At 39.7% G+C, this 111,798-nt stretch overlaps 4 protein-coding genes across 4 annotated transcripts; 2 read left to right on the top strand and 2 right to left on the bottom strand.

The window, feature by feature from the left end:
* The first annotated feature begins 17,374 nt into the window (after positions 1-17,374).
* LOC141468537 (uncharacterized) lies at positions 17,375-29,669 on the top strand. Its single transcript, XM_074153642.1, has 22 exons — positions 17,375-17,397; positions 17,652-17,704; positions 19,018-19,110; positions 20,460-20,587; positions 21,283-21,426; positions 22,118-22,201; positions 22,339-22,506; positions 22,575-22,671; positions 22,768-22,991; positions 23,909-24,062; positions 24,137-24,345; positions 24,432-24,549; positions 24,720-24,925; positions 25,389-25,506; positions 26,198-26,367; positions 27,140-27,213; positions 27,291-27,418; positions 28,227-28,416; positions 28,842-28,983; positions 29,257-29,353; positions 29,495-29,573; positions 29,666-29,669. Exons 1-22 carry the CDS (start codon positions 17,375-17,377, stop codon positions 29,667-29,669), a joined length of 2,703 nt encoding a protein of 900 aa, XP_074009743.1.
* A 9,082-nt stretch (positions 29,670-38,751) lies between these two features.
* Positions 38,752-39,285, bottom strand: MSGN1 (mesogenin 1). The gene has a single exon (XM_074153901.1). It carries the CDS (start codon positions 39,283-39,285, stop codon positions 38,752-38,754), a length of 534 nt encoding a protein of 177 aa, XP_074010002.1.
* A 16,664-nt stretch (positions 39,286-55,949) lies between these two features.
* Positions 55,950-69,983, bottom strand: GEN1 (GEN1 Holliday junction 5' flap endonuclease). The gene is made up of 13 exons (XM_074153682.1): positions 69,792-69,983; positions 67,837-68,023; positions 66,607-66,783; positions 65,056-65,166; positions 62,833-62,906; positions 62,276-62,367; positions 61,287-61,437; positions 61,133-61,169; positions 60,952-61,032; positions 60,145-60,275; positions 58,342-58,403; positions 57,624-57,767; positions 55,950-57,394 (listed from the first exon to the last, which is right to left on the bottom strand). The coding sequence occupies exons 1-13, from the start codon at positions 69,950-69,952 to the stop codon at positions 55,950-55,952; spliced, it is 2,853 nt and encodes a 950-aa protein (XP_074009783.1). The 5' UTR covers positions 69,953-69,983.
* Positions 69,984-75,697: 5,714 nt separating this feature from the next.
* Positions 75,698-108,444, top strand: SMC6 (structural maintenance of chromosomes 6). Its single transcript, XM_074153689.1, has 27 exons — positions 75,698-75,853; positions 77,500-77,648; positions 79,117-79,234; positions 79,976-80,081; positions 81,204-81,340; positions 81,766-81,827; positions 83,638-83,718; positions 85,229-85,330; positions 85,532-85,651; positions 85,756-85,854; positions 87,054-87,200; positions 87,580-87,668; positions 88,183-88,347; positions 89,355-89,533; positions 90,629-90,830; positions 90,965-91,079; positions 93,233-93,393; positions 95,142-95,277; positions 96,597-96,677; positions 98,493-98,663; positions 99,418-99,555; positions 100,295-100,440; positions 101,174-101,299; positions 103,328-103,433; positions 104,692-104,844; positions 106,567-106,664; positions 107,986-108,444. The coding sequence occupies exons 2-27, from the start codon at positions 77,505-77,507 to the stop codon at positions 108,092-108,094; spliced, it is 3,291 nt and encodes a 1,096-aa protein (XP_074009790.1). The 5' UTR covers positions 75,698-75,853; positions 77,500-77,504; the 3' UTR covers positions 108,095-108,444.
* Positions 108,445-111,798: the final 3,354 nt, after the last annotated feature.

Raw genomic sequence — 111,798 nt, 5'->3', positions numbered from 1 at the left:
AGCCGCCTCCTGCAAGGGGGGACGCAGAGGGGCTGCACGGTCCCGAGGTGGAGAGTCCAGGGCAAGACTTCGGTGGAGCAACGAAGCCCGCCGAGGCTGCACCCCCTCCTTTTCTCTCCTCCTCCTCCTCCTCCTCCCCCGGCGCTGCCTACCTGGAGCTGCGGGCCGCCGCCGGCCGCTCCGCCCGGCTCCGCGGGGCCGCACCGCACAGCCCGAGGTGGGAGGGGATGGAAAGCGGTGGCGGGCGGGCTCAGGCGAGTCCCCACCCCGGCCTCGGGCATCCCCCGGCCCCCCAGCTCCCGTCCCAGCGCCGCGAAGGAGCCGGCACCCGACCCGGCGGGGCGGGAGCCGCGCTGCCTCCGCCCCTCAGGGTCTCACACCGCCCTCGGGGGGGTCCCCGCTCTGCACCCCGAGGTCCCGCAGCGTGACTGAGAGGTGTCGCCTTGCCCTCCTGCCACCGCTCCTGGGGTGTCCCTGCACCGCTCCCGGGGGTCCCGCTCATGCCCGGGCGGTCCCGCTCGGTGTTCCCTGGAAGTCCCGCACCGCCCCCGGGGGATCCTGCCCCATGGCCCCCAGGGGGTCCCGCACCGCCCCCGGGGGTCCCTCTCCTGTCCCGGAGAGTTACCGCACTTTGCCTGGGGTTCCCATACTTTACCTGGGGTTTCCGCACCGCATCCATAGGGTCTCACACTGCGCCCGGAGGGTCCCCGCTCCGCGTCTGCGGGGATCCTGCTCGCTACCCCCCTGGTCCCGTCCCCGGAGCACGCGTGGAGACCTGGCTGCTCCGCTCCCTCCCGCAGCCACCTACCAGGCAGTTCCCCTTTCTTCCACGAGTGGGAGGAGGCTGCGGGGCTCGGGGAAGCCCATCTGGGGAGGGTGATGCTGCCGGGGCCGGGCCGTCGGGGGCGGGCGGGGGGCAGCCTCCTCCTGCCCCCGGGCTGCGGCAGCGCGGCGGTGCCGGTTCTGCCTCTGCCGCCGGTCCCCGCAAACTGGGCTGCTCGGCTTTTACCTTCTCCCTTTTGTGCAGCGGCGGTGCCAGGGACCACGCAGATAATGACAAGGCGGAGGGGATCGATCCGCGATTGATTCGCTACCGCTGATTTGCTGAAATGGCAAATGTATGGCTTTATTTGCCTGCTCAACAGCGTGAGGCGTGGGGTGTCCCCCCACATGCTGCAGAGGGAACTGATGCCTCCTCCCTGTTGTGCCCCAAAAGTTGTCAGTATCAAGGCTCATTTCTGCCGTAGTCAAAGGCAGAGGGTAATGGGAAGTCAGGGCAGCTCCCAGTATAACTGCAAAGCACAGCCGCACCGACCTTCCAGAACAGAATATTTGCCAATTCCACTGGTATCGTTTTGAAAATTGCTGAAGGTGAACGTGGAGATTTATTCTTTTGTTACAAATTTTGACACAAATAAAGTATTTTCTGTACTTCTGGCAAACTTTTTACAAACTTTTCATTTTAAAAGTCCTCTAAACCATCAACACCATCATAACCAACTGCAGTATTTGGGGGAAAAAAATCTGCTTAGTAACTATTTCTGCCATTTTTTTTTTTTCTAATCAATCTTCCCTTGAAAAAAATAATGCATGATTATTGCAGAAAATTCTCCTCTCACTCTCTTCTGTTTTGTCTGTTTTGTTATTGGTTTTTTGGGGGGGGGTTGGTTTGGTTTGGGCTTTTTTGGGGTGTGTGTGTTAGAACTCATTACATGTTTTAAGCAAAAGCATTCACTGACCCCTTGTTGTAGTGCCAACATAAATACTCACCATGCTGTTGTGTTCCTCATAATAATTTTGAGGTCATTTGAGTGGCCTCAGTTGTAAAGACCGAGGAGAGTGGGGATCCTAAGACAATACATTTCTCACTGATTGTGTTTGCTGGCATTCGCCTAAGTTACTATTGCTGCGCAGAAAGGGTTCTTTTTCTTATGAGTTATGGTCTATAATTTCATTAATAAATTCATTGTTTATCACCTTCCTGTTTCATTAATCATAGGAGTTTTAATCACTGCAGAATATGGCTTGTCGAGATATTACATCAACCCTTCAATGTTGTGCACAGCAATCTGCATTTCTGCTACGATTTTTTGGAAAATAAAAAACCCACATAATTAACTAGCAGTATTATTAAGATGAAAAGTAATGACCTGCACAGAATGACATTTAGTTACAGAAAGTTTGTGAGAAAGCAGTACACTGAGCGCAAAGTGAATTTCTCAGAACTATCCAAATATAAGAACGTGAGCAGAATACTTCCTGGAGACAAATGAGGTCATCTTAGTGGGTCATTTGGAGATTTCAGCATGAAATTTGAAAGGTCCTGAAGAAATATTGTCACTGACTTTGGAAGTGATACTGCAGCACAGCAGCCCATCAGATGGTTACACAACCGAAGTCATCACAGGCAAGGATGTGAGATACTGGAAATTGCCCAGGCAGGTGAGCAGCAGCTCCCTGGGCAGCAGGGGCACATACACCCAGTAAGATCTGTAGTGGCAAAGGGGAATGTGGTGGGCTTATTGCTCAGGTCAACATGCCAAGTGATCCCAGTGACCCTGTCCTTAGCCACTGTTGTAGCCACTGGATATGTCCCATGGTCCTGGTCTGCCTGGCATGGAGGGCAGACGCATGCTGTCTTGGCTTCTTACCGAGCCTGTCCAGCTGCAACCTGCATTATCATAACTTACAGCTTCTTACATCAGCATGATCTTGCACTGCTCTTTTCTGGACAACAGACCCGGTCCCTTGGGGGCAGCACATTTAGAAACGTCAGTTCTCTCCTCCCAGCGTTCTGCAGACCCAGACGTCTTCTCTTTTTTACCTGCATCAAGAAATATCACAAGACTTAGGAATTGCATTTATTTTTGTATTTGATGCATCGTGGTTTCTTTTCACATAAGAGTGTCTGAGCACTGAGCTGTCTGAAGGAGCATCTTCCCTTACAAAACAGTTTTTCATGTGCTTCCATTAAAACACAGCAACTCCCCTGAGCTGTGATCATGCTTTTAAACGGAGGGCTGACTTGAGGTTTTTGGCAGGTTTTTGCATCTTCATTTGAAAACATGCCCTAGAATTTGCTTGACTTGTTCATCTGGAAAAGGAGGGAGGTCATTTCTAGCTTCCTGATGCAGGAAAACTTACTGGCAGCTGTTTATGGTGGCCCAGGGCTTAGCTGTTGGCAGTGGGGAAAAGAGATGAAGGGAAATCCAGGCTTCAACACCATCATCTTCATTGCACTGCAGTGGTTTATAATATTGCAAAATGGTTTTTAACTGTTGCCCACCGGCTTAAAAAGATTTTGAGATGAAGACTGTTAGGGAAAGTGGCATATATAAGGCTGGCTTACAGTATCGTGCTCTAGCCGAAGGTCAACCAGAAATATTTGTATTCTGGAACAAATCTTTATGAAGTGTCCAGGTGAGTTTTTACAAACATTAACTCCTTCAAAGCTGCTGGTAATAAGTTAACTCAAGACAAAACTGTTGTTTTAAAACCCTCTTAAGATGACACTATTTTCACCAGTGGAGTGAAAAGTTTGCACTAGAGGCCATATGGCTACATCGGAAGGGATTGTGACCCCCATAAAATGGCTTACATCCTTTTTATGGCTCTCTAAAGCATGCAGTGAGCCTACCCAAAGTCAAGCTGCCACTGGCTAATCTAAACTGGAAATAACAATGCCCTAAGCACTGTTGTGCATGAGTTTGTTGTGTTTGTGTAATGCTGCCATCCCTAGGGGCTGGCCATTTTTCCCCCTATTTGTTTTCCTCACTGAATTGCCCTCATTCAACCAAATTCTGTCAGCAGCTACACCAGGGGGACCCTATTAAAGGCAAATGGACTCAATGTTCTTCCTCCACAAATGCTCATAATTTAAACTGCACAGCTGTGGGACAAAGTGGGAGTAACTCTGCCTTAGGTACTTTCTTGGGGAGAAAAGAAAAAAAAAAAAAAGGCAATTAGAATGGCAATTCTTCTGTCAGCGAGAGCTGAATCTGATCTGCTCTGCCTGCTGCAATCCCACCCACTCCAGCCCGCAGGAGGGCACATGGGACAGGGACTGCAACACCGCTTCCAGCCCCTGCGGTACTTGCTGCTGTACATCCATGGCCACCACAGCAGCAAGCGCAGGGAGTTGTCGCCTGCTGCACAACCACCCATACGAATCACAGCTTTTCACTCTCCCATTGACTTGGATGTTTCTCAGTGCAGGACTCTGGGTTTCATTTGCACCCTGGCTGGATGCAAGTGCTTTCATTCCACGGAGTTTTACATGGGGTCTGCACCACATCCACAGAGGCCCCGTCCTTCCTCTCATACAAATCAGAGGAACTACTGTTGTAATGTTATGTTTTTTCATTGTCACAAGTAAGAGGTAGATTGGCAACAGAGTGCTCCTGTATTTGCGTTTGTGTTCCCAACCTGGGGACTGTCTATGCTCTTTTGACTTAAGAAAATCAGTGGGAATTCACAACTTTTGTTCAGGAAGACAAACTTTCTTTGTAAATTATAGGGTCCCTCCTTAATTAATGCTGGAGAAAATAATTTCATACAAAGCAACATAGCTCCTTCAATTCACTAAATAACGTATTTCCAATGATAACAAAGTATTACCATGAGAATGATAAAGAATTTTAAAGGGTTTGTGAGGCAGCATGATCCAGTAACTGGAGGAAACACTACATCTGCTACAGAGCCAGGAACAGAACTTAGAGCTCCAGAATTTTTTACTTATTTTTTAATGCTGAGGGTAGTAGTAAAGTATGAGTAGTCAGAGGAAAATACTGCTAGTATTTAAATTTAAAAGCATCTGTAAATGTTTCTAGGAATATGTGAATCATAACAGATCTTCAGTCAAGCAGAAGGAAAGAAGTTTATCAGTGCCAGCTACTCACTGGTTACCAGGCTATTGACATATTTCTTAGGAGGAGAAGTCAAACGTACATGCGCATTAAGCATATTCCATTTCTGGAAAATATGTTTGCCATTTATTCTGAAAATATACTAATGCAGAAGTTTGTTTAATGGAAGATGAAGGACAGCAAGTTACTGGATCACCATTCACAGAGGTAAATAGGAAATGTCTGGTACCTTTCCTAACTCAAAGTAATCTGAAATTACAATGTGAGCTGTAGCAGAAGAGGTCTAAAGCAGGGCCTCGGAAGCACAATATCTAAATGACAACTTGTGTGAAAATGCTGAATGCAGCAGCTATCGTTGCACAGGCTACTAATACAGTAATTACACATTGGATATATGAGCTGGCTTGCCTGCCACAGCTGAATTCTTGCTTACAACAAATGAAATGGGCTCCACGGTGCTACGCTTTTTTTTTTTTTTTTAAAAAAAAAAGGAAGTCATAGTTAGTAAGGTAAAAGAAGACAGGGTTTTTCAGTGGCAAAAGCATGTCTGTAAAGAATGGTGAAGAAGTATTTTCTGTAAATGTAATCTTTTCATTCCTCTTACAAGTTTATAGAGGGCTTTTTTTTTTTTTCTTTAGGAAGATGAAGTAGAAGGAGGTTAGAGCCTTCTTTCTTCAACCTTCTTCCTCTTCCCTTTATTTCTTTGTTATCTTTCTTCTTGGTTTTCAACTCTATTACTATTCAGTGTTCCTAAGGTAGTTGCGTAGGAACCTCAGTCCGGGCATAATTTCATTTGGGTAGATGTGATACAAACAAGTACAAGGGAAGAAACCCTGAAGATTTGATGAAACAGACAGGGCTATAGAAGAAACTGAAAATCGTGGTTTGGAAGGTGAGGTAATACTGAAATTAATAGAGCGATATTAAAGCTATAACAGTGTTCCAATTTGCTTAACTCTTAAACCTGTTTTTCTTGCATTTCTCTTCAAGTCTACAATGCCTTTTCTTCTAGTTCTACTTTCTTTTCTTTCCTTTTGGGGATTTGTCCTTACTGTGCATTTCTGTTCAGCTCTGAAGTCCTTGACATGTCCATTTCTCTGACTTGCCATCAGTCACTGGCTGTGTGGGTGAATGATAGAATTGCAAAGATTTCCTTCAATACTTAAGAGAAAAACAGGCCGGGAATCAATATTGCTATACCGGCATATAGCACTGATTATCGAGATGTAAGGGTATTTACATCTGAAAGCATTCCACCATGCTCTTCTCATGAATAATGAAAGAAGTTATGGCATTCTTGTGGGTCTGGGTTAGCCAAATAAAATCTTAGGAGTGTATGATGGGACTACTACGTCTTCATTACCATCCTGTGTTTACTTAATGTGTTCTGGGAAAAAATAGAGCACTAGAAGCTAAGAACTTTGTCCATGATTTGGAAAGTTTCTATTCTGAAGAATCTGTGGAGGTAGAGCATTGACACAATTACTATATAAGTTCCAAAGAGGGTCAATACAGATGTCTTTCAGCTCTAGAATTACTGGATTTTAGTAAAATGGTATGAAGTTTGCTCATTTGCATCCCTCCAAAGGTTAGGTCTTCAGTCTAAGAGAATCATTTAGGACATCTTCTGGCAGTGACAAGGGAGTTATTCCATGTATCTTAGACACACTCCTGATAAGAAGAGTTGCTTTTTTTGGGGTGCTCATTTTCATCTGGCTGGCTACAGGAAAAGCTTAAGCCTAATGGCTTAGGCTAAAAACCTAAAATGAAAGGACTAAAAATGAAACGCATTCCATGTGATTAATGAACAGGGAAATCTCTTTCTGGTTAAGACAAAGGATATTTGCATGATTTTTTTTTTTTTTTTTTTTTTTTTTTTGTGATTTAGCAGTTATGGAAGAAGCACTGACCAAAACGGCACCAACAAAATGACTGCACAACCCATTGCAAATGAGACACTAGCAGTCTCGGTGATACAACCGAGCAAAACCACTGATGTTCAAGAATGCTTGTTCTGCCCTCAGGAGAATTCATAACCATCCTCACCACTATATCTATAAACTAGCTAAAAATGTAAATGTAAAGTGGAGAAAGTGGATAAATGGGTTGTTCTACCCTGCCTTGCTATCAGCTCTAAAGCCCTGCTTTGCCAAAGTCGTCTTTGGCTGCTATCTGATTTCCCATCAAACAGCAATATGTTCTGTTGCATTATGCTCAGTATGTTCTATAGTCTCCCCAAAAATCTTCCAGAACCCAGAACATCAACATATTTGAACCTCCTGCTTCGAACTCAGGTCCAATGTCCAGCAAAGAATAATTAAGCAGGACACAGGCTGTACTGGTGGTTAATAGCACACATAACAGGCTTACTTTTCGTGTTGCACATACCTTTTTTGTGTAGCTTCTCTGTCCTTTCTGGAAGCTTTTTGAATGTAAACAAGCTACATTTCATACAGTTGTATTAACAGGGTGTATAATATGATACAGTTTTGTACCACTTAAAGGTGGAAGCCATTTCACATCCAGCAGTTCCAGCGCAGCAAGGAGATATGCTGAAACCATCTGCTCAGAGTTTTGACTAGAAAGAATAGAGAAAGATGTCATTAAGGTAATTGGTGACAGCAAGGCTATGAGCCATCAGCAGAACATGACCACAAAAAAACCCAAGATAATTTCAGTAGAGATAGAGAAACATTCTTATCATTATATATAGTCCTGGTGAAACCTCATCTGTATTCACTTCTGATTGTCCATATTACAGAAAAATATGCTACAAGGATGTTCAAAGGAATGGAGAGTCAAGTGTAAGAGACGGGAGGAGAAAGACTAGGAATGTTTAGTCCACAAAATGAAGAGTAACAGTAAGCATGAGTTCTTCTTTTGAAAATGAGAAATAAAACTAGCAGGTGAATAAGAGTAATTTAAGCTCAAGAGCTGTACTGGTACAAGAACAAATCAATATATACTGCTCAAGAACACAATCTGGATAAAAATTAGAACATTTCCAAATGTCAAGGAAATAAAGATCCAGAACATTCTTTCATTAGAGAGTTGGAGGGTGGGCAACAAATTTGGTTGCTTTTGTAGTGGGTTTTAATCGGCTGATGAAAAATGTATAGGGGATTGCCTACAATAGTGGGGTACAAAGTACACAGATTTAAGGACTCGTAAACCTCTTCTTAGTCCTGAGATTTTTAAGGCTACCACTGCAGGCAAATGTGGAAAACCTCTAAATTAAAGTCACAGCATTTAACATTTGCACAAAGGAAGCTGTGAACAGTTACCCTGATCGAAAACCCTTTTAATGCTATATCCATTTCTTACAGTGATTAGAATCAGGTGCTTTAAGAACTGCTTCCTTCAGCAACAAACATCTATTTATATGCCCGGTTTGAATGTAGAAGCACTAGATGAACACAGATGCAAGCAATGCATCTGATGAGGCTGGGCTTACCAAAGTGAAAACAGGTGGGCCAATTATAAATCAGCTATGGAGCAACCTGATTGCTTAATGGAAAGATATATGAATCCCACAGTGACCTTAGGTTTAATAGCACTGTATCACACCCCTGTACAAATGCAATAAATAGCACAGAACTCAGTGAAATATTTATCTGGATTAATTACAAGGGTTCTAACAAAGTGCCAAAACATGAGGTTTTTGATCCCTACAGGTGTATGACTTTTTTTTTTTTTTTTAATGATCCTTGTAACACTTGGATTTTTCCAGATAGCTGAGTTAAAGTAGTTGCAGCAGAATCTGTTATTTTATTAATACTTTCTTGAACACCAGCCACTGCTCATTGCCTTGCAGAGGGAAAAAACAACACTCAGCGCCTTAAGGAGCTGAAGACATTCAAGGCACATAGTGCTTTCTCAAAAGAAAATCAACTTAACATCAGCATTGCTTCCCGGTCCCGAGCTATAAAGAGACTGCAAAGGAGTTTAAAGCAAACTGCTTTGCAAACATACAGGATTCACTTCCTATACCCAGGAGCTCTAAAAGCAGTCCTGGGACATCTATTGGACTAATATGCAATATTATCAGGCTGACAGATAGTTTAAAGAGCTGAATTCTATACTGATGTCAGAATGTTGCTCTTTAATTTAAAAATAACATTGAAAGAGGATCCCTTCAACTTACATAAATTAAATCATATTGCTAAGTCGAATATGATTTTATTCTCAAGCTCTAGTAGTCTTGCCTCTAATATGTATAAAATCTAGAACATCATTTATGAGTTCTTAAGGTATGGCAGCTGCACCATAAAAAAAGAGTCAAGCAACTACTCCCCAGCTTTTTCCTCTGTTTTCCTCCTGGTCTTAGTCAGGAGTCTCCAGCAGGCTGGGCAATATCACAGCCTCAGGCTTGCAAATGGACCTGCAAGTTCAGCACAGTAACGTGGTAATCGTATAAACAGACAAAGATATGAAGCACCTAAACCATAATTTTCAGGAGGCTTCTCTAGTAGTTACAAGCCATGCTCAAATCACATCCTTCAGATCCCTCACTTAAGCATTCTGACTACAGTCATGTCATCTAAGTTCAAGAGCAAAGTAGTCACACTCCCTGCTATTCAAGGTTGGCACATCCTACCTGTCTCTGCAATGTAGTCAAAACATCTACCGTGTTGAAAAATATATTGTTTGACAATCTGTTATCAGTAGCAGTATAGCATCTCCACACACAGTCCCTCCCGCACACCAAAACAACCCAGCTCCTCTCCCCTCATCCTGTTGTGCCAGTGCTGATTTAGCAGAACTGCAAAAATATGTGTTTTCTTCTAATGGTGATGCAGTCAGCCAGTTCAGTACACAGCATAGCTCCATAAAGTAGTTGAAATGATGCTCCTGTGGGGGCAGCACCTTGCAGCATGAACCCAGAAAGGTCTACCAAGTCATGGGAGACAAGCAGGGAAGACATTCATGCATATTCTGAGAGGAGCCAAATAAGCTAATAAACAAGTGTTTTCACTAAGCTGCCCTAAAAGCCTGAACTCTTCAAGAACCTCTAATTCCACATCCCCCCTACAAACTAAATAATGAAATTACAGCCAGAACCCGTTCAGAGCTAGATCACGGGTCATGAGACAGCAGGCTTCTCCCAGTTGGTCTTCATTGATTTCAAAAGAACAATTACTAGTTTCTTGTGATAAGAGTAAGAGCATAATCAAAAATTCAGCTGTTTGACAAATTGGATTTTTTTTTTAAGAACCAGTTTCTGCTGGTTCTTTTGAAATGGAGGCAAAAAGAATTGTTGCCATTTTCAGTAGAAAATACTAAGCTTTTACATGAAATCAATAAGGGTAAATTTATGAATTTTTTTATTAAACTCAAATCCTGAAATCTTAGTGAATAAGTGTTTTCCATCAGCAAAGTGAAATTAAGAAGCAAAACTTAACATATAAGTTGAGGTCAAAGCAAAATAGGGTGACTTACACCCCCATCATCCATCCTGAGATTTCAGCACCATCCTGACTCTTTCAGTTGTAATTGTAATTACTGTAGAGTAATTCCTTTCAGCAAGATGACATCAGTATCTATATTAAAACTTGCCATGACTTACTGCCAAACTACTCAGTGTCCATGCAACTCTGAAATGATTAGTATTGGCATACTGTCATCAGCTACCATGGAAGCTCATGGAAGCTGTGGTTCGGTTGCTGAATATCTCCTGTTCTTCTCCATGGTCTGGAGCCTCTTGCCATGCAACATCTTCCAGGATGTGAGACAGACTGTTATCCATCGGGACACCAGAGTATGTTGCAGATGGGGAAGTCTGGCAGCAGAATTTGGCCTACTGTGCAGAGCAGTGAGATAAGACATTTAATCTCCAAATACCACAGAACCTCAAGAGGCTTCAGCCCACCATCAAAGCAAGCTGAAGCGAAGCCCTTAGATTCTTCCAGACTGAATTTCTTCTGAATTCTTCTTTCCAAGCTGAAGTTCAGTTGTTCTGAACTTTCTTTTCTGCTAAGTATTTCATTGTTTTTGCTCTTTATTTCTATTTGGGAGTAAAACAAATGTCAAACTTATTACCAGGACATAATGCCATTTTTTTGACCGGAACCGATGAATGTTCAATGACATTTATTGTGGAATCAATAAAAGCATATGAAACATAGGAAAGATGTGAGCAGTAACTCCTTATGCCACATACTTCTCCCTTCCTTGTAAAATACTTAATCTAGGGCAATTTTCCCCGTAGTTATTCAACGGCAGTGTAAATCTAGATTGATTATATTTAAAATAATGCAACTACAGTAAAACACAAGTGATCTTTCATACTGATATGACCTTTTTGGTACAAATATTCTGCAGTGTATGAACAGTTCACAAACTTCTTTTGTATCTTGCCTAACAGCACTGTGAAACATTATTAACCCTGTCTTATAAAGAGGACACATGGATACAGATGTTTTATGCGACTTCCAAGATCACATAGGAACTCTGAAGCAGACTGACCCAGTCTCAATATAATGCTCTAATTCAGTGCAATGATTCCAGTTTTGTCTCATTCCTCAAGATAATAAGGGGGAAAAATGGAAGGGGATTTTGGAAGAGGCAGCATGGCTTTCTTTAGCTCAGTCTTTTCCACAGACTGCCGTGGAGTTGAATTGGAGGTTAAGCCGATTTGGCTTTGCCTCTCTGGCCTCACTCATAGGGTAGTCTCCATACACAAGAGGCTGACTGGTTCCTTACACAATCCACCACACAAGGTGGGGATCTTCCCATACCTTATCCATATCTTTCACGGTCCTGCTTAAAGGTCATTCATCATTTTGTTCTTTATGATTAGAATCTGTTTCCACAAAGAAAGAAATCTGGCAAAAAGCTATAGTTGCCCCCTAACCATTATGAAAAGTGCTGTGAGACCTTTAGTTTAACGCTGGATGGTTGCCAGATCTGGGGAGAGGAGACATGTCATCCGAATTTGAACTTATCTTCTTCCCCTCAGGCAATATGGAGCTCTATCAGCAGAGCAATGCAGATAAACACTGATGCAACTGAATACACTTCCAAATTTCAAAATAAATCAATCAATAAAAAAAAGTTTGTCACTGTTTACAGTGTACTGGGAACACAGACAACCTCATCCTCCAAACTTTGGGATCCTAATCCAAAGCTCACTGAAATCAGAGAGGATCAGATTGTTGTTCGTTCAAGACTGCAGCATTAAGCCTTAAAGACTTCAATAAACATGCATGAAACTGTATTTAAATAAATTTCAGTAAGACTTACAAGTTAAATTTTATAAAGATACTCTGGAAAGATTACTCTTCCCTTGGTTCTATGTTGCTTCATTTTGACTGCTAATACGACACTGTGGAATTACTTGAACAGACGGAACAAACCTGTTTTATTTGCTGAAGACGACACACTATTTTCACTTGCTGTCTCTGTTGCTACAAAGTCTAATTAGTACTGGTGCATGGTCTTGCACTAAAGAATATTTTCTTCCTTCTTATAGCATCAAAGACTTACTTACTAGGTAAGTAAATAATATTGCAAGGTCTCAAAGACTTTACATAAATAAAGAAAAGATAGGATTCCAAATCAGCAAGTATAAATCCAGAGAAGTATTGGAAGTGACCAAAGAAAGGAAATCTATGTCTGAAGAGAAGCCTGGCTCCTGAGCATAGGCTCCTGAGCATAGGCCTCCTTCAATCGCAGGAGGATTGAAACTGGAGATAAACTAAAAATACAAAAGGATTGTATCTGCGCGACCCATCTGCATGACAGGAGCTAGTTTATGTGTCCATTACTTTGAGAGATATAAATGTGCAATAGCATCTTCAAATACAGACAAAGAGAGAGAATGGGAGGGAAGAGTAAAATGTGTTTGTCTATATTTGAAATAGAACTAGATCACAGATTTTATTTTCAATTTAGGAACAAGTAATTCTTTCCTTGTTTATTACAGTTGTCAAGTAATCATATATAACTACTTATAGACAAAGACAGGGTTGTAGAGGGGCAGCAATTACTAATGGACATCACTGAATGGTAAATAAAGAGCTAGCTCAAAAATGGTATTCATTGCACACACAGATGTCTGGACCATGGGCAGATGTCTTAAATTGTCTACACAAAGCGCTTTTGTGCTATCACAGTAATCTAAATTGCTTTGCATTTGGTTCCAGGCATTTCCACATACTGTTCTCCACCGCACATAAATTCCTATTCTCAAATTCTAACTGGACTTTGAGGGCCAAATTTCTTCCTGGGGTAACTCTTTCACTTAATTTGGCTCAGTTTTATCAATGCAGACAAACTGAGAATGGCATTCTCAATTTCAGGAGATCTTGTACATAACTCCTTAGGTTATGGTCCTGGTTCAGGGGCGGGCATCCACTGCTCTGTCACTACCACGTTGAAGGAGATGACACTCAGAAAGCACAAGCAGGGAGAAGGTGGGATGGAAGCATGGCTTCATCTGTGTGCAAAACACGATGCACTTCACCAATCTGGTCATGATCAACATCCTTGGGGGAGGCTTGTTTCAAACGTCCTGCTGTACCCTATTCAGAGAAGAAAGGACTAACAGAGCATGCCTTATAAAGCTTTAAGTAGGGACATTTGTCCTTTTAAATGTGCTCGTCCCTGGTTTAATCTGTGAATTGTCAGCTGATAATCATCATACCTGCTGTACCTGAATACGGAGGAACCCAAAGAGAACCACCCATAACTCTGAGACAGATGGTTTCCTGTCTCTCTGGGGATCTTAGCTCTACTGTACTCCCATAGCAAGACTGTGCCTAACTGAAAATCAAGTCAGTGATGATTTAGGAAATCATTTATATCCCCAGAGGAGGCATATCTTGCAGCAGAGACAGCCCGGCATAAGTTGCTGAGTTTTAGTTAATGGCCTCGTTATATCTAATGTGTCTGCTCTTGCAGATATCGCTTACAGATGAACTGTGTGTTTTCTGTCTGTCTTTTTTTTTACATGGAAAATATTTGAATTAGGCTAGCACATAAACACACTGTCTAGGAACAGATTCATGGGAAGAGGAGGAAACAGAGAGAGACAGATAGAGTAGTTGATTGAATATCTATTATTCTGAATTGCAACCCTGTGAAGAAAATGAGTAATATATTTCCTTGTGGACATTTTACAAGGGCCACTTTATAAGGGTGAGACTGCAAAATCTCTCTTGGTTTTATTACTCCTATTAGCATAGAATTATCTGTTACCTAACCCTAGAGGAACTATGGTTTGGCTTTAATTTATCGTCCGTTTTTTCATGCAGTCAAAATAGCTTTCAAGGTATGCTTAACAGATAGCCATGTTAGATTGCACAGACCTCTTTTTTTCCTTCATCCAAGGGTCATGGCACTACATGGTCTGACCCTACAGCCCAGTCGCTCTTGGTGTGGGAGAAATATCAGTTAGCAGCCTTTCAGCTGGTAACATTAAGATATGCTCATACCAGCACATGGTTCCACATAGTTGTTAGCCCTGAAAGTGTGCATATACTATATAATTTCTTCCTCTTGTCCTGATACTGATTGGAAGGCCCAGAAGGAAATTTTTATCTGTCATCTTGGACATTTTGGCTGTAGAGTTTGAGTAAAGCCTTTTATATTTCGGTATTCTTTAGAAATTAAAATTGTGACAGACAAGACTTCTTGCTTTTTAGTTGTCAGATGGTAATATAGATTTGACTGGATATAAATAATCTCGGGTTTATTTGTGTTATCGTATTACTGTATTGCCCAGAATCATAATCATGGCCCAAGACCACAAGTGCTACATACTTAAAAAAAAAAAAAAAAAAAAGAAAACCCACAACAACCCAGAAACATTGAAGTATCTAGGAATTAATCTACAGTTGATTGGTAAAAAGAGAAAAAGATGGAGACAAACAAAGAGTGACTGTGCAGGTAAACTAGATGTGTAATGCTTTCAGTACCGCTGTGATAAGGCTGAGTTGTAGCAGGACTACTGCAATTCTCCTCCCATTCCAGTGTATAGGTGCTAGTCGTCATGGTCCTGTTTAAGCTGCATGAAGCGACTAAGACATCTCCACGATGACTCTTTGCCCCATAACCTTAGCCTGCACGTGAGTATTGACAGGTTGAAGGATTAATGGAAACATGGCTAGAATCTGTTCAGGGTGGAAAAGCATGAGTAACCTTGACACTTACCGTACAATTGATGTGATGGGCTTGTCAACAGCACAGATCTGCTTTAAATGGCAGGTGGAGTTCATGCAAGCTAGAGGAAATCTCAGGTCCCTGGTGGCACCTAAAATCAAGTTCTGGTAAAGTGTAATAACTATTTTGTAATATTGTAAAAATACACTGCACAGTGAAATAAAGCCATAACTCAAATGGTCTCCAACAATAAGAAACAGGGATGCGCTATCCAATATTTAAGCTGTGGCTGCCTGATCATGGTTTTATTTATTATCATAATCCATTATTTATGAAGTATCCTTGGTGGATAGGGCTTCTCAGGAGACTCCCTGTAACATTAAAAGTTTCTCAGATAAGGAATTTCAGAAGGAAACAACAGCAACACAAACCACTTAGGGATAAAACTTGTTTCTGGGGTAAAATCCAACATCTTGGAGCACAGCAAACTTTGGGGTTTTTTCCATTCAATTAATTTTTTGATACTCTTGAAGACTTGGGAGTGGTGCAGTAGGGTTAGCCGCGCATAAATACATGTGTCTGTCTAAAAGGACCCTGTGTAATCTTTGCTAGGTTCCAGAACCAGCTGTGCATGACTGTGGTTGCACAGGCTGAGCGCCGGGGAAGGTGCCGGGGACTTGGGGGAGCCGGCTGCGCAGCCCGGTAGGAAAGTCTCAGGCTCCCTCTGGAGGACATCGCTGTTAATTACAAATAAGTCCTCCAGCTCTGCAGCTGCTGCAGCCTCCACACGTGCAAAGGAAGGAGCAAAACCCAAACGTTACAGGCATAAGCCTAGGATAAAAGAATCCCTAATATAAGGTTAATCTAGATATGAAATATATACATAGAGAGGGATGCAGGCAATTCGGACCGCTCACTAGGAAACACTGCCGAGCTTGCCTCTTGATAAAGGTGTTTCAGCCAGAAGAATGACATGTGCTGACATGCACAACATTCCTTATGTCCTGTTGCTAGAAAATACATAGGTGCACAAAGAAATTGAGGAAATCAAAGTGATGTTTGAGTCATGAAAGAGGAGAAATTGTAGAATCATAGAATGGTTAGAGTTGGAAGAGACCTTAATGATCATCGAGTTCCAACCCCCCTGCCGTGGGCAGGGTCACCTCCCACTACACCAGGTTACTCAAAGTCCCATCCAACATGGCCTTGAACACCTCCAGGGATGGGGCATTCACAGCCTCTCTGAGCAACCTGTTCAAGTGCCTCACCACCCTGGAACAAGTTGCCCAGAAAATTTATCAGTATTTTGTGGCAGTTACCATTGGCACAAGGGAACTGTGGCTCTGGGAACTGAGGATATATTTGCACAGAATGACTGACAGCTAAACTGAATGATGACCAAGACAAGGAATACTGAATTCCAGCACCCTTTATTACATAAAACAACATTGCAGCTATTATTGTTTATGCTATTGATATTGCTATAATTGTACACAAACAGTGCTCAACACTTACAGAAAACGTGAACAGACACCTCACCAACGCCTTTGCACAGTAAGTGACCTGGCCACCTTCTGACGATCAACAGCTCAGCAGCCCCAGGGACATCATACTCCCACGCATCACCCACAGTGACCAGAGTGCACCCGCTCTGATGACAATGGGAAACCATCACTGATCCACACCCAAGGCCACAGGTATAACTTCTCCTCCTTCAGCATGCAGCAAAGGCAGGATCCTTTTCTCCAATCTGTTAGTGGTTAGATCCACTCCTCCATGGTTCTGGGGTACATTTTCCCCAAACTGGGGGATGATTTCTGGTCTAGGTGTCCTCAGGTCACCCAGTCAGTTCTTCTTTTAACTTGTGACACCCATCAGTCTTCAGCTAGGTTCCCTTGTGATGTTAGTTTAGACCACTTACCTTAAAGATCAACAATTCCTTCCCTTTTTTGTTATACTAATTACCTTAAAGCTTCAGTTTACACATTTACCTCTGGCAGACTTCAGCTATCTGGGAAGCCCATGCAAAATCCTCCACAGAGGAGACACGGTGAAGAAAAGTAACTCTGAAACAATGAAATGCCACACGCTTTGCCAGAACAGCACCACTTACCCTACTGCCCCCTGACCACCTGATAGGAGCTGGCGACCATCAAGATGGGGGGACCTAGGCAGGAGTGGATTTAATGAGTAAAGAAATGAACAGGTGACGTGAATTATAGAGTCATAGTTAGGAGGGTGAACAGCTGAAAATGAGTTTCATCAGTATAAAGTGGCAGCCTTTCTATTTAACCCAAGACTCTGAGAAGCCAGAAAGGTTTTAGTTTTCTATGCAAAGCTGGTGAAGGAGATTTTTGTTTGTGTGTGGCTATAAGGGGGAAAAGCACCACAGGTTGAGAAACTGTACAATGGAGCTGAGGCTGGTGGAGAGGTGAGACCTTCATGGTGGCTGCTAACCATAAAAGGTCTTAGCTAATGCATTAAATATATTAACTTCTCTGATTTGCCTCCTCTACCTCCTGGTGGTGACCAAAGAAATCCCATTTTGTCATCTCCAAGTCTAGACCTGCAGCTCTAAATTTAAGACTAGTTTAGTGTCCAGATCGGAACTTATTGAGCACAAAAGTTTGTTAGAAAGCTGTTGTAACAGCTGAAGCTGCTGTTAATCCCTGTTTTTTCTTACAGGTTGTTATTAATGGAGATATTAATCTCTGAAATATGGACTCAAGGGAGACCAGGTAATGCTGCTGTAAACTTCTTTTACGTAACAATTTCCAGGCTTTTCCATAGGTGACATCTGTGTTTGTGTGTATGCAAGGTCTTTTGAATACTATAAAGATATCTGTGCTTTGCCTGAGGAAAAAAAAAACAACCAAACAAACAGTTTTATTAACCAAAAACTGCTTTAATTTCTCCCTTACAAAACAGGGCTGGTCCTGGAACAGCAGATACAGAGAGTTGATTCTAGGACTGTCTGCCCTACTGGTGCTATACAAACATATTATTATTTACCAAAGATCAACTTAAAAAGATACAGGAGTCGGTTTTATCCAGGTTGGATCAATTATATAGCTTCTGCACTGAATCAAGTTGGTAGCTTGGAATAGGGGCAGAATAAGGTCGTGTTTGCCACTATCTGTTTGATCCATCGTATGACCAGCTCTGATATGAGAGTTACATCTCTGGTTAACTTGAAGGTTATAGTGCTGAACTCTATAGGAAAAAAGATCCTCTCAGCCCTCAAAACTCACTGTTACTATAAAAGGTCTAGTTGGGATTAGTTTATTATGCCATAGAAGCTTCTGTCTCAAACAACAAATCCCAGTTTATTAGAAATATATGCCCAACGGAAAGCCTTCTCTGGTCTCTAGTCCTATATTTAGAATAGTTTTTACCTGCTTCCTGCCTTTAAGAGGTTTGGCAGCCATAGCCTGGTGTATGCTGTGGTGATAGCTTAGGACTTGGGCTTCCCAAGCCGTCCTCTATGCTTCTGTGTGTTCCTGTCCCAGTGTGAGCCAACTGGCTTCTGGTACCAGGGCAGGTGAACAGGGTAGGTTGATGGGTAGCTGATGAGGCTGCTGCCCATCCTGAGAGTGAGTAGGTGTGTGTGGTTTTGGGGCTTTGTTTAAGGGTTTTTTCAGTTGCTTAGGGTTCTGGGTTCTCTAGGTTTTTTTCTCTTTTGTGGGAGGGTAGGAGGACTTTCTTAATTTTCTTCTTATGTTGTATCCCATTTAAGGTGTTCAGATTGGGGCAGCCAATTCAGTACTTTCTTGTCCGTGTTCCAAAAATCCTATTTCCATGACTGGGCACTGCACGTAGCATTGCCAGCTGACCAGACAGTTACTATTGGAATACTGATTTCAGAGTTGGCCTTCCTCCTTGAAGTATTACTGGTTTAAAAAAAAGAAACCTCTAACACTTCCTGACCATATGTGCTAGAATACAGCTGTTGCTACGCTGACTTTGTAAAGCAGTCTGGGAGGTAACAATTTTCTGTTTGCATGTTACTGTTAATCCCCTACTTACTAACCTTCCCGTACATTTAACACAGGACCCATGAGTTCGGAGTGCTTGGGGAACCTTTTGCGTATAACGCTGAGTGCAGAATACTTTGAGGACAAATACTTATCTTTTTCTGTTGTTGGTAAGTTGATATAGAAGAGCTTGGCGAGGAAATTACACATGGTGAAATGCTTACGGTTCTCTGAAATCCTCCTATACTAGAGTTCCCTGGATTATACTAAGATCACAGAGCTTAGTAGGTTGCACCTCATTGTAAGTAACAACCAAATGCTACCTTTATTTCTGTATAACCTATACTATAGCCTTGTAGGGTGATAACTTTGCAATATCAAGTCTAATCATGGCTGACTTTGGACTCAAAATAAAATGTATGTGGTAGTTTCTAGGCATGTTGATGCTGGTGGATTTTCCTCCTGGTAAAAGTGTTCCCCAGCAACAGCACATGCTATTCAGAAAACTCACTAGCTGAAGCTGGCACTACTTTACTGGCTTTGCACTAGCGACTCTTCACTTTCTTTGCTTACGGCTAAGGGATGTGGTGGAAGCATATAAATTTTTAATGAAATTAAGAAAAATTATCTGGGCCCTCTGGCTGTGAGCTTAGTAATCAACAAGTGGTGCATTTGAGTGAAAAGCACCACAGAGTGGACTGAAGGGCGGAATGAGAGAGCTTTTGGGCTATAAACATCAACAGGTGTAAGATCATATGCATAAAATGTGAACTCATCCTTGAACTAGTTCTCCATGCTAGTTAGCTGTCTGCCTAGATGTAGTCCGTGACATCCATCTGTCTAGAATGTTAAACTTGTGTAAAAACCTACTTAATGTATTTTTTTTGTTCAGTTGTTTTCATCCATACATGAAAACACTCTGCAACTGGGTATGCACAATCTGAAAGTATAAAGCAATTATTTTGGGAAGAGACATGTTTTTAAAAAAACAAACAAACAGACAAAAAAACCACAAAGCTTGAATTTTTCTAGGCTATAAAACTAAGCTTTAAAATGCTTGCCATCCTCATTAGAACTGTGAAGACACTCTGGCTGGGCAGGCATCAGAGAGAAACATGGGCCAGCCACAGATCAGGCTCCTGATGTTGCTATGCTGTCATCTGTCAGTACTGAAGACTTTGACACTGATGACCTAACTGACTGTTCTGCACTTACTGGGGATTTTGCCCCTTCAGGATATAATATCTTTACATGTTTGAGATTTATTTCATCTTTAGTCCTTAAGCTGTTAATGTTCCCTGTTCCAGTCTGTCTGTAGTTTTACCTTTCTTACTTTCTACAGACTTTGTTACAGCTCTTTTTCACCACTTTGCAGTTCTCTTATGTCTGAGCCCAGGGCACGCAGCTGGGCTGCATTGGAGCAGGGTCAGCTGAACCCTGGGGCAAGGGCAGGTTGCTCAGGGATTTTGCAGAGCAGGATTTATACTCATTAATACTGGTCTCCACTAATTGCCCATAGATCAATCTGGCGTAGCCTGGGAGCTAGATGAGGTCATGGCATCACAGTGTGGCTATACAGTAACTTACAGCAATTGGAGTAGCATTGAGTTTCGTGCTTCTGCACTAAGCTGCCATTCTCACGTAGAGGTAAGTCTATTACAGGTGTTTTGACTACAGTGCTGTTGTATACAACCTTATGCAAAAGATTATTTATAGGTACTACCTAAATATTGATAGATATTAACTGAGGTGTCATAATGTCTTGAATATCTATTAGCAAAAAATTATTTAATTCTCCTCAAATGTATCCAGACATCTGAGAACACACCATGGTCTTGCCGTTTGAATGTCCTATAGCAAAGTACAGATGAACACATGAAAAAGTATATCATACATATGCCCTTGAAGGGTAACTGGCTTCTCTTGGATAAGAGTAGGGAATTCTGTCTGGCAGCTGTGTTGCACTCTGCTGTAGTATTTAGCATCTGAGACACTTAAGGGTAAAAGCTCAAACTTTGGCAGCTTGTGTTGCTTGCTCACTGCTACTATGTCAGAAAACACAAGATGAGCTATATTTTAGGGAGGGCTTTTTTTGTGTGTACAGTTCTAGGGCTATGTGAAAGGTTGAAGCTGCCCCCCAAAGTATTTATGTTGCGATGTACTATAGACACATAGCCTATGTAGTTAACCAAGTAGAAAACTATAATGCTGCAGTATGGAGTTGCTTTTCTGTGCAGAGGCTAGTGAATAGGTTTTGTAAGTTACTTTTAATTCATAAGGGTAAGTGGTGTCTAACTAGGAAAAAATTGTCTAACAAGCAAGCGTTCCCTGTGTCCGTGCAGAAAGAGGTGTTCACAGTAACTATACAAATCAAAGCATCGCATACTCCTGATATGAAAAATGCTGCAACTCATCTGAAAAGTGCAAGTTGCCATTATGGCCCATGGAATCCAAGAGAGTTAGTATGTGAAAGAAACTACATGGAGGTAAGTACTGGAAGTACAAATGGAAAGGTACTTAACATAAGGTAAGAAGGTAAATACTCAAAGATGCTCTCTTTGGAAGTTTTTTAGGTGCTAGGAATGTGTATTGGGTTTTATATTGGAAAATTCTATTGCTAGGAGTGCATACTGGACTTGGAATGTCCCACCATGAACAGCTCACTAGTGAATACACAGCATGCATCTTGAGTGCAGTGATACATTAGCTCAACCTTTTGAACTTTGTTGGTTATTAATGCTGGTTAGTAGGCTATATAAGCATAATATAAGTGTATTTGAACTCCCTGAACGTTGTCTCAACAAATCTTATTTGAGATGATACCAGAAATATACCCCTTCTGAATTTGCTGGGGAGAATGCAGGGAAGGGAGAAAAGGACTCAGCTTTGAAGAGGATATGGGTTTAACTGGAAGTAGAAATGACAAGATATGCTAAAAATGAATCTGAAATCAAGTGGACTATAGATAATGTACCATGTGTGATGACATTTTATGCCTTTTCTTAAAAAAAGAAAAAAAACACAACATGAAGGGGGTGGTAACCTCCCTTTAGGAAATACTGGTCTCCTTTCTCAATCCTATACTGCTCTGAAAGTACTGAAATAGACTTATAGGGTGTTGGAGACAAACAAACAAGTGCCACCAGCAAACCCCTTAAGAGGCTTTTTTCCCTTCAGGTTTCTGTCAGGAAGGAGATTCCACAGACTGTAAAAGAGTTCATTCAAGATGAGCCCGAGGACTGGACTCTTGCCTTTCCAGAGGTAAAACTACAGGTTTTTACAGGTAGAGGTAAAACTACTAGTTAAAAGCTAGTTCAATATAATAAATCATTCAATATAGTAAATAAGAAGTTACTTTGAACAGAATGTTTAAAACGTTAATGAATTTCTATGGATAGGTAAAAGCAGGAGAAGCCTCGATATGGCAAATAGTGTTTCATCAACCAGAAGAAAAAAAGGCTCTTCTTGTGAGTGATGCTTGGAGTGCGGGTTACGGACTCAACACAACAGACACCAGGGTTCTGCTGCGAATACCATACACTGCTGAGCAAATTCAGCTGATTGAGGTTGGTATACTTATTCTGGCCCAACAAGCTGCCAGGATGGGTAGGTTTAACCAGATCTCTTCCTATAGGATCAAGGAATTACCTTTTCTGCAGTAAGATCAAGTACATTTTACAAACAGCGATGGATGATCCTGATGGTGGATACTGCTGTGGCGTGTCCTGTAGGTGAGAAGTGTGGTACCTTACTCCAGTGCTTAAATGTACAGTGACTGATGTACAACTAGAGTAATGAGCTGACAGCTTTCATATCTTGTCCCTAAGATGGTGTGGACTATGCCAACAAAACAATCATCTGGACTGTTCCAAAATATATTCAACTGCTCTCTGCTGGAGCAACTAGTTTTAAGGATGTGCTTGTTGAAGCTGGTGTGGATCTACACAAACTATCTGCCAAAGAAATGGCTTCCAGGAAATATATGTTATCAAATGACTTAAATGCAATTACAATGAAGATACCAATAGGTGCAGAAGGTGGCTATTACAAGGTTAGTGACTTCTGTTATGTCTGTTAGGCAACAGACTTTCTATTTGGTTTTTTTTTTTTCCTTTCCTGGAGAGAAAATTACTCTCCTGAGAAATGTGCTCTAGGCAATCCTGCTTTGGCAGGGGAGTTGGACTAGATGATCTCTAGAAGGTCCCTTCCAACTCCAACAATTCCGTGAATAATTCATGTGCCTTTCAAATGAAGGGTGGGGTGAAGGGGATATTAAAAATCCCTGAAGCCTTGACCAAAGATAAATTCTTCACAAAGGGGAGCTTGCAGGAGCTATTTTCTTAGAAGCACAGATGGAGAGAATCCTATACAGAACTATTGATTTGTCTTCTTCCTCAGGTCAACACAGAGCTTTTGCCTTTTAGTCCTGACATCATGCTCCTTGGAGACAGTCCTAACTGGACTGTAAAGCATGCATGGGTTCTGCTGTATTTTACACAGTCCATTTATGAGAATGGGAATAACCCATTTGTCCACCGGAACGTAGGATATTGGGATGGGCTGAAACTATACATCTAAATCTAGTTCCTTAGTGAACTGAATCCTGTGCAAATGTTGTAACAACTGAACTTCAAAGGAAGTTGCAGGAGGAGCCCTTTCACTGGTGAAGTACTGCCCTGCTGCTTTGAAATTTGGAAACGGGACAATTTTCAAAAAGAAGCCTTCTGAGATATTCTAAACTCTTAGGCAAAAATAGAGCCCATAATAGTGATACAGCAAGTACCACTTGAGTTCCTCATTCCTCACAGGTGGTGTGTTTTTGCGAATTTCGTTCTCAGTATAAAAGCAGGGCCACAGAGCTGAGGACAATTGTTTGAAGCTGTATCTCTACCTGGGCCTTGATTTTTACATTAAAGTTCTATTGTAGCATCTCATGTTATACTGAAGGGTGTTGATTTGAAATTCTAGACTTCTGTGAGCAGTGGACAGCATGGGGCAAAATACACCATCAACCTGTTCTTGGAACATCAGTGGGAAGATAACAAATGGGGACTAACCAAACACACTATAATCAAAGAAATAGAAACACCATTTGAACAAGTGGAACTTGCTATAACCAACAGTAAGTAGACTAACATGGAACATACTGAAGGTTTTGGTACTGATAAGAGCTTAATATTATTGTTTTCTTTTCAGACTCAAATCTGAGTGTGAGGCTAATGAATGTGACAGTGGGAATGTTCCTCCCAGATGTGGAGCTTGTGAACTTAACCGTTGAGGCGGTAACTGTTGCTGTACCTGAGGCTGTTCAACATGGATATCTAATATATGAGATCAGATATGCTAATGGAAGCAAAGCCTATGTAATACAAGTCCCATTTGATGCACCAAGCATTAAGAAAGAGGTGCGAACTTAGACACTGCAGCATACCATAGTATAGAAATTATGATGTCCCTTGGTGATTTTTATTTCTAAATATGATTTTCCTAGTACCTGAGAGCGGACATGAGAGCATACACCCTCAATGTCACACTTACATTTATAATCCATCCAACGAGTGAGACCTTCACTGTCCCGGTCATAACAGTGTCCACTCCTAAAGATGCAGGTAAACTAGTGGAACTTGGGCAAAACTGCACCAACGTGGCTGTGACTACCCTGGCTGTGAACTCAGCTGCTAACTGGGCTTACTTCAGCCAGGGATACTGTCAGTCCTAAATAGCCTAATTAAACTCTGATGATGGCTAGTGTGCTGACTGACTTCTGACTGTATTACAGTACTGCCCAGAGCAAGAGGATATTGTGATGGGAGGAACCTTCATCTCATTATCACTCGTGGAAATGTGGACCAGAACTGGCTACCCTTCATCTCAGAGTGGCACTTGACCCCAGAGGCTGCGCAGAAGTACAACTACGGCCTGAGGGACAATGGCAGTCACTTGGCAGTATCTGTACCTTTCCTTTCTTCCCATGTGAACTATGAGGTAAGGATGCCAGCATGTAGCAATTAAAAGTCATGTTCTAGCTATGAAATATGGACATGGTACATTATGTCTTTGAAGGTTATAAAATAAAGCTTACCTTTGAGATAGGCTTCAAAGGATTAATGGAGGACTATTTTCTGCCCTTGGAAGAACACTTTAATTTCCCTTGGTTGATATTGACCGAAGTAGTCAAGAAAAACCTTCTGCAAGTACTTTAAGGCTGAGTTATCTTTAATGGCAATTGTACATGCAATGGAGTTTGTATTGCACTCTATTGCAAAATGACTGAAAAAGCTCATTGTATCGGCTTCTAGATTAAAAAAAGAAAATCTCTACTGTGAATTTGACTTTGATCAAGCATCATTACCTTTGGCTTGTGATAACCTGTCCGCTTAAGTTTTGCATACTTTAGTTGAACAATGTCTCTTTATACTGTTGTTTAACCTGTGAATGTCATCTCCAGGATTTTCATACCTCTGGAATAAAGGCTTCACTCCACCTAACCTTGAAGGATGGCATCACCTTCACCAATAGGACGGACTTCTCTGTTTCCTGCAGATTTTCACCTTCAGAGCTAATAAGTAATAACATGTTGGGGCATTAGCTATTAATACTCTTTGAATTGCATAGTTAAGTCACACAAACCCATGCAGTCTGAAATGTTTCTAGGGTTTATAGTTCTGTGAGTTCTGTGATATCCTGTCTGCCTGTCAGGTTTACTACAAAGTAATGTGCTACGAGGCAAGTCAAATGACACATTGGAGTGATTGTCCTGTCTAACATAAGAGACAGTGAGGGAGGTGGGAAACTACTTTCCCTCACACCTCCAAAAGCATGATGCTTTTAAAGGGCCTTTTGGGGTTTCTGTTTTGGGTGGGTTGGGTTTTCATTTGAGTTGTTTCGGATTTTGTTTTTTTAGGGGCTTAGGGTAGGGAGGGTCATCTTATAAATTAGTCATTCCAAAGCTACTCATTTGGATTGAATGTATTACATATCTTGGCCAGAAAAATCCCTTTGGGAGGGGTGAGGCTTCTTGGGATGAAAAAGGTGAGTGAAATCACAGACTTCACCCATAGAGTGCACATTCTACTGACAGTAAGCTTGAAGAAAATCATATGTTAGTACTGAAGAGCATCTTGCTCAAAACTTAATCTTCATGAGCTGCCAGAACACTTGCTAGCAAATCCACACAGAATCTCTTTGTTGTTCTAGGCTACGTAATAAGGGAACTTGAGTCCTGATTTGTATGGAAAACTGTATTTTCTCTTTCAGAGTGCCTGCCCAATGGCACTGTGGTTATTACTGCAGTAAAATTGGTAGGAATTTCAGACCTGGACACTAGCCTGCTTGTCTTAAGGGACAGAGAGTGCAAACCCAGTTTAGTGACAGAGAAGACTGCAACCTTCAAGTTCAATGTGAACACCTGCGGAACAAATAGAAAGGTAAGGGCTTAGTCATGTGAAGTTTACTCTGCATTGGAGTAGGGTTGCTACTAGAACTGGCAGATTTCCAGAATTGAGCAGGAGCTGCAAGAACATGACAGCTGACTTTTTGCTAAGTAGTATATCCATACTCCTTAGGATACTAAATTCAATTGGGCAGAATTTCTTACTGATAAAAACAGCTTTTAAGGACAGAGGTACTTTCTGAAACTAGCCTTAAGTTTTACTTCTCTGAATTGTTTAGTAATGGACTTGTGTTAGTTTACACTATTGATACATACTCCTATGCCTTGCAAAAGCTGGTTAGGTGTAGCTAATGACTACCTGGCCCAAGACTGGAGTTGGTTCTGTTTGTGCCACCTGCATACTGGATAAATAGAAAACAGACAAAATAACAAAGGATCCAATCACTTTCAAATTCAGGTTGCCACAAAAGCAGCTTACTTCTGCGAGTGTTGCATCTTATGCTAGACACCGATTCTGTCAACAGAAACAACTGCTCTCTCAGGCCCAGTGCACTGCTTGCTGGGGTGCTAGATCATGGTCAAGGCATTGTTAGCTAATAATCTGTTTCTTCTTGATTATGGCATAGCTGTTAGCTGTGATCAGCTTTAGTTCAGTAGGTATAGGGCTGTTGGCCAGTAATTTCTGGTAATTCCTAAGCATACTGTGCTCAGGGCAATCTGCCAGTCAAGTGAAGGGATATGGATATTGTGTCAAACCCAAAGTAAACTGTAATGTAACTGTCCTGTTTGTAATGTGTATCTTTCAGTTTAATAGCACAACTATGACATATGAAAACGAGGTACTCTATTTCAAACCTGGCAATGATACACCACTATACCAGTAAGTGTCATTCCCTAGAAGAAGGTTGTCCAAGGCATTTTGGTTTCTAAAATCTAATGTTAAACCTCTTCCCTCAGACTGAAATTTGTGTGTTCGTATGCAATCAAGCAGACTGTTGATGTCCGATATGAATCTAAGAAAAACCCACCACCCAGTATTAAGCCAGGGTTTGGCTCTCTTGCTCTGTCATTGAAAATCTTCAAAGGTAACATTCATATTAAAATTTCACAGAATGATTGAGGTGGGAAGGGACCTCTGAAGGACATCTTGTCCAACCCTCCTGCTCACACAGGGCCATCTAGAGCAAGTTGTTAAGGACCGTGTCCAGATAACTCTTGAATATCTCCACAGATGAAGTGGAAACACCATTAAGTCCTCTAACAGAGGTTTCCATTACAGAATGCAATGCAAATGATCAAGTATCTGTAGTGCATCAGACAGACACTTGTGTTGTCACTGACACAAGTGTGGCTTTCCTGTTTGGTCTGGGAGTACTAAAAGTTTTGTGCAATGGGTGTGATATCAGCTTCTCTCCTCTATCAACTCCCTAAGTGCTGCTAAGCAGAGTTAGTGCTGACTGAAGTAACCATAACCTGTGTCAGACAAGGAAGGCACTTGTAATACTGCTGTAAAATGATAACTATAATGGCAGAAAGGACTAACCACAGCTTGAACCAAACCCTCACTGTAGTGGCCCTGATACATTTTTACAATTTTTTAGGGTCTTTCTAGAAACAGTTTTGAATGAGCATCTTACTCCAATGAGTTTTTGCAGAAGGAGGAATGGCTCTCTGCTGGTTCCTCAGAGCCAAGGAATAGAGTTCAGATCTTTACTTTCATTATCAGTTCTTATTTTTCCAACACCCTATCCCCATTTGCTAACACCCATATGCTCTCCCAGATTTTATCATTGCTGTGCCAGAGTAAATGGTGTTGGAAAGAAGAGTGAAGCAGAGAGTTCATGAATATTCACTCTGCAAAAAGGAGACTCTAACATCAATACTCTCTTCTAGATAAATCCTATTCAGACCCCTATCAGGAATTGGAATATCCTGTGGTAAAATACCTGAGGGAGGCACTGTATTTTGAGGTGGAACTGCTCCAGCCTGAAGATGCAAGACTGGAACTAAACCTGAATGACTGTTGGGCTACAAATTCCCAAAGCCAGGACAGCCTTCCACAGTGGCCCATCCTTATAAATGGGTAAGGAGGGCTTCCCTTCTGTATTTGGTAGCTGTTCAGCACAAGGCCCCTTACCTTGTGTGGGAGAAAAAGGAAAGAGGACAGAAATCAGTCTGGATGTATTGCTTTGTCCTGACTGTACAACTGCTGCTAGGCTGTGGAGTGCATGTCTGTGTCAGCACAGTGGCTGTGCCTTCTGGTGGCAGCAGGTCATGGGGTTGGCCAGAAGTGCTCCTAGATAACAGCTTCCGGATGGAAAGAAAGAACAAGAAGGAGCCCTGACTGTGGCCAAAGGCAAAGGGGAAGGCTCTATCCATTCCCTATGGGAGGAGGAAAATAAAGAGAGGGAAGTTCCTCTGTAGTCAGTCTCCTTGACTTGTTTCAAGATCCAGTTGAAGTGATGAAGGTTTGAATTAAATTTGTTGGTTTTTCACTTTCCCAAAAAGGTGCGCAAACAGCAAAGACTCCTACAGAACAGTCTTCCATGATGTTAAGAATAGTTCCAGAGTAAAATTCCCTCAGCACCTAAAGAGATTTGAAGTGAGGATGTTCAGCTTTGTACAAGGCACAACCCTGTTTCAAGAGCAGGTGAGATGTCTCCATGGTCTGTCAAGTGTTGGTGGCAGTCCCGATATGCAAGCCTGGAGTGGTGCATGCAGCAAATGCTGTGCAAGATCTCAGCGGGCCAGGTGCTGCCTGGGGCTTTTAGCCACCTCTTTGAAGGCATAAGACTGTAAGAATAGTAAATAGAGACTAGCCACTTAGCAGTGTTCAGTTCATCTCCTTTGGGGTCATTATACAGATCAGATGTTTCCCAAATAAGACTCTCGTACACATAATGTAAATATCCTTGTCTCGTAGCTGTATTTCCACTGCAGTGTGGTGATCTGCAGCACTACGCAACAGCCTTCAGGCTCTCTCTGTCCAAGGAGATGCGATCCTGGAAAACGTAGACTTGGTAAGAAAACAGGCACTTCTCAAGTCGCTCCTGAATCTTTGCCCAGCAGTATGGCACATGCTCTCAGGAGCTGTGTCAGATGACAGATCCTACTTCTAGATTGTGCTGTACAGAAAATTAAAAGCTGAAATGTTTCACTAGACCGCAGTGCAGAACCACATCCGCATGGACAAGTGTCATCTGGAGCAGTGCTTATTAAGAAGAAAAACAACCAGCAGAGGTTGGTGTCAATCTTCAATTACGCTGCTGAAATACCAAGCATACTGCTGTTTTATCATAACAGACTTCTGTTTGTGTCTCTTCTCCCTGTAGGTGAATACACTGACTTTTGACAGAGACTAAGCAAGAACTATTTAATTTTATAAAGTTGCAGTTAGGTGGCCTAACCAAGCACAGCCTGCCCAGACTTAAAATAAAGGACATCTCAAAAGTATCTACTGGGAAAATATATTGATGGTGTCTACTGAGAAAAGGGTCAGCTAACCAGTATGGATGTATCCTTGCCTTTAAGTTAAATTAGTGTATTGCTCTCCTGTCTTCCTTTACAGTGTTGAACTTTTAGTCTTTTGTGTGACTGGCATCTGACCTAATCTGCTCAGATAAGGTCCAAAACTCGTGTCTAGTCACTTTGCAGTTGGAAACATCTGGTTTGGGGTCAGGGGAGGAAGGTGGCAACAGGTGTGAAGTCAATTGTAAATCACTTTGGGCTTTTTTTAAAGCTTCAGTACGAATAAAGGATTGCAGGGGGCTTAATGTCAGTAAGAGAACGTGGTTTTTGAAGCAAGATGGGTGCGAACATACTTGATCCTCTAGCGCTATTGACAGAAAAGCTATAAACTGTGGATCTCACAGGAGTGTTGTGGCTCTGCAATGTCAAGTTGCCTTCCCTAGTTGGGGGAAATCACTCACAGGTAGCATCAGTGGCTGCTTAGCTGAGAAAGCTGCAGGCCTAAAGGAAAAAAGTTTCTAGTGAAGACTTGTAGTAGCAATAACAATAATACATGGACTCTATCCACAAAGTGTTAAGGATTCTTCCTTACTAGAGAACATGATTCTTAAGAGATCCTACCTTTTTTTTAATGGAGAAAAATTTCTTGATTTCTTCTTTGTATCTGAACACTGATATGAAAACAGTTCAGATGCAATGTTGTATTTTCCTGTTCTAAGGAAAGCTATTGCTCAGCATGAGTTGTTATCCCTCAGGGCTAAAGATACAATAATGGGTGTCTGCTTTTTAACTTTATATTAAATAAAAATATACCACAGGGAATTTCTGTGAAGGTTAACTTGAGCAAGTAACTACTTGTTGAATCTATTTGCACTTTGAAATATCATGGTGTCTAAAAGATTGTAGCTCTGTTGCTACAATACGTATACAGAGATCCCACTAAAGAGTTTATGCTATAATTACAAGCTCCTGTTTGTCAGTCTTGTCTGTCTTACAGTTGCCTGCTAAGCATATCTGTAGTAGATGTCTTCTACTGTCATTTCTGGAAAAATCTGTGGGCTTCATGATGAGGGACACATCAAGTCTCTAGCTGTGCATCAAGTCTGTTTTCCAATAGAGGAGGCTACTGTGCTCAAGGAGTCTTATTTTGCTACTCCTGAAGTAGGTGAAAACTAAAGCCACGGAGCTGTGATATTGAGGAATGAGATGTAAATACGTCAACATAGGAATAAAAGAAAAATGCATATACGCCTGACAGCAGACTTGACAGGTCAGTGACTTTATGCTTAGTGTTTTTCCCCTACATTTACCCAGTGACTTAAGTACTAGCTATTCCTCAGTCTGCAGGCACAATCTATTGAGAAATCAAAGGGCACACCTATAATAATGCTGCCAGGGTTCTGCACCTCACAGGACACAGGCATGTACACTTTAAGTGGTATGGTGACCTCCCTGTGTGTCTTGCATCGTGCTTACTGTCTCCCAAGAAATGAAACTGTTATGCAGTGTTTTCTCCAGCTGGGTGAGTGACAATCCTCATCTGCCATGACAATGTTCTACCAGCACAGCGTGGGCTGCCTCGGGTGGCCTGAGCCACCTTCTCCCCTCTTACAGCTGTGCAGGGGGAAAATATAGCAACTAGGGAATGCTGTGAGAACCAAGTGTGAGGTTGGGCAGCCTATTTCAGTACTGTTAACTGTGCCGCAGTTGTGGCTTCCTGGGTTTCTGATTCCTTTCTTCAAATGAAGATTTAAGGACAACATGGTTTAGGAATAGAAATCTGGCATTTACAATCTTGTCTAGGGCACCTGCATTTCTTTTCGGAAGATCTCAAAATCTTGAGATTCTTTGTGTTGACAGGGGTTCAGGAGTTGTTGAAAAGCAAGGTGATACCCAGGTAAACTGTGGCTTTACTCTTCAGCTCTTCCAAAAGCTCTGCTTAGTGCCATTTTGCAAAATGAGGAGTCTTAATAGATAAGGTGGTCTCTTACTTCCTATATTTTGGAAAAATCAAGGACATTCCCCTCTGTGGTTAGACTAGGGTTTATATAAACCTTCCTGTCAGATTTTTCCAACAGCCTATAAGACACACACAATCCATTTGAATATCAGTAAAATCTTTTAAAGACCACATGACAGTAATACACTCTCCACCTTAGAGGTGTCTGTTTATACTAAAATTCAGGAACTGCCTTCCTGGTTATATATATATAAAAAGGGGGGAAAAATCCTCTTCAAGTGTTGTATCAACACCTCTTTGTCTTTTAAGTGGATATTTTATGACCACATGCTTTTCCCCCTGGTATTTGGGATGTTATTTTTATATCCCTGTTAACACAAGTTGAAAGGAGATCAATCTTCTTTGTTTATGCTTAATGTCTTCTGCAATTTCAACAGGTGAATGATAAAAGTCTAAGGGAAAAGAGAAGTCTGGTGTGATTTGTTTTTATAGGAAAATAGGAACAATAATAGAAATGTACCACAGACAGTTATTTCCACTTCAAATAAATGGTGGTAAGTCACTGCTACAAGTAGCTTCACTGTATGTGGTCACTGATAGAAACACAGAGCTCTCACTTTTATTATAGTCTATATTCAATGAAATGGTTAGTATTTTAAAACTATGTACTGCTTTGGTGATTTAGAGCAGTAACAATCTGCTGTTGATACTGAGAAATTAAGAAAACCGACACGTTTTCTGGCCCAATTTTCTCTTTTAGTATATTGCTTTTCTTTTTGTTTTAAGTCTCAATGTCTTCAGTAAAAGAGTAAATTCTATGCACCTCTATCCAGAGGAAAATGTTCTGACAGTCATCTAGCGATTTGGCATCCCTGGGCTGAGGGGATGTAGAGCAGCGGCAGCTACCAGATCAGCACCTCTCCCGAGGAATTGGCTAAAGCCCTTTAGCAAGAGGCTTTCTTCCCCGCCCCAGCACACCTATGTGCAGCCCAAATGTGTAACCATAAAACCTCTTGGCACCTACGTGGCGCTCCTCAGCATAGAATTTCAAAGTGCTGTGTGCGTGCAGGCGGGTGGCCTGGGCTTCGCTTTGGGTGTCGGGAGTGAGCTCTGCTGCTCCCAGAGCCAGGGCTTGCCTCCAGAGCTGCTCCTTTAACCTCTGGGGAGCAACATTCCCTCCCAGGTACTTCCTCTTCCCACCAGGAGGGAACTTGACCTCCTTGCTGTTTTCAGGGAGTTTCTTTATGTATGACTGCTGCTGGCCGGCAAGGTGCTGCTGCACCCTCTTTATAGGGAGCACAGAGATGTCGCTCTGCTGAATTCAGATGGAAAAGCTGCCCTGGAGAGCAGAGCTGTATGAGTTTCCTGATTCTTGGGCTAGTATCCTATCTACTAGGATTCCCCCTTTCCACTGCTGTGCCTTCTGTTCAATAAAGCAGCATCATATACTTCTGGCTGTGCCCAAACAGCCTCTGGTCTCTGAGGTATGAGAAGAAACCTAGAGTTCTTTCATACTGTTGATAGCACCAAAAATGCCCTCCAGCAGCACCAACTGCCTGGCTGATGACACCAAAATAATTAACTTGTATAAAACTCGTTCTATGTAACTCTGTGCTGTGCCCTGCCTGTTCTTCCCTAATAAAAGGTTTAGGATGGGTATGAGGAAAAAGTCCCTTCTCTTTTTTTCCCCTCTGATTTCTGAGATTTTTAAGAATTTCTCCAAGATCGCACTTGATCACCTCTAAGAACTCAGCTAGGGCAGAGACAAGGACATGAAGAGCTGCTCAGGAAAGCAGCTGGTGGGATCCATCCACATGATCTGTGCTTTGGTGCCTCACTTATCTTTTTCCCTTACCTTCAGCCTGCTTCGCTGCACTGCTCTCCAGCATCTCTGGGAAAGTAGAGCATGTGCACAGTCTGGGCCGTTTCTTTCTGGCTAAAATATGTTTTAATTATTTGCTGTAAAAGATCTTATAATGTTCTTCATCCTTCCCCTATATATAATATTTGAGCCCTTACCTTGTAACCCTTTCAGCACTATGACTGGTATCACTCGTCAAGTATGGTTACTTGAACTAACTTCTTGTATGAGAAATGTGTGAATGCAGTAGAAAACTGTTTTCATCATGGTGGTTTCCTCTTTAGTACCTGTGTTCTGTTCTCTGTTAGTGAGGAATTTCAGTGACGTGCTAACCTGGGAAAGGGGGAGATCCTAGGGCCAGAAGAGTTAATTTCCTTGCCTGGGATTGGTGCGGGTTGACCCTGGCTGGACACCAGGTACCTACCAAAGCTGGTCTATCACTCCCCTCCTCAGCTTGACACAGGAGAGAAAATATAATGAGAGGTTTGTGGCTCGAGATAAGGACAGAGAGATCACTCTGCAATTATCATCACAGCAAAGCAGATGCAACTTAGGGAAAATTATTTTAATTTATGACCAAACTAATTGGAGGAAGATAATGAGAAATAAAAACTAAATCTTAAAACACCTCTCCCCGCCTCACTCCCTTCTTCCTGGGCTCAATTTTACTCCCACACTCTCTACCTTCCACCCTCCATCCTTCCTGAGCAGTGCAGGGGGATGGGGAGTGGGAGTTGTGGTCAGTTCATTACACGTTATTCCTGCTGCTCCTTCCTCCTCAGGAGGGGGACTCCTCATACTCTTTCCCTACTCTAGTGTGGGGTCCCTCCCACAGGAGACAGTCCTCCATGAATTGCTCCAGCATAGGCCCTTCCATGGGGTGCAGTCCTTCAGGAGCAGACTGCACCACTGTGTGTCCCCCGTGGGGTCACAAGTCCTGCTAGCAAACCTGATCCAGTGTGGGCTCCTCTGTCCATGTGTCCACAGGTGCCACCTGGAGCCTGCTCCAGTGAGGGCTCTCCATGGAGTCACAGCCTTCTTTGGGCATCCACCTGCTCTGGCATGGCAACCTGCAGGGGCTGCAGGTGGGAATCTGCTCCAGCATTGACCTCTGTGGACTGCAGGTGGACAGCCTGCCTCACCATGGTCTTTCCTAGAGGCTGCAGGGGAATCTCTGCTCTGGTGCCTGGAGTATCTTCTCCTCTTCCTTCTTCACTGACCTTGGTGGCTGTGGAATTTTTGCTCTCACATATTCTCACTCCTCTTTTTGGCTGCTCTTCTATAGAGGTTTTTTCCTCCTCCCCCTCTTAACCATGTCATTCTAGAGGTGCTGCCACCATCACTGATGGGCTTGGTCAGCCCCAGGTCCATCTTGGAGCCAGGTGGCATTGGGTCTAACAGACACGTGGGAAGTTTCTGGGAGCTTCTCACAAAAACAACCCCTGTATCCCCCCCACTACCAAAACCTTGCCGCACAAACTCAATACAGGAACTAACTCCAGTTCACTCTACTGCATCTCTCTCTTTTTGGCATGGCAAATGACTCTCTCCCTCAGGCAGAATGTAATTCCTCAGCCATGGACTTTCAGTGATTGCTGAGCTACTACTTTATCTTTATTTCCATGTAGATTTTTAACATGCTAAGAGAAAACGCTTGTATGTGAAAGGTGTTCTCTAGTTCTGTGACTTGTGCAGCCTTTGCAGACTGGGTTTTCCCTTTTTGGCCTCTGTTCTATGGATTATTACAGTGTAGCTGTTGGAATTCAATAAAGCTTTATGAACCTTCTGTGTGGCCCTGGGGACTAGATCTCATACCCTTACGTGGGGGACTTAACTAATTCTCTTTCACAGGAATTAAATATCCTAAATTCATGAGGGAAAGGGAAAAGAGGAGGATCCTGGGCTGTGTTCCATTTCATTTAGAAATAAATAAAATCCAACATTTCTTAGCAGCAAGACTTGTACCATCATGATTATAATAATTTGGACTATTTCCTCCTGATAAGGGAAATGTCTATGCCAAGGGTGAGAATTACAAATGGAGGGAATTAGAGAAATGCTCCATGTGAGGCAGAGCAAGAATTAATTTCTTTCCACAAGGAGAAAAGCAAACCTGGTGGATCCTTGGCAATCTGAATCCCAGGCAGGCATCAAACCTGCCTATGTCTCCTACTCGTACACCTCAGTCACTTTTTCCCCCTCCCGTGCATGTGCAAGGAGACATCTCCTGAAAGGGGGACAGCTCTGCCAGTACCAAAAAGTTAATCAGGGTGATAGTACAATGTATTCTAGTAACCTAAACTCATCTTGGACATGAGCTTTGGTCCTATTGCAGCACAGGGAGTGATTTAGGACAGACCAAGGCCTGTTTCCTAAAGTCAGCTTAGATGCAGCCATGTCATGCTGGAGGTCAAAATATTTAAAGGTAAGGTAGCAACCACTGGCCTTCTGGGTCTAGAGAGTGTGCACAGGTAACGTCTAGTTCACTGTCAGAGAAGCTGTAAAGTGTCATTTTGAAACTCAAAGTTTTGCCTTTATGGTTACTTAGAGCTGTTGCTCCACCTTGGACTCACAGGGAGACAGAGAGATCTACAGGCACCTACAAGCTATAGCCCAAGTGTGTTCAGGGCCTTCAGCTACCGCTGTCTCTGGGGGTGGTGGGAAATGCTGACCCTGAGCCACTTCTCACAGGGTACCTCATACTGGGCAGCTCTTTCTGCATACAGTGTTATTTAGCTTTGACTAGGAGCAGCAGCCTTCTGAAACTATTAGCTATTAGTGTGTTCATTTGTACATGGGGAAATTGAGGCAGAAATGCTGAATGACCAGCCATGGTCATAGATCAACTAGCAATAAAAGTGGATCCTTCCAATTCCTTGTTCCTCTGATTAAACCATGACCCTATATGCTTCCTTAGCTAAAGAGCTAAAAAACATAGTAATTACCTCTAGTTTCAGGTGTGAAAGATTTAAGGAACAAGGTTAAAGGTTTTCCCAATTTACTAAACCAGTATACTTGTGAATTATGATGGTCTTTAATCAACATCACAACGACAGGATGATGTACAGGATGATCTTCCTGTGCACCTGTAGTGGTTTGCCAGTGCCAGTAAGCAGGTACCCCTTTACAACAACAACAAGTCTTTGAAAAAAGACTCTGAATCAACCTTGGTTGTGGTTTGGTGCAAGATCCCATGGGCAACATGCAGTTTCACTCCCTTGAACATTACGAGAACCAAATCCAAAACATAATCCAGCCTGACCTTGTCTTTGAGGCTCTTTATCTGCTTAAATCTGGACCAGTGGCAGAAATTTGTACTGAGGAACACTGTGCTGACATTAGCACTGCCGTCTCATATGTGACTAAAATTTTTCTCTCGTTTGACAATTTCATAGGGCTTTAAAAAATGATTCTACTTACATTCTTTCTGAAACTCTAAACTTTGTGAGAAATCTAACATGGGTTAAAACAAAACAGAAGCATATGGGGTATGCTTAAATGTGGTTACATCTTGAGTGACTGTGTTACCTGCAGAAATTTAAGTGTAGCTGCTTTTTTGAGACACTGATGGATTTCACGCTGATTGCTCCAGTATGCTCGTACCATGTGAGAAGAGCATTGAGTCAGCTTAGGCTGAACCTTGGAGAAAAAAAAAACGTATAAGACAACTGTATTTCCTTCCAAACAAACAGAAAGAGGGAAAGAAAAAAAGAGAAGGATACAATAAAGCTTTAGCTTTGCGGTGCTCGGCTACAGGATGTATCCACAACGCTAATCCGGCTGCCCCCCACAGGCATGCTGATCTCTCCATCCTGGTGAGACAAGCCTGCTGCCTCCTGGCTGCTGCTCTCTCTGGGTCTTGTATCACTCCGAGGAGAAAAGGTTAATCTCACTTAACTAGCTCCACACAACTCAGCCCTGGGTTTTACTCCTCTCTTGTGCTGGCCTCAGCACAGCCAAGTCTTACGAATCCGTCTGCAATGAGACTTGCAAAGGAACCCATATTTTCTGGTGGTGTGGTGAGACCTGTGGGATACTTAATGAGAGTCAAAGTAATTACGGATTAAGACTATGTCCTCATTGGTTTGATTTTTGGAGGGCTTCATGTGTGTGGTTTAGAGGACTGTCACTAGCTGTAGGAAACAGCTGACTTGACAGCTTTTAATAAGGAAGCATTATGTTTACTAGAGCCCTCCTAAGTTTCGGTACAACTTGAGGATAAAACTTTGCATCTTTCTGGTACCTGGAAAGAAGAGAAGGAAGATAACCCAGCCTAAACTTATTTGTTCTAGAAATTTGATGCAAAAATGTCTTCAAAAATTTATCAGGCATTGAAGCAAAGGGCTTTTTTACATTAAACATAGAAATATTATATGTTTCTGTATATATTAATAAAGAAGACAGGATTTAACAATTCATCTACACAAAATGTCAGTTTGCTCATATTTCATTTCCAATATTTAGCAGTCTTTTTTAGATTTTACTTATCTATCAGTCAGATATATAATACAAGATACAGACTATGGCACTGATATTTATTTGTTTAGAAGCAAAGGTGTTCTCACTATTACTTAGTTTTTTGATTTTTAGGTACAGTGGAAACATGGATAAATAGACAATACTTGTACTAACTATACATGTTCTTCCTTATCCTAATATTTAAAGTGCCTACAAATCAATACACTTAGTATTCCTATAGTGTTGTCATTCACTTTTTCAAAATTCAGTTTACAACCTACGGATTTACTATTGTCCTTATTAAACAGGAGATCAGTTAGAATAGTGATATGTAAATCCTAGGAAGACCAGTTGGTTTTGGTTTTTCTTTTCACTTTTGTATCAGACTAGTTTAATATTTCTCAGAAACTTATTATAAAAAAAAAAAAATACATAAAAAAGCAAAAAACAAGACTTCTGTCTCAGGAACCTGCAGCTCAGGTTTTCAGGCAATCCTACATCACCTTCCAGCATCGCGTCCTTTGTACAACAGCAGCCCTCGCTCTCCCTCCCTTGCTCCGTCCTCCTCTCACGCCCCGTGCCACCGTACTCTGGCGAGGAAGAAATTTTGCTGGTTTGTTTTTTGTTTGTAAAGACCCTGAGCGTGCCGGGGCGGGTGCTCCAGGTGGGCTCTATGCCCGCTTGACGCTGTTGAGGAGCTCCGTCAGTTCGCTGATGTACTTGATGGTGTACTTCAGGGTTTGTATTTTGGTGAGGGGCTGTCCCCTCTGGCTGTAGACGGGGGGCAGGTAGTTGCGCAGCGTGTGGAGCGCGTCGGCCAGGGTCCTCATCCGCAGCTTCTCCCTCTCGCTGGCCTTCCTCCTGCGCTGGGCGGACATCCGCACCTTGGTGCCCTTGGGCAGCCGAGCCTGCCCGGGGCTGGGTAGGTAGGCGGGGGGGAAGTCCACCAGGCTGTAGCCCACCAGGCTGTAGCCCACCAGGCTGCCGCCGCCCCCGCTGCCGTAGGAGGTCTCCGCCGCCGCCGAGCAAGGGGACGAGGAGTATGATTCGAAGGAGGGCGTCGGGGATAAGCTGTGGGGAGACGAGACGGGGTGCAGCTCAAAAGTCCCAGCAGTGCTTTTCCAGTCCCAGGACGATAAGCAGATGGAGTGCTCCGACCCCAAAGCGTCTTCCATGTTTATCAACGTCTCGTGCAATTTGTCCATGCTGGAGGAGCGCTCGGGAGAAGCAATGCCTTCTGCCCGCCAGCAAAGGCTGGAGCCGCCGGCTGCCGGGACCTTTTTATGATGGAGGGGGGAAAGTGACAGAGTGGGAACATGGGTTTGGCAAGAGGAGTTCAAAGGAGCGCCACAAGTGCTAAGATGGAAAATGAACTCCTGATGTGCTAGTTTCTTCTCAGTGATAATTATCAACCTTCAGCTAAAAAGCCTTTAAGCTAACAGGCAACAGCGAGAAAGGAGGAAAAAAAGATTATCTTCTTGCAACTAAACCAATTAAGGCTGCGCATCTACGTGTAACGTTGCGCTGGGGGGATAAGTGGTGAGAGAGGAAAAAGAAAATTAACTGTTTTACAAAACAATTCACAGATGTAGAATTTAAACATAGCGACCACTAACACAAACCCTGAATTTAAGCCCATCAAGCCCCGAGTTCTGTGTAACTGAAGGCGATGGCACTACAGCAGCGATGATTTGATCTGTGCTGACTGCTGCTGAAGGAGTCTCTCATTATCTGCATCTTGGTTGTGAAAGTCAAAGATGGTTTGTTTGGATTTGTGTGCATTATGGCTCTGTGGATTTCTCTTCTCATGAGATTGCAGCTTCTCTCTGGATCTCTTTGGTTTTCAACAGGAGAAAGGAGGAAAGAAGAGTCATGCATTCCCTGTAGTCTGCAGATTCATTTGCTATTTTAAATAGCTGGGAAATCAAAAAAAAAAAGGAAATCTGTAACTGTAAACAAAGTCCCATTTAAAAAAAAAAAAATGTGAAAATGTAATTAAAAAAAAATCTAGGAAACAATGAAGAGCATGTAAACTTTGGGCCCAGAAAAATCTCTTGTGTGAAAATTTAATTCAAAGCAATATACAGATTAGCTGTGTGTAAGAGAAGACTAGAAGCTACTTCTATAAAATTTTCTACCTCTAGGAATTCATTTGTCTGCCAAAAAAAACCTTTTCCAGCCCTAATTCAATGCAACAGTGAAGTTATATGTTAGGCAGCTCAAGTGAAAACATATATCCTATACATTAATAGCATTAATAATGAGCACTTTTCATCTCTAGGCTTCGGAACAGCTTACGGTGATGATTAATGATCTCTATTACTCTGGAGAAATGGATAAGCACAGGCAAGGAGTAACTTGCCCAAAATCACACAGCAAATCATTAGGGGAGCCAGGAAAACTGTCCAGAACTACTGAGCTCTGCAGCTCTACTGAGTAGCTCGGCTGCCAGCCATGACTTTGTATCAGCCCATAATGGAAGCAAAATATAGTATGTAATGAAAAGAAGGGGAGAAAGAGCGCCAACCTGGAGGAAAAAGAAAAGTAGGATTTATTTTAGAGATTCCTTCTGTGTGCACCATAATCCACTCTGAAAAAAAGAGGGTAAACACCTCTGAATGACAAATAGCTGAAGCAAGTTGAAGCTTTCTGGAATACATAATTTCTTTTTGATTATGAAATCCTCACTACAGTCACTCAAAAAAAACCCCCTAAACCCACAATCCAATACTCCTCACAGTCATTAGGAAGGCTCTTGTGAATTTTCATGAGTTTGGGATCAAAATGTTGGGAAGCAGCTTGTGGGAAACTTACTGATTGTATGCTGAGATGAATAAGAAAGAACCAAAAATATGAAGGATTTTCACATGTCAGCCTGGGCTGGCACAGTTTGACCATGATGATGTCTACCCCAAGCAGAAACGTGCGGCGCAGCTCCCCAGAGTCAGGATTGCTTTGGGGTTTATGGCTGCCCAATCATATCCTGAGCTCTGATTTACTCTTTCTTTAAGGAAAATGAGCTGAAACAGTCCTAAGAATCAGAAATACTTGCTTTAAATTAAAATTAAGACAAGATGAAAGACAGGGATTTTCTGTGACTTCAGTGAACTGAATGAGTTTCATTGAGCACCAAGACAATGGTCACAAGGCCACAAGTTAGACACAATGTCTAATTTAGTATAAATAGGAACTCGGTTTTGTCCCAGTTAAAATATCTTTTCCACTCTTTCTCTTTTTTGCCTCCCTGTATTTGTGTTTATAGTGCCTTTTCCATTTGCCATGTCCCTTGCTCTTATTTTGTGTTTTCCCCTTTTTTGGTAAACACAACAATTGAAAGTGTACAAATGGACAAAAATCAGGAGGTGGAAGAGGAAGAACTTGTGTGTGCCAAGAAAAAGGAGGCTGCAAATATATTTATGTGTGTGTATATATATATAAATATTTTTAAAATACACATATTGAGCATATATATACAAGCTGTTCTGCTCAGCAGTTTTGATTTTGGAATCAAATGTTAATTAAATGCAATCAACATTAGAAGCAAAGATTTCAAGTCACTTGTTTGCTGACTATAAACAATACATGTTGCCAGTTGATTTATACCCCTAATCTATGGGTAAATCATAGAAAGCAGATACCAAGGGGGAAAAGGTGTTGTGCATGTCCAAGGTGCCATTGCTGTAAACACAGCCAGATTTCATCTCTGCATTCTTATAAAAAGGGATTGGGATGAGATTAGGCAGGGAAGACGAATGCAAATTATAGCAATAGCTATATTTTTTTATATATATCTTGTATCTTTACTGCAACCAAGGCAGGATATTAGAGTATGTGGACAACTGCTCTGGTTGCGTGAAGAAATCACTGGATCTTATAAACTTATGCTCTTATAAACTGTTACACAGACAAGAAAATTTTACAGACTTTTCTATATTAGTAAATAATAAAGGGCTAATGCTCATACTTGAAAGCTGCCTTGCAGCTGTACATCCTATCTTATTACCATCGTGCACCCTGGTGTTATTTTAGCTGGGACCCACCTAGTTATGACCCAGGCTTTGCCTGACTGTGGCTCAGGGGAGGCCACCGAGGGGATAGGGGTGATAAGGGTTTACCCATACGAAAGCAAGCTTTGGTGTAACGTGTCTTCAGAGCCAGAGAAGGGGCTGTGGCCCTCTTTGCTCTACTGGCATAGACACAGCCAGAGGTTCAACTTTAAAAAACAGTCACCCATTTCTACCCACAGCCCCCAGGTTCCCAAATGCACTCGTATGAAGTATGCCTCAGTTATGGCCAAATAGGGAGGCTATGCAAGGTCTCTCCATGATCCCTGTGTGATCCACAGCCCGTGTAAGTCAATAGAGTCTCATGGTATTTAGCTGGTTTTTGATAGCACTGTCTTACTATGTTCCAAACCACAAGTATGAGAATCCTCAGTTAGGAAACTATCTCACGAAGTAGGGACAATTATAACAGGCAAAAATTACTGGAAGTGGTAGAACAGTGCAGTTTGCAGTGTTGTTTAATAACAGGGCCTTAAAAAGTACCATACAGAGGAAGGCATGGCTACGGGCTGGTGAATTTTTCTGTACCTTATGACTGTTTGATACTCTCTCACTAAAGAGCTAAGAAAGTCTAGTATTTCAGGTGTCATCTTCCTAGAAAGTAAATTCATGCCAAAAAAAAACCAAACAAACAGTGTTTGCATTCTTTATTTTATTCTACCTCTCACAAATTTTAGGAATTCCCTTTTTGTCTGTCAGTAATGTCAAAACATTGAAGGGTAGTGAGATATGAGGCTAACAACAATGAAATATGAACTGACACTTAAAAAATGATAAGACATTTTCTGCTTGACTGATAGTTTTGATTTTCATTTCAGTAATGTATTCTGCAATATAAAGGCTAACATCTCAATCTTCATCTCCTTTAAAATGAAAGGTTCCCTGCTCATATTTCTGAATTCATTATGGAAAGGAGGAGAAGCTTGGATGCATGGAAGAAGCAAAAATTTTTCCATTTAAAAAGAAAGACATGGAATAGAAAATTTATAGAGCTTCCATATGTGCCTGATTCAGATTTTAAATTTAAAATAAGTTGTCTAGATAATTACTGTCATTCACGAGTATGGTAAATAAATACATTTTTTGTGTACAGTTATTTAAGGACTCATCCACCTTTTATTTTTTTCCCCTATATTAGAGTATATTTCCACCAAGCTGTGAGTTTGGTAGGAGAAACAGACTTGTAACAATAAGTAAAAAGTCATATTGGATGGGAAGAATGCAGGCTGAAACTGAGTAAACATGGATAAATGTGTTTCAACAACACTAATCCCATAACAGTCAGCCTCCTTCACAATTAGCACAGAAGTCTAGTCTTATTTTATTGACAAAAAGCAGATCATACTAATATCCTTGTAGAGCACTTAGGTGATAAAGCCTCATCTTGCAGTTTGTACGATGAAAAAATATCTATCTATCTATCATCTCCCAAAAGCTTTTAAAGTCGCTTCATCTCTTCTTTAACAAGAGGTTTCCTAAGTATTAGCTGCTACGCCGCCCACTCACTGCGGAGGTGGCTGTTACCGTCCCGATTTAGAGGCGCGGACAAGGAGTCAATCGCCCGTATATAAAACGTGGGGCGAGCAGCTGCGGGTCTCACTGACTTCAGCAGACGCAGCAGGTGTTCAACACTTCCGAAATACAGTGTTGAACACCTCAGTTTACACCCAAGCCAGCAATAAAAGAAAGAAAGGATCCACCACATTTGTCATCCAGAGTCACATTAGCCGCTAGACGATGCTTCTCTCCTTTTTAAGGCTTTGCCTCAATTTGGATAGATGCAGTTTTTTTTAAATAAGATGACTTTGCAGCTCTTTTTCTACATATGGAAGATGGTTTAATCTGGGTCCAACCTCAGCTGAAATAAATAAGACTTCTAGATAAGCAAGCTGGTCAACTAATACGGACATTTTTCTTTTTTTTTTTTTTCCTTTTTTGAGGTCAATATGCCAAAGAATAGGGATGAATAGTCAGCTACAATCCCTAGAGGGAAAGAAGGCAATAAGAGAACCAGGACTGATCCTGAGTCTTGCCCTGTGAAAGGCAGCCCACCACCTTTACTATAATCAATGAAAACCACGTGTAAATTTGATTTATAATTGTTATTACCACCTTTAGCCAAACGAACCTGTGGCTAGCATAAGAGAAAATGTTGTTATTCACTTGTAGTAAGACCAGAAATAGGTCAGTTTTAGCACTGTTAAAAAATCCTGCCATAAATGTTTAAAAACTTTAATGTTCTCAAGGCCGCAACTCCAAAATGCCAACCTAAGAGCCTGCTTATGGAGAAGAAACAGTCAAGTGAGTGTCATTGATTTCACTGGGGCTTTACATAGTGACAAGCATCTCTCTGGCATTGCCCTGGCAGGATCAGGCCATATCTATTTGCTTTACATCCTCAAATGTAAGTATTTGATCCTCCAAATAGTGGCGGTCTTCATCGACTGACAAGTGACATCAGCTCCGCAATTCATTTAGAACATCTGATCTCCAAGCAACTGGCTGCCCAGATGAAAAGGCCTACGTGTGGAATTTACACCTACCCACCTTTTAAGTTGGGAGTTTATTACCTAGTGGTTTTCAGCTGATATTTAGGAATGTCTTTTTAATACCCCTGTTAACAGAAGTTGAAAGGAGGTTCCACTATGTGGTTGGTCTTTAATGTCTACTGGCTTCTTCAGCCAGAAGGAAAGGGCAAACCTGGGGGAGGAATAGGAGACTAACAAGGTTTATTTTGCTCAGAAAATGAAAAGTAACAGATATTATCAAAATAATAGAAGCTGGTTCAGTAGGAGAACTCCATTATCGTTTACTGCAGCTTCATTGTATCAGCTTTCTCATTTGGTTTCAAAAAATTTTGTCTGCTGTAATGATGTATTTCATTTTTTCATGGGAAAGGTGGAAGATTACCTGTTGCAAATATTTTGAGATCATAAGCTCCTTTTTTACCCAAAAGCATATGTCCAAATGTAATAAATGATAAAGTATAATATAGTTTATCTCCGTGTTTCTTTTACTCTCCCCATGAACAGCTTGATGATTGCCTTTGCCGTCATCAAAGTGTGATAGTGGTTTCACAGGGCTTTTTAAAAAAAACAGGATAGCACCTAAGGGTCCCAGAGGAAGTTCAAGGTTTGTACTCTTGCTTTCCTGCTATTACAATGGGCTTTCGCACCCTCTGCTCTAAATGGTTCATTTTGCAGCTGGATGAATTTTCCAAGACTAGGTAAATCTTACAAGAAATTCCAATAGCCAGGAAAATTGCATTAAAAGCTCAGTTGTGACCATTTCTCGTTGAGCTGCACAGCTGAAGCTGGGTGTTTGTGAAAGGATCTGTGATTGTATTTCAGCTCAGGCTGTTCCTTTTCATCCACTGAACCCTCCTCATCAGTATCTGCTCATTCCTTCCTCCCCCGTATCCTAGCACTGATGTGCAGAATTGCTGCGTGCTGCTAAGAGAAACCATGTTTCATCCCGGTGCTAAATGAAGTTATGCTCTGGGCACAGCCTGCAATTCAGTTTAATAATTATAAAATGAATCGATAGTCCGGGTAAGAGACAACATACAAGTGTTAGATTACAAATTTTATTTAGCTCTTACATAGTTCACATTCTGAAATAAAGTGCTCTGTGCCTGTTCAAGCCACCTTTCACAAGCAAATGGTTAACCCACACGTGAGGACCATTGATTTTAAACTGCAGTCATAAATTTCTTAGCAAGTTGCTAAATCTTAATTTTCATCTCATATTCAGTCCCACAAAAAACAAGTCTGTCTTTCAGTCGGCTGATGAACACAAATGACATGTTAAGTTTGGGGTAGGTTTGTTTTTTTTTTTTTTGCATTTGCTCTGAATGCTTTCATGAATTTTGCCTAATAAATTAAACTCAGTGTTACAACAGTCCCATTAATCCCTTTGGGTAAAATCATTCCTATTTTTCAATAGGTAAACTTTGCACGTACAGCAGAGGGAAGTGGTTAATATATCGGAGAGCAGAGCTGCCATTCAGAGAGACCTGGACATGCTGGAGAAAATGATCCAGGAGCAGCCTTGGGAGGTGCAAGGAAAGCAGATACAAACTCCTGTGCTGGGTGAGAGCCCCCCTCACAGCAGCACAGCTCAGGATGACTGGCCAGGAGGCAGCAGAGAAGAAGACCTGGGGAACCTGGTGGGTTGACAAACTGGAGAAAGTCCAGTGTAGGGTGACCAAGCTGGCCAGGGGACTGGCGAGCACAGCGCATGGGGAGAGGCCCAGGGAGCTGGGTCTGTACAGCCTGGGGGTGAGAAGACTCAGGGGAGACCTTAGAACTACCTGATGGGAGAGTGAAAAGAAGAGTGACTACACTCTTCGCAGAAGTTCACAGTGGAAGAAAGACAACAAACACATCACGTTCTAAGTCTTGCAAGCCTTTGACCTTTCAATGATGCATTATAGGTTTCCTGCTGTACTTCTGGTGATAGAAGACACTGACATTTTCCCTGCCTGATTAGATTTTTGGACAGTTGTGCTTCGGTGTCAAGGGCATGGTGGGAAGGTCTCTGTTCTCCACCATTGAAGATCCTGCTCCCTTTCTTTGCCTCATGATTGACTTTTATTTTCCACCTCTTCTCATTTTTTCTACTTTGAGCTTGCCCCATCTATGACTAAACATTATTTCTTTTCCTCTTTTCACTGTCTTTTCCTTTCTCTCTTTTATTTTTTTTCAAAAGGTTTCATCTATTTGATTTTCAGTCTCTCTCATTCTTATTGGTGCTTCTCAGCCCTGACAGTAGAACATGATGCCTATTTGGCATCCCCTACCCGTATAAATCATACATCTCTGTTTACCTGCTCAGTTGCATGGATAAAGTTAATGTTAGAAGAGGGAAACTATTATCCACTTGAAACAGGCTTTACAGGAAGTCCAAAGCACATGTTATCAAATAAATAGTTACAGTCATTATAGTTACAGTATATAGTTATACATAGGGGCTCACTTAAGGTTGTAAAGTTGCAAGAAGTCATTTACTTCAGGACGCTTGTTTAGAAAATTCTTATATATTTTAATTTCCATTTTTGAAACACATGAAAGAGCAAAAAACCTAAACTCCTATCAGGAAAACTTATGTATGAGCCAGTAAATTGAGCTTATAAATCTATTAGGTCAAACGAAGAGACAGCGAAATAAAGAGAAGGTAAAATGTAGAACTGGTGGGAAGAAGGGACTACTAATCAAACTCTTAGCTTGCCTTTACGCTGAGAGCCCATTTAACTCTATGCTGCTGGCCATCCCGTCACTCTGATGAGACACAGACATCTGGTTTGCACCCAGCCTAAGTTCCTGCTTACTTAATGGTAATTGGGATGTGTAAAATCAGTGCATGCATGAATAAGCAGGTAGATCTTACAACAGCAGGTATGCAAATCCTGAGGGCAGCTGGTCCTGGGTAAAATTCTGCTCTCTTAGGGTCCAGTTTTCTGCAAACCAGGGAGAAAAGTCGAATCAGGTCACAAATGAGCTGTTCTCAGCTCTGCTACTGACCTGCATGATCACAGAGACCCCCATCTTCTGCTCCTGCTCCCCTACATCTCTCCTTGCCTTAGATACAGACTGTGTCAGGGGAGGGATTACCTCTCTGCAGAGACCTTCTATATGATGCCCACCACAGTGGTCAACTTAAAGCTTGTGACGCTGTCCTGTTACAAAATACTGTGTAAAATGGAGACAGTATCAGAAAACAATTAAATCTAAATTGTCCAGGTAATACGGTTTTGAACCAGCTGAGCCCCCAGAGAAGCAATTTTCTAAAGTAAATATTGGCAAATGGGTTGTAGTCAAAAAAAAAAAAAAAAAAAGGAAAGAAAAGAAAAGAAAAGAAAAAAGGGAAACTTAAATTTCCCTGACATTGACCTGCCCTGTCAGGCTGGGATGCACATTCATCAGTCTCTTGCTCTTATCTGGTATCTGACATTCTGTGACGAGTTGAAAGCAAAGTAACGCAGATGGATAGTGCTCTCTTTTGAAGAACAAAATGTACCAGGAACTGAATTTTCAAGTACATTCAACGTGAAGTTAACTCTTAGGTTGTAGGAACAACTCTTAAAGGCAGAAGAAGGAGGAAAAAAGAAGGAAAAAAAAGCTCAAAAGGGCTACTGGGGATTCCCTATTAATGTGCATATAAAGTAAGCTAACATTTACATAGTCCCCATTACTTTCAATGTACTTCAGACAATGGCTAATCAATACTCATTACACAGCTTTAAAAAGGCTGAGTATTCTGGGGTGGTGAGCCACATCCTCCCAAATACAACACACAGCCTGAAGCCAGCTATTTGGCCAGACACCTCCATCCCTGGAGCTTTCCCTGTAATCAGACAGGCTGTCCTGCCCCATGGAACCCAGCAAGCTTTCTCTTCTTTCAGAGAAAAAGCTCAGTTTGGAGAAATATCATTTGCTCATGGCACAGGAAGGAATTTCAGGCAGGCAATTTTTAATTAGAGAACCCGGCCTAGCTTAGGAATCGAGTCTGAGATGGGAATGAAACGAGTGCCTGGCTCACAGACCTGGAATTAACCATTATGATCCAGCAGAGAAATCAGCTGATTATATTAAATTTTAGACAATCATGAGGGATACAATAGTCCTGTTTCAAGTATTCAGCGATGTTCCTCCTGAATCCTGTGACTCCCTACTTATTTTGGGGCCAAATAGTAAATATTAACATTAATTTATACATCCTAGATTACACACTTGATATTGCTCACACATGTTCATGGTGCCGGTAATGCCCTAATTTTTTTTTCAAGGCTTTCTCTTCCAGCCCGAAGATAGCTCTCCTACCCAGAGAGTTAATTTCTTTATTTTTTTTTTTTAATAACAAAGCAAAAGTTTAAATAATATTTAAGAAATGGCTCCATGGCTGTCACAATCTTTTCTTGAGTTCACTAGGGGTGCCAAAATTCTTGAAGTGTCCTACATTGAGAAGTTCCATTTCAAAAATAAATTCAAACCTACAGAAGAAGCCAATCTTTACGGCTCAGTGGGCTTTACTTCACGCTCCATGTTCCTTTAAAATCTTCCATGAGGACTTTCTCTAGCTTAAAACAAACTCTAATAAAAGAATTTCAAATATATTTTGTCTTGCGTTGTATAAGGGCTGCTCAAATTCAGCAATAGAATATTTTCTTGACACAAATTGTATAATTATATTTTCTAGTGTTCATCTTCAGGGTGACTCTGAGAGCTGCTTTTGCTCCTAGATCTTCCACCTGGTAAAAAGTGCATGTAGGTGTCTGGCCACAGGGGCACAACCACTGGAGGGAAAAGATCAAAGGCCTATAAATGTGTCAAACTTTCAAATGCAAATCACCTGCCATAACGCTGCTGAGAACAAATCCTTCATTATCACCATTCTGTGAAAGGCTTAAATTAGCTTGAATTGGCTGAAAAGAACAAGAAAAAGAAAGCCATTTATCTTCCTGTGAGTTTTATTACCTCTAGATTTATTTGGCTAATGGTCCAATAGCCCACTAATCAGAATATCTGCATAACAAATCCTTCAAATGATCCATAAATAAAATATGTGATCATATAATGTTAAAGTTAAACTGAGATCCGTGACAATAGGTTATTAAAAGAGTACTTACAATAAGCCATTCCTTTTAATTGCCAAACTATGAGCTACTGTGATTTCTGTATTAACAATTATCAACTGGCTTCTTAGCTTGGATTACATTTAGGGGAATTTTTTAACGTGCGCTTCCTAAACTGTATGTTCTCCACACAGATGCCACATTCATCCTTATTTTTGGCTGTCATTATTCTCAAAACATAATTACTATCTTAAAAGGTACTACGTTTTGGGGTTTTTTACAGACAGTGTCAGTGTTGTAGTAGAATATTTGATTGACTTGAAGAGCAAGAGTTAAAAAAAAAGTGCACTGAACTTAATTTTATTTCCAAGGGGAAATCCTAGCACCCTGTTTTGTTAAACGAACCACTGCGGAGAGGTTTTGTTAAGCGAGCTTTGCTGGGGAAAGAAAAAAGCAAAAAGAAAAAACCAGAAACCAGACCGACATCCTCTTTGATGATGGCAGATCAGCAGACACCAGAACGAAGGTGCTTGGAGACATGTGGCTGTGATCCCATCACCTCCACTTGGACTTGAAGGTAAGAGCACCTACAAATGTCACACATCTCATGATGTTCAAAATAAATGCAAACCAAAACCTGAAATCGTGCTGTAAAAGATTAAAACGGTCATAGAGAAGTAGATTTTGGGCTGTGTGTGCCTTTCTAAAATTACGTCAGGAGCCAGACAGGGAGGACAGCAGTTTGGGGCAGGTTTGTACAAAGGCAGAGCTGCCGAACTGCACGTCTTGGGCTCTGCCAGGAGGTTATCCTCAAATTTATAACACAAGTGTTTAGGAATCCAGGATTAATGGATGCTTTATGCCACCCCACTGTAGTATCTCCTGCTCCTCTGCTGTATCTCCTAAACTTCTCCATAAAATCAGCAGCACCTTCCTCAGGTCTTTGATACCCCTCCATCTTTTTTGGTCTGCCTGATAGCCAAAAGATTTTTAGCCAAAAGCTATTACAGCTTAGGGAAGCACGTCAGCACTGACTGCCCACTGGCTGTCATCAGAGCCGCTGCCGATTTCTTCCCATCGGGAAGGCATGAAAAATGTTTCTTATTTGTCACACAACATAGACAAGGCATCTTTCCATAAGCTTGGACCCCCCAACATAAGAAGGACATGGACCTCTTGGAGTGGGTCCAGAGGAGGCCATGAAGATGATCAGAGAGCTAGAACACCTCTCCTATAAGGATAGGCTGAGAGACTTGGGGGTGTTCAGCCTGGAGAAAAGAGGGCTCCAGGGAGACCTTATAGTGTTTTTCAGTATGTGAAGGGGGCCTACAAAAAAGCAGGAGAGGGACTTTTTACACAGGCATGTAGCAATAGGACAAGGGGGAATGGCTTCAAACTGGAAGAGGGTAGATTTAGATTGGACATAAATAAGAAATTTTTCACTATGAGTGTGATGAGACACTGGAACAGGTTGCCCACAGAAGTTGTGGATACCCCATCCCTGGAAGTGTTCAAGGCCAGGCTGGATGGGGCTTTGAGCAACCTGGTCTAGTGGGAGGTGTCCCTGTCCATGGCAGAGGTGGAACTAGATGATCTTTAAGGTCCCTTCCAACCCAAACCATTCTATGATTCTATGCCCATAACTGGGTGGTGAGGCTACTCCCCTAGAAGACAGATGATTTGAACCCATCCAGGCCAAGAACACATCTGAAATTCTCTATTTATTAACGAAGTCTATAGGAAAGACAACCCAAATTCTTCTGGTCTATCCAATAGAATAATAGAGGCAGTAGTTCTGGTTACCTGCTCTCAGGAAACTTTGAGATTTCTAGAAACTCAAAAGAATGTAGGAGACTGGCAGGCTGTACTTCTCAGGAAGCTCTCTGGAGAGACGAATTACCCACAGTTAAACCATATAAACAATTTAGGCATAGGAAAATGCAATTAATATAACTGTCCCAGTGCCACACAGTCATCTATGAATTGCTAATTGCCCACTCCTTCAGCAGCATCTCATATGAAAGATGCTGTCTATCCCAGCAGTGTCTTCCTTGGTCATATAGACATCAGCCCTGGAACTAATTAGGAGAAAACAGACCATCCCCCACATTTCTAACTGGCAGGGCTTATTTGGTAAAGTGGCCATTCAACAATTCCGAAAAATAGCAACACGTTAGTTGGGATGAAAAGTTGTACAAAGGCCCTATAGAGTAGGTGTACACGCGGCTGTAACTCCTGAAGTCCTTTGTTCATTCAACTTCAGACTCGGGAATCTGAGCCGGAGCAGCGGGCTCTTTTCCACCCAGCTGCAAACCAAGCAGCAAATTTAGCTCATCACTGCGAAAGATGCAAAGAAAACATCTACAAGACATCACAGTGGGTTGAGCCACAGAAGTTTAAAGGCTAAAGCTGCTCCAAGACCAACTGATTCACGTTGGACTGGAAGACAGCCTCAATTCGACCTGAAATGAAGCCACAAATTTTATGTTTGTCCAAGCACATAAAACTTGGATGGTTTCTCGGGTTTGTGCTGTCTCGGCTGTCCGTTATTTGTTATGCGGTGTCACTGCCAGGGCAGCACTGCGATGGTGGGACGGAGGGAGAAGACAGCATTAAGCGTTCATCTAGTAAGTTCACCCACAAATCTGTTCAAGGCAGACCACACTCACGGTTCCTCCCACCGTGTCCTAAATAATGCCCATAGCTGGCCACAGACCTGACCTTTGTCAAGAACGTTTGGTAGGACAACTCGCTTGGCTTCGAGCTTGGATGGGGAGGTGCTCCAGCAGAGTAAAGTGCATTTAAAAAATCAGGTATTAAAACAACACAAATTCTAAGGTATAGCTACTCAACACTATCTTGGCATTTAAAATATCCCTGTTTAGCTTCTTTTCCTTACTTGAATTTTATTCAGGCAGCTATTTCACTTTAAATATCCATCAGGTGGAGTTTTAGTTTATGTAGCTGTTTTCACGGAGCAGAATTTCCAAAGGTAGGTCCCTTTTTCCAGCTGCGCTCAGTCTTTGAAGTGACAAAATCTCTCCATCCCCACCAAGGGAAAGCGGCATCGGGGTGGAGACAAGGCTCGGGTTGAAAAAAATCTTTTCAAGTTTGGGATATGATTAGTCTTATTAAGTTAAATTAAGTTCAGTGCTGATATTAGCTATAACGCAGGATACGTGAGGAAGATAACTGCGCAGAGCGGTTCTCTCACCCGTCGTAATTTTGTTTTTCTTGAAAAAGTTAAAGTGTTTTGTTTCCTGAAGGAAAAAGCGCTAAATCTGGCGCTGAGTTTACTGTTTTGTCGGTAGCACTTAGGTTTATAACAACTCTCAATAATATTCTAACCGCAGTTTCCTTTTATCTGCTGATGTCATTCCGCAGGGTTTGACACCTTTTTAGACATGAAAAGACTTTATCTTGTCTCAAGTAACAGCTGCCATTCATCTCTTTCACCACTTTATTTCCCAGTATCTTTCTTGACGTAAGAGCACAGAACCAAGTCTGGGCAAAGCCTCAACGTTAAATAATGCCCTTCTCAAATTAGGAAATTTTTCTGTTAACTAGCAACAGATTTGTCAAGTTCATCAATTCTATCAAAATAAAAATTGATAAATGCAATGAAAATGTTCATACACATTGGCAAGTATTTCAGTAATCTCTTCAAATAAAAAATATAAGAGCATGTGTAGCTTGATAGTGGGATAGAGAAATTAAGAGGTGGGTTGCTTTTTTTTTTTACATTATATATTTTTAGCTTTCTATGTATATATCCCATGTAAACAGTAGGTATTTTCCTTTCTGGTTGAATCCCCATGAAGCTCCAATAGTGAGTTACAGGCACAAGGAATGTCAAATAAATGCTCCCCTTTGTTAAGCTATGCTAATTAAATTTGCATCCGAGTAGATGTTTAATACTGTTTATAAGTGGAAATAATGATATTTCTACTGCTGGGACAGAACCTATAGATCCACACTGTAGGGCAGGAACGATTCACGCTAGAGGGGTGCTGGCACCAGGTGTGTCAGCCCAGGTAAAGCACCGGGGCTGGTACAGTCCTTCTACAGAAAAACTTTCAGAAAAGTACTTGAAAATCGATGCATCCTTTACTGGCCCCATCCCCTCAGCGGGTATTGCTTTATGACTTCAGCTGAAGCACCCTGACACAGCCTGCTTGGGCTCACTAGGACAGATGATGAATGAAAATATATTCAGGGTCATCAGGCTGATGTATCATGTTCACTTACACCCAGTTTAACATAATCTTTAGGAATATTTCCCGCAAAAGCAAGGTATCTGTCACACTCACTCGATTTATTTAACCATTTTCTTCACGAGCGTGAGAGGTTGCAAAACACTCAGCTTTGGGACAGTAAAAACAGTTCCAAAGACGAAAAGTGATCCCTAATCCTTAGACTGAGTAAATTACAGAAAGATGAGAAACCAAAACACTTTAAAAACTGTAATTTCCCTTCTGTAATGAATAACAAGTTTAATTCAAGCAACAGTCACCCCCAAGGATAAATGTTCTTGGTTTATTTGCTGCAATGAGCAGTTACAGCCTAAATGAGAGAGGGCATCCTATACTGTTGTTTTCACACCTATTGCTGCTTCTAAAGCAGTAGTAGGTAACTTGTACAAAATTGACATGCAGTGCACATGAAAAAAACCTGACATTTTTCTCCTTTTCATGCTTGAACTGTGTTTATGAAACCAGACTTACTTGTAGCAATAACCAGCAACATAATCTTTTTTCTCCCCCTCTGCAGTTCTTAATACCTTATTTCTAGTTTCCATCATCTGCAAAAAAATAAGCTTATCATAATTCTGGCACAGTATTTTCAGTGAATCATTCATTAAAGCAGTCATCCCAGCCAGATTTGGAAAACAAACAGAAAACCCTTCATAAGCCACTCTTGCCTCTGATTATAAATATAACCCTAAAATACAACTCCCCACCCACGGTGTATCAAATTCTATGATCCCTCCGATAAGAGAGCACATTCTCATACACTGGGAGCAAACAAAAGTGAGGTCATTTATATATTAGTATTTTTAATTAATGAATATTCAAACTCTTGATTCCAACTTCCAGTATTCAAAATCAGCAGCAAGGAATTATTATAACCAATAAAAATATTTTTTCCACAAAAAATGGTCTGATCTCTCCATTCCTGACCACTGCATAAGGAATCTCTCCATTTATGGTCCCCGGGTGACTGCCACTCTTACTCTCCACAGCAATTCTATTTTTCTAGCTACCCTCTCACAGCAGCTGTGTGGTTAAAAGTCTCCAGAAAAGAGAGACCATCTTCAAAACTGAAAATAAGTTTCCAATATTTTGGATTTTTTTTGCTCATTTCCATAATGCACTTATCATTTGGAAATAAACTTTCTCCATCTGGCCAAAGAGGAAAATAAGGAACTACCATTTTGGCTAATTACAGACTGTATTATCTTTATCTATATATAATATAGATATTTTTAAGAAAAAAAATGCCCCAAACTATAAATTTTTCATTAAAACAGCCACCAGATTTCCTTAAATGTTAGATGCGACAGCTACAAAACCAGAATATCCTTACATGGCTTATTGTGTTCTTTGGAAGATGCACACACTCAAAGAACAGTTTACTGTAGGGCATGGCAGATAGAAATTTAGCTACCCTGCAAGGTACATCTGCTGCATATCTCTATCGGGCCCTTCCGAGATAATCAACACATCCAGCATCCCAGGATTTGAAAACCCATTTTAAAACTAGTAAAATTAAGTTAGTGGAGCAGAGTGGAAAATTTTGGAAAGAGCCGTATCACTTTGTCTTACTAAGACCATCCAACTGCAGGGCAGGTACTATTTTAATAAGTCTGTTTTTATAAGCAGAAGGACTAATAGCTGTACACAAAATCCTCACAATTGGCTTGGAAAAAACCCTTCTCATTTCATAAATAAACCCTCTTGCTACCTTGTATACCATACCCTGATGCTTATGTACCAAGTTCAGAATGTAATCAAGCCCAGAATAACTAGCACTTGCCTATAATCAGCTATTTAGTACTTTTGCTAATATTTGTTTCAAACTTCAGCACCAGTACGAGGTTTTTCAGAGCACTTCTTATTCATCAAAAATATGTCCACTTAAAATTGACAGAGCACACGGCAAAAATTTTGAGAAAACGCTCTGTAAGAATGGAAGGTTCCGAGTTAATTGTTATCATAATTTTATGGAGAACCTAATTGATTTTTATTCTTCTTTTCAGTCTTTCAGACAGGGGAAGGGGACTGTCTACCCACGCATAAGTCAGAACAGCACTTTCAGTCTGCTGCGTGGGACCAGAACCTGACCTCTCAAGCAGTTGCTCTGGACTTTGGTAACAATTCACTTCCACTTCAGAGGATGGTTTGAGAGATCCTTGCAATGACAAACTATCACCAATTTTTTTCAAATCAGTCTCTTTCTTCCTCCCTTTAATTATAAGGGCTGAGTCACTGTTTGTTCTTTTGCTGGTAACAGCATCACTCCTTTCCTTTGTAAAACGTTTTTTAAACCGACTGGGGTTCAGTTGACTGTTCTGCTGCTTATAAATCCGTTTTTTCTTCATATTGTCATCATCACTGTCTTCACTAGAAGAACATCTGTTCTGACACACACTCTTTTTAAAAGAAGTTTTCCGAGTAGTTTGAGTACAAGCTTTTTTAATGTGACAGCCAGTTACAACATCTGCTGGCTTTTGAGACACTGGAAGCATTTCACACCCAGGATGCAGAGTCTCTGTAGTTTGCCCACTGAGGGAGAGAGGTGTTGAACTGTTTATATTATGGTCTTTTTGCATCATTTCAGCCAGGCTGTCAGCTTTTTTATACTGATGTTGATAAATGTGCACACTGGATTCCCTTGAACAATCTTCTGATAGCGCATTTTTACTCTCCTGCACTAGTTTAGTTAACTGACATGAGGAAGAGATAATATCTTTATCATGATACAATGTTTCTTTTGTTTGTTTAAAACGTTTCAAAGACTCCAGTTGCATTACATCTTCAGACACCAAAGGCTTTGACGGAATGGAAGTCTTCTTAAGTATTCGCTCACTTAAAGACCACTTCTCAATTTGACCCACAGCATCATCAGAAACCAAATCATTTGCAGAACGATGCTGATCAGACTGCACAGCATCAGAACACTCCAAGCTGTTTCTTACTGTTTCATGACCTAGTGGATGCGAGTGTTTTATGTATGTAAAGTCAGCTGCTGGATCATCCCCATGGGCTGATGAAGCGCTGAAGGAGGTTCCTTCCCAATCAATACTGCTCAGTTGTAGATCAGCTGTTACAGAGGAAGGTGATGATACCCCTGAATTTTCAGTAAACTGTGCTGGCAATACAGATGAGTCAGCCAAGGTACTCTGTGAGAGAGAGTGAGGGGACGCAGTCAGAGGACGAGCAGCTGCTGATGCTGCCATTTGAACAGTAGTTCTGCAGGGAGCCGCAGCTGACACTAGAACTTTTGACTCAGTACTTCTCTGGTGGATCTGATCTTCTGTGGGAGTTTTTGTATCTGATACGGAGTCTTGCACAGGAGGAATTCCACATCTAGATTTTAAATTCAATTGAGACAGAAGATCGCTAACTTCGTCATAAACATCTGGTAATTCCTTTTCTTTTGGTCTGTCTTTCCTGTCTGAAAACACAATAAAAAGGGCATATCAAACCAGCATATTAACAACTGTTCAGATTTCCTTGTGCTAAAGTATAAAATGATAAGAGAAAAGCACAGACCCTGCAAGATATCATGCCCTGATCTTGACAAAACATGATATTGCTCAACAGTGGGAGAAATGTTTGTTGCTTTTGCTTCTTGTATTCTGGCAAGACCCATAAGATTGTAAGAAATAAGCTTTTGGACTTACTTTTCTGTTTCTTCTTCAGAACTTCTGACTTCTGCAGCTGATAAAGGGCAACGACATCAGGATAAGCAGCCTGAAACAAAGACACCTCTTCTACTGTGACGACAAACAACCCTGCAGGCTCATCTTCTGCATCAACATAATGTTCTAAAAAATTAATGAATGTATATTAGACATCTATATACACTAAACATGCATATACACACATTTCAAAGTAGGGAATAAGAAAAACAAAGAATAAAAGATTTATCTGAGTACAAAGAAGGTATGTAAAAAGGTCAATAGTAAAGCGTTTGAGATTCAGCTACAAGTAAAGTCTTTTTCTTTTTGCCAGTCTCCTGGCTCAAACGGGCACACGAAAGGTAGAAATCCCACAGCACAGAAAAATGCCTAGCTGGTAAACAGTCACAGCTTCAGGTACATAGTGAAATAAGATATGAAATACAGAGCCCAGGTCTTATTAACATGTACCAGAAAAGCGCCTGAAGTCCAAGTCCATTGCTTTCTAGGTAGATTTTTTTTTTTTTAAGCATTGCTTTTACTTTCAGTGTATGTGAAATTTGATGAACATTTTCCTATTGTTTTCATAGAACAGTTTCCAACCTCACCCCCATTTCACTTCCTCATAATGTTAAACTCTTTTCCTCTTTAAAGCATGCTTTTCCTCGTTTTCTGTTTTGTTCCAGTTTTGTTCCATAATGTACATAGAAACCAGACCAACCTGGTTTTTGCCACTCAATTTCAAAACAAGGAATTCCATTTTTAATACGTGTCTTGACTATCCTGTAAGAACAAAAAGAAGCCCGTTAAGTTATTTTGTTCAAAGAGGAAATGAAAAATCCAAGTTATCTAAAATAATTCAGTACTCTAATTTGTAGTGATTCAGAGGAAAAAAAATATTTTTGTAATAGTAAAATTAATACACCTTTTTAAAAAATACACTACTTCTCTAAGTTATGCAGTAAAATTTTGGGTCTAGATTTGAATACTGAAATTTTTTTTTTTTTTTTTCAATGATAATGCTCACAGGAGTGTAACAAGAAATCAAAAAACTATTCTGTAACAGACAACCATAATGCAGACTCCTACAAACTGGTATCTTTAACTATGCCACTGAGAAGTTAGTTTTCTGAACAACCAGACAGGGTGATTTTTATCTTTTGCACGAGAGCATGAAGGAAGACAAAACATGAACCGAGCAGGGACAATCAGTCTTCATGAGATCTTTCTAAAAACATTATCTATACCCCAGTTTAATAGGTTCCTACAACTGAAGAGGCTCCTGCTAAATCATTATTGCATTTTTAAACACTTGATAACAAAAGAAATCCAGAGCATGCACGATCTCTCTTTTAAACTCTTGAAGTGCTAGAAAGTGTTATAAACCGAGGATGTCAATTAAATCATTCAACAAGGTAAATGCTGGCAATTTATCTAGCCAACCCGTTTAAAAAGCAGCCCCCAGCCAGTCTCTCCACTCTGTTGAAAGGTAACACTGAATAGAACAGCTTCTCTGCAATAATAATTTAACAGATTATAACACATTAACCCAGAAGAGCTACTATCACACTGCTACTGACTGTTCTTCTGTCCTACAAAGTTAAGGTCTACAAAATCTTTAACAGCATCAAGGAACATGGGAAAACTACTAAGGTTCTTGCAATACAAGAATTCAGGGAGGGGAATTTGGGTTTGTTTGGGAAATGAAATCATCGGATACTAAAGTTCAAATAAGTAACAATTCCCTTCACACAGTGAAGTTCAGATTTGCAAACAGGCACTGTAGATTCTAAAAGTTTACATAAGTTTAGGAAAGATCAGGTCACTGAAAAACCACACATTGATGGCTGATAGAAGGAAGAGGTACTAATTCTGGTTCAGAAAACCCCTGGGTAACACAGTCTGGGTGGTGGGAAAATACTCTAAGGGAAAGCAGTTACATGCTTATCCGGTTTTCCCCCTGCATATTAACTTTTAGTAACAGGATACTTGGCCATTTTTATATTCCGAAATGCAGCATTCCTGAATGAAAATGTTGTTTTGAGAAGAAGGGGTAGCAGAATAGAACCGTAAGCCAATGATTTCATCAGACACATTGTACAATGACAGTCAGTAGGTCTCATAAGAAATCAGAGACCATGACTGAATCTGCAGATGCTCATTTCTAAGCCTAGGCTTTTATTTTGAATCACAGAAGTCAATCAAACTTCCGCTAAGAACCTGAGCAGAAGATCAAACCTGTAATGCTAAATCTCACGTGTACATCCAAGGAAATGGAACAGGAAGTAAGGCTAGGAAAAAGCTGGTGTCAGTTAGAATGAAAGGAAACTACTGTATGTATTAATTTTGCAGTGGTAGTATAAGAACTGGTGTACTGATCTAAATTTTTACCTCTATTCAAAATGAGCACAAAGCTTGAAACAGAGACGGAAGAAAACTATTTCCATAAAAAAGGAAAAATCCCGTAATTTTCATCCAGCAGCAGAAGTAAACATATTAAGTTTAAGAAATCATACTGCATTACCGTATCGCCTGCAGTTGTTTTGAATCAATGAATCCAGATTTTCTCTGGATCATATCATAATGTGTCAATAGCGCCAGCAGTTTCTTACAAGCGTAGTGTTTGTTCCATTCCATCTTCTCAGAAGCAAAGATCTGTTAGTATTAAAAAAAAACAAAAAACAAACACCACCCCAAACTTTAAAGCTTTCTTATTCTGTTAGATATCATGCTTTGACAGCCATGTAGTAGGGACATAGAACTAAATACTGAAAATATTTAGAATGCTTTTATACATTAGTGTCATGCCTAATGGTATCTCACTGACAAGGGAAGGAACAGTCATCCATAACACAGCAAAAGTTACCATATATGCACTGTGTCAGTACGACGATGAAACAAACATGAGTAAAAACAAGACTTGTATCTGTTAATACCTTTATAAAAGGTGGGTGAAAACAAAAAAGATACCATCCCTGAAACACGTTATGCCATATAACCATACAATGCTTTATAAACTCTTCAGATTATGCAACAACTCAGCAACCCAATCTAGTAATACTGGACAGTGAAAAACAAAACAATGGCAAGTGACTTTTTTTGGCGAGTTCTTTTTTCCACTTTTCTATATATATTTTTACATCAAGTGATTTTTTTTTTTCAAAGTTTTAAATTTAAGGCTGTCAAAAATGAAGTATATTAAGAAGTCGTAAAAAGATTCTTTAATTCTTATTTTCAGTAAAATTACCAATGAAGATCAAAATTATCAGATGCCTTCCTTACTAATAAACAAAAAGCTACAGAGCTGAATACCCAGTATTTTGTTATATACCTGAAAGGACAATAAATTTGGCCTTTGGCATTCCTTTATCTTCATCAATTTATTCTTGTTTACAAGAAATTCTTGGATAACCTTGAGATAAAACAAAAAAGAGACAGCTTGAGAGGGCAGAAATCTGAAATTTCAATTAATTGATTAAAAAAAGTTATCTTTAAATAGGCTTGTTTGTTACCTCAGAGAATGGAAAGCCCTCACAACAGTTAGCTTTTCTGCAGGTAAAACAAACGTGTTAGGAACTGAATGCAAGTGGGAGAAATGCAGAATTTAAACGCTCACCCTGCACACAAACACAGGGAAAAGCAGTTCATTTTTCAAGACATTCCTACTTTCTGATATTGTCCTCCACAGCACTTGCTTGTTTCATTTGCTCTAACTGATGCCATTCACAAGGGCAGCAGCATTTGGAGTCATTGGGTTTGCAGGATCTAGTGCTTTCACAGAATGTACATCCACTGCGCTCATGTTCCTTGTAAGAGCCTACAGAAGCAGATGCATAAAGCATGAAGAGAAGTTCCCAAAATGCCCAGATATACAAAGTTAACAGTACAAATAAAGCTCAGAACACAAACGAATCTGACATGAAAAGCAGCTGCAAGCAAGTCTGAGTGCATTAGCTGTATTTACGTATCTGCAGTGAAAACTGACAAATACAAGCAAGCTTCCTTTTTTTAATACTTTTTTCCAAACAGTTTCAGACCTTATGCTAAATACTTTATTACCTAAAATATTACAGAAATAGTCCTGTAATCCTGACAAATGTATAAAAGTAACTGTCAGTAATCCTGACAAATGTATAAAAGTAACATACTTGAAACAAGCTTTTCCTTCTCCAAGTGTGGGTTTAAATGAGTTCACTGATCAAAGATGCTACCAATATGAGGTTCCTTAAGATCAATTTCTCTTTAAAAAAAGCCTGCGGTAAAACCCAGCAACGCTAATGGATTCAGTCCTTTTGATGCAAGATCAATTCAGGCAACTAAAGAAATAGTTGCCTGTCACTATAGCATGCATGCTTTATTGATAATGTTAAAAAGGCAAATAATCTGGGATCACACAACAGCATTGTGCTAACATTCCATCTGCTATCAATTAGTTTCACATTTGAAGAAAGGTTGTCCCCAGCCTCAAAAATATTTATATACTGAAAATGTGAAGATAGTCCAGAATGACAAGAGCAGCAATTTTTAGAGCTAGTCATAAAAAAAATAATCCCAAACCCAACCAAACAAAAAACCCACCACACCCCACCCTACACACCCAGAACAAAAAGTAAACAATTAGGCTAAAAATAAAATCCAGTGCTTTTCACACTGACCTGGATGGTGGCACACAGAACAGTGAGTTAACCTTTTAACAACCAAACGTGGATTATTATCAAACTGAAATTGTTCTTTCCATTGCTCAAACCTAAAAAGTTGATATTAAAAGGATTAAGAAATATTTTTGACTTTCATTCTTAAAATAAAACACTGAAAAATACTTCTTTTATACCCCTCAGGCTTCTAAGAGTTTTCTAATTCATGAAATAGGTTTTTTTAAAGTACATTATATGATTGTTGGATTTTCAGTATTGACATACACATTATGATAACAAACTTAGAAAGCATTTGGTAGCTCATGTTCTGATCCAGAACCCAATTAAAAATCAGTCCCTATGACTTCCTTTCCAATTATCAACATACATCTGCTAGCTCAAGAGCTAGGAGTCAGCTAATGTTTAAAACAATTAAGAAGCTTGCCTAGCAAAACACGGAATTTCCCAATTAAATTATTACAAACATTGCCTTGGAGCTGAAGTACATACCGGCAAGTCTTTGAATGAAATCCAAGTACTTAAAGTATTCCAGCATACAATATAAGTTTTCACTTTACCTTTGCAATAAGTTTTGACCTCGCAAAGTTTCAATTAACTTTAAAGCTTGTTCTTTACCAACTCCTGGAACACCCTACAGAGACAGAAATATGAAACATTATTTAATGACAGAGTATCCAGATTTTAATAAAAACTGCCTTCATAACATTATGAGACAACTGACAAAAAATGATCGCAGATGTTGAGAATAAATCGAGAAAAATAATTTTTGACCAAGTTCTGAAGTCAGAAAAGGTGACAGACTACAGCTGTGCTACCTGTGGAATGCACAAGCTGCATAAAATGTTCTTATGCTCAACAGCAGCTGAGATAAAACAAGGCAGAAAAAGAAGGCAATAGAAAACAACACAAAGAGGTTTTGCTTGTTTTTTCCTTCTTGCTATCTGCAACAGGACACCACTATAAAATACTGGTAACATTCTTGCCAGCTAACTGCCAGAACAATGAAAATTTTCAGAATTATCTTGAAAAGACAAGACGAAGACAGATCTTTTGGATTTTAGAGTCAAAAGGATGGAACTTAAGAGACAGAAAAAACCCAGCAAAAAGCTTTCACTCACAGAAAAGAGATGCTTTATGACAACAGAAACAACTTTCAATATTTGACGAACTCAAGCACTTATGCGAAATTAATTCTGAGAGGTGACAAAGAAAAGGTCATCTAGCCCAACCTCCCTGCAATGAGCAGGGACATCTTCAATTAGATCAGATTGCTCAGATCCCCCTCCAACCTGATCTGGAATGTTTCCAGGGATGAGGCATCTACCACCTCTCTGGATAACCTGCTCCACTAGCTTGGCAACTACATCAGCCAGTTCCCTCAGGACTCTGGGATGCATCTCATCAGGTCCCATAGACTTCTGTATGTTCAGGTTCCTCAGGTGGTCATGAAACTGATCTTCTCTTATAGTGGGAGGAACTTTGCTCTCCCAGTCCCTCCCTTGCGGTCCATCTCCTCGAGAGGTTGCCAGCGAAGACTGAGGCAAAGAAGTTGTTGAGTACCTCAGCCTTCTCCTCGTCTGTTGTTACTGGTTTGCCAGTCTTGCTCATCAGGGGGGCTGTGCTCTCTTTGACCTCCCTTTTCTGGCTCACATACCTGCAGAAGCCCTTCTTATTATTCCTTGTGTCCCTTTGCCAAGTTCAGCTCCAGCTGTGCCTTGGGCTTCCTAACCCCATCCCTACACAAACAAGCAGCGTCCCTATGCCCTTCCCAGGATACCTGTCCCTGCTCCCACTGCCTGGGCATCTCTTTATTGTCCTTTAGTTTGACCAGCAGGTCTCAATTCAGCCATGCTGGTCTCTTGCCCTCCTTTCCTGATTCCTTACAGCTGGGGATTGAGAGCTCTTGCACTCTATGGAAAGCATCCTCAAAGATCTGCCAGCTCTGTTCTGCTCCCTTGTTCCCGAGGGCAGTTTCCCAGGGTGTCCTATTGATTAACTCCTTGAAGAGCAGGAATTTTGCTTTCCTAACATTCAGGGTCCTGACTTCATTCTTCCCCTGACCCATATCTCTCAGGACTGTGAACTCTACCAGTGCATGACCACTGCAGCCCAGGCTGCCTCCAATCAGCTCACTTGCATCAGGTCTAGTATCGCCTCTCCTCTGGTGTAGCTGTCTATTACTTGGCTTAAGTAGTTATCTTTGATGCACTCAAGGAGTCTCCTGGACTGCCTACAGTTCGCTGTGCTACTTTTCTGGCAGATGTCAGGGTGGCTGAAGTCCCCCAGCAGGACAAGATGCCTCCTGTAGCTGGAGTAAGAAGGCTTTGTCAATATGCTCCTCTTGATTGGGCAACCTGTACCAGACACCAACCACAAGGTTCCCTTTGTTGCCTCGGTCTCTTATTCTCACCCAGAGGCTTTCAACCTGCTCATGGCTATTCTTCAGAGACCACTCTAACACAGAATCATAGAATGGTTAGAATTGGAAGGGACCTTAAAGATCAGTGAGTTCCAATCCCCCCTGCCATGGGCAAGGACACCTCCCATTAGACCAGGTTGCTCAAGGGAGTTGCCTACAACTATAACCTGTCTTTTCTTCTTCATGGAGGTGGTTGTGATATGGGGGAGGTAGGCTTTCTGATCATGGCAGTACCTCTGGTGAAGATGGACCATCATCCATTGGCTGGCCCTTTGTTAAAATGCACAAGTCTCCCTCAATACACCATCTTGAAAAAACAATAAACTGTAAGTACCTAATAAAAAAAAAATGCATTGCTTACCTTTGGAAGATAATCACAACCCAGAAGAACCGCTAGCCCAATCAAAGACTCTCTGTCACAACCAAGCTTCTCTTTAATAGAGGACATTGTGTAACAGTCAAGAAGTGGATCCTGCAAGAGAAATTTAACATACGTTTTATTTCTGTAACATCAGGGAAGGAACTGCCCCGAGTCACATTTAACTATGATTGCTTACCCACCCCTATTCACCCACGGGTCTATCAAAAAAAAAAAAGGCAATTAAAACTTATAATGTAATGCACGGACACCACATAAATAACTACAGTTCTGAAATTTCAAGTTGTAAGTATGGGCATCAACTGTTGAAAGAAACTAAAATAAAGCAAATGGTGTTTTTACTGTTTGCTACCTGTAGAAAACGTGTGGCAAAACTAATATTATCTAGTAATAGTGGCTGTGTAAGTCATCTCGGGAACTGCAGTTTTTAAAATCCATGTCAACATTTTAATGTGCTACTTGAGTAAAAAAAGAAAAAATAATTAAAAAATATTACCTAGCATATTAGACACAAGCTAAAGGAACACCTGAAACTTTGAAGGGTAGAGGGACTCAAACACACCAACATGAAATCAAGATGAACATGAATTGTAATATAGGACACTGCCTCCCCCAAGAAAAGCAACCCCACACAAGCCAACAAAATGAATGAAAGAAAAGACAAAAACCAAACACAGTGCCATCAAAGCAAGTCATCTTCCATAGGCTTTAATTATTTCTTAAAAAAAGTTAATTGTTCATAGTGGGTTTTTTTCTATTCTATTGATTTTCTCATCAATTCTTTCAGATGAACATTTTTTAAAATTTGAACCCAAATATCATTTTCCTCCACTTTCTTGTTAGATTCACCAGACAGAACACATGCATTCCTTTCTCTGATTTATCAAGAAAGTATAAATTCTGGAAATTTGGGATTGCCTTTCGCCAGCTTTGGAAAACTGCATTCCCAACAAGTGAACATTTCAGCCCAAGGTCCTAAATTGATCTGTTTTTTTTGAATGACCACAACTATTGATTATCATACAGATGTACAATCCCAACCCTATTCACGTTCAACTGGAGACTAATAATATTAATTGTAAGTATACTCATAATAAAACAAACCTGTACGATGCAAGTGTGTGAACACTTACTAGAGCCAGAAGGCTGACCACTCTTACATGCCCTAGCAGTAAATTTATAAGAAGCAATTATTTCACTCAAATTCTCCACTGCAGAGGAGGAAAGGAGAGGGGAAAAAAAAAAAAAAAAGTTTGGTACTTAGTTTTATATTACACATCACAGGACACTACAAACACAGACAATAATACTCTAAGTGCTCTTCAATTCAGCTGTTTTGCTCTTAAATCCACTACACGGACTGCTAGCAAATCAAACATAATGTTCCTGTCTTAAAAGTACTATTTTAAACAAACCCAACTACTGGAAGGGAAAATGCAATAATATCTAAGTAATTGTTTCAAGTCCCTTCCTTCTATTTGCATTTTTGGGAAGAGTCTAAAGAGAAGGTGAGAATGGGATGAGGTATGTTACCTTAGCGTTCATGGCAAAGTTCCTATAAACTGTTTGAGCTCCATATAAGAAGACATCTCCATCATTGGTAATGCAGCCATCAACGTGTCCTTTTGCATTTAGGTAGGCACACATAGCCTCCGCTTCCCCGGCTGCTTGAACCCAAGGGACACCTAAACACTCCAACAGCTCGAGACACTAAACAAAGGAATCCAAAAGAAAAGAGAGACCAAATGCTGAGTGTTTACTGTAACAGTCATAAGAAATCTCCAACTAAGAGCAAAGTATTAGTTACAGGGCTTGAACACAGCATGATTAATGGTTAGTCCTTCACAAAATCTTCACACTTTAAATAGATATTTAGGTAATTTTCAAAATAAGAGTAACAAAGTAATATTTATCTTTGTAAAGCAACACCGTTTACTCAAGTAGTAATATTGGGCCAGCACAGACATCTTTCAACAGACACCAGACTCCCTGAGAATATCAAGCATGAAAGTACAGTACTGTTGGCCTAGTAAGACATACTGATATATACTCATATATACTTCTTACAAATTTCAGAGAAAATAATTTATTTTAGAATTTAAAAATAAAACATTAATTGATACGTTCAACTTGCTGAAGCCATGAGTGTCTATAAATTTTATTTCATAAAATTCTGGTTTAATAGTTATATATCTGCAACAATGAATGAAAAACAAAATTACTGAACAGGAGGTCCTTGCAGCCAGAGTTATCTCTATACCTGGTATCTATACCAAGAAGACTATACAATCTTCCTTTTAGCCTAATCCAGTAGGTTTCCAACTAGTATATCCTCTTAGCTATACAGCTAGTTTACAAAGTCATAGATCTAGGTTACAAAACAGTTCTGTGTACTCCTTCAAAAACACACCAGCTTAGCTAGTGTACATAGGTACACAACACATTCCTGTTTTCAATCTAGAAAAAAAAAGTATCAATACTAACACCATTAAAGAACACGGAAGGTGAATTTCTGTAATAAACATCAAATTATGACTGTGGCTCACTACAGCACAACATGCACAGGAACACATCAAACAAGAAAATTATTCTAAACTCTTCTACAACAGCAGTTAAAAGATGCTGTAAGGCCCAATTTCAAAGATACATATTCCCTCGAAGCTCAAAATAATGTTAAAATTTGTTGTGTAGAGAACCATTAATTCTTTCAAGTTGTTTAAGTTTCTTCCTATTACATTAAAAATACAGCCCTCAATTACTCACCTCTTTTAAAATGGCTTTAAATAAAGATCTCCCTGTTCTTGTAGCTCCAATGTTCTTTGAAGGTCCGTAGCGCATCTCGTTCCTCTTACTCATAGTGTCTGCTTTCAACTTGGGGGCCTCTCCTTCCATGACAAATACTAGTTTAATTCCCATTGATGTAAAGAACGAGAACCGAAAAAATAGGTTTCTGCAATAAAGCAAGGTGTTCCATAAGCTGCAGAACTAGTGAAGCCCAATTTCTTCAGACATTTTCCTTATATCCCTTAGCCTACCCCAGGAACAATCTTAGCTTTCTCTCCAACTTTTACGATTCCCTTGCACCCAAGCTAACAAACCTTTAACAACCCTGTCTTTGGTTGAAGTTGTTTTACTACGAATTTGTAACAGCTTTACAAAATTCCCCAAAATACCACATAAGGACAAGAAAGGTCTTTTTTAGGTGTAAAGATGTAAGTAAATTTGAATATTGCATGTTTCTTATTAAGCCTTTTAAAGTCTGCTTCCAAACAAGTATCCACATTGATTCTTTTAGACTAAATTTTAGTCCTCAATCTGTCAATACAGGTACATCAGATTCATAAGTGACTGAATGCTGTGGTGTTATACAGACCCACACATACCATTACCATGTCAATTTAGTTCATATGCAAACCAGCATCATTGACGGGTAGAATTTTGCAAGGGAGCAATAACAACTATTTGGTAAAGAAAGCAGTGATACGAGACAGCGTATGCTTTTTCCAGTAATCCCAGGATCAATATTGCAAAAAGTGTAGGCCAAACATTTATATCTCTTCAATTGACACGGAAAGACCATTACTCTAGATTTAATTTTGTACATCTGCTGTTGGTAAAAAAGGATAGGCTGATCTTTTGAGGCTAGATCAATTTTCACAAATGATATAAAAATCAATCACCTACAGTAAGTTTCTCTAAAATACTTAGCAAAACAATTTAATTTCCAACTCCTGAAAACACTTTTTTTTTTTTTTTTTGGTAGAAATCTGTTCATCTCTTTGTCTTGCTTTGGAAAGACTGCGTAAGAGATCTGGATTGATGCTTCCATTCCACTGCACACAGGACATCCTATCAGAGAGAAGTAATGACTTTGGTCATGCTTCAAGTCTTAGTTAATTATCCATTTGGCATCATAAGCATAACACTTTAAGAAATTATTCTCAGAAAATGCTGATATTCCATGTCAGCTGAATTCAACAGAAGCCACAGGAACATCTAACATTAGCTAGTAACTCAGTATTCTTGTGCTAACCAATAACAGATCATTTATGAAAATTTGTATGTCTTTTCATTTTTGTCTGCATCATTTGCAGAAAACAGTGCTTTAAAGTTACAGTTGCTTATACTTGCTCATCCCGTAAGAATGTGATTCATTTAAATTAAAAACATACATATTCTTCAAGGTTGTTCATAAGCCTGAAGAATTATTAAACATATTTAATTCAACATGGGGTCTAACTAGAATTTTTATTTATAAGCCACATCAGGGTAGAACAGGCACAACTCTCAGCATGCTCTGAATTGACTAGCAACCAAACTGCTGGGATACAGTTAAAACTCTCACACTACCTTCCATCACACAGCCTCAGAAATATATAGGAATTAGCACATGGATTTGTATTCCTTGATAATCTGTATATCACACAGTGCTGTACCAGAGTAAGACAAACACGGTTCTGCTTACATCCATCCTTATCTACAGTTGAGGCCTTGAGACAAAGCAGGCTGGGCCGAAGAACTTCTATTGCACCTGAATTCAGCCAGTATGACTGAGCCTTCACTTCAAACCCCTCATACATGTAGTACAAGTGATAATAACAGAATCAAAACAATAGCCATATGAATTTTAGAGGTAGTCTTAAATTTAGAATAAGTGTTATACTGAAATTATACAGCTCCAAGGCTTTTGGTGACAACAACTTATATGGATACCATACCTCAGATGTGGCTTGGTAACTACTCCAATCATCTTTTTAACGGTCTGTGCTTCACAAACCCACAGACTTAAATCAACAGCAAGTGTTTTTCCTTTGAGACTGCTCAAGCTGACAGGTTGTCTCACAGGTTCAAGGATTTGCCACAGATTAGTCACTCCCATTGTTCCAGCTTCTTTGTTGTCAGCGTGAAGATTTTAGCTGTGAAGACCAAGCAAAATCAAATACTTTCAGAGTATAACACAAAGTAGGACACATTATGAATGTGAGGTTCGGAAAATAAATATTTAGTCATTATCAGTTTTACTTTTATAAGCCAAGAACACTTGCAATCAAGTTTTCTAAGTGTGTAGTGACTCCAGTTCACAGATGGTTTATTACCAAATACCTTCTTCTGACTGTACATTTTCATTGCAAATAGCCTGAACATAAATAAAAAACTCAGTTGGGGAAAAAAAAAAAATCCTTCATTTTCAGGTCTCATGTGTCCTTCACATAGGCTTAATCCAAGCTTTATTTAAAAACAAAGAAAAACCACACCTCTCAGGTGAATTATTTCCTGATCTGAACTGGTAGGATTCACATTAAAATGTTCCTGTTCACACAGAAGTAGAGTAAAGCTACTTGAGGAATATTTACAATGATGACAGAACTTAAACTTTCCTTAGTATTCCAAGATGATATAACAGCCACAGATTCTGGCTTGGAAAGTTGAAGCTGGACTTCAGGAAAAAAAAATGACAGAGGAGACTGCAGCACTGGTTGCCCAGATGTCGCAGAATCTCCATTCTTGGAGATATTCAACATCCAGCCAGCATACTGCCTTACTGATTTAATCCAATACTGGTGGAGCAGGAAATCAGTACTGATAACCTCCACAGGTCCCTTCCAACAAACATTTTAACACTTACAACACTGCAACTGCAGAAACACATGAGTGTGTATATTTTTACTATTTTAATTTTGCTATGGTGTGACTGGCGCTACCTATAATGAACATCAGCTGAAAACATACACCTGTTATGTAGTATATTTCTTTGTCTCTTATTTTACTATTCTACACGCTAGCCCATTACTACTACACATGAGGAGTTATGCCACCTCGTGGCCTCCAATGAACACGGTCACATTAAATTCAGCAATCTTCCACATTTACCACCATCACAGTCTGTCAGACAGCAAATCTGTGTTTGTAGGGTGTATTGTTTTATACTCTAGAACTGTTTTAAAGCAAGGCAGCTAATCAAAACCACATCATTTCTGCCACTGCAGGATTTCCAGGCTGTTCTTAAATCAAGTTCTCACGTTAAGATTTACTTTCAACAAAAATCACGTTTCTCTAATCCATTTCTTTAACTACTTCAATCACTCAAGCTGATTTTAGTTGTATGCGCACAGGGCATAATGTATTGCTTTTCTTGTTATTATACCTCAAGCACATAAAATGCACTGAAAACATAAATAAAGCATGCAAATGTATGGCATAATTTCTCAAAGACCAGGATGATCAATTTCTGTGATGCACAGGGGAGGCGAACAAAAGGCATCGAAACCTTCTCAAAAGACAAGTGTGATATCCAGCTTTAGTGGGGTTTAACAAGAGAACACCTAGCAAAAAAAGGGAGATGTCTCTTTTTGACGTTATCATTTTGGTTCCTGCCAGTCTACATCAATATAAATTTTTTTAAAAATGGAGTTAGTTGGTTTCTACATATTGTTATGGAATATCACATGGTACTTACAGGAAAGTACCATTAACAGGAAAGACAAATATGCTACAAACACTTAGCATTCCATAAGATTACAAATAATGAAGTATAAAAAAAATATGAAAACTACAAACAACCCACTTTTTTTTTTAAATTATGAGGTAACAAAGTATTGTTATTTGAGGACAGAAGTTTTCCTTATCCCCATTCAATATATATCAAAGGTTGAGTTATGAAAGCCTGTGTGACCTATCACTCTTTGCTTTTTTGTCCGTATTCTATAAAATATTTAGATCTGGATCCTACATACAAACAGATCTCATATTTTTAATAGGAGTGATCTGTCTACTCAGATTTTGAGGAGCTTCATTCATCACAAGTCTCTAACCTGCTTAGAGAGATGGTGACTTCCAAAGAAGGGAGACTGAGCCTCATTTTTTTCATATACTTAAAAATCACTGAAGACATCAATTATTATTATAAGAACATTGACGGGAAATACAAGTCCCACACAAAGCCTCAATTTCTCATCAGGCAAGTATGTGCTATAGTTATACAGCTTTCAGGTTTTATAAAATGTGCTTTAAGACTACGTCATGCTCTACAAAGTTTTCTACACAGCCAGAAAAGTAATCCAGTTACTTGAAAATAGCTACAGAGAGATTTAATGCTTAAGTTAATTCATACAGATATGCGCTTTCACTCATTGCCAAGGTAACTCGCAAAGACTGCCAAGCACGTAATCGACCCAGACACCTTTTTAAAAAAAAAAAAAAAGAAAAAAAAAAGAAAAAAAAAGAAAAGAAAAAAAAAAGAAAAAAAAAAGAGAGAAAAGGGGCAGAGAAAAGGGGCAGAGAAAAAAAGAGAAAAAAAAGAAAGCCCACGACACGCGTTCACAACCGTCCCCCTCTCTGTGCTACTGCGATAGCCCAACACCTGGGGCAGCTTTGCCCATGAACCTGAGCACCTCAAGCGCAGCAGCACTTACAGAGCCCGCCTCAGCCTCCTACGGGTTATTGCCCCCCCGAAATAAAAACAAAACCGAGAGGCTGCCTGAACACGAAACCACAAGCCGCACAGCCATCTTGAAGACACGGATTTAAAATTCCCGCCTTGATGCGAACTGGGGATAATCGCTGCACCGCACGGGAAGCGGCAGACGCCTCCCTGCCCGGCTGCGGGACCAGCAGCTCTGCAGGGCTCTGCCTTGCCCGCTCGGAGGGGTACAGGCCTGACGCCACATTGGGGGCCGGGGGCTTCGCTCTCCCGCTACGCTCATCTCCACCCCCACGCCGGGCCGAGGCGCCTTGAGGCCCCGACCCTCCCCCCCGCCCCCCTTCAGCGACGGCGACTTCAGGGGTGGGGACTTTGTAGAAACTTACATCCCGGTTTGAGCCCCAAGAGGCTCAGGGAGACCCGAGCAAGCCCAGCCGTTAACTTCCGCGGCAGGATAAAGGGGTGGAGACCTCCTCAGCCCCGGCGGCCGGCTCCGCCCTCGGGAAAATGGCGGGCGCACGGAAGCGGCCCCCTCGGGGCGGGGCGGGGCGGTGACAGCGCGCAGGCGTCGCGCCCTGCGCCCCCTCTTCCGTCGCGCCCTCCCGCCGCGTAGGTTTCGGGGCGTTCGCGGGCGCGGATTGAGCTTGCGGCCGGTTAACGGCCCCGCCGCCGTTAGCGCTGAGGAGAGGTAGGGTGAGGAGCGGCCGGGCCCCCTTCTGCCCCACTGGGAGCAAGGTGGGACTGGGAGGAAGGGAGGGAGGTCGCAGGGGAGCGGCGGTGCCTGACCCCCGCCCCGGTGGGCTGTGTCAGGGCAGCGCCGGGCCGGGCCGGGCCGTGAGCCCCGCCCCCCACCGGGATGGTTCTGTCAGTCGGAGCTGGCTTTTGCCACCCGTTGTCCAGCATGGCAGCTGTGCCTGGCGTGAGGGGTGCCCGCCGGGTGCCCGGCGCTGGGAAGGGGAAGGAGGGAAGCGGGTAAGGAGCGGGGAGCGGCTGCCGCCCGGGCTTTGCAGCCGCCAAGGGGCCGGTGTCGCTTCTCTGGGCGGTGAGTGCATCCTCCCAGGTTCGTTTGGAGAAAGCGTTGGGCCAAAGAAGCCATAACCGTGGGACTGGAGGTGTGAGCAGGGGCGATTTCTGTCCCCTTTCCTTTGTCCCTCCCCATGGGAGAGGCGGAGCTGCCTTCTGTCAGGCAGTGCTTTTCCCGTGTCCAGAGGGGATAGTATAGACTTCTTATGCGTTGGCTGCAAATGTGTTCAGGGAGGAGTCATGAATGTCAGAGTCCTGTAGTCCGACATGGGACATCTGCCTCGGATAGCCCTGAAAAATATACAGTGCTCCACTGCGGTGTATGGAGCTCGGCTTCTGACTTTGATCCTCTGAAATACCCTATCTGTTGTTCTTGAAAGACACATATGTTCCCTTCCTTCATAAACCGCTATAGCTAATTCATAATTACCACTGTCTTTGTATCTGTTCAAACAAACATAGTGTGCTATACATCAGGAGAAGACCACGACTCTTTTTTTCCTCTTCTCCCACCCCATACTTCCTCCCATATCTTGCATTCATCCTGATCTAGATCTGTTCTGATGTCTTTTCTCTACGTCTGTTTTGCTAATGGGATGAAAGGCAATCCAGGCTGTAGTTGGACTGGGTGCAGAGTGTTAAAGTGGATGTTTTGAGTGATAGCTGTCACCTTACAGGGCCACCAGGTCATCAGAAGGCTGCTCGAAAGCCAGTGCAGTGGCCTTAGTGGCAATAGGTTGGTTGTGTCTGCTCTGGATGAGGCCAACTGTGACCAGTTGGGTAGGGAAAGGGAGGAAAAAACCTTGTAGAACCGCATTGCAATGGAAACTGTGGAAATAGATGCCCTTGGTTGAGTTGGAACATGGGTGAGCATCTGTGCATGTTGCTTCCAGTGGATGCAGCCTCTGTTTTCCTATACTTGGATGTTAATAGGGTAAATACTTTTCTGCTATAACATGTAATAGTCCTAATAGTTTTATACAGCATATCTGGGGATTGCGTTTCTCTTTCCTGCTCTCACTACATGCATAACAACTACTTGTGATAATTTGTAGTGATCCCGTGATACTTTTATAATTGGATCTGTCTTGCCCTTACTTGTTTCCAGCATATAGCTCCAGTTTTTATTCCTAACTGTATGCTCTTACATTCCGTGATAGTAAAGTTCATTTTCTCTATTAAATCAGTACTTTTGCTTTGTCTTTCTTAGTAACAATCAGGTTCTCATTTGAATTATTGATGTTCCTGACTCTGTCATCACAAGCTTTCATTAATATAGTTCTACTTTATTGCAATATATTGCAATATAAACATAAATCTAGACTTCATTTTTTTAAATATGATGCCTGGTCCATTTAAAACCCCTTCTGTTAACATTTATCAATAGTGTCCATTGTTGGCTTTCCATTAGTCTATTACATATCTTAAAGTACTTGTACTAATGTAACGTTTTTGCCAGTTTAATCGTTTCCAATATCGTATTGCACATCTTAATAACCTTCACATAGGTCAGGTTGGTTGCTAGTCCTTTGCCTTCAATAGTTATTTCCAAACTGTTGTTAAAGTCGTGCTGAGACTGAAATCAACTATTTTTTCAATTAGAAACTTAATGAAAATTGGGGGTGGTTTGGTGCAAAAGTTTGGGAGCAATTGATGTGAAAAAAGGAACTTTTTCTGTCAAAAATGTCAAGATAATCTAAAGATAAAATTCAGCTGTGAGTGTCATTTTCTGTGGGGTTTTTATTTTTTTAAAATGTTGATTATTTCTTCCTTTAGCTTTTAAAGCTTTGGTTTTTGTGAAGTCTTATTAGTGGATTCCTTGTCAGTTTCTCTTTCCTTCCAGCTTTTTTGTACTCAGTGTAGGTATTGCATCCGCTGGTACTTTTCCTCATAATTTCTGAGGCTACTTCAATAAAGTTTACTTGCAGTTCCAGTTAAGTTTTCTCTGCAGTACTCGCTCTTCTAGAGTTCTGGGGTGCAGACTGTTCTGTCCTTTGCCTTCGTCACACTTAGATTACACGAGTGAGTTTTCTTCTAGGTTATTTTGTTCTGTTTTCCACTCTTATACTCTCTTTTTTTTTTTAAATGCCCAAATGTTATAGTGATGGAACTCATAGCTCTGATCTTTAGTTCAGACATTAATAATTGCAACATTTATCTTGCGTTTTCCCCTCTTTCCAGAGAGAGATTTCAATGGAACAGCAGATTGAATGAATGTTTGTCTTCATATTTGGGTGATGGATAAATTCCAAGAGCATACAAGCGACTCTTTCCTGGTCTGAGTAATTTAAGCATAAAGACATGTTTTTGTAGGAAACCGAAACTAGCATAGCAAAGGTATGTAGCTTAATCAGGAAGTGTATTTGCTCCTTGGTTTCTGTGTGTATAGTATTAAACTACATAACATAAAATGGAAATGACATATTCCTTGTAATTACTTAATGGACATAATAATAATCCAGTATTTGATCTGAAATCCCTGCCGTACAAAATTATTGCAAGAATGTCAGATGGGAGGTTTATTGCATTTCTGCATTTGCTTTGAATTTTGTTCATTGCACTTACTGGAAAGAGATGCATATTATTTTTTCTTTATCATTTAGATGCCATGTTGAAGAAAACTAATGAGGGAACTATTAGACACTATTTTATCAAACAGTCAACGAATATCTAGAATAGAAGTTAAATACTCTTTGTAACAATGTAACAAATTTTAATGTTTGTAGTGTTTCATATAATAAGTGCTATTGTCTGTGATGCTTGGTAGTATGAACTGTCTGACCTTCCGTCAGCTGCAATCAGGCTATGGTTTGACCAGAACGTTAAGCTGACACAGAAGTGTCCTTTCCTAGAAGGGAGCTTTAGATTAAATTCTGGTAAACAAGGTTGTCTAAGTAGGAGAACATACTCCTTTTCAGAAGCTTTTCAACTTCAGAAAATTATGCAGCTGATGTCAGTTTTAGCCTGTTTTCGACACTTATTGGTAGGTGACTTAACTACTGGCAAATGAAAAGATTGTGCGTTGCCTTTGTATATATAAACAAGACCTTGCTTCTACTTTGGGGAAAAGTATGGGAACTTCCATGTTTTGTGCAGTGCTTTGGGACTCTAGGTATGAAGAATGTAACATGTACTTTTGAGTGAGTAAAGACCATGCCCTAAGGTTAGAGTTACAGAAAATGTGAAATTTTGACTGATCTTGATGCCTGTTGTTTCAGTTTTATGTGACTTTAATAGACCTTGTTATTTTTTGCAAGATTCATTTCTGACCAGTTGTATTAGTGCAGGAAGTCTGTGTGTTATTTATTCATTTGCCAAGGAAATGTATACACATATGTTCTCTATAAAGAGAGTTGTTGTCCTTCATTAGTAAAATAACAGCATTTTGTTTACTGTGATGATATTACACTGCCTCAGAAAAGTGGGGTGGCTGTGTGCAAGCAACAGCACAGGGACAATGCTATGAATTGAAATTTTTGTTTAATCTACTTTTATGTGTTCTACATTTTAATTTTCTAGGCATTTGTCAACTACATATAATTAATACATGTTCTTTTTGGCTGTGCAGCTTACTTTAATCAAACCTACATTGATGCTGTTGATCGTACTATGACAGTACTTTTTATAACTTAATTTTCAACTTCATTACTAACCAAAAACAATTCTAGCAAATATCCCAGTGTCTAATGTACCAAGGAAAACAGAATCAATGTTGATTTTATTGTTAATCAACAAACAAATTCAGCTTGATTAGAATAATGAAGTTGTGTTTCTTTTGTTCTAATATAACTTTATGGTAAGATTAAGCTTAAGCTCACTGAGATTTCACTTCTGAAAAAGTGTTTGTTTGTTGCAATGTTTGCTATGATCTTAGTATTTCTTGTACCAAAGTAAATAAATTGGTATGTCTGTGCTATGATCTGTAGGCATGTTCTTGTCTAGAAGACTGAAACTTACAATCATTCATTATTTTCATTTCTTAGTACTCATGGGTAAGAGAAAGGAGGAAAGTGTTTCAAAGCCTGGACCCAATAAAAGGCAGAGACAAGAATACACAAATGAACAAAGTGATGAGTCTAATGATGAAGAAATTTCACAGTCATCACCTGACAGTAATTTCTCTTCACTGTCGGTAAGTTGTTTAAAAAGTCCTTGGGGGGAAGATATAAGAAAAAGCTGGTATGAAAAAGGTCTGTGCCTTTGGCTGACATCTAAATAAATGTCTGGTATGTAGGCTTCAGTAGAACCAATACAAAAGAAACTAGAGGTAATGTCTACGATAAGGATTTCTGCATAAGTTCATTCTTACCTTATTTCTTTTGGATCATCTAGTTATAACAGCTGATATAACTATAACACTGTTGATAACAGTATTTTGGTTTTATAGAATGAATACTACTGAAGTTGTCAAATAACCGAAAAAAGGAAACTGCTTTTGTTTGATAGAAGTATGGTATATTTGGCTTACGGTTGTAATAAAAGCAGAGAGAATATTTAGAAAACAAATTTACTAAAAGAAGCACCAAATATTTGTTTGTTTTGCATAGCTGACACTTCCAAATGTCTAAAAAAATCTAGTGTTTTAAATGCACCTTTTGATGGAAATGAAACTTGAAAACACGAATGGCATTTTTTTCTGCTTTTCTGTAATAGTTGAATACTAATTTGATGGAGAATTTTTAAAAAATAATTTCTAAGTTTGCAAATATGGTCTTGTGTATTTAGACTGGACATCAGGAAGAATTTCTTTACCAAGAGGGTGGTCAAACACTGGAACAGGGTTCCTGGAGAGGTGGTTGTTGCCCCAAGTCTATCAGTGTTTAAGAGGCATTTGGACAAGGCCTTTAATAACATGCTTTACTTGGTCAGCCCTGAATTGGTCAGGCAGTTGGACTAGATGGTTGTTGTAGGTCCCTTCCAACTGAAATACTCTGTTCTAGTCTGTAAGACACCATGGTTAATTTTTCTGTCCACAGAAGCATTATTCCTCGCTTAATTTTCTTGAACAGCAGCTATTCTGGGTCATTGGTTTGTTTATTTTTCCTGAGGACTTTGCTTTCTTAAAAAACATTGTTTTTTCTCTGAAGCACTGGTGATAAAACTAAAGTTTCCTGTCAAAGTAATACTTCCCCAGTTAAACAGTGGGCTGTCCCACTTCTGGTTTCATTTCCCACTTCATGATCTAATTTCCCTCGTTCTAAGCTGTGTCAAGAATTCTCACAAATAGTATTATTCAAGTAACAAAAAAAGCCTTTCTACGATGCTCTTTATTATTGCTCTGACAACTGTGTAGAGTCTATGATCTTCGTCTTTCATGTTGTATTAATTATAAGTTAGTTATGGGGAGAACTGAAAGTTACTATGGGTGAACGATCAGCTTTGGTAACTCTTTTCCTCTTATTTTATTAGGTAACTGCTCTGTAGCAAGAAACTCTTTCTATTTCATTAAACCCTTCTGATTGCCTTGTAGCTTATAACCATTGGCGTTTTATATCATACTGTCATTTGAATTCCCATTATATTTAAAATAGATAAACTCTATCTCATAGATACTCTCATAACCCTATACATAACACTTGTTTTAATTGTTAATTCTTTAGACTGCAGGGGAAGTTGGGATAATTGAAAGTATCCAGCTGAAGAACTTCATGTGCCATTCGATGTTGGGGCCTTTTCAGTTCGGATCAAATCTCAATTTTGTTGTGGGGAACAATGGAAGTAAGTATTTATTGCATCATTTATTTGGCAAAGAACTTTTTTGTTAATAATTTAGAAGATATAATTTTTATTTGAAAAAGAATTGCTAGCCATCTTTTAGGAAAGAAACGGATTAATTTTTGGACTTGGGAACCACACGGGTCTATCCCAGAAGTTCAAGGCTGGTGAAAAAGGTCTTAAATTGGGAGATTTGCAAAAGATAATGTGAATATAAATGTTTTCATAGTGAAATCGTACATAAATTTATATTGTAACCAAATGTACTCACTCACATGTTCATTGTTAAATGCATGGTAATTGTCCTAAGAGTGGGAAGTGATACTTACGCAAGTTCACGTCTTTCAGAGAGAGACTTTCAAAAATTAAACAAATTTTAAAAGAGAGCTTAAAACCTTTCAGATAGTTGAACAAATGGTAGTGTGTGTTTCATTTCTTGTATACACATTTTCTGTATGCTTGTAAGGAAGGGGAGGTTCTTTGCTCCTGAGATGGGACATCTTGTTGAATGCAAATTGCTAAATAGAAGTGTGGTTCAATATGTTGGGGTTTTTTTAGGGTGAACCTTGGAAGTGGCAGATTTTTTTTAGAGTTATTGCTATTTTATAAGTTTGTTCAATAAGGACAGAATTTGGACTTTAAGTGCATAAATGCATAAGTAGTCAATCAAAAATCTATAATGTGGTTGAAGTGGATAAAGAATTACAAGAACGTATTTAAAAAAGGTCAATGCTTCTATTACAGGTGGAAAAAGTTCTGTATTAACTGCTCTTATTGTTGGACTTGGCGGAAAAGCCACTGCAACTAATAGAGGTTCTTCATTAAAAATGTTTGTACGAGATGGAGAGACGTAAGTAAAACTTTTTTAGTTTTAAGGTTGAACATGTTTAGTGATTATGATTCAGGTTATCTGATCCATTTTCTGTTCACCTTCATTTTCTCTGTTCTCTTACTGGATCAAGAGCATAACACTCGAGACAATATTTAAACAAAAAGCCTCCAAAACTACAAACAAAACCCACATCAGTATTTTAGCATCTCTAAACTACCTAACATAGTGATATGTCCTCAGTATTGGCCAGTTCTTGTGTATTGCTTTCATGATGTGCTTGGATATCCTACAGAAGAATTGAGTTCATTAGAAAAAATTCCTAGGAAACTAGTTATAATTGTTCTGTGAGCAGTGATGTTAATTAATTCCTTTTCTGTCTTTTTAGTGACATGAATGAGTCTACAATATAGAGACCTTGACACACAGGTGGATTATTAAGCATGCAGGAAGTAGATTCATGTCTGCTTCAGGAGTGGGAATAAAAAGATAGGAGAGGAGGTTTAAAAGTTTACATTTACAAAAAACTGTAACTCAGAGCCTTAGGTTTTTCCTTTCAGAGGTGCTTGGAGTAAAAATTGTTGGCGGTACCTGCTTTATGTATAACAACTTAATGTTTCAGCATTCACTTGAGAAACAGAAAACATGAATTCGGAACTGGAACCACATCTCATCTTTTCTAGAAGAATGCCTTAAACATTCTGCTGCAGATTACTTTGGTTAGGGATGGCCGTAGAAGCTAAGCAACTGTTCTCTACAGAAGCCAGTTTGGGGACAGGAGAAGAACCAAAAAGCAACTTGATTCTGCAACCTAAAGATGGGGTCACTCAGATGGAAAGTGGGGGAAATCTGCTCTCACAACTGTTTGCTTTTTTGCTCATGATTTATCTGAAGCCTAGAGGATGCAAACAGGTCGGAGTATGGCAGCCTTTCTGATGATGTGTCTCCGATGCTGTTTTTGCTCAAACGACATAAATATATCTTGTTCTGATTGGTACAATGACTGACTTCCAGTTCTGACCTGTGCAAGAAAGACATGACAATTTTTGTGCAAAAGTTAGAATGTTTGGGGGGGTGTGTGTGTGTTGTTGGGTTTTTTTTAGATTTGGAACTAATTTCGGTTTTCTTATTTTTATTTTTTAGTTCTGCAGATATTTCCATAACATTGCGAAACCAAGGTAGAGATGCATTTAAACCAGAAGTGTATGGTGGCTCTATTATTGTGAATCAGCACATTAATTTGGATGGAAGCAGAAGTTACAAACTGAAAAGCAAATCTGGTTGGTGGTAGTTTCTTTTGTTTTCAGTCTTAGAAGCTCTTTAGATGTTTTCATTTCTTTAAATGCCTCGATGATAGTAAAGGATAATGTTTCTCACTTCATTCATTACTCAAGGAAGATGATGTCCATTTTTTTGTGTTTACCTTAGACCAAGAATATTTTAGCATGTCAAAAGCAGGTTCTGCATGATGTGAGGTCATACAGTATTTGTCTTTATGAAAATCTGCTTGTGTGATGAGGCTGAACGTAGTCTTTAGTCTTTTTGAGTGTTTCTCATTTAGGACTAAATCTGTGTTACAAACATACTAATCTAATGTTTTACATTTAAAAAAGAACCACTAGATTGAACAAACGACTAGGGCATCATACGTCTCTTTACTTTGGACCTATTGGTGTTTTCCCTTTCTTTTTTTTTTTACCATTAGGGACCTTAGTTTCTTCAAAGAAAGAGGAACTTATAGGAATACTGGACCACTTTAATATACAGGTAATTGTTATACTTTTTAAATTCTGTGCAGTTTAAGACATCAGCATATGATATTGTAATTCTTCAATTAAAAAAATCAATGTTTCATTTTGTTAAATGAGAGAGGTTCACCTCTTCCGTGTTCTTTCAAGATCAAATGCAATGGCAAAAGAAATTGAAATTTATACTTCATTCAACGCAGAATAAGATTCTGTCCCAGACAGATAAGAAATTGCGATCATCTGTGAGTCATGTGTCTTGTTAATGAAAGTCTTAGCATATGTAGGTTGCTTTCATACCTGGAGCTTTTTTTGTTTGTTTGTTTCGGCTCATCAACAATTTTTGCTGTTTCAGAAATTTGAGTGTGTTTTTGCTGCTTAAGTGATTAAGGAAAGATCAGACAGCACACATGAAGGTTAAAATATTCAACTTATTCAGCCTTTCAAATAATATAAACTTCTGTTAGTATGTGTTGATTTCATTTTGTGAACACTTCCGTAAGAATATATGGGGCAATTAATTGTATTTAGTGCAATATTAATCAATTAAATAATGAGAGAAAAAAAACATTGGACAAAATTTCTAATGCTGATGTTGTTAAATGAAAAAAACCAAAAAGCCAAACAAACAGGCACTGTCTTTCTAAATGTCAGTTACCCTTCTGGGAACAGTTCCTTAGTTGTCCTTGTTGTTGTAATTTGTACTTGGAGTTGGATTTTTTTCCTGTTTCGTTTCACGGAATCACAGAATTGTTGGAGTTAGAAGGGATCTTCTGGAGATCATCTAGTCCAACTCCCCTGCTAAAGCAGGATTGCCTAGAGCACGTTACTCAGGACTGCATCAAGGCGTATCTTGAAAATCTCCAGAGAAGGGTACTCCATGACCTCCCTGGGCAGCCTGTTCCAATGCTCTGTCACTCTCACCGTAAAGAAGTTCTTCCTCATATTTGAATGGAACTTCCTATGTTCCAGCTTGTGCCCGTTGCCCCTTGTCCTGTCACGGGGAACCACTGAAAAGAGTCCGGCTCCATCCTCCCTCAAGCCACCCTTTAGATAAGCATTGATAAGGTCTCGCCTCGGCCTTCTCTTCTCCAGGCTAAAGAGTCCCAGCTCTCTCAGCCTTTCCTCATAAGGGAGGTGCTCCAATCTCTTAATCATCTTTGTTGCCCTATGCTGGACTCTTTCCAGTAGTTCCCTGTCTCTCTTGAATTGGGGAGCCCAGAACTGGATGCAGTATTCCAGTTGTGGCCTCACCAGTGCAGAGTAGAGAAGAATGACCTCCCTCGACCTACTGGTCACACTCTTCCCTAGGCAGCCCAGGATCCCATTGGCCCTTTTGGCGACAAGGGCACATTGCTGACTCATGGATAGTTTACTTTCCACCGGAACCCCCAGATCCTTCTCCTCAGAAGTGCTTTCCAGCAGGTCCGTCCCTAACCTGTATTGGTGCCTGGGGTTCTTCCTCCCCAGGTGCAGGACCCTACGCTTGCCCTTATTGAACCTCATTAGGTTCTTCTCTGCCCAGCTCTCCAGCCTGTCCAGGTCACGCTGGATGGCACCACAGTCCTCTGGAGTGTCAGCCAGTCCTCCCAGTTTGGTATCATCAGCGAACTTGCTGAGGATACGCTCTGTCCCCTTGTCCAGGTCATTGTTTGTTTTTTTCAAAAAAAAGGGTAAGAGGAGTAGAAATCTTCATTTCTGGATCTGGTTCTCTCAGCGTATTACTAGATTGCTGGGTATGGAACAGGGAGATAGTTTGCTCGCTTTCATGGATGTACATTGCATGAGAACTTTTTTACTTAAAATAAAATGAAAGTAATTTATTTGTACAGGTAGATAATCCTGTGTCTGTTCTAACCCAAGAGATGAGTAAGCACTTTTTACAGTCTAAAAATGAAGGTGACAAGTACAAGGTAAGAAAAACCACTTAACATTTTGTTTAAACATTAAAATACTGATTCCAGATTTTTAGAAGCGGTGTTTGGAGGGGAAAAATTTAATGACCTATTGTGGATTAACTCGGGTAAGCACCTACGCACACAGCCGCTTGCTGACTCCCCTTCCCTGCTGCCCCTGGCTTGGGATGGGGGAAGAGGAAAGGAAGAGTAAAACCAAGAAAATTGTGGATTGAGATAAAAATTGTTTAAAAAATGAAATAAAAGCTGGAAGAAGAGAGAAAGAAAGCAAAGCAAGAGTTGCAAAGGCAATCACTCACCACCTCTCCTGGGTAGACCAATGCCTGACCAGTTACTGAGCAAAAGGTGGCTAATTCTCCTAAACCTTTGCCTCTCCGTTTTTATTGCTGAGCATGACTGTGCTGATTTTTGGCTGAGATGGAGGTGATTTTCTTCATAGGAGCTGGTATGGGGTTATGTTTTGGATTTGTGCTGAAAACAGGGATGCTTTCATTATTGCTGAGCAGTGCTTACACAGTGTCAAGACTTTTTCTGTTCCTCACAACATCCCACCAGCGAGTGGGCTGGGGGTGTACAGGGGGTTGGGAGGGGACGCAGCCGGGACAACTGACCTCAGTGGCCAGAGGCATATTCCATACCATGTGACATCATGCTCAGCAATAAAAAGCTGGGGGAAAAAGAAGGAAGGGAAGACATTCAGAGTGATGGCATTTGTCTTCCCAAGTAGCCATTACGCATGATGAAGTCCTGCTTTCCTGGAGATGGCTGAACCCCTGCCTGCCGATGGGAAGTAGTGAATGAATTCCTTATTTCGCTTTGCTTGCATGCACAATGTTTGCTGTATTAAACTGTTTTTATCTGAACCCTTGAGTTTTCTTACTTTTACCCTGCCAATTCTCTCTCCCTTCCCCCTGGGGAGGGAGTGAGCAAGCAGCTGTGTGGGACTTAGTTGCCAGCTGGGGTTATACCACAGCAGTGATGTTTTATGGGGTGCCATATCTCTTTGGTTAGTTGGGGTCATCTGCCTGGTTGTATCCCCTCCCAACCTCTTGCACACCCTGCTAGTCTATTCACTGGGAGTTTCACACAGAGTGAGAAACAGGTGGTTTGATGCTGTACAAACACTTTCCAGCAGCAGCTAAAACATTAGTGTGTTATCAGCATTGTTTTGGTCACACATCTAAAACGGAGCACCATAACAGTTGCTATGAAGAAACTTAACACTGTGCCAGCCAGATCCAGTACACTCTCTGACTGTAGCAATCATCCACTTCTAAAACTAATTTTTTTTTGAAATTTCTTTTCTCTAAAGACACTGGTAAATTTAAAAAAAATCAAGATTCTGCTGAGTTAGTTAATATTCAGAAACACCCCACCAGTTATTTTACTTTGGGTATAATTCAGCATGCATAGAGGTTGTGATGAGTAGTCTTTCTATGGTAATTATTTAAAGTTCACTTAGATAAGCTGCTGAATCTGACATCTGCATCTTTTTATTCCTTTTTAGTTTTTTATGAAGGCCACTCAGCTGGAACAAATGAAAGAAGATTATACATCTATTATGAAAGCTAAAAAGAATACATGTGATCAGATAGAACAAGGAGAAGAGGTATGTAAAAGCTAAAGTAATTATTAGTACGGATCTGAGCACTGAAGTAACTCTAGGAGTTAAACTACATAGTTTTTGTTTGATTAGGTAGGTCTCAGTGACATTAAATTTAAAAAAAAATATTTCCAATATTTCATATTAAATCACAGCTTTTTGCACTCATGATTGAACCTCTCTCTTTGTTTTCTATTTTTTTTTAAGCGTCTTCAAGAACTTAAGCAGCGTTATTGTGAAAAAAAGGATCGTTACAAAAGCATTGGGTTTGTGAATGACATGCGAAATCATCTTGAAGATTTGAAACATAAAATGGCTTGGGCAGTGGTAAATGTCTTGTTAAAATATGTTTCCTCATATGAAATGTACTTTAAGTTATTCCCAATGTGCTGCGGACATTCTGATATATAACAATACATGCTTCTATTTAGGTGGGTGAGATGGAAAAAGAAATACAGCCAATCAAAGAAGTCATTAGAGCTGAAGAAGGAAATACAGAGAAGTTTGTTCAGAAGCTAGAAGAATGCCAGGTATGATTGAAACCACATGCAACTCTAGTTTTGGCTCCTTGACTCAAGAATAAAAATAATATTTAAAATATGATTGTCCTCTGGGTTGTAGGTTATTGAAACTGGCCATCTTAGCTTTTCACGAGCAGCTAAGAACATTCCCTTTTATTCACTTTTTTAGCCATTTAAAACTTAACAGTAACATTTGCATTCCATATTAATATTAAGACATACTTTTTTCCTGTTGTTTAGTAGGGGTGTGTGTGTAGTTTTCATGCTGATGCTTTTGTTTCAGGTTAAGTGTTAATATTATTTTGACACAGAATTTGGGACTGGGCCTTGCATATACCAGTGAACAGTAATTTAAACTGTTTTATTGTTGAGAGTACTTACTCGATGCCTATTTCTGTAATACTGGAGCATCTTTCAGAGATCTGTCGTGTTGATCAGGGTATCATTTCCTGTAGAGAAGATCAGTGTCTGATTTCAGGAGACATCTGGAAATCTAACAGACTCTGTGCATGGTACTTAAGACTCCTGTAGGTAGCAAGAAAGAATAATTTTGCCAAACATTCAGATTCACGTGTGAAATATATCTTTTGCAGAGAAATACTAGACATCATTATTTTGTACTTTTCAGTCTATTAAAACTCCTGACTTTCTGAATTGGCATTCATCTATCTTTTTTTCTTTTTTTTTTTTTTTAATATTTAAAAAAAAAAAGAAGTATGTATGTGTTTTAAGACTGAGGCATTTTTACTTTATGGCCAAACATGTCTGTGTAGTGTTGAAGGAACGTTGCCCAGATACTGCTCTGACTTCTTTCCATATTATGGTACTTGGCTTTATTGTATTACGAGTCCTGTATTTGAGTAAACCATAAATTAGGAAAGAAGGTTGCTGTTTACTTCACAGATACGGTAGTCTGTTGGTTTCGTGAGTATGTTCCTTTATTAATTTTCATCTTAGCTAGATAAGTAAGAGACTGACAGAAAAACAAGATGTCTTAAAGCTCACTTGCTGCAAGATTTCTGACGGTCCAATTGTTGGTCCGGGATGTAACAGTATCCATAGTGGCAATGACTTGCTTTATTTTTTTAACAAATAGAAAACAAATGAGACATGTTGGGTGGATTATTTTGAGAGATATTTCTTCTGCGGCATTAAGAGGTTTTGAACAAATTTTGCTTCATTGCTTGTGTATCATTCTCTTTGTGCAGGTAAAAGTGAATGAAGCAGAAGAAAAGTACAAAGCAATACAAGACAAGTTAATAACAGTAAGTGAAGAAGCACAAGCCCTGCATCCTCAGTGTGTATCGTTGAAGGCTGATGTGCAGGCAAAAAGAAAAGCAGTCAATGAAGCTGAGGTAAGCAAAAAGAATTTTCAAAGATAGTACCAATTTAAAGCTTTAATCTCGTCCCACATGTACTTCTTCATCTGTGTCTAGGCTTCCTGAATCCATAGTGCAGTTCAAAGGACAGGTGCAATTTCCTGCCTTGCAAGTAATTTCTGTTTTGGGGGCCACGGCATTTATATCTTTACACAGGTATTAAGCAGTGTTAAACTTAGGTCAAAATAAATATGATTCAAGTTAACTGTGTTATTCCCTTTTCACATTCTTGAAATTCAAGTTATTTTTGTCTGTTTTGATGCCATTCAGTGTTTATTTGCTCCAAGCTATAGTTCTTTTTGAAATTATTTCTTGCTTCTAATTATTAAACTGATGTATCCTATTTCTTTCATAGGTACTTTATAATCGTTTCAAAACCGAGTTAAAACTTCTGGGAAAAGACGATGAACAGCTACGTAAACGAATCGAAGAACTGAAAAGCAGGTAAATACAGATACAGCGATTACGGTGTATGTTTATTAAGGTATAGGTATGTGGGGAGTGAGCTTTTCTGATTAATGAGAACATTTGCAGTAACAGAAAACTGTTAAATATCTAAATATTAGATTAAATATCCAGTTAAATATCTAAATTTTTCTGATCCTGCTTCTTTGCATACCAAGATTTTGACTAGAGGGTGATGAGGTAAGCGGGCAGACAAAAGCCTTTCTTTTTTGTTGGTGATATTACATATTTTCTAGCTTCTGAGGTGTTGCAAAACAAGTATACCATATGTTCCTATTACATTTAGTTTAACTGGGGAGGGTTTATGTGTGATTACAAATAAAAAAAAAAATTAAATTGGTATTTACGCTTTGTAGATCTTGTAAATGCACAGAATCTTAAATGTAACTTCCTGATGTGTAAAACTTCACTATGATGCAGGTAATAAAACTAAGTTTGTGTCACTTATCATTAGTGTGGTTTTAATAAAATATTGAACTATGATCTTTTCCAGTGCTAATCAGGTTTCAGAGCCTGAAAAACTGGAAAGACAAAGGAAAATCACACACTTAAGGGAACAGTTAAAAGCATTCCATGATGAAGATGTAGTTATTGGTCAACAGGTGGATCAGTTTCAACAGGCTATATCTAAGTGTAAGGAAGAACATACTAGACTTAAGTAAGTTACAATTTTTGAATTTAACTGTTTTCCTTTGTTTCAAAGTAGAAGAGGTTCCTTCTTATGTACCTGGATTCCCTGAGATATTAGTCTTAATTTTCTTTTTTTTTATTTTAGTTATTTTTTCCTGGTTTATCTTAGGACTTGGTAAACTTCTGTCTTTGGCACAACATGACTTAATTTAGAAACTTTTGGAAAATTAAGAAAACTGTTTTGTCATTAAAGGTGAAAGGTATTCCTAATTCAAAGCCTGATATAAATCCATATTTTCAGTTTAATGCCCCTCCCACTATCTGTCCCTTACTCTCTTATCATCCTGTGGGCAGACTATGATTTAATTTTTTTCATGTTGTTTAATACACTAGTACATCCTGGTATGATGTCACAAGATATATAACATGATATAAGAGAATAGATACTCTTAGGGGTAATTATCTATTGTTAAAGGGAAATTTATAGAGACTTTGAAGAAAGTGATTCAAATACCAATTTAGCCTATATTCGAGCTAGAAAAACAAAGTACTTTTTGGCTTTGATTTGGAAACCTGAACTTGAACAATGATTACCAGAGGGGATTATGGTGATGTTGTCATTTATTGTCTTAAGAGATTTGAGAATTATTGCTTATTGCACTTGATGTATTAGTTTAAATGTCTTTTATCAATTATTGTAACCAGCAGTTACTTTGTGCTCTGTTGAAGACCTTTGTAGAAGACAGTGGAATTGAAGCATATCATTAGAAATAAAATAAACTTCTTATAAAGTGTTATAGAAGTAAGGTCCTGTAGAACTGTTGCAAAGTAGTACTTTTCTGTCTTGCTTTTTTTCTCTCGCGTTTCTTGAAACTATAAAAATACTGTTGCATGTGTGTAGCTAGCTGTACATTAAGAGTAGGGAGTTCTTGATAGACTGTGCTATTAGTACTTGAAAAATGAGACTTTGTAATTATTTTATTAAAATTAAGGCTTCATAAGCTGTTGTTACTGAAAAAAATTCTGTTCTCTTAGGAGAGAAGACTGTGATGTGAGACAAGCACTGGATGCCAAGCAGAGACAGCTGAGGGAGCTGAAGGACAGTAAAACAAATACCTTGAAAAGATTTGGACCATATATGCCAACATTTCTTGAAGCAGTTGAAACAGCCTATAGGCAAGGGTGCTTTAGACACAAACCTATTGGACCTTTAGGTAAGAATGACTGCTGGAAAAGATGTATTTCCTCACGGGATTTATTGCATGACTTCTTAAGATAAACAGTGATATTTTGGAGGAACTATTTGTTCTTTAAGGAGCTTCTGGTATATCTGTCTTCTGTACTTGCTGGTCTAAAGGTATTATCCTGGTAAATTATCTTTTGTTTCTGTCCTTTTTATCACATGAACTAGGTAACATCTACTGGTTTTCATTGTCTTCCAGCTGTTTTTGTTAAGGTATTTTATGTAGTTATAGTGGTAAACTTTCAGTGCACCTCTCTGACTTCCCACACACTCTAAGCATCAGTCTGCTCTGCTTTGGCCGCTTGTTCCTTGGTGGAATAAATCTGTCCAGCTCTTGGACAGATTTTGTTCAAGTGTCCAGTTGCTGACTTGTGAGCTTGTCAAACTTGATGTTTTGTATGGAGCAACTCAAATAGAACCAGTCGAGATTCTCTTGGAAAGTTTGGTTTCATTAGTTTTTTTGCCCAGCTCTGACAGTGACTGCTATTTTTAGTTTGTGATTGGGAGTAATGGCTTCAGCGTATTCTGGTTGTAAGTGTAATACTTAACTCTGGTTTTAAGGAAATACTTAAGTATTTGGCACTTACTGCAGGGTAGGAACGTGCAAACACACATACTACTGAAGACAGGCGATACAATGGAAATCTTCGTTTGTTTAACTTGCAGCATAGTTGTTCCTCTGCTTTTACCCTTAAAGCATTAAATTGCTGATAAGCAATCTTTGCTTTGATACACTCCTGCTGAGCTGTCATAAAATTAGTACCTTAATGGAAGTTAGTAGTGACCTGTCAAAGATCTTGCTAGAAAATGTAGGCCTCCAAATACATATAGGTGTCTCTATGGGAAGAGAAATTATATGTCTCTGTTTTCAGGGTACCTTGTGTTGTGGAGGGTTTTTTTAATCTTTTATCTAACTTTTTAATTTTTTGTTCTTGTAAGAAAAGTTTATTTTAGACTCTTAAACCCATAATGCAACAAAACAAAAACCTTCAGTGATAAAAGTGCACTACTGGATGTTTTGTTATGGAACACAACTCCTAAAGCCTTGTCTCTTATGCTTATTTAGGTGCTTTCATTCATCCAAAAGATGCTGAACTCTCCTTGGCTATTGAATCTTGTTTAAAGAGCCTAGTTCAGGCATTTTGCTGTGATAACCATAGTGACGAAAGAGCTCTTCAGCTACTGATGTCAAAATATTATCCACATGGATTTAGACCTCAAATAATTGTAAATAAATTTCAGAGTAAAGTTTATGATGTTAGGCACAGGTAAGTTGTTATAAATTTTCTTGCTTAGCCTTGATGGTTCAAATTATTATTAGTTGAAAAGAATTATTTGTAATAACTTTTTTTAAAGATCTCATGTGAGCTTTGCGAATGGTGATTTTTCTTCTTTTCTTCAGAGCAGTTGATCATCCAGAATTCCCATCGGTTCTCACAGCATTGGAAATAGACCATGCAGTGGTTGCCAATTGTTTGATCGATGTGAGGGGCATAGAAACAATCCTGCTGATTAAAGTAAGGCTCTATGTTCCCTATTGGTCTTGTTAAAAAATATGTTTTCTCTTGGCGTGGAGCATATAGAGTACCTTCACTGATAGTGTCTGTAATGGACAAAACAGATAGATTATTTTATTTTTCTTTTTGCCTTTCTGAGCAGAGGTGAGGACCTCGATGGCTCAGGAAACCCTGACTCTATCAGTTATCACTGGAGGGTTCCCTGTAAGGCACTCTTGGCATTCGATAAACTGTCAGTATCCTGCTTCAAACACTGTTTTCTGTCATGGGCGAGATTGTAAACTGACAGCCATAGTGGATTTAGATACTGGGATTTATTTAAGAATCGGCAAGGTTAGAGCTTTTACCCTTATTTCCACAGACTTGCTAGTTTCCTTGCCCCTCCCAGTCCTGCCTTCGTAAGTCTCACCTTCTGTCCGCAGGAGGGAGATCCAGAAAGGGCAGGCAGAAAATCTTATCAGTTCCTGCTGTGCAGCTGCTCACAGATACCTGTTTGGGCTGTTACTGGCCAAGGTCCCTGGGCATTCCCTGGGATTTGTCTCTACAGATTTCTCCCCGTGTGTTTCCAGGATCTTCCCTGTTTGTTTCTGGGATGTTCACCACCACCTTTCTGGGCCTCTAAGTGGTCTATTTCCCCAGTCTAAGTAGTCCACGTGTGTATGATCAGCCTCTAACTGCTGTCTCTGTCTCATGTCTCTATTAATTGGTGTCAGTTTTGTGTAATCTGAATTTACAACCAGCCCCTACCAGTGTAGTACCTAGCAACCGGTAGCTAGGTACCAGTTGTAGCTGTAGCAGGCTTGTGCTTGAGAGTTAAAAAGTTCCCCTTTGGGTATTCAGCCACCCACTGTTACACGAAATTATCAGCCTAGTGGTAGCATTCACAGCCTAACTTGTTTTTTACCTACCACAACAACCAGAGCCCCTGTGGACTCTGTGCTGTTAAAGCATTTGAGACGAAAGAGTGTGTTGTGGTTGTTGATAGAGTCTGGTAAAATAAAAAAAAAAACAAACCATAATCAGTTACTAAATAGGATTTGAATGAGGTGACTAGCAACTGGTATTGAATTAAGATTGCATACTATTTCGGTAAGAATCTATTTTTTTATCACTATAAAAACATGTTAATGAGCTGTTTTCTGCCATTATATGACTTCCTATCTTAATTGATTTTTGATTTTCTGTTACTACTGAAAATACCAGCTCCAGCAGATAAGATTACAGGTGAAATGTTCAAAGATAAAATAAGATATATATATGTATTTCTTTAAAGAAAGCAGGGTATTCTAATGAGCAGCAGAACTAATGATACTTGCTTTTTGTGGATTTTTTTTTTTTTTCCCCTCTGAAACCACTTATCCCATTTTGTCCTCTGACATTCCTGCTGGAAAAAAGGCAGTTTATGGTCTGTCTAGTGCAGAGCTGACTGAGTGTTTACCAAGCACGGCTGTTGCTGAATGGGAGAAGTAACAGCTGAACTTTTCAGGCTTTTTTTTTCATAGGAGGAATGCTAGTTTTGGTCTTCCCTCCTGTGCCTACCTAAGCACTGATTTTCATAATGTTACTGTTGTTGAGCCCTACCTGAATAATTTCAACTGAACCTGAAATAAGGTGAACGGGTATTTGTGTGGATAAAATTATACTTCTGAATGTGTAACATGATTGCCTTGGACAAAGGCACTTGTGACCACTTAATCTGGCACTGGCAATGTTGTGGTGGGTTTTTTTTGTGTTTTTTTTTTTTTTTTTTTTTAACCAGCACATACTTCACAGCTTCTTCTGGAAGAATGTTTCCTGTATGCATACTCTGCTTTTGACAGTTTAATATTTGGTTAGTGATTTTTCTTTTTCCCGTGGCAAATTATAAGGGACTGATTAGACTATGGAACTTACAATTTAGATAAATTTGTAATAGAATAAAAGAAATGGGTAGCTAAACTAAGTGGATGTTTTTTGAGAACAAGTCTTATTCAACGAAAAAAAAGCAGAGTCTGGATGTTACAGATTTTTTCATGTTTTTTCATTGCCATTATTCTCATTTTCATTAGGAATTGGAAATATTTATGGGTGAGAACATCTAGACAAATTTTAAATGGATATCTTTAATTATGGTTGCTTTTCTATTGGTATGATAAGGCTATTGTATTTTTCAGAGTGGCCGTAAAGCTCGTGAAGTAATGCAGTTTAATCAGCCCCCAAAGAATTGTAGAGAAGCTTTCACTGCTGAAGGTGATCAAGTATTTGAAAGACGATACTACTCTTCTGATTACCTGAGACCCAAGTTTCTAAGCAAAGATGTTGAAGCAGAAATAAGGTTAGCATCTTGTAATGTTGTATTTGTAATAAGTGCGCTTGTTGACATGAACAGAGGAATTGCGTATTAGTCTATTTGCATGTACGCCACTTTTCCGTCTCTCCATTTTTTCTCTGAGGTTTACACTTCTTTTCTGAGAATTCTGGAAAACCTCTTTATTTCAGTGCCTTTCTATGATATGTACAATCCTGAGTTGTACCTTGATATTTTTCAGCTTGTGGCATGTAAATTTTGCCCAGTAAGTAGGGATTTTCTGGGCTGAATACTCCAGGAAATCTGGTTAACTTCCTTTTTATGCTATGGTTCCTGAAAAAGAGTATGGAGTTAAAACTATTTCTTTAAAAATCTTATACCTGAACAGTGGTATTGTGGTTTACTGTAAAGGAAGTCTGATCATTCAAATAAAAATTACATTGACATGTGTAATCCTACTGGTTTCAAACTTTGCATCTGCGTCTTCTCAGGCTTTTGACTTTGCTCATGGTAGGTGTCTCTGAGACACTTGGCTCCCCCTTGGCCCCTCCATTTTATTTTTTAGTTGTGTTTTTTTTTTTTCTCATTACTTTCAAAATGGTAGTTTTAAAATCCAAACGTATTTCAAAGTTTTAAAACTGTCACCAAGCAAATTGGTGACAATAGAATACTTTTATTTTGAGTCTCAGATTATATTACAGACATATTAAGGAAATATGTTAATTGATTTTATTAATAGCTGATAGTGTAGATTGAATTGAATGTTAAAAATTTATTTCTGTACACTCAAAAGACTTAAATATGCCAGTTAACTGTACTTTGTTCGTGTCAGTATATAATGAACTTCACTCAAAGATTATCTTAGCTTTCAAAGTTTTATAGGCATTTCATTACTAATATTGCTATGGAGGAATGATGTAGGCCAGTTAAAAAGGAAAAAAGATTTCCCACCTCCTGCCTCTTCAGAACTTAACCTAAAGCAGTGACACATTTATTTGGAATAGTTTATGCAATTTATTAAACACTGATTTTGGAATCAGACGTAATCAGTCCATTTCATGCATCTATAAAAAAAGTTGGATTAAACACTTGCATTATTTTTTTTTTTTAAACAGTAATATTAGTAAAGCTTCCCCTTTCTTTTGCAGGGATGAAAAACTCTATCAAAGTTTTGCCATCTATAAATAATTATTAAAAATAGCTTTGTTTTGCATTTCAAATAGTTTTACCACAAACTGAAAGAATTAATTATGGAAATCTCTGGACATGACCTCCTTTGTAGAAGGAAAAGTATGAGACTATGTACATTTTTTTTTTTTCCACATCTCTGTTAATGTGTTTTCTCTCTGACTGCAAGTGTTTTGTCCTAGTCAAAGTGTTTGTTTTCTCTTAAGATGCAGAAATATTTTTAGAAGTAACACCCCTGTTTAGTTCAAACGTTTGACCTGGTCGCAAAAAATTGCGAACAGAGGTTACAGATGGTTCAAATGACATGAATGGTTTGTCCGCTTGGCATTGAGCTAGGACCATCAAAGAGCTGTCTGCTGGTTTAATTAGCTGTGAGCTCTCCTATAGAGCTTTAGTGTTTCTGTATTGATCAAAATGCGTAACGAACTTCAGATTTTATTTTTTTCGGGGGGAGGGGGAAGGGGTGTGTTCTTTTTTACCCTTTGTCTTGTCACGCATTTAATTTTGTGTATTTCTGGGTGTGTGTATGTGTGTAATAAATCATATCTGTGTAATATATAATATCTCAATATCACTTTTTTATAAAGTCACTTGGAGAAAGAAATTGAAAACAAAAAGGCACAGATAACAGCAACTCATCAACGTTTACGTTCCATTGAAAATGAGGTTAAGCAGAATGAAAGTCATCTTTGTGGTCATCGACAACACCAAAAAGAACTACAGGTAAAATAGGTAGACAGTTAATTTTTAGAAACTGGTCAGTCTGTCTTTATTTCATTTTGACTTTTGCAATATATTTTGAGTGGATGATAGGTTTTTATGTTTATCCTTACTTTTGCTGTTTGCTTTCATGTTGTTTACTTCTGTAGTTTGCTTTCATACTTAGTTCATACATAGTTCAGCCTAGAGAAAAGGAGGCTGAGGGGAGACCTTACTGCTCTCTACAACTACCTGAAAGGAGGGTGTAGAGAGGCGGGGGTTGGCCTCTCCTCCCAAATCACAGGCGATAGGACAAGAGGAAATGGCCTCAAGTTGTGCCAGGGGAGGTTCAGATTGGATACTAGGAAAAAATTCTTCACTGTGAAAGGGTTATTAAGCATTGGAATGGGCTGCCCAAGGAAGTGCTTGAGTCACCATCCCTGGAGGTATTTAAAAGATGGTTTGACATAGTGCTTAGTGACATGGTTTAGTGATGGTTTTTATCAGAGTTAGGCTGATGGTTGGACTAGGTGATCTTAAAGGTTCCTTCCAACCCAGACAATTCTATGATTCTATGATTCATCATTTAGGTCAGAATGAGAGGTAGCATCAATCCTAGCATATGCTGTTGTTTCTGTATGGTATTCTTTTTTTCTTCCTCTTGTGCTAAATCTTACAAATTTCTGCTGCTTTTTAAACACAAATAGGAAGTTGTTGCAATATTTGATATAAGTTGTTTGTTTTTTCCCCTGCTTCCCCCTCCTTTATTTCTGTTGAGCCTTGCCTTTTCATTCACAGAATCTTGTTTCTCTTCATGCTTTTCATTTATACTCTTAACCTATTTTAATATGCTGAATATTTCACCTTTAAGTTTTCTTAATGTTAATTTCTTTATAAACCATTTTACAACTCTTAGTCGTCTTTCTTTGTTTTCCTGTGCTTCTAGGTGGGATGTATGTGGTGGCCAATGGTGTTGGCAGTGTAAGATAATACATACTATTTATAAGGTTATATTCAGTAAATTACAAATAACAACCAGGAAAAAAACTGGCATGTGGAGTCAAATTGCTGACGATAAATATTTGAAGGAAAAGTAAAATATATATTTATTCAATTGTCATGTTGAATGGAAATACAATAATAACTTAGTGATTTAAAGTGCATGTGACTTTCAGAACAAGTTATATCTTATAAAAATGGATTCCATAGGTAAGTGGGAAGAGTTCTGTCTTTTGTAGGCACTAATGAAACTAAAAGACAGCATATCTTGCTTTCCATGTTGACTGAAAAGAACTTTTCTCTTTAGATAAGCTCAAGACTATTTATTTTCTTTTTATTTTCAGATAAAAATAAGAACAACAAATGCAGAAATAGCAGATCTTGAAAATATGGAAGAACACCAGTCAGTGGACATCCGTGCACTAGTAAGAATAAATTATCAAATTATATCTAATAAGGATATGAAATAATGTCTTTTAATGTTGGCAGTGCTTTGAAATAAGCAAATATTGTAGATTTTCAATTACTGTACAAGTAGTGAATAGTGAAGAATGTAACACTTCGCCATAATTGTAGATGTTCTGTAATGGCATGATTTTATTTATTTTTGGTGAGTTTTAGTTTGGTTGGGTTTTTTCATGATTTTTTGGTTTGTTTTTTTTTCCTGCCCTTTTTCAAACCAGTAGCACTACAGGTTTACGGAAGGCAAGGTGGTTTTGTAAAGGGATATTCCATGCATTTTCTCTCCTCGTGCCAGACCTGCAGTGCTGTAAAACTCTGGCTGGGGAGAAGCAGAGCTGTAGGTTTGGAGGTCAGAAGTGGCACCATCATTTATGTCACAGCGCTGCTGCCCTGCCCTGAACCCACAGTTTCTTGTTTTCCTATAGCTTCACTGTGCAGAAGCTTTAAAGTTCATACATCGCTCTAGGGAAGGATCATGGTAGTACAATAGTAGTTTAAGAACAGAAGAAAAATATTTGATAATCTGTTGTGATTTGTATGATGGTGGCCATGAATTTCAACTGTTACTCTGTAATCTAATGTATAGATGGCCAAGAATTCTGAGAATCATGCTGATAGATGTTAATAATAATCCTGACTATAGTTGTTTCAGTTAAATTCCATGCCAGTTTTCCTACTATTTTATCTGGGCTCAGCAAGAGGCTAAGTTGCCCAGAATTTGGGGGTTATTTTGTCACTTCTGATGTTGGCACAAACTCACACTTTTTCAGTGGTCTGTCTTTCAGTGTGTGCGCACATGCGTGCGTGTAAGTAAATATTTCAAAATATACTAAAAAAGTAAGGGATCATTACAGATTCTGTAAACTCTTGTAGAGTTTCTCTTTTCCAGATTATCTAGTTTTATTGGTTAAAAAAAAAAAAAGTATATTCTTTATCGTTTTGGTGAGATGAAAAAATACTACCTTTTGTAGGGGAATATATTCCTGTTTGAAAATTATTGGATGCTTGCTTTTTGAACACCGAAATCTTTACTGTTGCTTCTGATAATAGTCTTATGCAACCGGTAGATTTATATATTTGCTTCTCCTTATTCCTTTCTTGGACTGTTGTTGTTTTTCTGGTTTCTGCACTTTCTGACCACTACTATTATTGATTGCTGTTCTTTCACTTGATATTTGTCTTTCATTGCTAGTTTGATTTCACAATTGTCTGATTGAAAAAGAATCTTAGTGATACAAAATTTCATTCATATATTTTTCCCAGGTTTTGGAATTTTTGTCTTTTTGAATCAGAAAGTATGTCTGGCGATGATTCATTAGGAATGGTATAATTGTCCAGGGAACAGTGGTGATCCATTTACTCTTCCTGTGTTCCTTTGTGTACTGAATCTATGCTCTGTCACAGATCCAGGGAGTTACCTTGTTCTTTTGTTTAAAAAATTACTGTAGTAAAATACTATCATGACTAAGTTTTCACAAAATCCAAACCCCTTTAGTCTTTTCTTCACAACTCCCTAATAAAGTCCCCTTAATTTTCAGTTATATAATTAGGAAATACCACTTTTTTTTCTTTTGCAGTTTGATTTAGTGGCCTCCTACAAGATCTGTCAGTCTCTTCTTTTGGGCTTTAGTGGCAACTGTGTTGAGCCGTTCATATTCTTATTAGAGCTATAGTGGATTGCATGTAACCTTGTAGCCTGACAGAGATAAAAGTATCATATAGTAATTTGCAAATGTATGTCTCCTTTTATTATTCTTCATTTTAATATATTTTGTCAGGAAGATGAAGCTGAAGAAAATAAGGGTAAGATGGAATCTGTAAAAAAAGACATGCAGCAACAAAGCAGAAAAATGGAAGAACTGAAAAATATTCTTCAGGTAGCTGAAAAAAAATTTGAAGAAATGAGAGAAAAAATTCATCAAGTAGAAGAAATTGCTGGTCCAATTAAGGTAGCAATAATTTCATATTGTATTTTTAACTAATTCCCTTGGCAAGGGGTATGAGGTTAAATGGAGAAAAGAGTATGCTCCTTCCTGATATATTTAAGGTCTGTCTATGAAAATGGAAGTAGAACATTCCATGTAGAGCATATCAAGAGAAAAGCTTGGCAGTATTTTGAAGGTGATGTTGATTGTTTTGTTTTTGTTTTTTAAGATAAGCCATCTAGTTGACAGCGATGAGAAAGAAAATTGTCTTCTAGTTTTTCATTCTTTATACCTGTTGGCTTCTCTGGAAAGATATGATACCATTTCAACTGGATCAACACTTACGTAGCATAGAAGTTGCTATTGTCTACATCACATGATAGGTGTAGCAAGACACTGAATTTTTACATGGAAATGCAGTTCTGGCTGATGTCACGTGGGCATCAGAAGTTCTGGCTAGAATGTAGTGTATAAAATAAATGTACTTTTTGGAGGTTTAGGAGAAAGGATGGCTTTTTTTCCAAGATACCCTCAAGATATGGTTCTTAAAAACATTGCAGGCATTTATTATGTCCTTGTCAGAATTGAGTATAGACTTTCTGATAAGTTGCTGTTAAAGCTCCTGGACTTTAAAAGGAGTAATCTCACTGAAAGCAAAATAAATTAGACAGTGTTAAAAACAACATAATTACCTGTAATAAGTCAGTAAACATTGGAGAGATGCTTAGGAATCTACCCCAAAGAGCTCACTCATCACATCTTGATTTATTCCAAACAGGATGAATTAAACCAAGCTGACTCAGAGGTGGAAAACAGTAAGCGCCGTTTGCAGCACTATGAAGACAAGCAGAAAGAACACTTGGCTTGCATAAAAAGACACAAAGATTTACTAGCTGCCAAAGAAAAAGAATTAGAGGTAGGTGTGGGTTTTTTTTATTTATGGAAGTCAGATGGTCATGATCCTTCTAATATTTACTAATAAATCATTCCACTTGTACAACATAAGACTATATTAATAGCTATGTCTTAAGCTGACTGTATCATCTTAAATCAAGTAAAAGTAATTTTGTAGAAATGAATCGAGGCATCTTTTTGTCTGGTAGAGCACCATTTCCGTCTTGACAGGTAAGTTAGGGGTTATCCATCTAGGACTCTTTTCTTCTGTGTCTTGCAATGAAAAGAGTAAAATGACATAACCTTAAAATTTGTATTTCAAGTTCAATTGAATAATACGGTTTTGGTTTTATGGCTGCTAGGTTTTTCTCGTACAGACCTCATACCTGATCTTTTGAGACTTATCTAATCAAGCGTTATTAACTAACTCTGAAATCACATCCACAAAGACTTTTGGAAGACTGTCCTATTTAATTATAGTGAATTTGGTTCCTTGTTTATCTGTATTAACTAAATAACTGTGAACGTGTCAAAGATCTCAGATGGATACAGTACTTAGCACTGAAATAACTACCTACCTGTAAATGTTGTTAGTAAAATTGTTAATGATAACTAGGTTTGCTGCTGTAAGTACACAAGGATACAAAAACATTGTTCTTGCTTGCAGATCTTGTTTTTCCATAGCACAAAATATTTGTTGTGAACACTAAAAAGATTCTTTAAAAACGTAACAATTAATTCAGTTCCAAACGTTGGTTTAGGAAAAAATTGCACAAGCAAAGCAAATCTACTCCGAGCGCATAGAGGTCAGCAGAACTGTTAAGAGTCTTGATGCAGAAATGAATCGCTTGAGAGAAAGGATAAATTCAGAAAATGATCGCCATGGAAACAGAGAAGAAATAGTACAGTAAGTAATCTTTAATGTCTAAAGTTGTTCAGGTAAGATGGGGGAAAGAAGAGTTTTCTTATTGTCTTACATTTTTATGTGTTTTTACTAGTTAAACCATGTACGAAAGTATGGAAACATGCTGTGCTGATTGCTCTGTCAGCCAGTACTGAGCAGACTTAAGAGAGTTGAACTACCCCCTAGTGATTTTAGTCGATGTCTGTACTATATATATACACACACATATATATATGCATATATATGTGTGTGTATATATATGTATGAAGATAATAATCAGATACTTTTAAACACTAAGAGGGTATCCCAATTATGACTACCTGGTGTGAACATAACTCACTGTTGTTCTGTGATGCCATGAGCATTACGCGTACTTCTAGTTTGCATAACTAATGCATAAGTTAGGCAATTGCTTGAGGTTTTGACTGCAGTATTTCAAGGAGTCACTCACTTCGGATATTCTTGAGCATGAGGAGCCCAGTCAGTCATTCTCCTTGGTGTAAGTTTCCTTTCAAAAGAATTTAAAATAGAAGTAAATATTTAATTTATTGACCACTTTTCATTTGTGAACAGTGTCTTATTTGACTCATCAAATGCTTTTAGCTTCAACGTAGGTAATCACAAGAAAGTTTTTATTTTAATGTTTTGATTATCAAATCGCTTTTCAGCATTTACAACAATAGTTTGGATTTAATTCAGTGCATGTTAATCCTAAACTTTCTGTTAATTAAAACAGGCAATTTCATGATGCAAAAGAAAGATATAAGGCTGCAAACAGTAAAGTAAAGAATTTAAAGAATTTTATTAAGCTGCTGGAAGAAATAATGACACAGAGATTCAAAATATATCGGCAATTCTTAAGGTGAGTTAATTTTACTGTCATTTCTGGTTTCACATACTTACATCTACAAACTAGTTTACGTGCCCATATTCCAGGGTGAAAATTATAGAGCAGACCTGTAAGAACGAGCTATCTTTAAGGCGTTATTCACAGCAATCTTTCTAACCTAATCTGGCTCCCAGATCAAGTACTATTGTGCCTGGCGGTTCAGAGGCAGCCTGGATGGACAGCTGGGAAAACGGTGTGATCAGTGGAGGCTGTATTTTTCTTCGCATCAAAGGCCTCCGTTGTGCTTACTTAAGCCAAGGCAGTTCTCTTTCAGTGCTGGTTTTGGTCAGTAAAGTATCAGCAATGTGCTACCACTGAAATCATCTGGATTGTCACTCGTTTTCATCGAGTATAGTTAGTGGTGCCGTGCTCACAGAATCACAGAATTGTAGGGGTTGGAAAAGGACCTTTGGAGATCATCTAGTCCAACCCCCCTGCCAAAGCAGGGTCACCCAGAGCAGGTTGGACAGGAATGCATCCGGGTGGGTTTTGAGTATCTCCAGAGAAGAAGATTCCACAACCTCTCTGGGCAGCCTGTTCCAGTGCTCTGCCACCCTCTAAGTAAATAAGTTTTTCCTTACGTTCAGATGGAACTTCCTGTGTTCCAGATTGTGCCCATTGCCCTGTCACCGGGCTCCCCTGATGAGAGTTTGGCCCCATCCTCTTGACGCCTGCCCCTTAGATATTTGTAAACATTGATGAGATCAGTCTTCTCCAGGCTAAACAGACCCAAGTCTCTCAGCCTTTCCTCGTAAGAGAGGTGCTCCATTCCCTTGATCATCTTTGTAGCCCTCTGCTGTACCCTCTCCAGCAGTTCCCTGTCCTTCTTGAACTGGGGAGCCCAGAACTGGACACAGTATGCCAGATGCAGCCTCACCAGGGCAGAGGGGGAGGATGACCTCCCTCGACCAGCTGGCCACGCTCTTTTTAATGCACCCCAGGAGACCATTGGCCTTCTTGGCCACAAGGGTACTACCTTGCTGCTTCATGGTCAACTCCCAGGTACTCCTCACGTAATTTCATTGTGGGCCAAACACTTCTTGTGCTGAAAAAGTGTCAAGATCTTGTTCAGATTCTGCAATTCGACAGCTGCTTCCGTCATGGACTGTCCATACTAGGACACTCTGGGATGTTTCTTGCTTCAGTCTCTTACTATCCTACACCTCTGAATGAAGCTTTTGTGGTGACCTCCCTTCAGAAGGACCGATGGTCTGCTTTTCAGTGCAGCCCTTTGTCATTTATCATTCTCTTCAGAAGAAATTGCGGGATATCTTTGTTGGCTCTGATTTTTGTACTTTTTGACCTGGGATTTGGAGACAGTGCCGGGATGATCCTGATAGATAGTAATGATCCGGAGAATCCCAGCTTTTGCAGGTGGAAGTCTAGAAATGCTAGTGGGTAAGATTTGCCTGCAGAATCTAATGCTTGCCTTTTGGGGCCCGTATATGTCAAACTAGATCTTGTTCCTAGAGCCCAAATTTGAGTATAAATCCCACTCTTAAGGTGTGTTAAAGAACCACAGTTCTTTCTTGAATGAGCTGTGATGTATTGTCTAGGGAATTATATGCTGGAACTGGGTGAGAAGAGGGTGTGTGGAATGAATATCCTGGGGTCTAGCAGAGTCCAGGTGAATTCTTTACTGTCCTTACTGTGCAGTCCGAATACTGCACAGGAGAGAAGTGGAATTTTGTCATTTTCTGTTGAAGTTGTGGAAGGAGAGAATAAAAATCTTCTCGTGAATTGAAACAGACTTCTGGAAAATACAAAGCCTGTACTTCTGGATTTCTTACTTTGTTACTTTGTGTCAGTGACTCTCTCCGTTATGTCCAGTATCGAAAGTCACCTGTTCCAGAGCCTAATTGATTTGAGAAAATGTTATTAATGAAGCAGCGCTTGCTATTTAAGATTATTATGTGGAACTCTTGATAAAAATCTGCTGTAACTTTTCAGTGTATTTTAAAACTTATTGACCTAATGTTTGTTTGATTTAATTAATTTAAGGCTCCTTTCTTTACGATGCAAACTCTACTTTGACAATTTATTACGCATTCGAGCTTGCTCTGGAAAAATACTTTTTGATCACAAGAATGAGACACTGTCAATAACAGTAAGTTATTTTGTATTACTTTATCATAATATGTAATGAAAATATCATTATTATTAATATCAGCTGCTAGAACATGCATTACAAAGGATAGAATAAGTTGTTCTCCCCTCTCCAGAAAGTGATATGCTAAATTGTAAGACATTGAAAACAAGCAAGAACAAAAAATGTATCGCCATCTCACAAGCAGGTTGCTAGATTACATGGAATAAATTTGGACTGTCATCTTCTCTGAGGGTAAGAATTCACCAGCCAGTCATCCTAGTCAGTCCTTCAAAATTACTTATTCATATATTTCATGGATAGGAAGTTTGCTTTATTTCTGTGATTGTATAATGGCTCCAGTTGTTGTTAAAACAACTTCTAATGGCTGAAAGCTTCAATATTATGTTTTTTTCTGTGTGTCTTTTAACATACCTCCCAAAAAGTTTGTCGTGGGGGTGTTTACTTTTTTTTTTTTCTTGTGGGAGACTTCAGTTTTAAGAATTGTGGGGAAAAACGTGTAGTGACAACACAAATACATGTTGACACAGTCCTAATTAAACAGGTGAAGGATATGTATTTGAGGAACTAACTCAAACTCAGCCCATAAAATGTCAAGCCATTACCTGGCTTTATCAGAATACTTTTTTTTTTTTTTTTATAGCTGATGTTTCATGTTTCTCATGCAAGAAATCTATATTTAGTCAAGGAAGGTATAATAATTATTTTCCTGCTTAGCTTGTTAAAGGTAACATGATTAACAGGACAAGAAAATGCTTAAGTTTAATCTTAAAGGGGGATTGCCACAAGGTGTCGTCATAATCAATGGAACCAAAAAGCTGTTCACAGTGTTTCATGTATTCCGGTGAAGAAACTGTTCCTCCTTTAAAATCCTGCTGTAAATCAATTACCTGCTTTTCTATTGTAGCTGGTACCCACTGGATTTTACTGTAACATAACTACACTGGTTGATATTTATTCAACGTTGTTTAGTAGCTATTAAAAATAGAGAATTAAATAAGAAAACACTGGCGGAGTCGTTCAGCCAGTTCAATGTATTTTACTGTGGTGGAGAAAGTTGCAGCGATCCTAGAAATGTATTAGGAAATGGTTAGGAGCCGTCCCCTTCCGGAATGGCAGTGGCAGTGAAGCACATATAAAATTGTTCTCAAGTAGTCTCTGTCTGTTCATGTGTAAATGTGTTTGCCCTTAAAATTACGAGTCTGTTAGTAAGTCTCTATTTCAGGTTTAAAAATTGCTCTGATATTTTTATTTCAAGGTTCAGCCTCGAGAGGAAGACAGAGCTGCCCTTAATGATGTGAGATCCTTATCAGGAGGTGAACGTTCCTTCTCAACAGTTTGTTTCATTCTCTCTCTCTGGTCCATTACCGAATCTCCTTTCAGATGCTTGGATGAATTTGATGTCTACATGGTATAAACTTAAACTTACATTTGCTATTCTGATTTGTATAACTCAGTAAAATAGTTGAGTTATCTGTATTTGGTTAGATTTTAAAACACCATATAGTTAACTCTAAATGAGAGATAAAAAACCCCAAAACCAAAACCCCAACCCAAAACATGGTAGGGATCTTTGTTCACTTTGCTTGTTGACTTTTGAAGCTTATTCTGAAGTTGGTACCCAGAGGTATGAGCATCTCTGTTACTTCACATACTTAAACCTTATTTCAGTGCAAAAAGCATAAAATGCAACTTTTTATTAGTTCCCCAAGCTGTTGTTACTGTGTTTGTCACAGACTGTCTCTGCGTGTGGCTGTGACAGTTCTGGGATTCGCATGTGCTTTGGCTTCTACCAGTTTGGAAGTCACTGGGTTTTTTTTTTTTTTTCAGAGCAAGTGTAGCAATTGAGGTCACTGTTGCTCCTCAGAAACTTATTTTTTACTTCACCAGTAGGATCTTTCCAAGACGCTGAAATGGAGAATAATGAACAGTAAATACAAATGTCAGCTAAAACTGATAAACCTGATCTTTGTGTGCAGCTTCCCTGGAGAGGCGATTAACCAACTTTTAAAACATATTTTTATTTCCTCCTTATTAATATACAGTGTGGTATGGTTTGAGAAAAGAATTCATTCTGTAAGACAGAGTTGATAATTTCATTTTGCCTTCAGTATCCCTCTCCCATCAGTGATTTATTTATTGGGAATCACAGCCTAGAGGGGAAAAAAAGATAATATACTTTGTACATAAAGAATTTCCAAAAGGAAACTATGCGTCTAAGGTGGTCGAATGGTGATTTTTTTTTTTTCAGCTGAGTTGCAAAGCTTAAGTCCTCTTTTACAAGTTAATTGTGCCGAAGTTTATCCATCCTTCCAGAAAAGGGTGGATAGTCAGAACCATAGGCCCTGCAGAGAACTTCCGTGTTGTCTATTCCATACGTAATTCCACATAATTTGTCTTTTCGCTGCTGTGCCAGTAAGTGCAACCTGACTGTCTCCACGTTCTGTAGTTACTTCTGGTGTTATTCTGGAGACCCACCACAAGAGGCCTCCATCAGCTTATTTGCAAGGAAGGTACCTAGTTTCATATGTAGGGAAGGATAGAAGCAGAGCTCTGCTTAACCCCTGCTAATAATAGCTTTCCATTACACATCTCTTTCAGTAGGCCTAATGCATAAGGTTGTGTTCAAAATAGTAATAATAATAATAAAAATAATCATAATAATAAAACCAAGCTATAATATCTTAGGTTTCATGCAACCCTTAAATCCTTTCTGGTAATTTTGAGGCAGGATTTTATAGGAAACGTTATTCTACTAAAATGTAGTTCATCTCATCTTACCAATAAAGCAAGAAGTACTACATGTGTATCAAAACTGATAGAAAAACATTGTGAGTGGGAGTGTGTGATTGTTCCGGTAGAAGCTTTCTGTTGTGTGCATATACTAAAGAGCAGAGTTTAAGAATTTCCAAGACTGTAATTTGTAGCTTTCAGAATTTAACCCTGATATTTCTCCAGCTAATTTTTACTAGACTTTTCTTTAGCTAAGCTTTATGTGAATTAATTCTGGTAGCTTTTTATATTAAGATATTTTCTAATGAATTTATTCTTAAGCATGTGTCCTAATTTGTGCAATAATAGGCCGGTGAAGCACATGGTCAGTATCGCTACCTGATAAATCTTTTGTCTTTAGGACATGGTTAACAGAAGGATTGCAATGGATATGATTCTTAAGGTGGCTGACTCTCAGCATCATCGACAGTTCATTTTGCTCACTCCACAACACATGAGGTAATACTGTTGTGTTGTATTTCCTGGTAAAGAATTACAAGGAAGTTCCGCTGCAAGGAGTATAACTTGAAAAAACAAAATACGAGGAGAAAGACATTTTGCTGTTTGGAGCAGTAGAACGTCAACAATTAAGCAGTTCATTACTGATGGTTCTGGGAATTTAATAGGCTTTTGACTCTTCCTTACGTAATGTCTCTTAATATGTTCAGCGGGGCTTGAATCAGTTTATCTTAAGCAGAACAGGTTTTTGAAATGTTTTATTGTGTAAAGTAGGCTCCTGGTAGCTCTTAGCCCTGCATCTCCCTCTCCCCTCACAAAATTAACAGAAGACTTAGCATTTTTCCTACTAATGCTGTAGTACTTGCAAGATGTTTGTCGTTTGTGTTGATTTTTTTTTAACATCACCAATCTAGAAACTGATAACTTACTCCTTTTATTTTTATTTTTTTTTTTTTTTTTTTTTAATCTAGTAGCCTAAAATTCTTTAAAAAGCTCCATATAAATGCCTGGCAAAGCCATGCCCAGCTTAAGGGGACAGTCACTGTCTAACCTTATGCAGCCAACTCTTCTCTCTGTTAGCCAAATGTAATCAGTGAAGCCTGTGGAAGATAATTAAGCAGTCTTCAAAATAAAGTTGATTTACTTTTAATTGTCTTCCCTTACTAAAATTTAAAAAAAGTGGAATAATGGTATTCTGTTGTTATTTAAGCAGAAAAGCTTTGTGGGGAATTTCTGAAACTGTATTCAATGAACATACAGGAGTGTGGTTACTGTTTAAAAGTTTAATTCCAGTGCAGCTTGGTTTTGTTATATTTTTTTTTTTTTTTACACGTTGCATGTTCAGCAAACGTTTAACGTAACAAAAGTAGGGAGGCACCTTCAGGGAAAAGACATTTAGGATAATTGGAGAAGCCTGTATGAATGTGTGGTTAGTAACTTTGCTCATTCTCAGTATGATGTGAGTGATTACACACGTATAGAATGTGTGCCACTTCAGGATCTGATCTGTAAGGCAAATATGAACTGTATTCGATCATTATTTCATTTGGAGTTTCTCTTAAAAGTGCCTTGTTTTGTAATTAAGGTAGTCTGAATTAGAAATCACTGAAATCAGTCATTGTCTTTACCTCAAGCTTTTACTGAAGTCTGGCTCCAGTACCAGTTCAGTGAAGCCAGAACTTCATCCCACGCTACTGTTTTTTAAAACTGACAAAAGGGGTGGAGTTATTTAAAGGAAAACATGTAATGGAAAGAATCAAATAGAAATCCTAAAATTTGTGGAGAAGGAACACTGTTTAAATGATGCCTACTTTATTTTTAGTTCTCTGCCTACGAGTTCCCGTATTCGAATCCTCCGAATGCAAGACCCTGAAAGAGGCCAAAGGACATTGAATTTCCAAAAAAGGAATGACAAAGACGACGATCAATGAGTATCTGTGTGTATGAATATGGCCTAATGTTGAGGATAAATGTGTAATGATGTGTGGAAGGTTATTACTTCCTGCTGTAATAAGAGGATCTTTTGTTAGATACTTTCAGGAAAAGAAGAGGTTCCTGTATTTTTTTAATTTTTTAAATTTTTTTTAGTTTTTAAGAATTACTGTGTGTACAGACCAAGAATAAGCACAGTGTTGATGACGAGAAAATCCTGAATGTTCAGTTGATATTTTGAACTACCAACTAATAGAATTTTTTATCAGTTTTTCTATTTTTTCTTCTGGAAGAGGTGAAATATATTTTGAATAACTATGGAATACTATTTTAATAAACAGTGAGAACTAATACCTGTGGTAATGTGTTAGTGTCTCTACACACTTAAAATTAGCATTCAGTTAAAAAGGTTGGTTTCTTCCTAGCTCTGCTTGATTTCTTAAATGTGTGCTAATTAGCTAATTAATACATGCAGTAAAAGATGCGTTTCATTTTTTTTCCAGTGGAACCACAGCAGCTGAACATAAGAAACTATTAGTACTTATAGGGTATACTTTCAGAATTAGAGAAGAGAAGAATTTATTTGCAGTATATTCTCTGGGCAGGAAAAAAGGGCTTTTATTTCTTCCTGAAGAGTTTACAGGGCAGAGTTTGCGTTTCTTTGGACACCAGCTTACAAAGCCCAGCAGATTGTGGCTTTAAAAACTTAGATTCTTAATTCTAATAAATTAAGTTCTTGCACAATCTGAGTTTGCAGGGATAGACTAAGTCTGTAGATATTAATTGTACTGCAGTAAACTAAAGTGACACAAGTCCTTCCAATATAGAGGAATGAAGTAAAATAAGAATTAAAATAAAGAAAAATAAGAATTAAAATAATAATACAGTAACGTTTCTACAGCATTGTAGGCCTGTGTTTTGTTGGGTGTCCCCCACCTCTTGTCCCCTCCAGCCCTCTCGCGGGACTAGACTAGAGCAGTTAAAATGAATTTGCTTTATTAAAATAATACAAGCCTTTATTGGGGATGAGAGGGAGAAAGAAGAACCAGATTTTTCAAACTGCCCCAAATTAACTTTTTTTTTTTTTTTTGTCTTCTGTTCTCCTTTCTCCAGGAACTTGAAATTGTTGGGAGCTCTTCAAAAACAGGCACTCTTTAGAGTTCAGCCATTAGACATACTTTTTCTTTTTTTTTTTTTTTTTTTTTTGTTTGTTTGTTTTCTTTTTTTTTTGATGTTATGGGGATACAAGAGCCATTGAGACTATTCGGAGAACAGCTCTGCGGTCTCTACAGTTATTTACCAAATAGCAACTCCTCAATAAAACCTCATTGCAGCGTAAGTTTTACCTCGAGTTTGTAGCTGGTTTTGGTTTTAGCCACCGCACAGTGTTTTGTGTTCTTTAACGTTGTTCACTCTTTACACAAGCGTGTATTTAACTTGTAGATACGTCTATAGTATGGAAGTTAGGGATGAATGGAAGGAAATACACTGAGAAAGCGAAAGGCAGTTCTAGTGCATTCGAACTGTGGGGATTAAGTCTCGTGATCTTTTGAAGGCTCCACGTGTTGGAGCCTTCATGTGTCCTTCAACTGTGAAAGCCCAGGGTATGGGCCAGCAGCCTCAGAGCAGCTTTGAGGGGTCACCGACAAAACAGGGCCAGGCTGTTTGTTGAAGCGCGTGGCAGGAGAGACAGAGCAGCCATGAATTTCAGGTAAGAGAGGTTCTGGCTGGATAAACCGAGGGGATGATGCTTCATATCTTCATCGTTCCTGATGGAGATATGAGGCATTTGAGCGTGTTGCCCTGACAGGCTGTAGAGTCTCCATCCTTGGAGACTTTCAGGGCCTGGATAGACTGCTGCACCTCCTTCAAGCAGGACGAGAGGCCTCTGGAGGTCTCTACCAAACTAAGCAATTCCATAATCCTGTGATTTGATGAGATACATATTAAAGATACTTACAACTTGTTTAGGATTATGTGAAAATACTGGGGGAGGGGTGGAAAGCCATGCAGAGTGCATACTTGGCAAAACTTGTCTGGAACAGAAGCCCAGTTTGTTTGCACTGGGAGGCCTCTATCCTGTTACAGGGTGATGAACCACGTTCAGTTTGACTCCATTTTGTGATGAAACTAGAATGTTTCAGACCCTTTTACAGTACGAATTGATAGAGTGGCAGAGCATTACTCCCTCCTGATTTTCTTCAGCATCCAAAAAAATAAAGCAGGAGTGCAGAGGCAGGAGAAAGCAGAGCATTTCTCTTCATTAGTACTTTTATAATGAGCTGCGTGGAGAAAATTGCTTGAGGAACATTCTGGCATTCCTACTGAGCTAACGCTGCGGCTTTCTCCCGAGTTTTCTACAGACTTACTTGAAATATTGGAGCAGTTGCAACAATTCTGGTCTTTGGTTCAAATCAATATCTTGTATTTATTCCCCTCTACCACTGTACGGGATGAAACGTGTGCCTGACTCTGTATTAGAAGCAGCTGTTTCCGTGGTAGAGGATTAGTTCTGAATAAACAGTTACCAAAGCACTTGCTTGGATGCACTTATTTTTTGCAGTGATCCTATTAAGGTCTCAAAACTCTCGTATTCTTGATAGTTTTAAAGTACGAGAGTTTACCATAGCAGCTCCCTAGAGCGAGAATTGCCGTCCTGCTGTTACGTTTTGTCTTTGACCTGTTGGCCATTTTGGATGGCGACGCCTTGCCTAATGCTGCATTAAAGAAAATGGAGCCTGTCCAGCTGCATAAACGGAAGGTGCAGGGGAAAAATGTACACTGAGATACTGCTTCTCTAGTAGGTACATGTAAACCCGTTCCCAGAAACATTCTACATCCTCTCTACACCTCTCACTACGAATTTAAGCCTAAGTGGAAAAAAACGGGCATCTCATTCTCAGAAGTAGGTAACATTTTTCAGAACGCGGGGTTTATTTTTAAGTTGCAGCCAAACGTACGAAGTGTGCCACTCTCCCATTTGCAAGGAACGTGACCTGTCTAGTCCAAGGAAAATCCTGGTATTAAAAAATGCAGTTGAAATTTCTGCCTTTTGCCATTTGCTTGGAATACAAAGAAACTTAAATATGAGAGGATGGCTCTGGTTGCGGCAACAATTGATTCCGTGTTTCCCCCCCTCCCCCATGTTTGTCAGCAAAACGTGTTGGGGGCTCTTTTCCTCAATTTTAGGATTTTAGGATGAGCTTCATTAAAAATTTGAAAATACAGAGAATGACTTGGTTTGTGTCACGTTTTATTGTCTGATTTTTAGCTATTACGTGTACTGTCTCATTTCTTCATAAGGCAGAGAAGAAATATCAAACATGCAATTGTAAGATGTCCAGACATATTTTCATAGATTCATAGATTCATAGACTGGTCCAGGCCGGAAGGGACCTCCAAAGGTCATCTAGTCCGACCTCCCCGCAGTCAGCAGGGACACCCCCAACTAGACCAGGTTGCCCAGGGCCTCGTCGAGCTTCACCTTGAATATCTCAAGGGAAGGGGCCTCAACCACCTCCCTGGGCAACCTGTTCCAGTGTTATTTTTTTTCTTTCTGTAATCCTGTAAGCAACCCACTGTTTAAAGCAACTGGGAAACGTGGTGTAAGGAAGGGGTTTTATCTGCAGTTTCTGCAGCCTGCGCGTTCTCGGTGCTTTCCCAGGGCTGCGCAGACTCGTACTTGCAACAGACTCGACCGATG

This window comes from Numenius arquata, chromosome 9 (assembly GCF_964106895.1).
Source record: "Numenius arquata chromosome 9, bNumArq3.hap1.1, whole genome shotgun sequence".
Classification (NCBI taxonomy): Eukaryota; Metazoa; Chordata; class Aves; order Charadriiformes; family Scolopacidae; genus Numenius; species Numenius arquata.
The sequence above is the reverse complement of the archived record's forward strand: the minus strand, read 5'-3'. Positions and strand labels throughout refer to the sequence as shown.

Excerpts from the sequence above, each read along its gene's own strand:
- LOC141468537 (XM_074153642.1), top strand. The coding sequence starts at position 17,375 with ATGGAGCTGAGGCTGGTGGAGAG. Across the intron at positions 17,705-19,017 it reads ATGGACTCAAGGGAGACCAG|GACCCATGAGTTCGGAGTGC; the intron begins GTAATGCTGCTG and ends CATTTAACACAG. Across the intron at positions 22,672-22,767 it reads TGCTGTGGCGTGTCCTGTAG|ATGGTGTGGACTATGCCAAC; the intron begins GTGAGAAGTGTG and ends CTTGTCCCTAAG.
- MSGN1 (XM_074153901.1), bottom strand. The coding sequence starts at position 39,285 with ATGGACAAATTGCACGAGACGTTGATAAACATGGAAGACGCTTTGGGG.
- GEN1 (XM_074153682.1), bottom strand. The coding sequence starts at position 69,952 with ATGGGAGTGACTAATCTGTGGCAAATCCTTGAACCTGTGAGACAACCT. Across the intron at positions 57,768-58,341 it reads AATTGAGTGGCAAAAACCAG|AACATTATGTTGATGCAGAA; the intron begins GTTGGTCTGGTT and ends TTAATTTTTTAG. Across the intron at positions 57,395-57,623 it reads TCTGAAGAAGAAACAGAAAA|ACAGGAAAGACAGACCAAAA; the intron begins GTAAGTCCAAAA and ends TTGTGTTTTCAG.
- SMC6 (XM_074153689.1), top strand. The coding sequence starts at position 77,505 with ATGGGTAAGAGAAAGGAGGAAAGTGTTTCAAAGCCTGGACCCAATAAA. Across the intron at positions 77,649-79,116 it reads GTAATTTCTCTTCACTGTCG|ACTGCAGGGGAAGTTGGGAT; the intron begins GTAAGTTGTTTA and ends TTAATTCTTTAG. Across the intron at positions 96,678-98,492 it reads CAGTGGACATCCGTGCACTA|GAAGATGAAGCTGAAGAAAA; the intron begins GTAAGAATAAAT and ends ATATTTTGTCAG.